Source organism: Musca domestica, unplaced genomic scaffold (genome assembly GCF_030504385.1).
Source record: "Musca domestica strain aabys unplaced genomic scaffold, Musca_domestica.polishedcontigs.V.1.1 20, whole genome shotgun sequence".
Classification (NCBI taxonomy): domain Eukaryota; kingdom Metazoa; phylum Arthropoda; class Insecta; order Diptera; family Muscidae; genus Musca; species Musca domestica.
The window spans coordinates 3851293-3995471 of record NW_026712250.1 but is presented as its reverse complement, the minus strand read 5'-3'; the positions used below and the strand labels follow the sequence as shown (position 1 = coordinate 3995471).

The window sequence follows — 144179 nt, the reverse complement described above, 5'->3', positions numbered from 1 at the left end:
TGAAATATGTGTGTCATAATTTAAGGATTAAAAATTATGACAATGAAACTCACTTTTCCTGAAAAGTGGGAATTCAAAGGATTAGCGTAAAATTTAGATTGGTGATAGACAATTCAGAATTCAATAGACAAATTTCATTGCGAAATATTTTTCAACATATAAATCAATTGGTGAAAATTTTTCAATAGATAATTGTCATTTTAGAATTCTTTTCTATAGAAAAATTGCTTTGGGAAAATTTTTTCATGTATTGATAAATACTTTTCTAAAGAAAAATGTCGTAGATGAAGATTCTTCTATAGTTGCTGAATATACTGCTATGGAAAAATATTGTTGGCGAACATTTTTTTAAAATAAAAATAAGTTTGGTGTAAATTTTTTTTATAAAAAAATATCTTTGGTGAAGATTTTTCTACAGAAAAATATCGTTGGTGATGATTTTTCTTTGGAAAAATATCGTTGGTGTAAATTTTTCTATAGAAATAAACGTTGGTGTACTTTTTCTATAGAAAAATGCCGTTGGTGAGCATTTTTCCATAGAAAAATATCGTTGGTGAAGATTTTTCCATAGAAAAATATTGTTGGTGAAGATTTTTCCATAAAAAATATCGTTGGTGAAGATTTCTCTATAGAAAAATATCGTTGGTGAAGATTTTTCTATGGAAAAGTATAGTTGGTGTAAATTTTTCCACAGAAAAATATCGTTGGTAAATATTTTTCTATAGAAAAATATCGTTGGTGAAGATTTTTCCATAGAAAAATATCGTTGGTGAAGATTTTTCTATAGAAAAATATCGTTGGTGAAGATTTTTCTATAGAAAAACATCGTTGGTGAACATTTTTCTACAGAAAAATATCGTTGGTGAACATTTTTCTACAGAAAAAGTTCATTGGTGAAAAATTTTCTACAAAAATATATTGTTGGTGAAGATTTTTCTATAGAAAAATATCGTTGGTGAATATTTTTCTATAGAAAAATATCGTTGGTGAAGATTTTTCTTTAGAAAAATATCGTTGGTGAAGATTTTTCTATAGAATAATATCGTTGGTGAAGATTTTTTTATAGTGAAATATCGTTGGTGAAAAATTTTCTATAAAAAATATCGTTGGTGAAGAATTTTCTATAGAAAAGTATAGTTGGTGTAAATTTTTCTACAGAAAAATATCGTTGTTGTAAATTTTTCTACAGAAAAATATCGTTGGTGAAGGTTTTTCTACAGAAAAATATCGTTGGTGAAGATTTTTCTACAGAAAAATATCGTTGGTGAAGATTTTTCTATAGAAAAATATCGTTGGTGAAGATTTTTCCATCGAAAAATATCGTTTGAGAAGATTTTTCTCTAGAAAAATATCGTTGGTGAAGATTTTTCTATAGAAAAATATCGTTGGTGAAGATTTTTCTATAGAAAAATATCGTTGGTGAAGATTTTTCTATAGAAAAATATCGTTGGTGAAGATTTTTCTATAGAAAAATATCGTTGGTGAAGATTTTTCTATAGAAAAATATCGTTGGTGAAGATTTTTCTATAGAAAAATATCGTTGGTGAACGTTTTTCTATAGAAAAATATCGTTGGTGAACGTTTTTCTATAGAAAAAATATCGTTGGTGAACGTTTTTCTATAGAAAAATATCGTTGGTGAACGTTTTTCTAAAGAAAAATATCGTTGCTGAATATTTTTCTATAGAAAAATATCGTTGCTGAATATTTTTCTATAGAAAAATATCGTTGCTGAACGTTTTTCTATAGAAAAATATCGTTGGTGAACGTTTTTCTATAGAAAAATATCGTTGGTGAACGTTTTTCTATAGAAAAAATATCGTTGGTGAACGTTTTTCTATAGAAAAATATCGTTGGTGAACGTTTTTCTATAGAAAAATATCGTTGGTTAACGTTTTTCTATAGAAAAATATCGTTGGTGAACGTTTTTCTATAGAAAAATATCGTTGGTGAACGTTTTTCTATAGAAAAATATAGTTGGTGAACGTTTTTCTATAGAAAAATATCGTTGGTGAACGTTTTTCTATAGAAAAATATCGTTGGTGAACGTTTTTCTATAGAAAAATATCGTTGGTGAACGTTTTTCTATAGAAAAATATCTTTGGTGAACGTTTTTCTATAGAAAAATATCGTTGGTGAACGTTTTTCTATAGAAAAATATCGTTGGTGAACGTTTTTCTATAGAAAAATATCGTTGGTGAACGTTTTTCTATAGAAAAATATCGTTGCTGAACGTTTTTCTATAGAAAAATATCGTTGGTGAACGTTTTTCTATAGAAAAATATCGTTGGTGAACGTTTTTCTATAGAAAAATATCGTTGGTGAATATTTTCATAAAAAATTCGTTGGTAAATATTTTTTAAGCAGACCATCGTAATTTTTCCCTATATTTCATATTTTGCCTTTTTTGATGAATTTTAGGACTCTTGTCGGTTCCTTAACATCCTTTCCTAAATGGAATTATGATAGGATTCCTTTATCCTTGCTTATCTTTCTCTTCGAATTACACGAAAAACCACTTCCACCACATCACTCTGAGGTAGTCAAATTATTAACAATGCGTCAAGGACGAAAATGATGTGCCAACAGTTTGTCAGGTTTTCCCACACCATTTAAGTGAAGTGCAATGTTGGGCGATAAGAACTGCCCTTGATAATCCAAAATCATTTGAAATGGTTTACCTATACAACTGGGCCGGAATTCTTTCATTTTTAGAGAGAATATTTGGCAAAGAAAACCTGGAAATTTTTCGAAATCGTTTGAGAGGAGTTTTTGTAGGTACAGTTTCGTCATCCTGCGGAAGTATTGAAAATGTTTTTCAAGAGTGACAAGTTCACTTCAAATTTTTGGCGCCATCAAGTTATTGTATCGATAATTGCTGACATATATTTTTTGTTCAGTAGCCGAGCAACTTCTGGCATGAAATCGAAAGTCTCAGCACACACTCAAAGTGGCGTGGGGCCAGTTTTACAATTTTAAAAATTAACCCTGTTACACTATAAATCCTTCTGCTACACTTCCGAACCGCTGGAAACCGCGAAAATATATTCATCCATTTTTCCCCTTAACCCCCTAAGGCGAGTGTTTCTAATCATGTTTGTTACAAATTCATATTTTGCCTCTCCACAGGCCTATCGAATTTCCAATGGTCTTCGCTTCCAAACCATCATCGATGGAATTATTATCCAACTGTGTAACAGTTTATCTAAGCAGCTCCTAAGAGACCACAGGTAGTCCGTCATGAAGCGGAAACAGGTTAAGGAATCAGAAAAACACAAGAGAGAGAAGAGAATATGTAAAGTGCTCCTGTCTGCAACGCAAAATTCGTTACACACAAAAACTCTTTTGAATTTTCAATATTTTCATATTGTGAAAATTCAAATTGTCCCAATGTCCTGCCGATTCGCATGCTGAGCTAGAAGTCATGCTGGAAGCCATGAACTTGTGACAAACACAAGTCAAGAGCAATGTCTCCATTAGGGAGATGATGGTGATGTTGATGGAATACAAGTGGAAAATGAAAGGGAAAGTCTAGACAAAAGGAGTGATAATTGTGAATATTGAAAAGGGATTCTGTATAAGCATGTCGGGAGGAACTTATTATTTGAAGATGCACGTGTTCAATATCGAACATTTTTCCATACAAAAATTAAATGATGGAATATCAATTTTCAGACGATTTTTCCATAGAAAAATATCGTTGGTGAAGATTTTTCTATAGAAAAATAGCGTTGGTGAAGATTTCTCTATAGAAAAATATCGTTGGTGAAGATTTTTCTATAGAAAAATATCGTTGGTGAAGATTTTTCTATAGAAAAATAGCGTTGGTGAAGATTTCTCTATAGAAAAATATCGTTGGTGAAGATTTTTCTATAGAAAAATAGCGTTGGTGAAGATTTTTCCATAGAAAAATATCGTTGGTGAAGATTTTTCTATAGAAAAATAGCGTTGGTGAAGATTTTTCCATAGAAAAATATCGTTGGTGAACATTTTTCTATAGAAAAACATCGTTGGTGAAGATTTTTTCATCGAAAAATATCGTTGGTGAAGATTTTTCTATAGAAAAACATCGTGGGTGAAGATTTTTCCATAGAAAAATATCGTTGGTGAAGATTTTTCCATAGAAAAATATCGTTGTGGAAGATTTTTCTACGGGAAAATATCGTTGGTGAAGATCTATCTATAGAAAAATATCGTTGGTGAAGATTTTTCTATAGAAAAATAGCGTTGGTGAAGATTTCTCTATAGAAAAATATCGTTGGTGAAGATTTTTCTATAGAAAAATATCGTTGGTGAAGATTTTTCTATAGAAAAATAGCGTTGGTGAAGATTTTTCTATAGAAAAATAGCGTTGGTGAAGATTTCTCTATAGAAAAATATCGTTGGTGAAGATTTTTCTATAGAAAAATAGCGTTGGTGAAGATTTTTCCATAGAAAAATATCGTTGGTGAACATTTTTCTATAGAAAAACATCGTTGGTGAAGATTTTTTCATCGAAAATATCGTTGGTGAAGATTTTTCTATAGAAAAACATCGTGGGTGAAGATTTTTCCATAGAAAATTATCGTTGGTGAAGAATTTTCCCTTGAAAAATATCGTTGGTGAAGATTTTTCTATAGAAAACTATCGTTGGTGAAGATTTTTCTATAGAAAAATATCATTGGTGAAGATTTATCTATAGAAAAATATCGTTGGTGAACATTTTTCTATAGAAAAATATCGTTGGTGAAGATTTTTTTATAGAAAAATATCGTTGGTGAAGATATTTCAATAGAAAAATATCGTTGGTGAAGATTTTCTATAGAAAAATATCGTTGGTGAAGATTTTTCCATTGAAAAATATCGTTGGTGAAGATTTTTCTCTGAAAAAAATATCGTTGGTGAAAATTTTTCTGTAGAAAAATATCGTTGGTGAAGGTTTTTCTAGAGAAAAATATCGTTGGTGAAGATTTTTCTCTGAAAAAAATATCGTTGATGAAAATTTTTCTGTAGAAAAATATTGTTGGGGAAGATTTTTCTCTAGAAAAATATCGTTGGTGAAGATTTTTCTCTAGAAAAATATCGTTGGTTTAAAATTTTCTATAGAAGAATATCGTTGGTGAACGTTTTTCTATAGAAAAATATTGTTGGTGAAAAATTTTCCATTGAAAAATATCGTTGGTGAAGATTTTTCTAGAGAAAAATATCGTTGGTGAAGATTTTTCTTTGAAAAAAATATCGTTGGTGAAGATTTTTCTATAGGAAAATATCGTTGGTGAAGATTTTTCTATAGAAAAATATCGTTGGTGAAGATTTTTCCATTGAAAAAACGTCGTTGGTGAAGATTTTTTCATCGAAAAATATCGTTGGTGAAGATTTTTCTATAGAAAAATATCGTTGTTGAAGATTTTTCCATTGAAAAATATTGTTGTTGAAGATTTTTCCATTGAAAAATATCGTTGGTGAAGATTTTTCCATTGAAAAATATCGTTGGTGAAGATTTTTCTATAGAAAACTATCGTTGGTGAAGATTTTTCTTTAGAAAAATATCATTGGTGAAGATTTATCTATAGAAAAAATATGATTGGTGAACATTTTTCTGTAGAAAAATATCGTTGGTGAAGATTTTTCTATAGAAAAATATCGTTGGTGAAGATTTTTCTATAGAAAAATATCGTTGGTGAAGATTTTTCTATAGAAAAATATCGTTGGTGAAGATTTTTCTATAGAAAAATATCGTTGGTGAAGATTTTTTCTATAGAAAAAATATCATTGGTGAACATTTTTCTGTAGAAAAATATCGTTGGTGAAGATTTTTCTATAGAAAATATCGTTGGTGAAGATTTTTCTATAGAAAAATATCGTTGGTGAAGATTTTTCTATAGAAAAATATCGTTGGTGAAGATTTTTCTATAGAAAAATATCGTTGGTGAAGATTTTCTATAGAAAAATATCGTTGGTGAAGATTTTTCCATTGAAAAATATCGTTGGTGAAGATTTTTCTCTGAAAAAAATATCGTTGGTGAAAATTTTTCTGTAGAAAAATATCGTTGGTGAAGATTTTTCTAGAGAAAAATATCGTTGGTGAAGATTTTTCCATTGAAAAATATCGTTGGTGAAGATTTTTCTCTGAAAAAAATATCGTTGGTGAAGATCTATCTATAGAAAAATATCGTTGGTGAAGATTTTTCTATAGAAAATAGCGTTGGTGAAGATTTTTCTATAGAAAAATATCGTTGGTGAAGATTTTTCCATTGAAAAATATCGTTGGTGAAGATTTTTCTATAGAAAAATAGCGTTGGTGAAGATTTCTCTATAGAAAAATATCGTTGGTGAAGATTTTTCTATAGAAAAATATCGTTGGTGAAGATTTTTCTATAGAAAAATATCGTTGGTGAAGATTTTTCTATAGAAAAATATCGTTGGTGAAGATTTTTCTATAGAAAAATATCGTTGGTGAAGATTTTCTATAGAAAAATATCGTTGGTGAAGATTTTTCTATAGAAAAATATCGTTGTTGAAGATTTTTCCATTGAAAAATATTGTTGTTGAAGATTTTTCCATTGAAAAATATCGTTGGTGAAGATTTTTCCATTGAAAAATATCGTTGGTGAAGATTTTTCTATAGAAAAATATCGTTGGTGAAGATTTTTCTATAGAAAAATATCATTGGTGAAGATTTATCTATAGAAAAATATCGTTGGTGAAGATTTTTCTATAGAAAAATATCGTTGGTGAAGATTTTTCTCTGAAAAAAATATCGTTGGTGAAAATTTTTCTGTAGAAAAATATCGTTGGTGAAGATTTTTCTAGAGAAAAATATCGTTGGTGAAGATTTTTCTCTGAAAAAAATATCGTTGATGAAAATTTTTCTGTAGAAAAATATTGTTGGGGAAGATTTTTCTCTAGAAAAATATCGTTGGTGAAGATTTTTCTCTAGAAAAATATCGTTGGTTTAAAATTTTCTATAGAAGAATATCGTTGGTGAACGTTTTTCTATAGAAAAATATTGTTGGTGAAAAATTTTCCATTGAAAAATATCGTTGGTGAAGATTTTTCTAGAGAAAAATATCGTTGGTGAAGATTTTTCTATAGAAAAATAGCGTTGGTGAAGATTTTTCCATTGAAAAATATCATTGGTGAAGTTTTTTTCCATTGAAAAATATCGTTGGTGAAGTTTTTTCCATTGAAAAATATCGTTGGTGAAGATTTTTCTCTAGAAAAATATCATTGGTGAAGATTTTTCTATAGAAAAATATCGTTGGTGAAGATTTTTCCATAGAAAAATATCGTTGGTGAACGTTTTTCTATAGGAAAATATCGTTGGTGAACGTTTTTCTATAGGAAAATATCGTTGGTGAACGTTTTTCTATAGGAAAATATCTTTGGTGAAGATTTTTCTATTGAAAAATATCGTTGGTGAAATTTTTTCCATCGAAAAACATCGTTGGTGAAGATTTTTCCATAGAAAAATATCGTTGGTGAAAATTTTTCTATAGAAAAATAACGTTGGTGTAATTTTGTCTATGGAAAAATTTGGTTGTCAAACATTTTCATTTCTTTCACTAGAATTTTGTTGCAGTTGATTTTTGCAAAGAATACAAACGTTTGTTTTAACCCAAGTTCATTCACCTCTTAAGAAACCCCCTGAAGAAGTTTAAAAAAATCCTGTTTTCCCCACATCGAAAAAAAATCCTTTCATCTCCTAGAAACGGAAGATAAACAACATTAGCATAATCCTTCTTTTCTTTTTGTCATAATATCATCGTCTTCATCATCCTCTGTTTAAGCACTTGGATACAGAGCTGATGGTTAGATTTGCGGTAGAATGTGTCCACATGTTGTGAAACTGGCTCGGCTACTTTGCCCAACCCCAATCTGCAAAAAAATTAAGATCCTTTGCAAAAAAGGTCTTGGGCAAACTCCACTCGCTTCATAAAATACTCGATTAGAAGCTCACATTTCCTGTAAGCAGCCAGCCACTTTTGCAACCAGTTCTAATTGAGAGTCTCGTGTCCTCGCCAGGACATCTAGACGTGAAGCAATCTTTTGTGTTGAGGATTTGGCGAACGATTTCCATCAATTACAGCCAGCTGGGATGTGAGTAACAGCAAAACCCTGCAATTGAGTGGAATACAAAACTCCCTTTAAGAGGTCAGACTTTGCCAATGGATTCTCTTTCCATGTGGTTGTAAGAGAGTTAGTTCTCCAAAAAGAGCTAATGCTTTGCAGAGAAGATTAAGATCAATGAAATAAAACTGCCAATTGTTTTGTCAAGGAACTCATTTTTTCTTAATATTTTTTTATAATTCCTTAGATAATTTTTCTCTACCGAAAAAATAAATTTCTCTCTCCCTCTCTCTCCCAACTCTCCCATTTTCAAATTTTGTGATGAAAAACTAAGCTGGATATATAACGCATGCCACATAGGGACTACCTGCTGTCCTCCTTAGCTCTTCAGCGAATTTGTTATTCACAGTTGGATAATAATTCCATCGATGATGGTTTCGAAGCGATGTCTATGGGAAATTCGATAGGCCTGTGGAGAGGAGAAATATGAATTTGTAACAAACATAATTAGAAACACTCGCCTTAGGTGGTTAAGGGGAAAACGGATGAATATATTTTCGCGGTTTCCAGCGGTTCGGAAGTGTAGCTGAAGGATTTAAAGTGTAACAGGGTTAATTTTTGTAAAACTGGCGCCACGCCACTTTTGGGAGTGTGTTGAGACTTTCGATTTCATGCCAGAAGTAGCACGACTATTGATCAAAAATTACGTGGCACCAAATATCGATACAATTTTCTTTTTGAACTACTTGAAAGTTGTTGAAAAAAAAACTTAGAGGCGCCAAAATTTTGAAGTGTTAACGGATGCCAACTGTACTCTTTTGGAAAATATAAAAAGGATATTAATTATGGACATGCCTTTTTTTGGAAAAATATTTCAAATATTTTTTAAAACTTCAGAATGATGGCAAGACTGTACCCACGTAGCTCTTCTTTGTGGCCTTTACAAGAAAAAAATTAAATATTTTTATTTTTTATTTTTTTTTATTTTTATTTATTTATTTATTTTTTTTTTTTTTTTGGAAGAGAGTCATATGTACCCATCCATACCTTCCCAAATATTCTAACAAAATCCCTTATATTTTCTATCCAAAAACGAAGGAATTCTAGCCAAGTTCTGATATGGAGGAAGGATGGATTCCTCTTCATATTACCTTGCCAATTATTCTTACAACTGTTTTCATATTTTCTATCCAAAAAACGAAGGAATTCCAGCCAAGCTGTAAAAGGCTAGCCGCCTTAAATGATTTTGGTTTATCAAGGCCAGTCCTTATCGCTCAACATTGCCCTTCACTTAAATGGTGTGGGAGAACCTGACAAACTATTGGCACATCATCTTCGTCCTTGACAAATTTTTAATATTTTGACTTCCGCACTGTGATGTGGTGGAAGTGGTTTTTCGTGTAAATTGAAGAAAGTGATAAGCGAGGATAAAGAGGTCCTTTCAAAATCCCAAGAGGGAAAAGGATATTCCGTATGAAAAAAAAAAATAAAAAATAGGATTAGAAGTCTCAAAAAGGAACGTATTTTGTGTTTAAAACTAAAATTCAGCAAAAATTTCAAAAGTCCGAAGATAAAAAAAATCCTTTCATAATTTCATATGGAAAAAATGTAAAAAGGCGATAAAAGGCCATAAAAAGGACACTTGAAATGGTAAAATTTTCTGTCCAAAAAATTTGAAAAAAAGTGTTCAAGAAAATAATTTTCAAGTTGTCAAGTTGTCCATGAATGTTCCAGGACCAAAATTAAATATTTAATTTTCCCAAATTGAAAATAATTTTCTAAAAAAAAAAAAAAAAAACAAGAAATAATTTGGGAAATGAAAAAAACTGCAACCAACTTCAGACTGCTGTCATTTCAAAGCCATTCGTCCGACAGCTGTTAAAATCATTCCTGTGACAGCTCAGTATATTGTTTACAAGCGTACAAAAGCATTTTCGTGAGAATTTTCCAGAAAAAATGTTATTCATGGTGGAATTCAAGCGTGATTTCTTTATATTTGGCCAGTTCCGGTAGGCTAATGTTAGAGAACTCCAGCATTTAAATGTGAATAAATCTTCGGTGTCTCGTACCATCGCTCGTAGCAAAGTGTCGATCAGCTCAAGCAAGCCCGTCACCGGGAATGGGCCAAAATACCACAGAGCAACATTCGGGCAGCGTGTGACTGTTTCATTGGCCGTTTGAAGTCCATAATTCGTGCCAAAGCTGACCAATTCGAACAAATCTAAACTTATTCTGAAATTTGATGCTATTTCCCACATTTTTTGCTTTCATTCAATAAAATTTGAAAAAAAAAATGTAAAAATTATGGCGTTTAACTTTGTTGCAGTTTTTTTTTAATCTCACCCTGTATAGGTTTTTTTAGTGTCAGAATAATTTTCTCGGAATTAATATTCAAAAATTGTTTCAATTTTTTTTCTGAACTGGATATTTCAAAATTATTGAATTTTTATCGAAATACTCAAAATTTGAAGTAAAAACGTATTTGAAAGAGGTATATATTTTTAAAAATATTTTTAATAAATTTCTAAGTCAAATATTTAATAAAATTTAAAAAAAAATGTAAAAATTTTTTCAGAATTTTTTTCCTAAACTGGATATTGCAAAAAAAAAAATGAATTTTTATCGAAATACTCGAAATTTGATGCCAAAAGGTATTTGAAAAAGGAATTTATTTTTCATACTTTTTTTTAAAAAACAAATTTCCATGTAAAACATTTAATAAAATTAAAAACAAAAATTCATTCATTTGATAAAATTTAAAAAAAAAAATGTAAAAATATGGCGTTTGATTTTGTGGCAAATTTTTTTCGCCCACCCTGTATAGGTTTCTTAGTGTCAGAATATTTTCTAGGAATTAATATTTAAATAAAAAATATTTCAAATATATTTTTCTGAACTGGATATTTCATAAAATTTGAAATTTTATTGGTATACTCGAAATTTGATGTAAAAAAGTATTCGAAACAAAAATATATTTTTCAAACTATTTTTTGAAAATAAATTTCCAAGGCAAATATTTAGTCAAATTTAAAAAAAAAAATCATTCATTTAATAAAATTTAAAAAAATGTAAATATATTGCATTTGACTTTGTTGCAGTTTTTTAATTAAAATATTTTTCAAAAATTTTTTCTGAACTGGATATTGCAAAAAAAAAAAAAAGAATTTTCATCGAAATACTCGAAATTTGATGTCAAAACGTATTTGAAAAAGGATTATATTTTTCAAACTATTTTTTAAAAATAAATTTCCAAGTCAAATATTTAATAAAATTAAAAAAAATCATTTATTTAAAAAATTAAAAAAAATTTAAAAATTATGGCGTTTGACTTTGTTGCAGATTTTTTCGGCCACCCTGTATAGGTTTTTTTAGTGTCATAGTATTTTTCTTGGAATTAATATTCAAAAATTGTTTCAAAAAATTTTTTTTTCTGATCTGGATATTTATATGGAAATTCCTCCAAAAAATTTGAATTTTTATCGAAATTTGATGTAAAAATGTGTTTGAAATAAGAATATATTTTTCAAACTATTTTTTAAAATAAATTTCCAAGTCAAATATTTAATAAAACTTAAAAAAATTCATTTATTTAATAAAATAAAAAAAAATGTAAATATATGGCGTTTGACTTAGTTTTTAGTGTCAGAATATTTTTCTTGGAATTAATATTCAAAAATTGTTTCAATTTTTTTCTGACCTGGATATTTATATGAAAATGTTTCCAAAAAAATTAATTTTTTTTTATCGAAATACTCGAAATTTGATGTAAAAACGTATTTGAAATAGGAATATATTTTTCAAACTATTTTTTAAAAATAAATTTCCATGTCAAATATTTAATAACATTAAAAAAAAATCATTCATTTAATAAAATTAAAAAAAAAAAATTAAAAATTATTTTTATTATTTCTTATTTTTTTTCAGTTTTCAGTGTCCGAATATTTTTTTCGGAATTAATATTAAAAAATTGTTTGAATTTTTTTTTTTCTGAATTGGATAGTTCAAAAAATTTGATTTTTTATCGAAATACTCGAAATTTGATGTAAAAACGTATTTGAACCCGGAATATATTTTTCAAACAATTTTTTTAAATATATTTCTAAGTCAAATATTTAAGATTTGAAGATATTCTGACAATAAAATATAGGTTTTATTTATTGTCAGAATATTTTTTTCCAGTATTAATATTCAAAAAATAATTTCAAAATTTTTGTCTGAACTGGATATTCATGAAAGAAATATTTCCAAATAAATTTTCAATTTTTAGCAAAATATTCGACATTTGTTGTGAGTATAAAAATCTAAAATTTTTCAAAATTTTCCAAATTTGAAATTTTTTTGAATATTTCAAAATGATTTATGGAGAGTTAAAAAAAAAACAAAATGTGATCATTAAGAACCAAAAGTGTTTTAATCTGGAACTTCAAAGAAAATTCAAAAGTAGGTTTATGTAAATTTCGGGGAAAAAAGGATACTTGAGACAAGGATATGCAAAAATACTATTTTGCATTTATTTGCAATGCTAGTGAAGCTGTTGATTTTCCCCTTTCTGGCCATTAATAAATCATCAATATCCTTTGATTAAATGAAAAGGATACAAAGTAACTTTAAAGAAAATGATTGGTGAGAAAAAAATAATTGCGGCTTTGCAAAGGATAATTATGCAAAATTTCAAGTGGTAGATAAATAAACAAGACCTTTCTGTGTTAGCACAGGAACAATGTGTGAACAAAGGGATAAATAGAGAGGACCTTTGTTGAGAGTTAAGATGTTGCAAATTATGACATGGATTACAAGGACATTTTACAATAACATTTTTTTAACAACACTCACAAAGGATATGCCCCATCCATCCAGGACATTGCAGGCATTGTGTAAAATATAATATTACCTACTATCCTTGCTGGCCATTGTAACAAACAAACACATTGATCTCAAAACACATGCTACAATAAATTAATTAACACAACATGTCCTTTGACAAGGAGCTCATCCTGATCTTGATCCGTTCTTGCTCAGAAGTGAGAAAAATATTAAAGGAAAAGGAAAATCACCTGTTTTTTCTTTCAAAACAAAAAAAACATACATCCTTAAGAGACTAGACAAATTAAATTAAAATAAAAACCAGACTATAGCAGTTGCCATTGAAAACAAGATCCTGGCGGATAGTCCTGCTGAACATCAAATCAATATTTGAAGCAAAACATGAACATCATTAGCACTTGGAGGCATTTGATGAGGCCAAAGGAAATGTGTTTCAGAGAAACAGGTGTGTTTTACTTTCTCTCTCTCCCTCTGCCCCTCTCTGCCGTCGATTAAAGAGACATAAAAAGATAACAGAAGTCAATGAGCCCAGAAGGCAGGAAAGAAGGGGAAAAGTGGCGCAAAGGAAAAGACAACCAGCAAAGGATAACCTTTTTCAAAATTAATTCACTTTCCAAGGAGGCTTCTTTAGCAAATCAAAATATTTCAAAAAAATAGATTTTTTGAAAAAATAATAAAAAAATCTTTGATTAATATTTGAAAAAAAAGTCAAAATGCTGTAAATTCACTCTTGCCGAACTTTGAATACCCTCCATCATTTGGAGCGAATTTGGCAATTTCAAAAAAAAAAAAAATTAATAAAAGCCGTTTAAAATTCTGTTCAAATCTTAAAAATTGCATAGGCAACTTTTGTTATAAGCCTTTACAATATTCAAATACCAAATTTGAAACATTTTCCGTAAATAATGTAGCTTAAATCGTCAAAATACCAAAAATCGGGAGGTACAGTTATATGGGGCTACACGAAGACGTGGACCTGCACAAACAATTTTCTGTCCTAGGCTGTGGTATCCATTACGAACTTCAAATACCAAATTTGAAACAATTCCGATAAATAATATCCCTAAAATCATCAATATACCGAATATCGGGAGGTACGGTTATATGGGGGCTATACGAAGACGTGAACCTACACAGACAATTTTCTGTATTTGGCTCCAGTATCCATTACGAACTTCAAATAGCAAATTTGAAACAATTCCGGTAAATAATGTCCCTAGAATCATCAAAATACCGAAAATCGGGAGGTATCGTTATATGGGGGCTATACGAAGACGTGAACCTGCACAGACAATTTTCTGTATTAGGCTCCGGTATCCATTACGAACTTCAAATACTAAATTTGAAACAATTCCGGTAAATAATGTCCCTAGAATCATAATAATACCGAATATCGGGAGGTATAGTTATATGGGGGCTATACGAAGACGTGGACCTGCACAGACAATTTTCTGTCATAGGCTGCATTATCAATTGCGCACTTCAAATACCAAATTTTTAACAATTCTGGTAAATAATGTCCATAAAATCATTAAAATACCGAATATCGGGAGGTGCCGTTATATGGAGGCTATACGAAGACGTGGACCTGCACAGACCATTTTCTGTCTTAGGCTGTAGTATCCATGACGAACTTCAAATACCAAATTTGAAACAATTCCGGTGAATACTGTCCCTAGAATCATAAAAATACCGAATATAGGGAGGTACCGGTATATGGGGGCTATACGAAGACGTGGACGTGCATAGGCAATTTTCTGTCTTAGGCTGTAGTATCTATTACGAACTTCAAATACCAACTTTGAGACGATTCCGGTGATTAATGTAGCAAAAATCATAAAAATACCGAAAATCGGGAGGTACCGTTATATGGGGGCTATACGAAGACGTGAACCTGCAAAGACAATTTTCTGTCCTAGGCTGTAGTATCCATTACGAACTTCAAATACCAAATTTGAACCATTTTCGGTGAATAATGTCGCTAAAATCATCAAAATACCGAAAATTGGGAGGTACCGTTATATGGGGCTATACCAAAACGTGGACCTACATAGCCCATTTCCAATGCCAAAAGTCCTGCAGACATAATATACATTTGAGTAAAATTTTATCAACCTACTTCATTTCGTTCGGAAGCTAGAGTGACGAACATCGCGAAATCGACATAGAATTTTATGTTGATCAATTTTATGCTGTGGGATCTAAAATGTGTGTTTCGAGGTTTTACAAACGGAATGACCCCTCCATACTATGGTGGAAGGTATAAAAGTCCTTTATATTATCCTCAATCCTCAAATGTTAGATCCTTTAAAAAATATTTTATTAAAAAAAAATATTTATACACATATATACATTTTTCTTGCCTACCCTGGTCACAGCCACTTCCCAAGGGGTGGTGTGTAATATTTTGACTAACAAATGGCATCATTCCTCTGTGACATTTTCAATTCCCTCTAATTCGACTTCACTATCAAAACACCCAATCATAAATGGGGCGTTGCATTGAAATCATAATTATATGTAAATTTAAATTTGTTTTAATATTTGAATTATGGCCCAGAAAAAGGACACACACGCGTTGCTGGGTCTTGGCAGGGAAAGAGTTAAGAAAATCCAAAAAAAAAATCTGCATATAAATTAGCTAATTACAGGGAGAATTTGGGTGAGGGGTAGATTTCCATACCCCAAACGACTACAAGGGAAGACAACGTTTTTTTTGGGTAACAGGACTAAGATAAAGGATTAACAAAAGAGCATGGCTACGACAGGGGGACAGTGAAAGGATTACATTTGTAGGCATTTTTTGTTTCTTCTTCCCATTTTGTTAACATAAATTGCCTGTAAAGGACCAAGGTGCCCTTGAATGTTGACAACATTGGAAGCTGTTTGGTCTTTTCCGTTGGAAACAAAAGGAATGGTAAAATACTCTTTTTTAAATTGCCGAGATTTACATAAAATTAGATGTCAGTGCTCAGGGTTGGAAGGGGGAGGGGGTGACGACTACTGTAGCCAGATATCAAATTACATTTGCCATAGTTTTGATGGTTTTTTTTTTTGGAAATTTACATGGAAATTATGAAAATATTTTGGGAAAACAAAGACATTTTTATTATAGAGAGAGGGAGAGAGAGAGAGAGAGAAAGAGAGAAGTCAATGGGTATAATTAAGTCAAATAGTAAATTACATGATATGAAATTATACAAATGAAAGTTAAAAATGATTTATAGAAGGATTCAACAATAATTAAATAGAGATTTTTTTAATGAAAAAAATTAGGGTTATATTTTTTAAATATTTTCTAAAGAACCTTCTTTTTTTAATGAAAAAATTCAAGGTCTATATTTTTTTTAAATATCTTCTAAAGAACCTTCTATGAACTTGGATTCTCTTAAAGACTCTCCCAAAAAAAAAGTAAATAAATAAATAAAAAAATAAAAAATAAAAAAAATAAATAAATAGAAAAATATTCAGATAATATAATTAAAGTATAACGAGGAATTTACTGGTAAATCCAACGCACAATAGACCCACATCCAATTACTCAGTCCATATGTAAAGCCTAGAAATCATCAACATTGACCTCAATATCAAATCTCAGAATTTAGTACCATTAAGTACATCCTAGATCCTTCATCCTAGACACCAACAGTGATCCAAAATATCTAATATCATTTAGTACATTTTGAAAAAGTACGCATTTCAAAAACCACCGACATTTCTTAATCTCGGACATAAACCAAGACCCCTTTATCAAATGTGGTAGTAGTACGCATTTCCGAAACCACCTCCATATCTCAATTGCAGATACCAACAAAGACTCCAATATTAAATTCGAAGATTTTTGCCCTATCCCTTCACCCAATACCAAATATAGTACCATTCAGTACTTTTCGTACAATTACATTACACATTTCCGAAATCATCTCCATATGTGCAGGCCACACAAAAACATTGACCCTAATACCAAATTTCAGATTTCAAGCACTATCTGTTCGCCCAATACCAAATTGTAACAAATATAGTACTATTTAGTACTTTCGTGCACTTGTAGTATACACTTCCAAAAACCATCTTTTTATCACAAACCAACCATCAACAGGGACTCCAACACAAAATTTCAAATTGCCAGCTTCTTCCGTTCACCCAAAACGAAATTGTACCAAATCTAGTACTATTTAGTACAGTTCATACACTAAGTACACATTTTCAAAACCAACTCCTTGCATCAACCCCATTTCCAAGAATTGATTCTCATACCAAATTTCCAGATTTTACAACTATCCCTTCACATAATTCCAAATGGTACCAAATTTAGTGCATTTTAGTACTTTTGGTACACGTATTGTCAGACTTTGGAAAAACCCTTTAGATTGTCTTTATCCTACACAACGTCAAAGACTCTCACTACAAATTTCTGAATTCCAGCTCTATTCCTGTCCCAAAATGCCAAAGTTAATTAGTACTTTTCATACTTCTTGTACGTATTGGCAAATCCCCCTCCATGTATCAACCAAACCCTCCAAAATGTGATCCTAATGCCAAATTTTAGACTTCTAACTCAATTGCTTATCGAAATACCAAATTTAGTACATTTTAGTACTTTTTAGTACGTATTTCCGAAACCATTTTCAAATCTCAATCCTGCACACTAGCGGTGATCCTAATGCCAAAATTGCAGATTTCAAGCAGTATCCTTTCAACCAAAAACAAATTTTAGTACCATTTTGTACTTTTCGTAAGTTTTCTGAATGCATTTGAAAGTCCTACATTTTCCCATCCTACCCACCAGCAGGGCCTCCAATACCAACATTTTAAATTTCCCCGTTCAACCAAAAACCAAATTGTACCGAATTTAGTACAATTGTAACATTTAGTACATATTCCCAAAAACACCAATTTTCTAAGTCCAACTATTTATTTTAACCCTACGCACCAGCAGAAACCCCAATACCAACCTTTTAAATTTGCAGATCAAACCGTTCAACAAAAACCAAAATTTTCCAAATTTGGTACCATTTAGTACAGTTTTTACAATTGTTACACATTTCAAAAAACACCTACTTATATCAACACTACTTCCAAAACTTTTATACCAAATGTCAATAAATACCAAAATGTACGAAATTTAGTGCTTTTTAGTACTCTTCTAGACCGAATTCACAAAAATCCCAATTTTATCTCACCCCTAACCACCAAAATATTGACCCACATTCAAAATCAAAGCTTCAGCCATTTCGCCTGGGCGCTGATGAATCAGTTATTCTCTCTCCTCCTTTTTCTCTCTTTCTTTATTTTGACCTGGGCGCTGATGAATCAGTCAGTCATCCATTTTTGAACTTTTCGTAACTTCAAAAATGCGAATTTCCAAAAGTCAGCCCCTACCCACCAAAATCGACCCTCATCTGAAGATTCTAGCTTCAGCCGTTTCGCCTGGGCGTTAATAAATCAGTCAGTCTCTCTCTCTCTCCAAAAACCTGTTGATACATCTATCCTGAAGTTCATCAGTGGCTCTCATTGCAAATTTCAGATATCTAGCTCATTCCGTTTATCCAATACAAAGAAATTCAATTTTTTGGTACATTTTAGTACTCTCTCATAACCTTTTAGTACGAATTTCCAAAAAAGCCAGCCCTGCCTTACCCCTAACCACCAATATTGACCCACATTCAAAATGTCAAGATCCTAACTTTAGCCGTGTCGCTAGGGCATTGAAGAATCAGTCAGTCATTCAGTCTCTCTCTAACACTTTATTTCTCACCTGGGCAGTGACGAATCAGTTAGTCATCCGTTTTGGAACTTTTCGTAATCTCAAAAGTGCGAATTTCCACAAAAATCCAGCCCCTACTCACCAACATTGACCCACATTTTAAGATTCTAGTTTCAGCCGTTTCGCCTGGGCGTTGATGAATCAGTCAGTCTCTCTCTCTCTCCCCAAAAACTGTTGATACATCTATCCTGAATTCCATCAGTGACTCTCATTGCAAATTTTAGAATTCTAGCTCACTCCATTTGTCCAATGCAAAGTATTAAATTTACAGTACATTTTAGTACTCTCTCATACCCTTTTAGTACGAATTTCCAAAAACCCAGCCTTATCTCATCCCTGCTCTCCAATGCTGGCCCACATGCAAAATTTCAAGATTCTAGCTTTAGTAGTTTCGCCTGGGCATTGATGAATCAGTCAGTCAGTTACTCTCTCTCTCTCTTTCTCTCACTTCATTTCGACCTGGGTAGTGACAAATCAGTTAGTCATCCGTTTTAGAATTTTTCATAACCTCAAAAGTGCGAATTTCCAAAAATCCACCCCATACCCACCAACATTGACCCACATTTTAAGATTCTAGCTTCAGCCGTTTCGCCTGGGCATTGATGAATCAGTATCTCTCTCTCTCTCCAAAAACCTGTTGATACATCTATTCTGAATTCCATCAGTGACTCTCATTTCAAAATTTCAAGATTCTAGCCTTAGCCGTTTCACCTGGACATTAATGAATCAGTCACTCTCTCTCTCTCTCTCTCTTTTCCTCTGCCTCTTTCCCTCTCTTTATTTATTTATTATCCCAATAAAACACATTTTTTCAATAATTATTTTTTTGAGAAATTCAATCGTTGTGAATGATATTTTTCCTTTATTGTTTTTGTTTTTTATGTTCTTGTTGTTGTTTTTGTTTTTGTGTTTTTTGTTGTTGTAATACATAATTTGATTAAGTACTTTCTTCTTCTTGCTTACTATTATTATTTTCCCATACAGTTGTTATTGTTGCCTGGTTTTGTTTTTTTCTTTTAACTAACATTTTGTTTTTAAATCTGCCTAACCTCAAGAAGCCAACATCAAAACTGGCTTTCTTCTGCTGCTCTTGGCCAAATTCTTAAGACTTTTTGGTAATACTATTTGGTTTCACATTATGTCTTCTTTTTTTGTAACACATTTTCTTATGTATTTTTTATTATTTTTTAATTGCATGTATTTTTTAATTATTTTTTAAATACATTTGAGCTTGTTTTTAATTTTTGGGATTTTTTTTGGCTTTCTTTCTTTTTAACAAAATTTATTCTAAATAAAATTTAAAATTATTATTTATTGTTTTTTTTTTTTTGGTATTTTTAAAAAATTCTATATATAATATGTGTTTCTTTTTTGGGTTTTTTGTTTGGTTGTCTTAAAAAATATGCTAACGTTTGTTTTGTTGTCTTTAATAATTATTCATAATAATTATTAGTTGTTTTTTCTTTTTTAATAATTGTCATAATAATATAAATTGCAATAATAATAATAAATATTAATAATAATAAATATTAATAATAATTATTTAATAATAATTTAAAAAAAAAAATAATTAAATAACCATTACACTTACACTCGAAGAAATGCTTTTCAGTGTCACATTGAGTCTTGCCGGAGACAAGTGTAAAAAACGTGAGTTCAAGTGAGGTGAGAGAGAGAGAGTGTTGAGTGATTGACTTAGTTAGTCTCTTCATATAGGGCGAGGGGTTAGGTGTATATTTCAAAAAGTTGCTAGTTTTGTTGTTGTTTTGTAATAAATATTTTTTTTATTAATTATAATTATTATTGTGTCCAAATGTAGAATATGAGAAAATGTGAGTCTCTTCATTGGATTTTCGTTTGTGTGTGTGTGTGAGTGAATCAATAAAACATGGTGAGTAATTGAGTGTTTGTTTTTGTTTTGGGTTTCATTTCTCTCAGTGTTTTAATGTTTGATAGTAGTTAGTGGTGCGAAAACGTTGTGTATTTATAGTTTAAATGGTTGGAGGTCATTAAGAGATAAATCAAAATGTTTGCTACAAAAAATATCGCATGCGATATTTTTTTTTAAAACATTTTAAGCGATAATTTTTTTATAAAAAATATCTCATGCAATATTTTTCATATATAAAAAATTATAGCCATCAGATTGATCGCTTGTGATCTATTTTTATATATGGAACTATGGCTAATAACAAATAAAAAAAACAAATAGCATGCGATATTTTCTATGCATGCAAAAAAAATATATCGCACATTTTTCCTAAAAGAAAAAAATCTCGAAGGCGACATTTTTACTAGAAGAAAAAAATAGCAGATCACAATTTTTTCTATAAGAAAAAATATCGCAGTCACATTTTTGCTATAAAAAATATACCGGGTGACATATTTTCTATAAAAAATATAGCAGGCGACATATTTTCTATAAGAAAAAAATATCGCAGGCACATTTTTCTATAAGAAAAAAATTTGCAGGCGACATATTTTCTATAAGAAAAAATTTCGCTGGAGACAAATTTTTTATAAGAAAAATTATCGCAGGCGACATATTTTTCATAAAAAAATAAATATTGCACACAACATTTTTTCTTTAGGAAAAAAACTGACTTACTAACGGCTGAAGCTAGAATCTTGAAATTTTGCCCAAGGGTACGAAATGTACTAAAATGTATTAAAAATTTAATACTTTGTATTTGGGCAAACGGAATGAGCTAGAATTCTGAAATTTAGAATAAGAGTCACAGATGGAGTGCAGGATAGATGTACTGAAGGTTTTTTGGAAATTCGAACCTTAAGGTTGCGAAAAGTTCCAAAATGGTACTAAACTTCTAAAATGATACAATTTGGCGTTATATGAACGGATAGAGCTAAAATTTGGTATGAAAATCAAGGTTGGAAGCCTGACAATCCAAACTTACTTGGTATATGAAGGTGGTTTTGGAAATATGTACTAAGTATAAGAACTGTACTAAATGGTACCAAATTTTGTACAAATTCTTATTGGGTGAACAAATAACACTTAAAATCTGAAATTTGGAGTGAGAGTCTTGATGTTGTGTAGGATAGAGACTATCTAAAGGTGTTTTCGACATTCTTACAATGCGTGTGCCAAAAGTACTAAAATGCACTAAATTTGGTACCATTTGAAATTAAGTGAATGGTTATCAATTCTTGAAAATGTGGTTGATAAAAGAAATTGGTTTTGGGAATGTGTACTAAGTGTAAGAACTGTACTAAATGGTACTTGATTTGGTACAATTTGGTATCGGGTGTACAGATGTGCTTTCAATATGAAATTGGGGTTGGAAGATATTAGCTATTCATATGTTGTCTGGACATCTGGAGGGAGTTTTGGAAATAAGTACTATAATTGTAAGAAAAGTACTAAATTGTACTAAATTTGGTCTGAAATCCTTAAATTTGATATTGAGATCTCTGTTGGTATCTGGAATTCAGATATGGAGATTGTTTTGGAAATGTGTTTTATAATTGTACGAAAAGTACTAAATGCTACTAAATTTGGTACTGAGTGGAAGCATAGGACTGGGATCCTCAAATTTAATATTAAAGTGTCCGATGGTATCTGGAATTGAGATATGGAGATGGTTTTGTAAATGCATCCTATATTTGTACGAAAAGTACTAAATGGTACTAAATTCGATATTGGATGAAGGGATAGGGCTGAAATTCTGAACTTTGATGTTTATATTACTGATTGCATCCTTGTTTGAGTTTTAGGCGTAATTTGGAAATGTGTCCTATATTTGCACGAAAAGTACTAAATTGGGTATTGGGTTAGAGGATAGGGCTGAAATCCTCAAAATTCGAATTGACATCTCTGTTTGTATATCGAAATGGGATATGGAGGTGGAAATGTGTACTACAATTGTACGAAAAGTACTAAATGGTACTAAATTTGGTAACAGTTTGTTTGTTTTTTTCTAATACTAATTTCCTCTTCGATAAACTTCAAAATGAAGGATTTTTAAAGATTGAAGCAAAACATTTTCCTATTATTCTTTCCGAAACAGAAAAAATTTAGTAATACGTAAAACCTTGAAAGTCTGTAAATTTAGTACGATGTACGAAGTTGTGATTGAAAATTTTTGTCAAACTGAACAAATCGTGCACTTTGCGTACTAAAAGTCCTAAGACCAGCTATTGCAATGAATCTAAAATTTTATGTTTGACTTTCCCGCTGACGAAGTAGCCGATACTTGCTCGTATTTATACATAAGACCAATTAATACAATATATAAAAAATTATCCCTTGAAGATTATTGTTTCTTATGAAAGGGTGTTAATATGGGCATCAATTTTTTCCCAAGAAAAATTATCGAATGCTATATTTTTCATAAGATTTTGGGGCAAGAAATATATGGCTGCCTCATATCTTCAAAAAAAAAAAAAATAAATAAATAAATAAAAATGAATAATAAATAAATAAAAAAAAATATTGCAGACTATATTTTTTATAAAATTTTGGTTAAAACAAAAATATTGCTGGCCTTATTTCTTTCCAAGAAAAAATGTCGCATGCTCAATTTTTTAATAAAAAATATTCTTTCAAATATTTTTTAAAATAATTTTTTATTGAAAAATTATCGCATGCTTTATATTTTTTAAATAAATTTTTTTTTTTCAATATTTTTTTTTTATATTGAAATTATTTTTTATATTTTTTAATTTATCTCTTAAGTACCTCTTGTTTCTGTTACTATTTGTGAATGTTTGATTTGTTGTTAATTTTCTTTTTATTATTTTTATTTTTTTTTTTTAATATATAAAATTGCCTTAACAAAAAAAGTCATGTGTAAATTCTTAAGGAATATTGGTTTACGTCTTTGTTTTTTTAATTTTCTATATTTGTTTTATTTTTGTTTGATTTGATTTAATAAATGTTTAACTTTTTTTCTCTTAGTTGCATTCTTGGTTTTTTGCTCTTTATGGTTTGTTATGTGATTTTTTATTTTTTTTTATTTATTTATTTATTATTATTATTTTTTTTTTTGTTAAATACATTACACAAAGGGAGATAGCATTTAAGTACGTTTTTTCCATTTTTTTATTATTTTAAAAAATTAACTAATTTTTTTTTTTTTCAATGGTTATGTGAAGGGGGTGTGGTAGTTATGTTTGTATGTATATGATTGGTTATCGAAAAAATGTATATAAGCCTGTTTTTCAATAATTTTTATTTTCAATATTTTTTGTTGTTTCATTGTATAATTTTATTTTCGCATGAGATACAATATAGTTCTATCAGTCTCACTTCCCGTGCCTAAATAAGAAAAAAATTGTCTTTTTCTTGATTTGGAAGGGGGGGTTTGTTTGTTATTTTTTTTTTAATTTATTTTGGAATGTTTTTCTTTAATTTTTATCTATTTTTTTTATTTCTGATAATATGTTTCATTTCATTAAAATATATATATGTATGTATGTATATATGTTCAATGTAATGTATGTATAATATACTCGCATGTATTGCATGCGTGTGTGTGTGTGTGGGAGTGTATAAATATTGTGAGCAGCGAATTCATGTCTTCTGGTTTATCTTTCAAATCCTTGATTCATTTTGGGTTTGGGGGTTCGATTTTAAGATGAAATTTCATGGGACTTTTATATGAGACTCCTAAATTTTATTTATTTTTTAATCCTATTTTCTGTTTCAATTAAAGCTTCACGGGGCAGAACTGTTCCAATCAGAAATTTTCAAATGAACGATCAGCAATCACACATCACTATTTGAGTTGGCAACACTACCCTTAGCAAATATCCCCATCATGCCAACCGTTTACAAATATGTTACCACTATGTGACACTAGAGGGCTCTGCGAGACATGTGTTGTTACTGTCACACTATTTGATAATTTTAATACCTTTCTATGAAAATTGAATATTATTTTTTTTTATAAAAAATCCTTATCATCGTTACAATTTAAAAATATATTTTTCTAAATATACTCAAATATCAATGTAGGATTTGCTTTCTTTACCTTTTACCCCCTAAAACTTTAAATTTTTATTTGGATTGTAAAATTTTCTATAGATTTTGGGAGTGATGATTCATGATTTGTTTAATTATTATTTCAATTTTTTTCAATTTATATTTTTTAAATTTAAATGTTCCTTAATTCTGTGTCCTTGAATATTTCTTCTCCCTTTATTCTTTGTCTTTTTCTCCTTCTTCTTCTTCCTTTGTTTCTCCTTTTGTTGTTCAAAAAACTGAGTGCACAATATGTTAACTTTCATATATGTATGTATCCTTTGCTACATAAAATTTAGTATTTTTATGATTTTTTTATTTCATTATTTTTATTACTTCAAGAAAAATTCAAAATAAATTGAAATCTGGTTTTTAGAATAACAAACACACACGCACATTTATTATTTCCTATTACATACAAAAATGACATTCCAAAGGTAACAAATTTTTCTCAAAAGAAAAAGGTAATTTTATGGAAAAAATTATTATTAATTTTTTTCCCTTATTTTTTTTTAACTATTTTTTCAAACGTGCACCACTGATTGTTTTTATTTTCTTATGAATTCTAACAAAAAAACATATATACAAAATGTTGGAAATATAATCAATAATAAAATTATTATTGTTTTAATAACAGAAGATAAGAAAATTTTGAAACATAAATAATTATTAAATTTTTTCATAATTATTTACGATTATTTATTTATTTTTTTTTTTAAGTGCACCATTGATTTTTTTTTAATGGATTTTAATGAATTCTAACGAAAAATTATATACAAAATATTGGAAGAATAGTAAAATTATTATTTGTTTTAATAATAACATTCTTTTTATAAACATAAATGCCATTCCAAGTTGACAAATTTTACTAAAGATAGAAATATTTTGAAAAAAAAAAATATTATTTTTTATATTTTTTTTATGTTTTTTATTTATTTTTTCAAATGTGCACCATTGATTTTTTTCGTTTTTTTTTTAATTTTTTTTTTAAATTTTTTTAAAATAAAAAAAATCGTATTACACAGAAAAATTATTTTCCAAAAATTATTTTCCAAATGGGAAATTGAAAAAAGTTTTATTAAAAAAAATTCTTCCTCTTTAATAAGATATTCATCAAAAAATTATTTACAAAATATGGAATAAATAAAAAAATTAATTATTAAAAAAATGACTTTTGTCGCACAGTGATATTTATTATTATTATTATTATTATTATTATTATTATTATTATTATTATTATTATTATTATTATTATTATTATTATATCTATTATTACTATTATATATTATTATTATTATTATTATTATTATTATTATTATTATTATTATTATATTATTATTATTATATTATTATTATTATTATTATTATAATTATTATTATTATTATTATTATTATTATATCATTTTATTATTATTATTATTATTATTATTATTATTATATTATATTATTATTATTATATTATTATTATATTATTATTATATTATTATTATTATTATTATTATTATTATTATTATTTATTATTATTACTATTATTACTATTATTTATATTATTATTATATTATTATTATTATTATTATTATTATTATTATTAGGTTATTATTATTATATTATTTATTATTATTATTATTATTATTATTATATTATTATTATTATTATTATTATTATTATTATTATTATTATTAGATTATTATTATTATTATTATTATTATTATTATTATTATTATTATTATTATTATTATTATATTATTATTATTATTATTATTATTATTATTATTATTATTATTATTACTATTATTATCAATATTATATTATTATTATTATTATTATTATTATTATTATTATTATTATTATTATTATTATTATTAGATTATTATTATTATTATTATTATTATTATTATTATTATTATTATTATTATTATTATTATTATTATTATTATTATTATCATTATTATTTTTTTATTATTATATTATTATTATTATTATTATTACTATTATTATTATTATTATTATTATTATTAATTTTTTTTAATCAGAAAAGTTTTAAAAATGTAAATTAAAAATATATTTATTTAGAAATAAAAAATATTTTTAATTTTTTTAATATTGTTGAAAAAAATAAGAAATGTTTAAAAAGAATTTAAATCAAAATATTTAAAAAAAAATAAAAAATATATTTATTTAAGAGTAAAAAATATTTAAATATAAATATATAAAAATATTTAATTAAATATTGTTAAGTCATTTGTTTTAACGTACACCTTATTTTTATGAAGATAAGAAAAAATTTAAAATACAGATTATTTATTTTTTAAAAAAATAAGAAAAGTTTCCTAAAATTGTAAATTAAAAATATTTAAAATTAAATTAAAAATTTATTTATTTGGAAATAAAAATATTTTTAGTTTTTTTTTTTTTTCTTAAATATTGTTAAGTCAAGTTTTTCAAACGTTCACGTTCATAAAAATATGAAAAAAGTGAACCTTTAAAAACCTTGATTTAACAAAATTTAAAAAAAAAATTAAAAATATTTTTTTATTCCTAACTTAAAAAAAATAATAATAATAAAAATAAAAATAAATAAATAAATAACACCGTGTGACATAATAAAAGAACGCATTAAAAAATTAAAAACCTTTGTTTAATTTTTTATTTTTGTGAAAAAATAAGAAAGGTTAGAAAAAGGTAAATTAAAAATATTTAAAAATAAATTAAAAATATTTAAAAACATATTTATTTAGGAATAAAAAATATCTTTAATTTTTGTTGCAAAATTGTCAGGCTTATTCCCTTTTATTGTTGGTTTTATAAAATTGTTCTTAAATATTGGTAAGTCATTTATTTTTTTAAAAATTCACCTTATTTTTATTTTTTAAAAATAACAAAAAGAAATTAAAATACAAATTTTAAATACTTTTAAAATTAATTAGTTAATTTTTTAAAATTAATTAAAAATCTGTATTTTAATTTTTTATTATTATAAAAAAATGGAGTAAATGTTTAAAAAAATTTACTTAACAACATTTAAGAAAAATTAAAAATATTTTTTATTTCTAAAAAATATATTCTTATATTTTTAATTTATAATTTTTCAAACTTTTCTTTAAGAAAAAAAAAAAAAAACTAAATAAAACAAATAAATGAATAACACTGTGTGATAAAAAATAAAAGGGCGCATTAAAAAAATAAATATCATTTTTATTTTTATTGAAAAAAATAAAAAAAGTAAATTAAAAATATGGTAGAAAATATTTTTAATTTTTTCTTAAATATTGTTAAGTCATTTTTTTTAAATGTTCAACTTATTTTTTATATGGGAAATTTTGAAAAAATTGTAATTTAAAAATATATTTTTTTAGGAAAAAATAAATAAATAAATAAATAAAAAATATATTTATATTTTTTTAATAGGTCAATTTTTTAAACGTTCACCTTATTTTTTATAAAAAAAAATAGAATTTTTTAAAAGTTAACATAGTTTTTAAAAATAACAAAAAAAAAAAATAAAGTATAAATTTTTATTTTTTTAATGCGAACTTTTATTTTTTTACTATGTCAAATTATTCAAACAAAATTAAAATTTAAAATTTTTTATATTTTATTTTTCATTATTATTTTTTTATTAATTTTCAATAAATGTGCACTTATTATTATTTTTTTAAATTAATTTTAACAAAATCTTTAATGAATAAAAAAATTATTCTCAAATCAATTATGAGAACTCATAAATTAGTGATTTATTTTTTAATTTTTTTTTATGAATTTTTAATCTTTACTTAAGAAAGTCCGTTGTCGTAATTCCCCTGAGGGGAGGAGTTCCACTTTTGTGTGCGGGAGCGGGGGATCTTATCGGTAATGGAATTGTTTTTTTATTTATTTTTTTTTATAAATTTTCGATTCCCTTTGACAATTCGTTCGATTTCGTTTGATTCTATCATTCGTTCGTTTCTTCTGCGTCCATTCATTCCTTCAGATATCTATGGCTGTTTCGTTCCAGGTCAGTTTTGCTTTATGTTAAAGTATTTCCGTTTCATAGACCTGTTTGGTTGTGGTGGTGGTGGTAGAGTTGCCGGCATTCGCCAAGGGTCCAGTGGTGCCACCATTTGTGGAATTGGCACGATTCAAAACAATTTTTTCACTGGCCACCAAGGAAGCGGGACCATTGCCTGCACCTGCCGTGACTGCGCCGTTGCCATTATCACCAGCTGCCGGGGTTAGGGTCAAACTTATTTTCTGCTGAATATTCGATTCACTGCCCATTTTTTGCAATGGCACCGGTCCAGTGGCTGCCGCTGCTGCTGCTGCCGCCGTTGCCGAGGCTATGTCGACCGAGGGCATTTTACTCATCTGCTGGAGACGTTGATACTGCTCCTGTAGGACCTTTTGTTTTTTCAGTAACTCTTGGTGGCGCATTTCCAAGGCTACTTGACGTTGCATACTGTCGTTGCCAGATTCGTTGCCGCTTGACGTTTCGCCACCACTGTCAACTGCGGCGGCGGCCGCAGCCGACGAGGCCACCGTCACAGTGGGAACGGCGCCATCCTTCACCTCCGTTTCACTAACCGTCGGCATAATTTGTGGTACATTTGGACTTGTGGGACTGGCCAGGGGACTACGGGAACTGGTGCGTGGTGGTGGTGGCGGCGGTATACGTTTGCCCACCTTCATGATCAATTCGGCATTGCGTTCGGGTACCGGTGGCTTGGCCACGGCGGTACGCATTATGGGTATGGGTATGATGTCACCCTCACACTGGGTGGGCATTGAATGCAAACGCCTTAGACTGGAGACATTGGAGGCGGTTATGAGGGGAACTGCAATGGGTTTGTTGCTGGCATTGGGTGATGAGTTGGCCGCCACATTGTTGTTGGCCGTTAGTTCGTTAATGCAATTGGCCAGATTGGCTTCGTTTTGATTATACAAATGGGCCTGGGAGATTTGTGTGGTAACAGTGCTTTGTACCAGGGGGGTACTGTCATCGGAAGTGGAATCATCGGGTCGGTTCTGGGAACAAAAAGAGAGAACCATTAGAAATTTCTCACCTCACCTCTCACCCTCTCCCTTACCTCATTATTGGCTATTAGGGGCTTTGAAAATGTCTTCAATTCATCTAACAAAGCATCGAGTGCGTTTTCTGGTGGGGCTCCCCCGCCGACAGCGAACGTCCCCATCCTGGGTTGTGGGATTGGCTAATGGAATAAATTTATTTATTGTTTTATAAAATTAACTACACATTTTGTGGTTTGTGATTCCGTAAGAAATTTCCATCAAAAAAGATTTGAAACATAAAAATAAAATTGTGTTGAAAAAATTATTTATTTGGAAATTGGGTGTAATTTTTTTTTGGGTGAGAGATATAAATACTTTTTTACAAAATTTTGTGGCATATTTTTAGGCAAAAGCTTATTTTACCGTCGGAATTTTGAAAATGAAAAAACTGCAACCAACTTCAGACTGCTGCCATTTCTAAGCCACTCGTCAAATATTGAAAAATTAGCTCGGGCGGGGAAAATTTATTGCAATTCCAAAAAGTGCAAGAACGTACACCGCAGACAGAACAGAAAGAAAATAGACTCAAAGGAGCTAAAGAGTTGCTTCGCTTGGCCGAAAAGTAAAAAAACGACTTGATCGAAACCCTCATCGCAGTGGCCGAAAAATGGCTCGTGAGCTGAACATATCGCAATATTCCATTCGTCAAATATTGAGAAAATGAGCTCGGGGTAAAGCCATTGAAATTTCAAAAAGTGCAAGAACTTACACCGCAACAGAAAGAAAATACACTCAAAAGAGGAGGGTGTATTAAAGCCTTGGTCACGCAAACATTTTGGCCGCAGACCTTGGACATTTCAACAGGACTCAGCACCAGCGGACTCAGCATGCGCCACCCAAGAATGGTAACAAAATGAGGCTCCTTGCTTCATTTCCAGCACACAATGGCCAACAAAATCTCCGGATACCAATCCGTTGGACTATTGCGTCTAGAGTATTTAGGAAAGCCAGTTTGGCACTAAAAAATACCAAAGTGTCGATCACCTCAAGCAAGCGCTTCGCCGGTAGTGGGCCAAAATACCGCAGAGCAACATTCGGGCAAAGTGTGACTGGTGGTTTCATTGCCCGTTTGATGGCCATAATTTGTGCCAAAGGTGATCAATTCGAACAAATCTAAACTTATTCTAAAATTTGATGCTATTTCCGATATTTTTTTGCTTTCATTTAAAAAAAACTTAAAAAAATATTAAAATTATGGCGTTTGACTTTGTTGTAGTTTTTTATCTCACCGTATATTCACATCAGTGGTTTAAACTTTCGAAAAATTTGAGAATTTTTACCCTTTCTATAAAATTTTTTTTTTATTTTTTTAAGAAAGTCCAGGTATAATTTGAAACAGTTTGCCCCCTAAGACTTTAAATTTTTAATTGGATTGTAAAATTTTTTTTCACCCTGTACATACATCAAACTGAATATTTCCGTCAATTGGAAGTTGGGAACCATGCTGAAATTTTTTACTTGGCCAAATTTGTCTAGACAAAAAGTTAGATAAAGGGTACGATATTTATCATCATTTTTCCTAGTTTTCTCTTTAATTTTTTTACAATTTTCGGTGTTCAGAAAAGTTTTTCTGGGAAAAATTATATGAGTAGTAGATTAATGCGCGTTCTTGAACGAAGCTGTTCAATAAACCCCATTTTATCCGTACCATAGCATCCAAGACTAGAACCCTGCAAATGAGCAGGGGAAACACAACCTAGCGCTAACGTGTGCAACACTAATATTAGCAAAGACTCAATTCGTTTCAGAAGCACATAAATAGGTCACTACTATACGATACCAGATGGCGCTGTCACATGACTTTGTATACATTTTTATTAGAAGACATTATTAAAAACACAAAAGACGAGGCCATATAATTGAAATTTAAATGATTTTCACCCACTATATGAAGTTTTCCGGGCTAGCGGTTTTCAAAAGTTAATAAAAAAAATATATATAATATTAATATAAAATATAGTATTATTTTAATAAAATGTAAACTGTTCCAATTTCTAGCCACCAGATGGAGTTTTTTTTTTTAAATACTTCATATTTTTTTTAATTTTTTTTCCATCTCTCACCTTTCCAAAAATTACACCCATTTTCTCTGAGTGTATGTTGCTTTTAGTACTTAATATAAAGCGTTATTACTTTTATACAAAATGTACAATAAATATATTTTACAATCACATTCAAATAGAGAATTTCATAACCGAAAAGCTTTCTAATTTTTGTATGTTGTTAATATTAGTATTTTACAACAAAAGAAAGAGAAAAAAACAAACAAGGCAACAACATATCAAAGGAGTCTTAAAAAAACAAGCCAGTAAAACATCCATCCAATAGCATCACATTGGAAATAATAAAAATCCAGAAAGAAGCTTTTCTATGCAGAAATTTCGCATGCTCTTATTAAAACGTAAAAATATATTAAAAAATTATTATAGAAATAAAATAAAAAAAATTATAAAAATTAAATAATAATAATAATCGTCCACTTAATATTTAGAAATCAAGTCTAAGAAGCTTCTACAAATAATGAGGAAATAATTTACAAAAGTTTTGGAACACAAAATAGGAAAAAAACAAATATTTTGGATTTGTGGAAGAGTGAGGGACATTTTGTAGTGATGGCAATGGATTGGTGAAGGATTTGTCTGTTTTTTTTTTAATTGATTGGAAATCATTAAACGAATTTTTGAAATATTATTTTAATATTTTTGAAAATTGGGAATATTTAATATACTAATATTTTTAAATACACAAATTCTAAATAAAAGGATTTATTTATCGTATATCCCCATTAAATTGATATTTTGAAATCATGGCTATAATAAATCCAATAACATGTAAACGTACTATAATCACTTTTTTTTAAATTACCAACTGTTATGTCATGTTTATGTTAGAGCTTTTTGTAGGGTTAACCGACTTTAAGAGGATTTATTTGTAGTATAAGTAATAGATATGACAATTTTAATCCAAATCCAGTGGGTTAACACTATTATATGTAAACGTACTATTATTATATTTTGTTTAATGATTTCTTTTCAATTCGTTGTATTCCTTTTTTCAATATATTTTTGTTAATTATTAGATTTATATAGATTTCTTTTTATTTTTGTTTCCTAAAGAAAACTTCACCGACTAAAACATCAATGCTAACTAAATGTCACATTGAATACTAGTTATGTTTGTTTTTTTTATGCCAATTTCCATTTAATATAACATCCAACATTTAAAATAGGGTTTGTTTTTATTATTTTTTGTTTTTATATGAAGTAAATGAAAATAAAGATGAAATGATAACATTTACAAATGTAATAATGAATACGATGCGATACGTACGACACGTTACGTTACGTTGGCAAATAATTGCAGAGCGATTACATTGCTGAAAAGAGTGTTATGTTATCGCTTCAAAAGAGCGGGATGTATTTTTTTCTCTTTTCTCTCCCAAGAACTCAAAATTTAATACAATTTTTTTACGACACTTACGATACGATACGTGACGTTGCCAAATAATTGCATATTGATAAAATTAGTGGAGAGATACTTACTTAAGGGACCGTTGTTTCAAAAATAAGAGAGGAATCACTTTTCCCTTCCTCCCCTCCCAAGAACTCAACATTTATATCAACTTATTTTTAGGACATTTGTGATGCGGCAGGTTACGTCTTAAAAAGAGAGAAATTAATCATATGCCATGTCCCAGAACTGAATGAGAGTAAATCTTTTCACTACGCTTCTTCTTTTACGATATCGAAAAAACGGCCACGTTTTTTTATGACCCCCTTAAAAACTGTACCGATTTTTTTGGGTGTTTTAGTCACAATTTTAACTAAAAATTGGCAGCTTGTGTTCCCAATATCCGGGTAGGTCTATGTTTTGGGATACACGCCATATGACTGTACCATCAGATATTCGGTTTTTTGATAACATGGGTCACATATTTCACCGGAAATATTTCAAATTTTGTATTTGAAGTTCCTAAAGGGTTGCAGTTCTTCGTATAGCCCTCATATATCGGTACCTCTCTATATTCGGCATTTTGATGATTTATGCCACACTTTTCGCCTGAATTGTTTCAAATTTGGCATTTGGGGTTCATAATGGGTATTATCTCTTATGACTGATATTAATATCTATATGCGGTATTTTGACGATTTAAGCTAGATTTTTTAACAGAATTATTTCAAATTTGATATTTAGAGTTCGTAATAAGCACCGCTTTCTCTGGAAGATAACTGGCTATAGGGGTCCAAGTTTTCGTATATCCACGTTACCCTTCTATATTTGGGATTTTGATGGTTCTAGCTACACTTTTCACACGAAAAATTCGAAATTTGGAGTTTGCAATGGGTACTACTTTCCTTAACAGAAAATTACCTGTTCAGATCCACATCTTCGTAAGTTCCCCATACAATGGTAACTCCCTATATTCGGTATTTTGATGATTTTAGCTACAGTATTGTATTAAATGTCTTTTTTAAGCTTGTAATGGGTACAACTGCTTATGAAAGAAAATTGTCTATGCAGGTCCACGTCTTCATATAGCCCCCATATAACGGTACCTCCCTATTTCCGATATATTGATGATTTCAGCCGTATTTTACAACGAAACTTTTCAAATTTGAAATTTCAAGTTCCTAATGGGTACTATATTCTATGACAGAAAATTGCTCATGCAAGAAGTCCAAGTCTTCGTATAGCCCCAATATGGCGGTATCTTCCTATTTTCGGTATTTTGATGATTTAAGCGACATTATGTACCGAAACTGTTTCAAATTTGGAATTTGACATTTCTAACGGGTACTACAGCCTGTTATAGAAAATTGTCCATGCAGGTTTAGGTCTTTGCATAGACCCCATATAGCGATACCTCCCTATATTCGGCATTTTGATGATTTTACCGACATTTTGCACCGGAATTGTTTAAATTTCGTATTTCAAGTTAGTAGTGCATACTACAACCTATGACAGAAAATTGCATATGCAGGTCCAGGTCTTCGTATAGCCCCCATATAACCATTCCTCTCTACATTCTTTTTTTTTTTGAGGATTCAAGCGACATTATTCACCGGAGTCGTTTCATATTTCGTATTTGAAGTTCCTAATGGGTACAACAGCCTATGACAGACCAGTAAGGAAATGTCAAAAGTCGGGCGGAGCCAACTATATGATACCCTACACCACTATGCGTATTTGGAAGAGCTCCCGTAACAAAAAAGTTCAGTACATGAAGCTACATAAAAATCTGAACCGATCTCAATAAAAAAAGGTATTTTCGATCACTATCTGATGCCCGGTATCAAATATCATTTTTGTGGAGGGTATATTACGCATGTGAGAGACTTAATCCCCAAATCGGATGAAACATATATATGGCAGCTATGGCTATATCTGAACCTTTTTTCACCAAAATTTGAAGTACTTGCTTTTAGGCTGAATTCTGCTACAATTCAGTCCATTTAGGCTGATATGGCTAATATTTGTGCATAATAAACCTGATATCGGAGCTATATCCTTATTTGATGAGAGCTTGATTCTTGTGAAGTGGATATTACTGACTTAAAACCCCAAATCGGATGAAGCATATATATGGGAGCTATAGCTAAATCTTAACCGAATTTATCCAAATTTGATGTACTTGTTTCTAGACTGAATTTGGTCAAATGTGCCAAAATGCAGGTCATTTGGACTGATATTGGTAATTTGGTGTACAATTAACCCGCAATATGTAAATTTGAACCGATTCTCACCAATTTCAATAGGGTTCGTCCTTGAGCCAAACAAATATTGTTTGGAAAATTTCATATCAATCGGATAATAAATGCGACCTGCATTTTGCTCAGAAGAATACACGAACGGACTGACATGCATAAATCTACTCAGAAAGTGATTCTATAAAGATTCTCAAAATTAACTATGGGTCTATCTCGCTTCCTTCCCCCTTGATAAAAACAAATCCTTACAACTATGTGGTGTAGGGTATATCCACGGGTCCTAACAAATTTTTTTATGGCAACTCTTAGTACTATTTCAAAAGCCACGATTCTTGAACCATAAGGGCTTCGTCTATTATTTCTGAAACCTCGAGTCTTTAATTTTTTAGAATTCACTAGAACCTATCTTTGATTTGTATTTCATAGTCCATTATTTCAAAACCACGAGTCCTTTATTATTTCTAGAACCTTGTTTCTGTTATTTCTGGAAGCACGAGTCCTTAATCTATTATTTTTGAAACCACGAGTTCAAGATCCATTATTTCAAAACCACGAGTCCTTTTTCTTTTGCTGGAACCTAATTCTGGTCTATTATGTCTAGAACCAGGAGTTCTTAACCTATTTGTTTTTTTCTAAAAACCACAGTTCCTTCATTAATTATTTCAAAAATCACGAAAAATATTTACGAGTTGTTCAAAATGTGTTCAGAAATGAGGGTGTCCTCCAAAGTTTTAGTGCTGGATTTTTGAACTACGTCATATATATTGAGACTTATATTTTTTAGATAATCTAAAGGAGCAAATTTGCGGTAAATCACGTTACACGCATTGTATATTCGGACAGTAATTAGTGCGTAACCGTAACGTAACGTAGCAATGCTGATGATGGCGTTATGTGAGTGAAGTTAATGACAAATGAGAGCCAGTGATGAGTAATGATGTTGTTGCAATGAGAGCTAATGAATTTCATTGTTGTTCACTTGATGAGAGAATAATGTAGTAATGGTGCCAATAATTATTTGAAGTTTTACAAATACTCCAATGATGGAAAAAATGATGATTTTATTAAAAATATTCCAATGAAAAAAACAAAAATAAATTGAGACATGACATTAAAGATAAGAAGCTTTTTGCATTAAAGAAAATAAAAAATTAAAAACATTGCAACAATTATTAAAAATTAATAATTTTCATTATTTTTTTTTTTTCAATTAAATAACATTGAAAAAATGTGGTAACCAAAAAAGAAAATAGGTCATAAGAAAATAAAATTCCAAAAATAAAAATATTAAATTAAAAGTACAATTAACAAGCGTTGGAAAAAGGAAAATTAAATTTGAAAGAAATATTTTTTTGTTGTTTTTTTATCTTTTGAATATATTACATTATTGTAACATCAACCTAGATTTTAGTAATTTTTTGTTTCATATAGCTTTAAATAGTTATTTTATATAGATTTTTTTTGGGTTTGGTGATCTAATAGATTTTTTGGGTTAGTTAAATTATTTTATTATTTTTTTTTTTTTTTTTGAGAGAGAGAAATTTTTATTAGATTTTCTTGTTTAGAAAAAATAGTTAGGTGGTGTTTTTTTAACAATCAAAGTCCAAAAAGAATTTAAAAAAAAAATAACGCCAAGAAACCAAGAGGAAAAAATCGTTGCTTTTTAAATTGATTTTTATTTTAGTTTTGTTTTAAAAAAATAGTGGTTTGGGGGGGATCATTACTCAGTGATTGCCTCTTTGAAGTTTGAACTCCAGCGCCAGTTAAACTACGCATCACAATTTAAAAAAAAAAATAGAAAAAACGTGAACGAAAAAACGGAAAAAGCAAAGAAAGAAAGACGTTTGATTTTTATTTAGGTCAGTTATAACACGCAATGCTGCAACAACATTTAAACTTTGTTGTAGTTAGAGAAAGAGTTGTTTTTTTTTTTTTTTAATTTTTTTATTTGTTGTTGTAGTTGTTATTGTTGTTGTAGTTGTAATGATGAAAGGTCATAGAGTCATAAGAAGAGAGATATAGTAGTAGTTATTGTTGTTGGTTGTAATAGTAGTTGTAGTAGTAGTTGTAGAATGAGAAAGAGAGAAAAGAGAGGATATACTTTGATTGGTTTTTTTGTTGTCTGCTTTGATCGATTGATTGTTAATTTTTCTAATTTTATTTATATTTTTTTTAAATTTATTTAATTATTATGACTGACGGCCTGATTAATTTTATTGTGAATTAAAATAAGTGACTAGTTGATTAATCGATGGAAACTCAAGAATTTTTCGAGAATAGGGGAGCCAAATTAAAAAAAATAGACTCCTAAAACACCTATATATTTGGGAGAATCAGCACAGGTCTCTATGGGTCTCAATATCAATGTTATGGGTAAATATTTAAAAGAAAATTTAAAATTTATTTTTTTTTTTTTTAGAAAAAAATAGTATTTTTTATTGTCAGAAATATGAAATAAAGGCATCAGCTGCTTTTAATTTTAAGATTTATGGCATACTTTCAGGCAAAACTTTGGACCCATTTGAAAAACCAGTTAGGAAAAGTCAAAAGTCGGGCGGGGCCGAATTTATGATTCCCAACACCACTGTGTATATTTAGCAGAGCTCCCGTAACAAAAGAGTTTATTTGAAGTAGATCATACCACCTATCAAGGTTTGGCTTTAGAGCATTTATAATTTTGTTTCAGAGGAGGCATATCCAATTCTGAATCGATTTTTTACTAAATTTGACGAAGAGTGCATAAGAAGGCTTATATTAAAAAAATATATATCGGAGCCGAGTTCCAATTAATGTAAAAGTACGTCTCGAAAATCACTCCATTGGGGCTGATATTAGCCATTGTTTGTACAATAAACTTGAAATCGGATTAAGGATATTAAGGAGCTATATCCAAGTCTTAGCCGATCTCGATAAATCTTGGCAAAGGTATTTCCGAGCTCTATAAGTTATCTTATACTAAATATCATTGTTTTCGAATTCATACTACGAAAGTGAGGGTCTTAGGACCCAAAATCGGATGAAACATATATATGGGAGCTAATGCTATATCTGAACCGATTTTCTCAAAATTTGGTGTAGCTGCTTCTAGATTGAATTCGGTCGGATGTGCCCAAAATTCAGGACTTTTGGGCAGATATTGGCCATTTGGTGCCCAAAAACCTAAAATCGGACGAGATATATATGAGAGCTATATCCAAATCTCAACCGATCTTAGGATAAGATATTTGAAGAATATTTGGGATCTATATCCAAGTCTTAGCCGATCTCGATAAAACTTGGCAAAGGTAATTCCGAGCTCTACAAGGTATCTGGTATGCATATTACGAAAGTGAGTGTCTTAAAACCCAAAATCAGATGAATCATATATATGGGAGCTAGTGCCGATTTTCTCAAAATTTGATGTACCTGCTTCTAGACTGAACTTGGTCGGATGAGCCAAAATTCAGTCCATTTGGGCTGATATTAGCCATTTGGTGCCCAAAAACCTAAAATAGGATTCAGATATATATGAGAGGTATGTTCTCATCTGATCTTATCTCAATAAAATTTGATAGAGGTATTTCTGGGCTGTGTCTGATATCTGGTACCAAATATCATTATTGTAGAGTGAATATTACGAATGTAATATGTAATGTAATAAAATCGGATGAAACATATATATGGGGGCTATCGCTATATCTGAACCGATTCGCACAAAATTTGAACCATTTGTTTCTAGGATGAATTTAGTCGGAATCGCCAAAATTCAGTCCATTTCGGCTGATATTGACCATTTGGTGCTCAAAAACCTAAAATCGGATAAAGATATATATGGCAGCTATATCCAAATCTGAACCGATCTTGACCAAATTTACGACACTTATTTTAGAGCTGTATCTGATATCTGGTACCAAATATCATTCTTGTGGGATGCATATAACGCATGTGGGGGACTTAAAACCCCAAATCGGATGAAACATATATATGGGAGCTATAGTTATATCTGAACCGATTTGTACAAAATTTGAAGTACTTTCTTCAAGACTGAATTCGGTTGGATGTGCCAAAATTCAGGTCATTTGGTGCACAACAAAACGGATATCGGATAAAAATATATATGTGGGAGTTATATCCTAATCGGATCCTGTCTCAATAAAATGTGATAGAGGTATTTCTGGGCTGTGTCTGATATCTGGTACCAAAGATCATTATTGTGGAGTGCATATTATGGTTTAGCTTGTGGAGTGCTATGAACCGATTTTCACCGATTTCTAGATTTAATTCGGTCGGATGTGCCAGAATTCAGGACTTTTGGGCAGATATTGGCTATTTGGTACACAATTAACCCGAAATCGGTTGAGGATCTATATGGGAGCTATATCAAAATTTGTATCGATTCTCACCAATTTTAATCGGGTTCGTCCTTGGGTCAAACAAATATTACTTGGAAATTTTCATTTCAATCGGATAATAAATGCGACCTGCATTTTGTTTACAAAAATACATGGACAGACGGACGGACGGACTGGAATGCATAAATCGACTGAAAAAGTGATTCTATGAAGATCCTCAAAAGTAACTATGGGCCTATTTCTCCTTTTCCACCATGGGGTGTAGGGTATAAAAACTCTGGAGTTAGTCGGGAATTTGAAGTAAGGAAGAGAGAGACAGACTAATGGTCTTGACTGTTTATGAAAATGTCTCTCTTACTTTGTCCTCTTACTGGCTACTCGTTATCTCTTCTCTCTATGTAGTTATGGTTTGGGGCTTCTGGTTAAGCATGTGCAACGATGCGAAAGCTGACCCAGAATCCCCATGAAAAACTGCCTTATCAACTTCATCTACACCAAGGGTGAGACAAATGAGAGCGTAGTTCAAGACATTCAAAGCGTCAATCGGACGAATTAAGTTCCAGCATTTGCCTTGGATTTATTTCGGTAAGATTTCATCCCATGTACTCAGGTTTAGGAATGCTGCAACCAGAACAAAAAATTAGGTTCTGAAAAATTTTATTTCTTCGAAAAAAAAAAAAAAACAAAAAAATCCTTTTATGTTGACAACTACAGAAGTTTGAGTATACCTGCTAATCGTTTAAGAGAAACTTTGTATAACTGCCAGAAAATATTCTTAGATATTTCAAATCAAATTTGTTCAACTTCTTTTCCATTTTTTTTAGAAAAAAATAATTTTTTATAACCACTTGCTTAAATGTATTTAACCATCAAAAATAGTTAAAAAGATTCACCTATTTTAAATTCACCTATGAGTATTTTCATTTACCTGCCACTTAGGTATTATGCGATAGTTGCCACAGACATTATTTTCCAAAATATTAAAATTCCATATTTTTAAAGAAATCCTAAAATTGAGTACTAGTCTTAAGAGACAAAATGTGAAGTTGAGTACTACACTTAGGAGCCATTTAGGTGGCAGGTAAACTAATGGCATAACTGTGTACTATTTCTAACAGCGACGAAGTGAAATTAATTACAAGGCTTAAGAAACAATTCTGTGCTAGTCAGCCGTTTTCGATAACGGCTACATTTTTAATTTTTAAATACACAAAATATGTGCGAATTGCGCTTAACTGCCACAAAATGTGTCTAACTGTGGCAGGTAAGTAAAAACCACTGCAATAAAAGAAAAAATACCTTTTCAAATTTCCCATGGTCTAAAAAATTCTATTTTGTCATTGAAATTCTTACCGGAAGTTAAGCATTATACTTGAAAGCCAATTATGTGGCAGGTAAACTAATGGCATAACTGTGCTCTATTTGTAAGAGCCACAAAATGAAATTGAGCGCTATGCTTAAAAAACAATTCTGTGCCGGTCAGCCGTTTTCGTAACGGCTACATTTTTAATTGTTAAATACGAATTGCATTTAACTGCCACAAAATGTGCTTTACCATGGCAGGTAAGTTAAAATCATTGCAAAAATAGAAAAATATCTATTTAAATTTCCCACGGTGTAAGAAATTCTACTTTGCCATTGGAATTCTCAACTGAAGTTGAGCATTACACTTAAGAACCAATTATGTGGCAGGTAACCTAAATGTACAACTGTGCTCTATTTGTAAGAGCCACAACATGAAATTACTTAAAAAGCAATTCTGCGCCCGTCAACCATATTTTGATAACGGCTATATTTTTAATTGTTAAATAAACAAAATATGTGCGAATTGCTCTTAACTGCCACAAAATGTGTCTAACTCTGGCAGATAAGTTAAAATCATGGTTAAACATAGAAAAATACCTATTTAAATGTCCCATGGTGTAAAAAATTATATTTTGTCATTGCTTGACTTCCTTTGTTGCGCAGCATTTGTGGGCTATACAATTTGGCTCCCCTGCTGTTGTGATTTGATTTTGATTTGAAAATGCAATAAATAATTACTATTTTGGTGGTGATGTCTTCTTCGAATGATAAGATTGCACCGATTCTGTTCATTGATATTTTGTTTTTTTTCAAAATTTCAAAATTAAGAATTGAAAAAAAAATGAACTACAAAAGTGTTTTGTTTTTTAGGTTTGTTTTGCTCTAATAGTTTTGAGACGTTTTTATGGTTATTTTGGATTTTTTGTTGTTGTTGTTGCTACTCTTCAGAGACTAGTTGGAGAATCGGTGAAGCGTTTCTTTGAAACTTGGTTGTTGAATGGAGGAAGAAATAAAATTATTTTGAAAATAATATCACCAATTTTGAGTTAAGTTTTTTTTCGATATTTTTTCGAGTTTAATTAAATGAAGAGAGGTATAGTTAAAAAAAAAATTTAAAAAAAAAATATTGAAAACTTAAAAATTGGAAAATTAGAAAATATGTTATAGCCAATTGCAAAATAGGTATAATTGAACTGAAAAAAATAATTTTAAATATTTTTTAGTTTTTTTTTCGAACCACACAAATCAAAAAAATTTCTATGGAAAATAAATTTTGAATATTTTTTTTGGTAATATAAACAAATATTTCAAATTCATAACTCAATTTCAAAAATACAATACTTAGACTAGCCAATGGACAGGTGGACAGGGTTAGGATGAACATCAATTGCAAAAATTGGAATTAGAACTTATTCAAAATGGCCCCTTAGAGGCCTGAGGTTCCTCATAACCCTGTTCAACTGGGATTTTTTTGTTTTTTTGAATATTTTTTTTTAAATTTTTTTTTGGGTTAAGGTTATGTATATATACACACAGATCTAATTTAGGTAATTATTGTTGTTGTAATATTTTTTGGAAAATATAATTTTTTTTGCTTTGCGGAAAAATAGGGGGTTATGGTTTAACTGCAGCTTTCTACTTTCCAACTTAAGAACGAAAAAATAAAATTAATCAAATTTTTTATTTGAAATAATTTTTGAATTCTGGAAATTCTTTCAAAAAAACTCCAACCAGAAACATAACAAAAGAAACAAATCAAACCAAAACAGAATCAAAAAAAAAAAAAAAAACAGAATTTACAACTTCATGGTGATAAGACGGTTTTGCGTTTTAATATGGGTTTTTTTGGAACTAATCTTTCAACTATGATTAAATTACGTTTAATGCAAAAATCAAATTTTTTTAATTTTTTTAAAAACTATAAGGTATTTGTTGTTGTTGATTAGCATTTTGTTCAAACAAATGGTTGTTTCTGTATTTTTTTTTTTGAAAAAGCCTCTAAAGTGATGTGCTTTCTGTTGGGTTTTCTTGTTTGTTTTCGGGGGCTAAGGGGGGTTAAGGGTAATATATGGGGGGCAGTGAAATAGGGGGAATTTGGCTAAGTCATTGTTTTCGTGTGTATGTGTGTGTGTGGGTGTTTGGAAAGACTATGCATTTGAGTTTTGGCCACCCAGGCAATCAACTAAACTTACCTTATCGGGCACGGGAACATCAGCAGAACGGGGAGGATCTTCATTGATTGGCGGCTCAGTGGGTGGCAAACGTTGTTCCTGGACACTGGCCAATCTGAAAATGTGAAAAAGCAAAGAAATTTTCGAGAAAATCAAAACTGAAATACAACAGCATTTATGCAAGTCATCATCCTCAACATCACCATTGGAATAAGGCCCTGAGCAAAAGGTGAGTAATGTTAAAGTTTATTTTTGTTTTTTTTTTTTTTTTTTTTTTTTTTTTTTTTTTTTTTTTGGAATTTTGTTTCCTCTGCCCCCAGTTAACCTTAAATTCATTAATTTCTTTTTTTCTCGATTTCAATCAATGTTTGAATTTAATCAAGCCATAATTGTCTTGTAGTTTTAATCCGACACATAAATAGTTGTTTCCCAATATCACAAAAAAAAAAAACATTGTTTTGTTGTACAAATGCAATTTTGCAAGGCCACAACATAAATATCAAAATTGGATCCAACAAAAAAAAAAAAAAAAAAATAAAATAGGAATTAACTGATTCCAAACATTTGAGTTTATAATAATAAAACAAGCAAAAAAAGAAGTTCGACCGGGCCGAACTTTAAATACCCTCCATAATTTGGAGCGAATTTAGAAATTTTCAAAAAAAAAAATGCGTTAAAAATTCTGTTAAAATCTGAAAAATATCGAATATGGCTGTGATATAATTGGTCTATACCAAAACACGAAGTGCAAATAGGAATTTTAAAATAATTCCGGTGAATAATGTCGTTAAAATTATCAAAATACCAAATATAGGGAGGTACCGCTGTATATGAGAAGACCTGGACGTGCATAAGCAACTTTTTTGATATAGGTTGTAGTATTTAGTGGGAACTTCAAATACGCAATTATAAATAATTCCGGTAAATAATGTCTCTAAAAGCCTCAAAATACCGAATATCGGGAGGTATCGTAGTGGAGAAGAATAGAAAATTTTCCATCATAGATTGTATAACCCATTTCGAATCTCAAATACAAAATTTGAAACAATTCCGCTAAAAAATGTAGCTAAAAGCATCAAAATGCCGAATATTGGGAGGTATTGTTATATGAGGGCTATACGAAGACCTGGACCTGCATAGGCAATTTTCTGTCACAGGCTGTAGTACCCATTAGAAACTTCAAATACGAAATTTGAAACAATTCCGGTCTACAAATGCCTTAAAAACCATTAAAATACCGAATATCGGGAGGTAAGTAGTGGAGGAGGACAGAAAAATTTCCGTCATAGGTTGAAGTGCCCCTTATGAACTTCAAATACGAAATTTTAAACAATTCCGGAAAATAATGTAGCTAAAATAATCAAAATACCGAATATCGGGAGGTATCGCTACATGGGGGCTATACGAAGACCTGGACCTGCATAAACAATTTTCTGTTACAGACTGTAGTACCCATTAAGAACTTCAAATACCTAATTTGAAACAATTCCGTTAATTAATGTCGATAAAATTATCAAAATACCGAATATCGGAGGTATCGTTAAATGGGGGCTATACGAAGTAGTGGTGCAGAGTAGAAAATTTTCCGTCATAGATTGAAGTGCCCCTTACGAAGTTCAAATACGAAATTTGAAACAGCTTCGATTAATAATGACGCTAAAATCATCAAAATACCGAATATCGGCGGTACCGTTATATGTGGGGTATGCGATATTGTGGACCTATATAGACAATTTTCTTTCAGGAGGTAAAGTACTCCCATAGAACTCCTTGTGTATAAGTTTAGATAATTCCATTGAAAAATGTGGCTAAAATCATCAAAATTCCGAATACCGAGGGATATCGTTGTGTGGGGCCCATACGATATAATGGACCCATATATAGCCCATATTCGAACTTGTCCCGCCTGCAGACTAAAGACTGATCGGTGCAAAATTTTATCTTCCTATCTTAATTTGTTTTCGACTCTAGCGTGATTACAACGGATGGACAGACAGACGGACGGACGGACGGACGGTTGGGCGAACAAGGCTAAATCGTCTTGGAATGTTACGCCGATCAAGAATATATATACCTGGTTATGTCTAAAATTATTATTTATGATGAGATTATTATTTATGATTTAGATGAGTTTCAAACGGAATGACGAACTTAATACACCCTACATACCATGTATGGTGGAGGGTATAAAGAAGTCAATTACTTTACCCCACACTATTTGCAAATACAATTTGGGTCAATTTTGGGACTTCCCGAAGTCCCTAAATGCAAAGACAGAATATTTTTGTCTTCTGGGATTTCTTCCAATACCTGAATCTACATCAAATAATTCATGTGGAGTCAGGTCGTAATATAGCCAATCAAGAAGTCCGTAAAATATAAACCCTGAATCAGAAGTTTGAAAATTGGACGTGGTTATTGCCAAATCAACTACGAGAAATAAGAGGCTTGCGCTGGATTTAAGGCACGCGTGCTCTCAACGAGAGCAATTCTCTTTACACTCTCACTGAAAATCAAGGATATAGAGAAAGCAAAGAAAACGTGAGTTATTGGAGAAACAAGTGGAAGAATTTCACTCCGAATTGGACAAAGAGCGGATACAACGTCAGGCTGTCGGAAGATCGGGTAGAGAAAAGAGAAACATAATATCAAGGCAATAGGCTCGTTCTTCAGAAACTTCACTTCAGTTCGAATTTGGAAAAAGAGGGAAAAGACCAAGTTCACTGTGGAGACTAGACAGCAGAACAAGATATTTAGTAGGAAGGTGTTTGCAGACCATGATATCACATGTTAAAGAAAAAAATGTACGCCCTCTAACATGCCAGGAGGTCTCGAAATCTCGGTTAAGAAATGAAAAAGTCCGACAAAGCATGTGGGACCTTCAAAAGAGATCGACTTTTACATGCCCAAGGATGCAGGAAAAGGCTTGATACCAGTAAAGACGATAAAATTTGCGCGGAACTGTTGAAGTAGGCATTTTCGGATACGAAACCATAATTCTCTAGACAGCTATTGTTTACTAAGACACGTATGACCGATTTTTCTGCAACCGAGAGCCGTTCGGAAAAAGGAACTTAAATAAGAGAAACGATGCCGAGAAAATTAAAGTCACAAATGGGCGATTGCTTTCGACAGAGAAAGAGCAAATAATCCGATGTCTGTAAAATGAAGCTGCTAGAATAAGAAAGCTTGATTGGCCTCAGAAAGATCCAGACGATACATGAAGAAAATTCTGCAGGGAAGTTGAAGCCGGCAGAAGGAGCAAACTTTAATTGACATAAAAAGACGACAAATGAAGATGATTCAGCAGGGTAGTTGAAGCCTGCAAAAACTAAGAAGGTGGAAACTTCAAGAGGGAGGAGTAACTGGGCTACCCTTTGTAGAAGGGAGAGATTTTAGTTAAACAGAGATCTCGAGGCTATGTTAGTTTCAGTCATATTATCATAAGAAGTTCTTAAACCCCAAAGATATGCTATAAAAATATTGAAGATAACCTTAGGGTGACGTGGAAAGTGAGTTTGTTTTATACAGCATTTTTAAAGCATACTTTCAGGTTCACCCAACATATTTCAAATAAACAGCGTTATTCTTTTCAAAAAATTCTTGGAAACGCCTAAAATTATGCTATAAAAACGTACACATATACTACAACCTTGCCTTTATCCGTAATTTTTCAACTCACCTCTTCAATGTCACCAAAGTACCAGTTAACTTTTTGCATCTTCTCAAGGCCGATTCCAAGCGATCGGGTTCTTCTTTTAGGAACTTTTCTTCTCTGACGACTTTTTCCATTTCATTCGATAAAATGCAGCGCAGGCCATTGGACAAAGCGGGGAATTTCATTTTCAATTCGGCAACGGTTTTACTAAAAAAAGAGAACATTCTTATTAGTTTCTAGTTTTCCAACTAAACCCCCTCCTTCCCCACCTTGCTCTGCTCAGCACCAAAGCCATATCTTCCACGGCCGTCATATTGACTCTTGTCCTACGATTTATGACCTCTCCCCTTAGACTTTCCACCGATGACTCCAGATCACTTAAATCCTTTTCCAGACGTATAACTTCCTGCTTGTACAGCTCCTCCTCGCGTGATATCCGTGTGGCATCCTGATCCTGATGACCCCATATGCTACCGCTGCTGGCCAGGAGGGTGGCTCGAATACGCATAAATGTACTTTTGATGTCTTCCCTTACGGCCACTGCCTGGGCCTGGGACAGACGTCGCAGGGTCCTGACCTCGGTACGCAAATCTTTTGCCTTCTTTTGCAGGCCCCTCAAATGATTATAGACCTCCGGGGCCAGGGCAATATCGGCACGATAATTATTGTGGGCGGTTTGGGCCAATACCATGGGTTTGGGAGGTGGTGGCGGTTTAAGGCGATCTCGTTCTAGAGTGCGGGGGAAGGGAAAGAAAAGGCATCATGTTAGTATCTCAGGATCCCCTTTTTTAAGGAGTAGCAGAAGCTTCTACACCAAAAAAGTGTAAAATAGAAGGAGAGGCGTGTCGTTTTCGATATTAACCTTGGCTCTTACCTTGTGATGAGGTTCTTGGCAAAGTGGAGGATTTTATGGCTGGTTTTGTGGGCTTGGTATCAGCTTTATAACGAACGATTCACGGTTCGGAAGTTTTGTTGTTGTTATAAAACACAGTTCTTCATTATTTTTGTTATAAATATTTATTTCGAACATTCAAATCAAAGAAAACACTGATTGGCGGATTGGAAATATTGGGGAGAAGGGGTCGCATGCACTAAACTAATATTTTTTGGAGGGAGGAAAAGTTTTTTCTTGAAAGTTTAGTCTACGAAAGAAGCATAGATTTTTGGCAGGTTTCAAGCTATTGAAATGGGACCACAAACTACTAGAAGAGGCCTGATATCCTGGACTAATATGGGGAGTTGATGGCAAATAATACAAATTCGTAACTTAAGCGCAAGAGGTAGAATTCAAACATGCAATACTGGAATATAAGAGCAGGTCAACAAAAAAGGACGTGGAGGTCTTTACAGCATCATAGGGGTTATATAGAAGACCCCAGGGCCACAAAGAACCTGACAACCAGGAAGACACTGTAGCCCTCTATATAGCCACGAAGACCCTAGTCGGCCAAGAAAACCCTGAGGTCTTCTACCCAGCCTAGAAGCCTCTGAAGAATTCTAGACTGTCCAGAAGAGACTGTGATTTTGTAGGTGGCACGGCAGCTGCTGAGGTCTTCCAGACAGCCAAGAAGACCCTGGGGTCTTCAAGAGAGCCTTGGGGACCCTGAGGTCTCCAAGGCAGCCCAGAAGACCCCGGGATGCCCCAGACATTCCAGAAGTCCACGGGGTCTTCTAGAAAGCCAAGAAGATCCTGGGTTCAGAAGACTCTAGGGTCTTCCAGACAATCAAGAAGACCCTGAGGTCTTTTAGACAGCGTAGAAAACACTGGGGTCTTCTAGACAGCCAAGAAGACCCTGAGGCCTTCTAGACAGCCCAGAAGAGCCTGAGGACGTTTAGGCGTACCAAAAAAGCCTGAGTTATTCTAGATGACCCTGAGGTCTTTTAGACAACCCCGAAGACCACTGGGTCTTCAAAACTGTCCAGAAGACTTCTAGGCTTACAGGACAGCCTACAGGTCTTCTGGAGAGACTAGAAGACCTAGAAGTCTTCGGAACAGCTCAGAAGACCTCCAGGTCTTCGAAACAGCCTAGAAGACCTCCCGGTCTTAGGGACAGCCTAGAAGACCTCCAGGTCTTCTGGACAGCTTAAAGACCCTCAGGTCTTTTGGATAGCCTAAAGACCCTCAGGTCGTTTGAATAGCCTAGAAGACCAACAGGTCTTCTGGACAGCTCAAAATAGCCTGGAAAGCCTCTGGATAGCCTAGAAAACCTCCAGTACTGCTGGATAGCCTAGAAAACCTCCAGTACTGCTGGACAGCCCAGAAGACCTCCAAGTCTTCTGGACAGCCCAGAAGACCTCCAAGTCTTCTGGACAGCCCAGAAGACCTCCAAGTCTTCTGGACAGCCCAGAAGACCTCCAAGTCTTCTGGACAGCCCAGAAGACCTCCAAGTCTTCTGGACAGCCCAGAAGACCTCCAAGTCTTCTGGACAGCCCAGAAGACCTCCAAGTCTTCTGGACAGCCCAGAAGACCTCCAAGTCTTCTGGACAGCCTAGAAGACCTCCAAGTCTTCTGGGCAGCCTAGAAGACCTCCAAGTCTTCTGGACAGCCTAGAAGACCTCTTAGTCTTCTGGGCAGCCTAGAAGACCTCCAAGTCTTCTGGACAGCCTAGAAGACCTCTTAGTCTTCTGGGCAGCCTAGAAGACTTCCAGGCCTTCTGGAAAGTCTACAAGACTTCCAAGTCTTCTAGGCAGCCTAAAAGACCCTCAATTTTTCTGTACAGCCTAGAAGAGTTCTAGGTCTTTTAGATAGCCTAGAAGAGCTCTAGGTCTTCTGGACAGACTAGAAGAGTTCTAGGTCTTCTGGACGGCCTAGAAGACCTACAGGCCATCTAGACAGCCTAGAAGACTTCCAGGTCTTCGAGACAGCCTAGAAGTCTTCTGAACAGCCTAAAAGATCACCAGCTCTTCTGTACAGCCTGAAAGGTCTCAAGCTCTTTCAGAGAGCCTAGCAGACTTCCAGGTCTTCTGGACAGGCTTTTGGTCTTCTGTACAGCCTAGAAGATCTCCAGGCCTTCTGTACAGCCTAGAAGATTTCCAGGCCTTCTGAACAACCTAAAATACCTCCAAAAATACTGAAAAATCTTCTGGTCTTTTGGACAGGTTATGAGACCTCCAGGTCTGCTTGACAGCTTGGAAGGCTTCATGGTCTTCTAGATCTCCAGGTCATCTGGACAGCTCAGAAGACCTCCATGTCTTCTAGGTGTCTAAAAGACTCTGAAGTTTGATAGACAGTCTAGAAGACCTACTCGGCCCTTTTTTCAGACCTGCACTTTTTCCAACTAAATTGAATTGAAAATATTGTATCAAAAAACCAAAAATGTCGTATTTGTAAATTACCAGCATGTTGAGGACTATGTGATTTTGGAATACCCTGTATGTCATCGCTAAATGAGACGCTCTTCTCAAACGATACCGATTTGCCTACAAAAAGAGAGTTCGCAGACAAAGATGTTGGGTTAGCAATGGTTTGTGAATGGATGTGAATCTCAGAATTTGGTTTGGAGATCGTGGTTATCCTTTGGCGGGAGATGGAAGGCCATGGAATGAAATTTCTTATTTTTAGTAACATTGGCTTTCCACCTCCACCTCGGCCGTGACTCAAAATACTTACCACAGGCATTCTTACCCAGTTTGGGAGCCTTTTCCCGGACATACTGATCATCTCCGGCACCATTAACTAAAATTGTGAAATTTTCAGTGAAGCCAGGTGAAGAGTATTTGACAACAAAAGCGAGGGAAAAATAAAAAATCCGAGGAAAAATACAGGTGAGGAGTTATGAAAAGCTTGGAGAGAACATATTTTTTTTCAGTGTAAAAATGCGACAAAAAAAAGGTGAAATTTTGTTTACAACAAAATAAAACATAAATTATAATTGAATGTTGTTGTTTTTTTGCTTTTCTTGGCAGATGTTGGCAAAATGTTCATAAAGCGGTGGCGTTTAAATGACAGTAACAATAAACAGAAAATAACAACACAAACAACAACAAAAGATGTTTGGCACCATGAGCGAGCGTTTTGAGTGAACGATTGAAGGAATGAATGAAACCATGTGTCGCTAATTGCGTCTTCTGGCGGCGGGTACTAACTAACATACCATGGCATGGTGTGGGTACTACCAAATAGTTGGGGTCCAATGTTGGCACTGGTATGGGAGCTATTTGTGGATTTTGATTTACCAACGCTTTTTGCACCAGCCCTGTCAAATTGGCCAGCTGTCGTTCCATGTGTTCGACGCGAAAGCGATGCAGGTCTTCTGGCCTAGGGGAATAGAAAAAAAAGGAAAAGAATGAAATTGCAAGTTAGGTTCGGTGGATGATAGTCAAGATGGAAAGAAAACAGCCAAAGCAAGGGACTATTATGGGGTATTTTATTCTGCGAAGCTCCTAGAAGTTTCCTGCGAAAAACTTAATTGTCATATTACTTCCACATATTTCACCACGGTTGAACTTCGACCCACCTGACCCACACATACCATACAGAGACGCCTGGGCCCATAACAACCCACCCTTCCGCGGCATAGCTGTTTATAACGACGATTCAAAGATGGAGTGTGGTATGGGAGCTGGTGTCTTCTGTGATACCCTTAATGTTCGTGAATCCTACAAGCTTGAAAACGACTGTAGCGTATTTCAGGCGGAAATCTTTGGTGGTCAAAAAGGCCACAAACCTGCTGGTCACGAGGAACACTGAGGTCAGCGGTCCGGTGTCCATATATATGTCGATAGTCAAGCGGCACTGAAGGCCTTAAATTCCTTTACTATCAAGTCTAGGGCTGTTTTGAACTACAGGAAAGCCTTGGAAAACACTGGGTTGTCCATCAAGCTCTGTTGGGTTCCTGGCCATTATAACATCCCAGGTAACGAGACTGCAAAGGAATTGGTCAGGCCAGGACCCGAATCAACTACAATTGAGGTAGATAACTCGGTTAAACCACCACTGTGCCACTTCCTACAGGTCATTCATAGACATAACTCTGAGAGAATTCAACAAAAATGGCTGGACGAAATGGCATGCACCATCTCCAAAAGAATCTGGCCCACACTCTCAGAGAAGAGAACAAGCTCGCTACTGTCATTGTCGAAGAGTGATCTAAAACTTTTGGTGGCTATCATCACAGGTCATTGTAAGATGAGGGCTATGACTTCGAAATGGGACAGCGATGATATTGACTACTTTGGGATCTGCCAAGATGAAAAAGAAATCGAGACATTCGAACACTTGCTCTGCCACTGCCTGGCACTCATTAATGTGAGACAGAGACTGGTGGGAGAACTAGTGTCACATGATCTGTCTTTATTTTTCTAACACTGACCCCATAGTAATCCTTCAATTAGCCAGAAAATTCATGTGGCTAAAGACGACACGGCAAACTACTCAGCCGTAGATCACACTCTATAACTTTATCTCTTATCTTCACCTCTTCTATCAACCACTTCTTCCTCTTTTCTTAATATTCTTGTAGGATGAACACAATGGACCTATAGGTCTCCGAGTGGAGCGGTTGCCATATTGTAACCGCGCGTCCTTTAACCTAACCTAACCTTACTCACATATGAAAAATTGTTGCTGGGTTTCTTGATAGATTGTCGCACGAAAATTTGAACTTCAAGAAATGAAGGAAGAAAAAAAATAAATGATGGGAACCTCAAGGTTTTCTGGACAGCCTAGAAGACCTCCAAATCTTCCAGATCTTTTGTACAGCCTAGAAGACCTTCAGGCCTTTTGGACAAAACAGAACAAACAGAAGACCTCCACATCTTTTGGATAGACTAGAAGACTTCCAGGTCTATTGGACAGAAAAGGAGACCTCCAGGTCTTCCAGATAGCCTGGAAGGCATCAAGGTCTTCCAGACAGCCTTATTCTAGGTGACTTATCTGTCATATAACTCTCCTATGGGTGTTCTCTGGCCAGCAAAAATCCCCTGCAGAAATCGTAAATTAATTAAATTTTGAATTCCGGACAGCTAAGAAGACCTCCAAGTCTTCTGAAGAGTCTAGAAGGCTTCCAAGTCTTTTGCACAACTTTAAAGACCTCCAAAAATACTGAAAGACCTCCAGGTCTTGTGGACAACCTAAAAGACCTCTAGGTCTTTTGGACAGACAAGAAGACCTCCTGGTCTGCCAAATAGCCCATATTGTTCCAAACACGATGCCTAACTTATAATACCCCCCTCAATGCATCTCGACTGGCGACGATGAAAAGTTAATGAAATATTTTCATTTGTCATGCTCTGTTAACGATTCTCACTGCACCCATGCTTTCTAGGTCTGTGAGACACTAAAACATTTTTCCAATTTTCCTTTTTGTTTTCCTGCAGTTGTCACTTGCAGTTAAGAGTGAAAAGACCATGGAATCATTTGAGTCGGCAGATTCATGTAGTGGTAAGTAGGAAATAATTGTAATTTTCCCATCAATATATTCCAAATATTTCCTCTCTCTGCCCTCCAGTTACCGATCCCTCGCTGTTCGGAAATTGCCTACAGGACCTATCCATCACTGAGCTATTGGTTTTACAAAAATCTCTAAATAAAGTTGAACTTATTGAGCCTGAGCCAGAAAATCGTTATCTGGAAACAACAGGACCCGATTGTGATGAGACAAAGGATGAGAAGTGTTTCAACCCTTCATCTATGGCCCTCATGGCCGAATCGAGGTATGACATAATTTTCTTGCCTTTTAAAGTTGTTTTTAATTTTTTTTTTCATTTTAGAGGTTATGAGGATCCATCACATCCCGGCTATGCACCAGCATCCCATCACGAGTCCTGGGAAGAGGAAAAACCTTCCAAACTGCAAATATTATTTCAGATTAGTGTCACAGCTTTATCGTTTCTTTCATTTGGAGGATATTTATTGTGTCTGATTGTGCAGTCGATTAAAAGTAAAGGTAAGATACAGTCCGATTCTGATTTCCTAATTTTATTCAGGCAAGAATAGGAAATTTGCACGATAATGGCTTTCAGAATACTACATCTATATTTCATAATGTTAAAAACATGACTAGCAAAGGCACTCAGAGCCATCTGTCTTTGAAAATAATTTCTAAATGTATTTTAAATTTTGTGATGTTTAAAATACATTGAGAACAGACAGATAGCGCTGAGATGAGCTATGACACATATTCTCAGAGAATCTGTACTTAGTTTAGAACAGACATATCAAGAGGCATGCTATGACATTTAGGGCACGCCATCTACATGTGATTTGGTAGCAATTTAGATAACAAAAACGCTTCCTACATTTTAAATACTTTAAGGAAAAATCCAGAGATAGATGGCACTGAGATGCCTCCTCGAAAAATTACCTGAAATAATTTCTACTCAGGCTGTAAGCGACTTTAAGACGTACAGGAAAACCTCTTCCATGCCTCAAATTCTGCCTAAGAAAAATAGCAAAGAAGGATACTGCACGTTTCTCTGTAGAATGAAATATAGATGGCACTATGGCATCATGAATGTCCAGTGGCAGAACAGATGAATTTAGGCAACAATTAAGACTTAATGTACAATTTTTTAAAGGAGAAAGAATGTTCTGGAAAATTGAGAAAATTTAAAAAAAACTAAGGTTTTTTTCTTTGGAGAACAAATTAAAGAATTTTTTCCCCATAAGATTAGGCGACTCTCTTCCCACTATCGAATATTTTTCGCTATAACTGTTTGAAATTGTAATTTATTTTGAATATCATTTTCAGGTTCCACTTATTTCCATCCGATGACCTCAACCATGGCCACCACGACAAATGTGAAACGCATCAAGGTATATCGAAGAAGTCGCCGTTCTTCACTGCCACCTGTTAAAGCCTCGCCCAATTATACAAACAATAAGTATTGGCAATCGGCAAATCCATATCAATATTATTATAAAGAGGATTGAAAAAAAATATTTAATAAAAAAATAAAATTATTTAGAAAGAGGAGGAAATCGAAAATTAGAGAATAGAGCAAAAGGAAAAAAAAGAAATTGATTCAACTTCAATTCTAGATCAAGATCTATGGCTTCTAATTTTGACTGATAAACGGAGGCACTAAAGGTGAGGGTACATAAGCCGCTTGGCATCATGGCTAGGTATATTAATATTAAAATATAAGGGGAAACGACGGCAGGATTCGAATACGGCTCTGGCATACCTTTATGATATTTCATAAAATATGTCATGCGAAGACTTCAAGTTACCCTCATCTTAAACCAGTTCTTAGAAACCGAGTAAAACCGTTCAGACCTCTTTGATACATTAGTGCCATCTGTTGGCAGGTAGAAATAATGGGAACTACAGAAAGTGGCACTTACTGATCATTTAAATAATTTTTGAGAAATTAGAATGGATTATTTTTGCGAGTGGCACTTAAGCTAAGTCAATGAATACCAATTCCCTAGAATGTCCCGAAAAAAAAATCCCAAAAAATTGAATTCCTTACCTTGTCGGATCATACATCTGATTGTTGCGGGGTATACGGCCAGCGGGGCCCATTTTAATGCCATACAGGGCATATTGGTCTTCAGTCATGGTTACTTCCCTGGAAAAGACATAAAAAATAGGAATATAATAAATTATTTAAAAAAAAGAAAGACAAACAAGAAAGGACCAGCATTTTACAAGACGGCCAATTTTGGAACTTCTTTTTTTTGGAATTGTCCTCCCATCTCCACTTACGTTTGTTCCTCATCAATAATGGGTGCTATCACCGTACCCCTTGTTCCATATTGATAATACGAAGGTTCTTCATAATTGCCACGCGTTGAACGTTCCGGGGAACTGGTATAGCCATCTGAAAGTTTTGGGGGAAAACAATTTTTAGAAGTTGGCTTTAGAAAATATATTTTTTTATTAAAACTACTTTTAAAAAATAGTAATTTTAGGAAATTAAATATTTTACTCAATCATTTCAACAAAATTAAAAACTACTTGTTATTCTAACTACTTTCAGATAAATTGTTATGTATGTTTTTTCTTGGTGGTAATAATTTACAATGATCGATGTCAGAGATGCGGAATTGATGTAGTTCCCCCAGAAATTCATTGCGGAAATATGAATTTGAGTATGAAATTAAATGCAAGTGGAATACGTTTAAAGAGATTGTGTATAAATTTTGCGAAGCAGAGTTGAAAAAGTCCTAAAATTTCTTATTATCCTCCTGAAGCCAAAACAGATCACTTTTTGCAGCCAACTTCACTCATATCTTCAATCATACCCCAGAGCCATCTGTTATTCATTGTTGTCTTATTTAGCCATCTCTTTGGTTGGTGGGGGCCTTTGCTAATGTAAATCTAGCCAACAGTAGATGGCGTGTCTTTATTATTCATATCAAATTGCCATACGAATAGTTTGATGGACTTTCCAAGGAATTTGAATATGGTATATACCGAAACTGCAATCCTAAGAGTCCCCAGAAACCCCTTTCTGCATCAAATTGAAACGGGTAATGTGGTACCATACAGACTTCCAGTACAGCTTGGACATGAGTCATATTTGCGACTCTAAATTGGTAAGGATCTCTGCTAAGGTCTGTTTTGTTATTTTCATAAATAGATGGCGCTTAAATATCATCCACAAAAAATAGTCATATGATCCGAAGATAATATTTTAATGACTATATTACTGGCTTGAACTGCAGGAAAATGTTATTTCTAGACTGAAAAATTCCTAGACTACTACCAGAAATAAATTCAAGATATTTCTGGACTATTTCTAAAAAAAATTAGTAACAATTAGGCTGTTCTTTGTGTCCGTTTCCTTGTTCCACAAATAGATGGCGCTTAAATCTTATCCATAAAAAATAGTCATATGATCCGAAGATTAATTTTTAGATACTAAATTTTTCTGGATTGATTTTTGTAGAAAATTTTATTTCTCGACTGAAAAATTCTTAGGCCACGACCAAAAAAAATCCAAAAGATTTCTGGACTATTTCTTTAAAAAAATGTAGCAATATATAAAATATGGTCAAATGACCCGTAGATGTCATTTTAGTGACTATATTTCTGGATTGAACTCCAGGAGAATGTTATTTCTAGACTGAAAAATTCCTAGACTATGACATGAAATCAATTAAGGAGCTTTCCGGACTATTTCTTTAAAAAAAAATAGTAGCAATTGTTGACACGTTCTAGGCTGTTATTTGAGTTCGTTTCCTAGTTCCCCAAATAGATGGCGCTTTTATATCATATATAAAATGGTAATAGGACCCGAAGTTAAGAATTCAGAAAAACGGCCACTATTTGTGGGTTAAACTACAGGAGAAATAAGATTTCTCGTTCGACAAATCCATTAAATACCACCAGAAATAAATTCAGGAGATTTCTGGACTATTTCTTCGAAAAAAAGTAGTAGCAATTCTTTATACGTTCTAGTATGTTATTTGAGCCCGTTTCCTAGTTCCACAAATAGGTGGCGCTTTTATTTCATATATAAAATGGTAATAGGACCCGTAGCTGAGATTTCAGAAAAAACACCAACTTAATTTCTGTTTCTTAGTTCCTTAAATAGATGGCTCTTTTATGTCATCCATAAGATTCAGTGGAACCCTAGACTATTTCTTTGCTAAAATTTAGTAACAAAAGTTGACACCTTCTAGGCTGTTATTTTAGTTTGTTTCCTAGTTCCACAAATAGATGGCGCTGTCAAATCATCCACATAATGTGGTAAAATGACACTGGGCTTAAGTGTCAGAAATAAAGTCGACTATTTCAGGATTGAATCTCAGGAAAATTGAATTTCTAGGCTTACATTTCAAAGCTTTGGTTTGCGACATATTCAGGAAAATATTGGACTATATTTAACCTGAAGTTAACAGAAAATTTGTTATTTGAGCATCTTTCCTAGTTTTACAAATAGATGGCGCTTTCACATCTTCCATATAATGTGGTAAAATGACTCTGGACTTAAGTTTCAGAAATAAAGACGACTATTTCAGAATTGAATCTCAGGAAAATTTATTTCTAGGCCAACATTTTAAAGCTATGGTTTGCGACAGATTTGGGGAAATATTGGATTATTTCTAGGCTGAAGTTTACTAAAAAACCGTAGATTATTTCCAGACAGGAATTAAGTACACATCGTGGACTACAAATTTTATATCAAATCTTGGTTGAAATAATCAGAAAAAGAGCATTGCATATTTTTAGGCAGAAAAAAAATACAAGGAATTGTTGGCTACTTCTAGGCTTAGGGTCTTCTAAATTTCTCCTATATCTAGAAGACCTTCTGGAGCTCTTCCATGTCCGAAAGACCTTCTGAAGCTCATCTACGGCTAGAAGACCTTTTGAAGCCCATCTATGGCTAGAACACTTTCTGAAGCTATTCTACGGCTAGAAGACCTTCTGAAGCTCTTCTATTGCCAGAAGACCTTTTGAAGCTCTTCTATAGCTAGAAGACCTTCTGCAGCTCTTTGATGGCTAGAACACCTTCTGAAGCTCTTCTATAGCCCGAATACCTTCTGAAGCTCTTCCATGGCCAGAAGACCTTCTGAAGTTCTTTTATAGCTAGAAGACCTTCTGAAGTTCTTTTATAGCTCTTGAAGCTAGAAAACCTTCTGCAGCTCTTTTATAGTTAGAAGACCTTCTGAAGCTCTTCTATGGCTAGAAGACCTTCTGAAGCCCTTCTATTGTCTGGAAGACCTTCTAAAGCTCTTCTATGGCCAGCTCTCTTCTATAAAGCTCTTCTATGGCTAGAAGACCTTCTGAAGCTCTTCAATAGCCAGAAGACCTTCTGAAGCTCTTCTATAGCCAGAAGACCTCCTGAAGCTCTTCTATAGCTAGAAGATCTTTTGTAGCTCATTTTCGTCCGGAAGACCTTCTGAAGCTCTTCTATAGCCAGAAGACCTTCTGAAGCTCTTCTATAGCCAGAAGACCTTCTGAAGCTCTTCTTTAGCCAGAAGACCTTTTGAAGCTCTTCTATGGCCAGAAGACCTTCTGAAGCTCTTCTATGGCCAGAAGACCTTCTGAAGCTCTTCTATGACCAGTAGACCTTCTGAAGCTCTTCTATGGCTAGAAGACCTTCTAAAGCTCTTCTATGGCTAGAAGACCTTCTGAAGCTCTTCTGTGGATAGAAGACCTTCTGAAGCTCTTTCATGGCTAGAAGACCTTCTGAAGCTCTTCTACGGATAGAAGACCTTCTGAAGCTCTTCTGTGGCCAGTAGACGTTCTAAAGCTCTTCTATGGCCAAAAGACCTTCTGAAGCTTTCCTATATCTAAAAGACCTCCTGAAACTATAGATAGAAGACCTTCTGAAGCTCTTTTCTAGATAGAAGATCTTCTATCTCTAGAAGAGCTTCTGAAACTGCATCCAGAAGCTCTTCTAAAGCTAGAGAACCTTCTGATGCTTTAGCTTTGTGGTTATTTTCGAAATCACCTCAATTCCGCATCCCTGGTTTAAGGTAATGCCAATCCTTTTTTTTTATTTTTTCTCCATTGATTGTTATATTTGTGTGTGCATGTGTGCGTTTTGTTAATGACAAGTACCTGGTATACTGTATAACTGATCCGGGGGATAAGGAAACAAGGGTTCCATGCTACCCCTGGAGTTGGGCGTTCTTAAAGGTTTCAATGGCGTTCCTAATCAATCACATCATATACATATACATATTTATATTACATAAATGCGGTTAACAACATTTTACAAAAAAATACAAAAACAAAGAAAAACAAAATACAAAATATACAGATCGGAATAGGGTTTAACAAAAATTTGGGAATTTCCAAAGAAAAATTATAGAAATTGGAAAAGAAAACATGCACACAAAGGGTTTATGGGGATCCGAAAAAAAAACAAACAAAAAAAAAAAGACGGGCTAGGTCTTAGGTCTCAACACAATGGAAATTTCAAAAATGAATGCATATCCGAAAAAGTTGAAACAATACTCACCCATGGCCACCTTGTTGCGATCTGTGTACATCCCACGTGGCAGCGTTTGTGAGGCACCCACATAATAGGGGGCCTGTTTGCCAATCTGTAAAGAAAAACGACAACGACAACAACAATGAGTATTGGCTTTTTCTTGTGTTTCGAGCCACAAGTGCTGTGTGGTAATAGCTCATCATTGTCATAATCATCATCAAAGCTGTCTGGGGACCACTTTGTCTGTTTTTATTTTTTTTTTTTGTTTCTTTCCTTTGTTGGCCAGGTTTCGTAAGAAAGCCAAGCCAACATTTCTTTGGCATTTGACCAAGTTTTATTAAACAAATGTTTACAGCATTGTTATTTACATGCAACATGAACGGCAACACCTTGGCTTCTGGAAGCCAAGCGAAGACACCCATACACATACAGCTATCCTCTCTTATGAGCCATAATTTCACTTTTTTATGAAGTGTTTATGGCCAATTTGTGGGTAATTGACCAACAATAAAGGCTTAAATGTTTTGTTTGTTTTTGTATTTTCCAGTTCCCTGCCACAAATTTCCTTTTCCCCCCTCAATGAGTTTTTATTGCACAAAAAGGCCACTCTACCCCTCCCGCTCCACGGAAATCTCAACAACACCAGAATAGAGAGCAAAAGAAAGAATAGTGGAAAAAATAGTGCCAAGTTCTTGGTCATCAGCACTTTGCCTTATAAAAATAGTTTTTTCTTTTCATTGGTGCTGTGTTGTTGTAGTTTGCTGTTGTTGCTGTTTTACAATAAACGGCTTTGTTGTGCTTTAATTAGCATCCATTTATGGTTAAAGGCATGACCATAATAAAATCAAAGGTGTGCAAATCTGTGTGCAAGGCATTCAATGGAAACTGTTGGCCAACGAAGCAGTCAGGTTGATTGCGAGAGGGGTGCTACTCTGAGGGAAATGTGTGTGGAAAATGTTTAATATATAAAGGAAAAAGTCATAGTTTTTAAATCAGGCAATAAACCTTTAAATATAAAAAATCCCACTTGGGCGCCACTGTACATTCAACGGCCCATTGGAACTTTAAAATGAAATTCTTAAGGTTTTTAACCTATAACCGTGCGAGGTGAAATTTTGGAACGTATTTTATGACGTGGTGGTAAATTTTACCCCCTCTTAATTTTACAAAAAAAAAAAATATTTAAAAATAATTTTTAATAATTTTTTGTTTTTTTTTTATTTAACAAAACATACACTTTTATTAATCGGCACAGGCACTTTAATTAAATTTTACACTTTTTGTAAGTAGATGGCCTTTGACCGGGACTTGAGATTTTCCCATCTGAATATGTCCGGCACCGCAGAACGCGAACCCAAGAATTCTAAATTTTAAACTTCTTGTACGTTAAGAGAGAGAGAGCGAGAGAGAGAAATGTACCACCACATCACATCAGGGCTGACTTTTCTCCCTCCACTAGAAAGACTTCTTGGCCTGCAAATGGAAAGACACTTATTCTGCTAAGAAGAAACTCTATTGGTCAACCATTAGTGGCTTCCTATACCTTTTATATAAAAATAATAAATTTAAAATTAATTCATATTTAGTCCAGTTATAGTTTAAATCACTATAGAAGAACCATGTAGTTGTTCAGACCTTCTGAAGCTCTTCTATGGCTAGTAGACCTTCTGAAGCTCTTCTATGGCTAAAAGACCTTTTGAAGCTCTTCTATGACTAGAAGACCTTCTGAAGCTCTTCTATGACTAGAAGACCTTCCGAAGCTCTTCTATGGCTAGTAGACCTTCTGGAGCTCTTCTATGACTAGAAGACCTTCTGAAGCTCTTCTATGGCTAGTAGACCTTCTGCAGCTCTTCTATGGCAAGAAGACCTTCTGAAGCTCTTCTATGGCAAGAAGACCTTCTGAAGCTCTTCTATGGCCAGAAGACCTTCTGAAGCTCTTCTATGGCTAGAAGACCTTCTGAAGCTCTTCTATGGCTAGAAGACCTTCTGAAGCTCTTCTATGGCTAGAAGACCTTCTGAAGCTCTTCTACGGCTAGTAGACCTTCTGAAGCTCTTCTACGACTAGTAGACCTTCTGAAGCTCTTCTATGGCTAGAAGACCTTCTGAAGCTCTTCTATGGCAAGAAGACCTTCTGATGCTCTTCTATGGCTAGAAGACCTTCTGAAGCTCTTCTATGGTTAGAAGGCCTTCTGAAGCTTTTCAATGGCTAGAAGGCCTTCTGTAGCTCTCCTACGGTGAGAAGACCTTCCGAAGCTTTATTACCTTATTCCATGAATGCCTTCTGAAGCTCTTATACGGCTAGTAGACCTTCAGAAGCTCTTTCATGACCTTCTACAGTTTTTCTGTAGCTGAGAGACCTTATGAAGCTAGAAAACTGAGCCCCTTCCGTACATAGGGCATATTTTCTGAAACCCTTCTATATTAAAAGATCTTTTGAACAGTATGAACGCCTTTCTCTGGTCGATGGAGGAGGAGCATTCCCATTCGCATTTCAATAAGGAGGTGCAGGAGCCCATAAACTCTGTTGTTCTGAGATAAGAACTTCCTGTTATATTTCGAGAATAACTTTCATTCTTTTTTTTGTAAGGAACCTTTTTTATATTATATAAGAGGATATTTTCTCTCTACGGCATTTCTTACAAAAGGGAGCGAAGTTTTATGTAAGACTAGAGTAAATACTTTTTTTCTCTTTTATAAAAATAAATTTCAGAAGAAATGGTTTCAAAAGGGCTTCTTAATTTTTTATAAGAAAAGCTTTTTGTTATGCTACACAAATAATTATATTTCCTCTCTTCTACTGAAAGGACTTTCTTCTCTGCAAAAAAAAAAAAACATCTCTCGTGACTATGAAAAGGGCTTTGCTAACTTCTGCAAACGAATATTTCCTTAGCGAGACGATCTTCCAGAAAATAACTTCCTAATCTTAATAAAGAAGAAACGCTTCTGCTGCTTGTAAAAAGTTTTAAATCCTAACCAAGAAAATTTTCAGTTCCTCTACAGGTTGACACTTAAGTTCCATAAGAAGAGCTTTTTAGATCTACTAGAAATAGTCCTTGATCCTATCTCCTAGTGAGCATTTTTTATACCCTCCACCATTTTATGGAGGATATATTAACTTTGTCATTCCGTTTGTAACTCCTCGAATTAGTCATGATAGACCCTACCAAGTATATATATTCTGGATCCACTATCTTTCGAACGAATTGAGAAGCCTGAAATGTTGCATACAGTGTGAGATAAAAAAGTCTGCAACAAAGTCAAACCCCATAATCTTTAGATTTTTTTTAATCCCTTTATTGTTGTTTTTTTATAAAAACAACGTTTGTTTATTGTGGAGAACGATGTTTCAATTTAATTGAATGAAAGCAAAAAATGTCAGAAATAGCATCAAATTTTAGAATAACTTTAGATTTGTTCGAATTGGTCAACTTTGGTACGAATTATGGCTTTCAAACGGCCAATGAAACCGTCACACGCTGCCCGAATTTTGCTCTGCGGAATTTCGGCCCATTTCCGGCGAAGTGCTTGCTTAAGGTGATCAACTATTTGGTATTTTTTAGTGCCAAACTGGCTTTCCAAAATACTCCAGACACAATAGTCAAACGGATTGGTGTCCGGAGATTTTGATGGCCATTGTGCGCATATGGAAATGAAGCGAGGAACCTTATTTCGTAACCATTCTTGGGTGGCGCGTGCTGAGTGCGATGGTGCTGAGTTCTGTTGGAATGTTCAAGGTCTACGGCAAATAGGTTTGTGTTCCCAAGGCTTTAATACACCCTCCAGAATATTTTGCGCGATAATATCCGGCATTTATTCTGATGCCACGGTCGATTAATACGAACGAGTTCTGGTGGCCAACCGATGGTGAAAATTTTCAGCTGACCTCTTTGGCAAGTAAACACGATAATTTTGTTTGTTTACAAACTGCTGGACAACGAATGTTTTCTCATCGGAGAAGGGAGAAAATCAAATTCGGCAGTTCACCACTTTGGGCCAAGCGAAGCAACTCTTGAGCTCTTTTGAATCTATTTTCTTTCTCTTGCGGTGTAAGTTCTTGCACTTTTTGGAATTTCAATGGCTTCACCCCTCCGATCTCATTTTTCAATAGTTGCCGAATGGAATATTGCGATATGTTCAGCTCACGAGGCATTTTTCAGCCACTGCGACGCGGGTCGCTTCTTTACTTTCAAACCATTTCTGCCGATGTTGCTGTTTTCTTCCGTCCACTTCCTTGACTTCGTCGAGCTACACTATCAGTATCTCGGTAACGAGCGATGGTACGAGACCCAAAAGATTTATTCACATTTCAGTGCTGGAGTGCTCCAACGATAGCCACTTGTGGTTTTCCACCCAAATATAAAGAAATCAATAGAATCGAAGGCCTCCTTGAGGTATTCTAGAGAGTAGATGGCCTCCTTGAGGTCTTCCATGGAGTAGACGGCCTCCTTGAGGTCATCTATAAAAATGAAGACTTCCTTGAGGCCTTCTATAGAATAGAAGGCTTCCTAGAGGTCTTCTATAAAATAAAAGGCTTCCTAGAAGTCTTGTATGGAATGGAAGGTCTCCTAGAGGTCTTCTATGGAAAATAAGGCCTCTTAGAGGTCTTCTATACAATAGAAGGCCTTCTCGAGGTATTCTATACAGTAGAAGGCCTCCTAGAGGTCTTCTATACAGTAGAAGACCTCCTAGAGGTCTTCTTTACAGTAGAAGGCCTCCTAGAGGTCTTCTTTAGACTGAAATCTTGTCGATAGAAAGCACCCTCTTCTCTCTTGGAGGAGCAGAAAATACTTGGTTTGGGAGGTCAGAAGAATAAGAGAAGGATATGTTTAAATGACAGAACTAAAAAAAATGATTTCTTTAGAGAAAATATCTGTTATGGAGGAGAGTAAAACATTGTAATTTTTTTCAATGAAACTTATTTAAAGGATTTCTATGATGAGACCAAGAGGCCCTTGTTATCTTCCTTGAAAAGCGAATTTAAAAAAAAAAAATCGTTAATCTATTCTATGACCATTTGTAAACTCTCTTTCACTCTCTCTCTCTCTCTCTCTCTCTCTCTCTCTCTCTCTCTCTCTCTTTCATGGTGGGGTGAAGGCATTTTCTTTACCAAGACTCTTTTAGTATTCTGCCTTACAATAGACGAATCTTGTTCTTTTTCCTCAAAAAATTGCAACATTTTCTTGTGTAACATGAAAAATGTTTCTAGTTTTCCGTTTTTTTTTTTTTTTTTTTTTTTTTTTTTGAGAAAAATTCCATTACAATGTTGTCTAGCAGAGCTGATTATGCGAGATTGTGGCCAAAAGATTTGGTGCGGTGCGTTACGCAAATATTCCATTAAACCGGCTTAAAATGAGTTAATTTGCAAAAAAAAAAACAAATCCGAAGCAAAAAAAAAATATTTTAAAAATAAAATTGAAAGTAGTAAGAACTGGTCAGAAGCCAATGAATGTGGCCGGCCAACGGACGTGACATATTGACAAATTGCCCGGGTAATTTGTTGTCCATGGGAAAGCAACAAAATTCCCGTTAGACAATTTCAATTCCAATTAGCTATTACTGGAATGTAACAAATGACTCTGAAAGACTCCCAGTGCCAGCTGTGTTACATGAAGGGTGTCTTTCGGGCAAAAAAAAAAAATGGATGAATGAATGGCTGACTGATTGACTGTCTGGCTTACTGCCTGAATGAATGAATGCTGCATTGTTTGTTTTTCTTTCTTTCTCTGGGCGTCTTAATCAAGCCATTACGAACCAGTCCAATGGCCCGAACCCATGCCACTTTTGAGTTATTTGCATCAGCTATCAATTACCCCACAAAAAAAAGTCGATTTGTGGTAACACTTCTTGGCTTTGTAACAGCCTCAGACTATGGAAATTACAAGCCATTGCCCACACACCCAACCACACGAGCTCGTGCTTCAGATTTCAGTTTCATTTGGCTTTAATAGTGACAAAGCTCTTTTTGTTTTTGTTGGTGCCACCAAGACTATGTGTGGCGGGGCTTAACTGCAATTATTTTGCCAAAACAAAAGAGCTTTTCTTTTATATTTTTATTACTTTTGTGTGTGTGCGTGTGTGTGTTTCGGCTGGGAAAGGCACGTAGGAAGCTTTGCTTTCAATGGCCAGACTTGAGCTTAGCTGCCAAGTTTTGAGCTGGCGCCCAACGCCACAACTCCCTGAGTGGGGCTCAAATTTGCTGTTAGTCTCTGGCGGATCTTTGTGGTAAACGGACGCGTTCATGGCTCAGTAAAAAGCGTGGAATAATAAAAATTTCGTCGAAAAACCGTTAACTTAATAGCGACAAAAAAACCGTTTAATTAGCCTCCTCTTTGGAGCTACTTGTGATTTTAGCGCAGCAAAACAAAACACCGTTAATTGGGTTATTTTTCATTGAGCGTGTGCGACAAGGAACCATACACCGCCAAGCGGGTTTTATTTTGTCAACCTGCAAAAAAAAAAAAATGTCTCTGATTTACTTATTTCTACTAATTGCCAGTAGCCAAGGCATTTTAGGCCATGCCTGGAAGCCCATAGTGGGCCATTTACCGCCGGCCACCTCAACGATAAGTGGTTCCAAGGCAACCTCAGCCACATTTACAAGTTCGTTTAGTCTGCAGCAATCGCATCCTGAATATGGCAGCAAGGCAGGATATGCCAGCGGCGGCGAAGCAGCTGTGGTGGCCACGCCCATTGGTGGGCCCAAGGAATTACTGATCAAAGAAATACCCAGCCTACCAGTGGCTGAGCCCGCAGAGGAGGCCATACCGCTCAAGTCCACAATTAAAACCTTTGCCACTGCCGCTCCGGCTGCCATTAATTTCGGGGATGCTAGATTTGGTTATAAGGGGGCTGTGGCATATAGTGAGGTAAATTTCGAGACCTCTTCCACTCTCCTAAAAAAGGAAAATTCCTTAATTCCGAAAATTCTTCTTTACTTCTCTAATTTCTTTGTTGTATGTCCCCCAGGACCAGTGTTCGGTAAAGAAATACGCCTTCAATCACGATGGCATTGTGGAGTACGACAATGAGGTCCCGGAACTAGCCCAATTTACCATTTGTTTCTGGATGCGTTTTACCAATCACAGTGGTGACCATGTCGTTTTAACCTATGCAGGTAAGTTGGGCTAATAGCCGTTAACGGATTTCCTATTCATTAAGGTGTGTTTGTGTGAATTTCTGTGGTAATTAGAGTGCTGGTATGTTGTAGTAAGCGGATTTTTTGTTGTTGTTTTTGATGTCGTAAAGAATGTTGAGGGAATTCTAAACCGCATTTCGATACCATGTAAATGGTATTAATCATTGAGAGATTTTTGAAATGCAGAACAATGGACTGGCAGATGTAAGAATTTTTAGATTTTCTCCCCCACACCTTCTCCCTTCAAGATTAAGAATCTATGGAGAAATTAATTTTGAAACCCAAAAAGGCTGAGTTTTCCACCTATCAAACAGAAGTCAGAAATACCCCCTATGAAAATTTAGAGAAGAAATAAGATATCCCTCTCAAATTCAGAAATGAGGCTATGTAAAAAATTTCAGGTCCCAGTTTTGAAGGGGAGAGGGAAAAATCTCCAAAGTAAATAAAAAATCAAACAAGTAAAAAACAGCCAAGTTCGGCCGGGATGAACTTTTAATACCATCCACCATTTGGTAGGAATTTAAAAAATTTCAAAAAAAAAAAAAAAAATCCTTCAAAAATACCGCTTAAATAAAAGCCCTTCTATGGGGAATATACGAAGACGTGGGTCGGCATAAGTTTTTTTTTTATTTTTCGATCACAGGCTATAGTCCCCTTTAGGAACTTCATATACGAAATTTCAAACAATTCCGACCTAAAATATAGCTAAAATCATCAAAATACCGAATATCGGGAGGTAACCGTTATATGGCGGCTATACAAAGACGAGAACCTGTATATGTAATTTTTTGTCACAGGCTGTGCCACCCATTACGAACTTCAAATACGAAATTTGAAACAATTCCGGTCTATAACGTCACTAAAATCACCAAAATACCGAATATCGGAAGGTATTCGTTAAATGGGGGCTATACAAAAACCTACACCTGGATATGCAATTTTTTGTCACAGGCTGTGGTACCAATTACGAACTTCAAATACGAAATTTGAAACAATTCCGGTAAAAAAAAATGCCAGAATGTATGAGAATGGTCCCAAAAATTTTTGAAGTAGACTCTCTCTCAATCTCCTCCCCATGAAAATCAGGAAACTGTCTCCTAAAATAAACCCCCTTAAAATTAGGAATGCTCTTTTCCGTCTCAAATTAACCAATCCTCTTAAAAATTAAGAATCTGCACAAAACCAAAAAAATGGTCGGAAAAGGACTAAAAAGTCTCCGAAAAGGACTAAAAAGTCTCCGTTTAGATACTTGCATTACCGACCCTCAACTCAGGATCAATTCAAATATTTATCGCGATTTTTACAAAAAAAGGAAGGTATTGTTTTACCCATGTGATTAGACAGGCTATATATCATTTAATACAGTCAAAACGTGCCTCTTTGTCTCTTTGGACCAAATGCGTTTCAGGACATTTGGAGTCGAACTAGCGATGTCCGTTCGTTTGTCTGTTGTGCACGATAACTCTCGAAGGCAGTATCCAAACTTGGTCCAATCTTGGCACAACCTAATATTATTATCAAACTTAGATCAAGTTCGGAGATGGGCAATACCGGTCCACTCCTTCTGGTACCTCCCCCACAAAAAAAATTTTTTTTTTTTTTCTGCACAGAAAGAAAAACGATAATCGGATTCTGCTCCAACTTTGCAAATTCTAATATTTGCGTCAGGTGCGAACATGGACAATATCGGTAAACTCCATCAAGTACCTCCCCCCCAAATGTTCAACATTTTGAATAATTATAACTCTTATAAAATATGATGTAAGAGTTGAATTATCTTCAAATTTCACACATCCCAATATTTTTTATTAATCCAAGATGCTAGGATCTACTCCTTCTGGTATCTCCTCCACATAGGGTCAAAATTTTGAATATCCATGCAGCTCAAAAAAATGCGAAATTAACAATCGATTCCATTCAGACTTGGCACATCTCAATATTTTCATCAATACAGGATCTGTTATAAAGATGGTAGAGATCGGACCATTCCTTCTGGTACCACCCCCCACAAGGGGTCAAAATTTTGAATACCCATAACTATCATAAAATCGGAAATAAGCATCTGGTTCTGGGAGTAGGCGATATACTCCAAATGTGGCACATTGTAATATTTATTGCGTCAGATACCAATTGGACAATATTGCTCCTCCTCCATCAATAGTTTGAACAATCATAACTCAAGGCTGGGGGTATACATCTGTCGGCAAAACCGACTGATACTATATTACTTGCATTTACAAAATTTTACAAATTTAAAACTTCGTTACCATAATTGGCCCTCCCAGAAAAGTTTAAAATAATAGCTTTAGTAATTTGGTCTCATAGTTAAAAATGAAACATTTACTTCAGGTATAGATGGCGTCCTTTACAAATAATTATCTAATGTAGGGATAGTTCTCAAGCAGCCGGATGTTTTTTTAATTCCGAATAGTTGGAAGAAAGCAATGTAGAATTATGTTCTTGGAGCGGGAAGAAGTATTAAAATGACCGGATTAAAATTGAAATGTAGATGGCGTTCTTCATATGTTTAAGTATTTAATTGTATTTTATTACCCTACACCATAATCGGGCGAAAATCCCAGTATACCTAACGATATCAGTGCGTTCTGAAGGGCGTGGAATTTCACTTATAGGAAGTACTTATTCTAGGAAGGATAGGAAGTTCCTAATCCAAAGAGCCACTAAACTTTCCAAATGTTCCAGAAATGAAATGTCAAAGATTTGGATGAGTTTTGAGCTGTTTCTTCCTCGTAGCTTGTATTAATATCCCATTTAATTTAATATCCTGTCAAACTGGATTCAAAAATAAAAATTTTGTTTGCATATTTTATTTTAAACACCATTGGCACACTTTCAAATTTATTCATTGATGAAAAAAAGACGAAAAATCCTGTTCGGAATCTTCCGCTTATACAAATGACCCATTGAATTTCATATCAACTTGAAGTGGTTGAATGCATCATAGCCATTTGTTAATAAAATTATTTCCTTACACTTCATGCATATATGCATCCTAACGGATTTGAAATGTCTTCCTTCTAATATCCATTACAACATTGGCAGATCTTCTTCAGTTTCCCAGACTTTGTTAGACTCTATCGAGATTTGGTCAAATGTTTACCTACTTCGAGAGAGAGAAAGATGTTTGTGGTTGGATGGCTGTTTGGCTGCTGCTGCTGGCATCCTCCTCATCTGCCATTTGAAACTTCATACCCGCACATGTATGCTGTCGGTTGCGCAAGAGTAATTTTGGGTTATGGAGTTTTTTTAGTTTTCGTTTTTCGTTACTTTTTTTTTTGAGTATTCCCAAAACATTATTAAATGCACGGAGGAAAAAAAGTGAAAGGAAGCCAACTTCCTGCTGCATGTGCCACCATCATCGTCATTATGATCATTGGCATCGTGCTTGGTCTAAAGCACCAAAGTGTTTCTCTTCTTGGTGGGGTATTTCAATGGCCACGTTTTGTTTGAAGTCTTTGACAAGTCAGGCGAAAACTTGAAAAGAGTTTTTCTTGCGGTTTTTTTTTCGTCAGGGTTGCCTTTTTGGTATTTGTTTTTTTTTTTCAAACGTAGGTATTCAAGAGATGACAATTTTATAGGAGCTTCATACAAAAAAATTTCGAAACGTATCAAGGTATGGAAAAGCTCCTGAAGAGCTAGAAGACCTTCTGAAGCTCTTCTATATCTAGAAGTCCCTCTGAAGCTCGACTATAGTTAGAAGACCTTCTGAAGCTCTTCCATGGCTAGAAGACCCTCTGAAGCTCTTCTATAGCTAAAAGACCTTCTGAAGCTCTTCTATAGCTAAAAGACCTTCTGAAGCTCTTCTATAGCTAGAAGACCTTCTGAAGCTCTTCTATAGCTAGAAGACCTTCTGAAGCTCTTCAATGGCCAGAAGACCTTCTGAAGCTCTTCAATGGCCAGAAGACCTTCTGATGCTCTTCAATGGCCAGAAGACCTTCTGAAGCTCTTCAATGCCCAGAAGACCTTCTGAAGCTCTTCAATGGCCAGAAGACCTTCTGAAGCTCTTCAATGGCCAGAAGACCTTCTGAAGCTCTTCAATGGCCAGAAGACCTTCTGAAGCTCTTCTATAGCCAGAAGACCTTCTGAAGCTCTTCAATGCCCAGAAGACCTTCTGAAGCTCTTCAATGGCCAGAAGACCTTCTGAAGCTCTTCAATGGCCAGAAGACCTTCTGAAGCTCTTCAATGGCCAGAAGACCTTCTGAAGCTCTTCTATAGCCAGAAGACCTTCTGAAGCTCTTCAATGGCTAGAAGACCTTCTGAAGCTCTTCTATAGCTAGAAAACCTTCTGAAGATCATCTATAGCCAGAAGACCTTCTGAAGCAATTCTATAGCTAAAAAACCTTCAGAAGCTCTTCTATGGCTAGAAGACCTTCTGAAGCTCTTTTATGGCCTTCTGAAGCTCTTCTATGGCTAGAAGACCTTCTGAAGCTCTTCTATGGCTAGAAAACCTTCTGAAGCTCTTCTATGGCTAAAAGACTTTCTGAAGCTTTTCTATGGCTAAAAGACCTTCTGAAAGTCTTCTATAGCTAGAAGACCTTCTGTAGCTCTTCTATGGCTAGAAGTCCTTCTGAAGCTCTTCTATGGCTAGAAGACCTTCTGAAGCTCTTCTATGGCTAGAAGTCCTTCTGAAGCTCTTCTATGGCTAGAAGACCTTCTGAAGCTCTCCTATAGCTACAAGACCTTCTGAAGCTCTTCTATAGCTACAAGACCTTCTGAAGCTCTTCTATGGCTAGAAGACCTTCTGAAGCTTTTCCATAGCCAGAATACCTTCTTAAACTCTTCTATAGATAGACGACCTTCTTATGCTTTTCTTTGAAAAGAAGGTTTCTATGGATAGAAGACCTACTGAAGTTCGTCCATGTATGGAAAACCTCTTGAAGAACTTCCATAGATATATAGGCTTTAAAAGATCACAAAGCTCTCTTATTTAAAAATTTGATATCTTGGAGGTCTTCCATGAATGAAAGACTTTTAAAAGCTTTCCCATTCATAGGTCATCCATGAATTCATCAATTTCTATTTTGGTCGATTTAATGTTTAGGTTATGGCAACCCTTCCCCTAGCTCTTGTCGCTGCAGCTACAGCTGCCGTGAGAAGCAGATGAATCAGTGGGCAATGGCCAAAATAGAAAATACAACAAAACCAACAACAAAAATGAATAAAATGTGTAATGGTCAATTTCAAGTTGCCAGCAAAGACACTGACTGTCCACCGTTTGGTTGGCATTACATAATTGCTGGAAACGGCTAGAGGATGTTGCTGCCGATGCTGTCGCTTTTCACGTTGTTGACGATGCCCATTGAGCTGATGTTGTTTATAATGAAAATGAAATTGTTGTTGCTGTTGTTGTCGTTTTTCTTGTTGTCTAGTTAGGCCGGTATTGGCTCAGTAGGCCTCTGTGTTTTTCTTTCATTTCGTTTCTGTTTTTTTTTTCTTCTTAGGAATTTCCATTTGAATTCTCATCACCAGACCAGGCCAGACCTGGAGAATTGCTGCAACAATTGACACAAATTTGCTTAACAGTGCAAAGCGTGAATCTAAATAGCCAAAAAAAAAACGCAAACAAAAACTGAAAATTCGCACTGCACGAATAGTTGCCAACTGCAAAACTCAATTACTGGGTTACTGCAAGACGTCTGCAAACAACCAACCAGGGGGGGGACATATTTCGAAAAAATATTTTTCACACAGTATTTATGTTTAGTTTGCTTCGAATTCGAGGTAATTTGGGGTTGAATTGAAGTTTTTTTTTTTCAGAAATTATTAAAAGGAAGCAAGGAGGCCGAATTTTTGTATCAACATCTGAATTATCTATCATAGAAGGTCTTACAGGTAGAAGGCTTCTTAGGGAGAGAGTTATATTTCAATACCTAATGGAGCTGTCTGATTTTTTTCTGTCTAGGAATTTCGACTTTTGCAAATAAATTCCGTATTTTGTTAACCATTTATTTAGTGGCCATCATCAATATTATTTCCAAAAAATATGTATTGCATCTAACCCCAAAAGTATGCAATATACATGGAAAATGTTATTAAAGAGCAATAATAAAATTGAAGCATAGATGGCGTTCCTTATTCAGAACGGTTATGTTGACAGTTTTGAAGCCATAGGTAGTGCGGATATATTTAATCACAATTAATTTTAGACTTTTTCTGGGAAAAATATTTCTATTTTCTAGAAAGGTATGCTTCCAAAATAATGTTAAAAAAACATTAAAACTGTAGTATAGATGGCGTTTCTTATAAGAGATAAAATAATGTGGAGAATGATTTTGAAAATTCGGACAATTGGAAGTTTTCTAAAGATTAAAAACTTTATACTCCGCACCTTTAAATCAATTTAGAAAATCCCTGACATTTTCAAGATCATAGCATTACTTATTTTGCCTAAGACTTACAAGGTGATAGATATTGAAATTGATGTATAGATGGCGTTGCGTATAACGTATATGATATGCTATTCTTTTTTTAAATTAAAATTCATGTACCGACATTAACTAAATATTCATTCGATTCATAAAAATCCATAATCCCAACTATTTTGAAACTTCAAATCTAACGAAGACTGTGGAGATATAATTAAGTTATATGGTCTTTCTTACTATAGGATCTTGTTTTCTGCTACTTCACCGCTCAAATATTTCACCGATTCATAAATGTGACTGTCTAATCAATTCTCCGTAATAGAATTGAATTTCTGAATTTCTGTTGTACAAAAATCCATACCGAAACGAATACTACCAATATCGAATAAACGTACAGATGTCGTTGTTGATAATTCATGGACAGTGGGGTTAACATCTCTTGATGAAGGGTTGCCTTAACAAATCCGACTTTACATGTTAAATCAAGATGGCGTTGTTTATAGCGTAAGGGCTTTGTGCTCTAATTATCATTGAGGTTTGTTTCCTGTAACTCATCGAGCGAAATATTCTGCCAAATCATAAATGTCACAATACCACGAATCTCAACATAAGTTGCAACATCAGCATTAACTGAATCGAGTAAATCAATTTCGAATTTACGTACAGATGGCGTTGTTGATGAATTATGAAGAGTAGAGTGAAATTCTCTTGGTGCCAGCTTTCCGATACCGCCGCGATACTGAAGGTAAAGTAAAGCTAAAGATGGCGTTGCTTAAAAGCGTTTGGACTTTATTGAGCCTTGTTTCTTGCACCTTTGCCAGCGAAATATTCCTCCAATCTATAAAATCCACTATCTCATAAATCTCACCACGAATCTGTTGGAATTGGTCTTCAAAAACGAAGTTCAGGTAGGAGTTGGAACAGCAGCATTTGCTGAAGTGGAAATTTTTACAGAGATCATACTTCTGGCGAAAAGTAGAGTTAACGTACAGATGGCGTTGCTTCTATACCTAAGGGTTGTTGTCAACAATTTTATTTAACATAAAACTATAAAGACTGGACAAAATGCATATGGGCTTTAATTTTTGAACCAGGTTATAGATAGCAGGCGACATAACAGAAATGCATTGGAAATTTTAAAAAAATATGTTATTCTGATATCGCCGAAAAATTGCGGAAATACGTGGAAAAAAATATCAAGTATGATATACATGATCTCAAAAATCTATTCCAGAGCATTTCCTTGTTCATTGAGTCGATAAAATCAACAACAACCCTTAAAGTGTCAGATCTGTTAAAATATAACATAATGCTATATCACAATATTTAGGTATAGATGGAGTTATCAATATTCACAATTCATAGACAAATATAGCTATTTTTAGGTATAGATGGCGCTGAAGTTTAATAGATTTCTATTAAAAGTGGAATATTTTCGAAAGTGTTAATAAAAATCATTGATTGCTTGAGCGCCACAAGGTGGAAACTTTTAAAAATATAAAATTAATAGTATAAAGACCGGTAATTGTTTAATTATTTACCAGTAGTTTATTGTGAAAAGGGACACTACATTAACAATGAAGCTTTATTTTCTTAACTTATTTTTAGGTATAGATGGCATTCTCTATTACTTATAATTTAGATTTTTGTAAAAGTTTCATCCAAAATCGAGATTATTTACAATTCAAAGGGAATGGAGCCACTTTTAGGTACATATGGTGTTGAAGTTATTATTTTTCATAATATATAGAAAATGAAGCTAATTTTAGATGTAGATGGCGCTGAAGTTTAATGGAAATTATGGAATAATTTCGAAAACGGTCATAGGAATTTGATTGATGGCTTGGGCCCCACAAGTTGGAAACTTCTAAACATTTTATAGATATAAAATTAATAGAATATTTTAACAATAAAGCATGAGTTTTTGAGTTTATTTTTAAGTATAGATGGCGTTCTCTATTATGTATGCTTTAGATTTTTGTAGAAGTTTCAGCGAAATCGTAGATTTAAAATTCATTGAAAATTGATCTCCTTTTAGGTATAGATGGTGTTGAAGTTAATATTTACAATTTATAAGAAGTGGAGCTTTTTTTAGGTATAGATGCCATTGAAGTTTAATAGAAATTGTGAATTATTTTCATAAGCGTTCATAGAATTCACTGTTTGGGCGCCACAAGTTGGAAACATCAGATCGTTTGTAAATATAAAATTAATCAGATATAGGCCAATAAATCAACAACATCACTTTATCAAATCATGAGTTTCTGATGAGTTAAGTATAGATGGCGTTCTTTATTACGTACAATTTAGATTTTTGTTGAAGTTTCACCCAAATCGTACATTATTTACAATTCATAATAAATGGACCTACTTTTATTCATTGCTTGGGCGCCACAAGTCGGAAACTTTTAAACATTTAATAGAATGAAGGCCTGTAATTTTTTAATAATTCATTATGGTTTTTTTTTTCTTCAACAACAAAGCATACGCTTCTGAGTTTATTCTTAGGTATAGATGGCGTTCTTTATGATGTATGGTCTAGATATTTGCAGTAGTTTGACTAAAATCGTAGATTATTTACAATTCATTGGAAATGGAGCTACTTTTAGGTACAGATGGCGTTGAAGTTTAATAAAGAAATTTTGGTTCATTTTCGCAAGTGTTCCATAAAATCTTCTATATTCTAAATATTTATAAATATAAAATAAATCGGATACAGGCCAATAAATGTTTTTTTTGTCAAAAAGGGCACTTCATCAACAATGATGCATGAGTTTCTGAGTTTATTCTTAGGTATAGATGGCGTTCTTTATTTAGATTTTTGTTGAAGTTTCACCGAAACCGTAGATTGTTTACAATTCATTGGGGATAGAGCTAATTTTAGGTACAGATGGTGTTGAGGTTATTTTTATTATTATTCACAATTCACAGAAAATGAAACTACTTTAGGGTATAGATGGCTTTGAAGTTCAGTAGAAATCGGGAATTATTTTCATAGAAACCACTGATTATTTGGGCGCCACCAGATGGAAACTTCTAAATATTTTATAAAAATAATTGTAATTGTTTAATTATTCATTAGTGTTTTATTGTGTAAAAGAGGCAACAAGCATGGATTACATTCCAAAATCTGGGCCAGTCTTTGATAGCAAATAAATTAAGTAATTAATCACAAAACAATTGTCGTAATGCTGACTGTAATGAAGCCCATTGTCTTTAGCTTGGGCATGAACTATGGCTGGCTGCCCGGCGCAAAGAAACAGTCATCCGACCAAAAGTCATTGCATTTGACTCGAAACATTATGCTGTGTGATTATTGTCGAAGCTGAGCGTAATTTCAAAATAATCAGGCGGTGATTATAAGACGTAAAAAGTTGCGTTTACTCTGAAGAAATCCGTTGGCTTGTTTTTTTTTTTTGCAATTTCATGGCATGATTTATTTTTCCCATGAATGTGGGTTATTATGTGGATATGTATGCATGTAAATTTTTGGCTACATAATTATTATATCATCCATGCAAATCATGTGATTTAAAATTAAATTGAAAATAATGGATTTGGCGTATCCCTCTACATGTGAATAATTTTGAAAGTATTTGGAAGCTGTTTTCTAGATTTAATACATTTTAGAGGCTTCCTATTAATTGGAGATCTTCCTTAGGCCATCTTTGCTTTTTTGTTAATCTGCCTTTCCTTAAAAATATTTTTTTTATTTCATTTCCGTTTTTTTTTTTCATTTCATGGCCATTTAGCTGAAGAGGGTCACCGTGACTTCCAATTCTGGGTGGCGAATGCAAAAAATTCCAGTTTCATCTCCATGGCCATAAAAGGCCAGCAAGTGTACAGGTATGTAGAAAAAATACACTTTTTTTATTGTTTTTGGTGTGAAACATAATTTTCTAATAAATATTCCCATAAATCCTTCACTCAAATTGGCACATAAAAAAAAATTGAAACAAAAAAATTGAAAATAAATTCCCATCAATCATTCCATAATTTCTAAGGCTGTCTGATTAAATGTTTCTTCAATGTTTTTTGATTCGTTCATGTTGTTATTTCATCGTTTGTATTGTTGTTGTAATGTTTTTTGTTGTCGTTTTTTATGATTATTTTGCTTTAGACTCAACTATCCATTGCGCGTCCGCCAATGGCATCATACCTGTACATCATGGAATGGCAAAACTGGTGAATGGCAGGTCTGGCTAAAAGCCGAACGTATTGGAAGAGGTTTTCACAATTCGGTAAGTTTTTTCGATTCAATTTCGTTTTAATTTCAATTTAAATAATTTTTTGACCGGCAAACAACTCCTAAATTCAAAAATTCGATTTACAAAGAAAAAACCACAAATTGAATAGCCCTTCACCGCTTTTGAGAGATCAATTATCCAACGTTTATGGTTCAAGATCGAGCTCACGTATGCGTGTAGATGTATCATAAAAGATGCTGTAATAAAAAAGTTCATTGTCTTCCGGCGAGAGATAGTTTGGAAAAGGCAGATTTCAAAAAAAAAAAAATAATAATAATAAAAGGGAAAGTATATTGGGGTGGAGTGAAATTTCGGCTATGAAAATTTTATTAAAGTTTGAGTAATTATTCAAACTTTTCGGATGTGTTTAATACGCTTCTTTAAAAATTAAAAAAAAAAATTAAAAATTATTATAAAAGAGAGCTACACTATCCTACAAAATGTTCCTTATCAATGTGCTGAAAAAATTTTAACTGGGTCGAATTAAAATATTTTTATGCCCTCCACCATAGTATGGAGGGTATACTAAGTTTGTCAGGGTATATTAAGTTTGTAACAACTCGAAATATACATTTTAGACCCCACAAAGTATATAATTCTTGATGAGGATAAAATTCTATGTCGATTTAGTGATCCCTGTCCATCCGTCTGTGGAAATCACTCTAGCTTCCGAACGAATTGAAGTAGATTGATAAAATTTTACTCAAATGTATGTTATGTCCGCAGGATTTTTGGTATTGAAAATGGGCCATGTAGGTCCACGTTTTGGTATAGCCCCCATATAACTGTATCTCCAGATATTCAGTATTTTAATGATTTTAGAGACATTATTTACCGGAATTGCATCAAATTTGGTATTCGTAGTTTGTAATGGATACTACAACCTGTAACAGAAAATTGTCTGTGCAGGTTCACGTCTTCGTATAGCCCCCATATAACGGTACCTCCCGATATTCGGTATTTTGATGATTTTAGCGACATTATTTACCGGAATTCTTTCAAATTTGGTATTTCAAGTTCGTAATAGATACTACAGCCTATGACAGAAAATTGTCTGTGCAGGTCCACGTTTTCGTATAGCCCCCATATAACGGTACCTCCCGATATTCGGTATTTTCAGGATTTTAGCGACATTATTTACCGAAATTCTTTCAAATTTGGTATTTGAAGTTCGAAATGGATACTACAGCCTAGGACAGAAAATTGTCTGTGCAGGTCCACGTCTTTGTATAGCCCCCATATAACAGTACCTCCCGATATTCGGTATTTTCATGATTTTAGCGACAGTATTTACCGGAATTGTTTGAAATTTGGTATTCGAAGTTCGAAATGGATACTACAGCCTAAGACAGAAAATTGTCTGTGCAGGTCTACGTCTTCGTATAGCCCCCATATAACGGTACCTCCCGATATTCGGTATTTTAATGATTTTAGCGACATTATTCACCGGAATTATTTCAAATTTGGTATTTCAAGTTCGTAATAGATACTACAGCCTATTACAGAAAAATGTCTGTGCAGGTCCACGTCTTTGTATAGCCTCCATATAACAGTACCTCCCGATATTCGGTATTTTAATGATTTTAGCGACATTATTTACCGGAATTGCTTCAAATTTGGTATTCGAAGTTCGAAATGGATACTACAGCCTAAGACAGAAAATTGTCTGTGCAGGTCCACGTCTTCGTAGAGCCCCAATATTACGGTACCTCCCGATATTCGGTGTTTCAATGATTTTAGCGACATTATTCACCGGAATTCTTTCAAAATTTGGTATTCGAAGTTCGTAAGGGATACTACAGCCTTAGACAGAAAATTGTCTGTGCAGGTCCACGTCTTCGTACAGCCCTCATTTAACTTCCAGGAGTTCTGTTATGGAAATTAGATAATTTTCTCTGCCTTTTCAAAATGTATTAATTATTTTTGTATATTTCCAGCTGGTGGGTCACAAAATCCCTCCCAAAGGAAAACTCTTCTCTGGTGGCCCCTCGGTGACTGGAAAAATCTCGGAAGGTCTGCACTTCGAGGTGACACTTATACAAATCTATCGTGTGGCCCTGAGTGCTGGCAAGGCCCATAGAGATCACAAACATCATCATGCCCATCATTTCGATCATGAGGGCAAGGAAATACATCCCACGACGAAGAAGCCACCAGTGGTAAGTTTTGGAATTTAAAATCTTAAAATTTGCTAAAATGTTTAATTTGCAGATCAACCGTCCTTTGCCTATGCATACTCTATTGGCCAATGGCCAAATACCCACCAGGGTGCGTATTAATTTGGCCCAACCTCAGACGGGTGTTGCTGCCAATGATATTCTCCCCAATCCCACCACAGCTGCCGAACAAGCCCTTACCATACACACGAACTTCATTAATGGTCAAATCAATGCCGGTTCTCGGTTGGTGGCCCAACAATTGATTGGCCTGAATCAGAAATATGGCCCCCAAGCTGCCCAAACTGTAAATCGCCAGGCCATCATTGATCCAAACAATCCAGGCAAGGTGAAATTCGTTGACGAAACCGAGACCCACATACTCTTCAAACGCGACATGATGAGTGGCCAGAAAACGGAGGGCAAGGAGAAGAACGTGCAAAAACGGGGCCTGGTATTTTTGGATGATGGCAGTATTGTGGATGATCCCCTAATAAGGGGAGCCGATGTCTTGAAATACGATGGCCTGGCTGTGTTTGGTGGCCAACAGTTCAAGGAGGAGTTGAGCGGCATCATGAATGTGGAAGATGAAATCACCGAACATGATCGTGAACCCGCCGAGGAAGAGGTAAAGGCTGTCATGGCTCTGTGTGGGGCCTGTGATGTGGAGCCCTTCCAGGGTGCCATCGTTTTTGCCTGGAAAAATGCCCGAGAACATCTGAACAATGCCCTGCAGGGTTACAGTGTCGGACGATGTGGCAATTTTTAGTTGAATTCGGAATGAGTTTTAGGTTTTAATTAATTTTCGGGTTAAGAAATAGTTCATTGTATTTGTAGCCACTAGTCAGGTTAATGAAGGTCAAAATTTTACACAAACAACAAAAAAGAAACAGAAATGACTCGGGGTCCACCACATGAAATGCAATTATTTTATTTTATTTAATAATAATTATTAATAAATATATTTTTTATAAAAAAAAAAATAGCGGAAAACGGCTTACCTTGGATTTGTGTATGTGTTGGTTTTTGTATTCCGAATCGAATTCCGGTTCACTGAAGTAACTCTGGGAGGAAAAGAGAGATATTAGATAATTTAAACTTTAAGAGTGTTTAACAAACCCTCACCTGATCCTGATCCCAGTGGGGTGGATTTGGCTGTGGCAGTGGTTGGGGTATACCCGGTCCTCCTGGCAACATTTGCGGCGGTGCTGCCACTTCCGTTGACTCAAACAACCTTAACACTGAACGATCTCGTATCTCTCTCAAATGCGACCTCACATCCTCCAGCTCATAGAACATATCCTTGCTGGCATCGTGTATATAAATCTTGACATTTGGCCCCTCCAAATATGCCATGGTCAGTTGCCGGGGAAAGGAACGCACAAACAATGCCCTCACCGTATCAATGGATGTTATTTCATTTGGCAACACTGCCATTTTTGTCTCCGATCGGTATTGCAGAAATACCAAACCTAAATGCGAAAGCAGCAGCCAATCGATGAAGAGAGAAAGAGAGAGAAACAGAGAGCACGAGAGAGAGAGAGAGGGGGGAAAGAAACAAACAATCGACACATCACTCAGTCTGTCAAACTCTCAGCTAAGCTAGGCTATGTGTGACACCATACCTAGAGGTCTTTCTAAGGTTTTCGAAGGTGTACGCACAACGGGTAACGAAGAACGTTGCTTACCGCCACGTCTGAACCCAGTACTGGCCGTTTCCACCTCAGACATGATGCCAGGATCGTCATCGAACAGGGGTCCCTGGTTGATGGGTGTGTAGCCGCGAAAGGGTTGGGCCTGAAAAGATATAAAAAAAATTTAATCAATAAAATAAAATCGGCAGGAATGTGAGGCTGACAAACCTTTTTACTTTTCTGCATGCGAGAGTTCATCTGGGAGTTCATCTGGAATTAAGAAGGGAAAATTTAAAAGAGGATATTGCAAAAATGATATTTAAAATGTATGTAATTTAGGGGTTTGGGAATTGCAGATCGTCTTCCTGGATTCGAAAGTCTTTATGAATTTGGTTCCACAAGGGATTAAATAACATATTTCCAGATCAAAATTCATTTTTTTTTTTTTGTTTGAAGTTTGAAATATTATTTTATTTTTGGCAACCAAAAATAAAAAATCGAAAATAATCGAATGTTTTTTTAGAAAATTTTCAATATTTTCTGACACAGAAATCTTATAGCATGTTTCCATTGGAAACCGAACAACGTTGTTCGCTCTCAGAATTAGGTACACGAATTAACCCGTTCATACGGCACGATTCGTAATTTATAGTAAAGTAATTCCTTTTTTCAAAAATTTTGTTTGTTGATTTTAATGGGAATTTATACGAAAATACATGAAATTCTCACTAATATGAATAGAAGAAATTATTGTTTTCCTCCCAAAGATTTATTATATCATTAATTTTACAATTTTCATTCAAGTTTTCAACTTTTTGTGTAAATGTTGACATTTTGAACATATTTTTGTGTTTTTCCATTTTTAATTTCTGCTGGAGAGACACTTGTCAAACATTTTTTCTGCCGATAGAAACATTTTGAAAATATTGCCTCTTTTGTTTGCAGTTTTCTGTGGAAAATTTAACTCGTGGACAAAATGCGTACCTCGAATGAGAGAGAAAACAAAATTTACTTTCGTTTGAATGTACATAGGCCATTCAACATTGTAGTTTTCATTCATAATTTTCAGTCTTCCCAAAAATTTTTAAATTTCATCAATTTTTTCTATTTTTAATTTTTAAATGTCATAATTTATTTTTTCGATAAATGCTCTCATTTGTTAGGGATGGGACATATTTTTTCGTTGTTCTGAGAGTAATTTGATTTGAACAACTTACAAATATGAGTGTTCGCTCAGTAAAATTTGTGTGAAGAATTAAGTTGTTTTTTCATAGTTAAGGGTCAAACAACGAATAGAGAGCGGATCAAGTGTAGTGGAAACGCCACATTAAGCATATATTTCAAAGAGGTAAAAATTTATTATTGGAATATAAGAGATTTCTTTTTTATTTTTCCCATTATTTTTTTTTTTAAATGCGAATGCTTTTAGGCCTGAATTTAAAATTCAATAAAAACTGGTAATTGCGCAAAGTGGAACTTTTTCAATAATTTTACGAAAGTAAAACGAAGAATATTGGCAATTTTAAGTGAATAAGTCAAAAACTTTTGTTTAATGACTATGTAAAATTGAAGCATACTTTTAGGCTCAAATATAAAATAACATGACCTATGGTTTGGTAGAATCAAGAAACTGAAGCCATGCAGTCATATTTCTACAATTTTATTCGAGATTATCTTATATCCATTTCCATTCCATTTTTTTTTCAAGAAAATTTCGAAATACTTTCAGACGTGGAATTAAAAGGCCATCATTTTCGGTAGTTGTGTCAAAGTGGAACATTTCAATACTTGGAAGCAGTAAACAGGAAAATAGTGGCCATTTTATTCATGTAATCCAAAAGCTTTTAGTTATTTCATGACTTTATAAAAAATTAAAGCATACTTTTAGGCAAATATAAAATAATACTAAAAGCCAATAATACTAAGAAGCTGAAGTCATGCAATCATATTTTTTGTTAAAAAATTATCATTGCCAAAAACCTATATTCATAAATTCACTCTATATACGAAACCCAGAGATGGGAACCTGTTTTTCAAGGCATTAAAAATTGGCAAGGTAATTTACAGAAAATGCAGAGATGTACACATATGCTTATTTGAAATGATATCTCCTTAATTCTACCATGGTCTATGTATTGAATATAGAAGTTCTCACCAATTTTTTTTTTCAACAAATTTCGAAATACTTTTAGGTTTGAAAATAAAAAATCCAATAAAAATCGGTAATTGTGTCAAAGTAGAACTATTTTCAATAGTTTGCGTCTGTAAGTGGAAAAATACGGGACATTTCATATAAAGGCTAGTTTACACATAATGTTAAAGTCATGTGTAAAGTGATTTTTCGACAATCACTTTACACATACTTTTAAATTATTTGCATACTTTTAAATATTCCACACAATTTTTAGTTTAAAGAGCCGGGCCGAACTTCCAACATTTCGAACGAATTTGGGAATAAAAAAAATCGTTAAAAATTCTGTTAAAATCTTAAGAATACCGAATATTGGGAGGTACCAATATAAGTGGGGCTATACGAAGGCCTGGACCTGCACAGATAATTTTCTGTCACTGACTGTAGTATCCGTTAGGAACTTCAAATATGAAATTTGAAATAATTCCGGTAAATAATGTCCCTAAAATGGTCAAAATATTGAATATAGGGAGGTACCGTTATATGGGGGGCTATACGAAGACCTATAACTGCATAGATAATTTTCTGTTTCTGGCTGTAGTACCTATTACGAACCAAATTCGAAACAACTCCGGTGAATAATGTTCTTAAAATCGTAAAAGTATCGATTATGGGGTGGGATAGGGTACCGTAGTAAGTGTGCTATACGATATCGTGGCCATTGGACAGTGAAATTATAAGAATTTGCAGTGAATACGGGAAAGAGCAAAGGGGTATTTATATACCAAAATTAATGATATTTTTTCATGGTAAATATTAAGTATACCAATGTCTTCTGTTCAGAGACCCGCAATGAAATTTGATCTAGAATAATTCCTTCTTTGACACTTTTTCCAAATAATGAAGTATAAAGGTATATTTTGATGCACATTGGAAACGTATTAAATTAGCCATAAAAAAACCCTTAAAACATATTTTAGTACATAAAATTCGAATGTAATTTTCTTAAAAACTATTATATCTAGATATATACTTCATTCTGAGATTTTTAGTGAAATCTTGTGTAGAACATTTCATCTTTTGACAGTTTCTACCTAAAATGAAATTTCATGGTATTTTCAGGCCTAAACTCGAAAATAAGCTGAGGAAAATTTGATGCACAAAAACTAGGAAATATTTTCGCGTTTTTTTTTTTTGGCAACATTGTTGCAGATATATTATCATGAGTTATAGTGGTAATAGAGATTTCTTTTCCCCGGTAACATTTAGTGAAATTTGATGACCAACATTTCTGTCTTTGACGTCATCCTTCTAAATTGATGCTTTGCAGGAGAAATTAGCATAAACTCGCCTGCAGTACGGTTTTCACTCTATTTTTTTTTTTTTCAAAAATCAAATAGTTTTTTTTTTAAATAGCAAAATTGAGAATATTTTTTCATGGTATATATTGATTATGCAAATTTCTTTTATTCAGAGACTCACAATGAAATTTGATGTAGAATATTTCCCTCTTTGACACTTTTCCCCAAAATTGAAGTATTAAGGAAGATTTTGGCTTGGAATTGAAACGAGCTAAATTTGCAGTAAAACACATAATTTTCACTTGTAGTACATAAACTTCAAATATAATTTTCTTAAAAACTATAAGACATAGATGTATTGTTTATTCCGAGATTTCTGGTGACATTTTGTATAGAATATTTCTTCTTTTGATACTTTTTGCCAAAAAGGAGATTTTATGATACTTTCAGGTGTTAACTCGAAAAAGGGCCGGGGAAAATGGATCACAAAAATATTTCTTCCTTTTTTAAACATTGTTACAAAAATATATTATCTTGATATATAATGAAAATAGAGATTTCTTTTCCCTGATAACTCATAGCGAAATTTGATAAAGAATATTTTTGTCTTTAACGACATGTCTCCAAAATTATGCTTTGCAGGAGAATTTGGCACAAACTCGTATAGAGTACTGCTTCAAGCTTAAATTTTAAAAAAACCCAAAAGAGGAAAAAGTGATGATGTTTTTCTCATGATTTATATTCAATATACAAACTTATATTCTTCGGAGACTAATAATGAAATTTAATCTAGAATATTCCTCTCTTTAACACTTTTTCCACAAAATGAAGTTTTAAGGGAGATTTTGGCTTATATTGGAAACGCACTAAATTAACAGTGAAAAACGTACATCATTTTCACTTGTTGTACATATTTTTCGAATGTAATTTTCTTAAAAATCCATTAGACCTAGATATATAGTTTCTTCTGAGATTTATAGTGAAATTTTGTGTAGAACATTTCTTGTTTTTATAGGTTCTACATAAAATGAAATTTTATGGCACTTCCAGGGCTCAACTCGAAAAAAGGCTGAGCATCAAATTTTATGCACAAAAACTAGGAAATATTTTCGAGTTTTTTTGACAACATTGTTGCAAATATTTTTCTTGATAAATAATGAAAATGGAGTATACTTTTCTTCAGTGACTTATAGTGAAATTTGATAAAGAATATTTTTGTCTTTAACGACATCTCTCCAAGATAATGCTTTGCAGGAGAAATTAGCATAAACTCTCCTGCAGTACGGTTTTCACTCTAATTTTTAAAAATTCAAATATTTTTTTTATATTGCAAAATTGAGAATATTTTTTTATGGTATATATTGAATATACAAATTTCTTTTACTCAGAGACTCACAATAAAATTTGATGCAGAGTATTTTCCTCTTTGATACTTTTCCCATAAAATGAAGTATTAAGGGAGATTTTGACTTAGAATTGAAATGAACTAAATTTGTAGTAAAACACATAATCTTCACTTGTAGTACCTTCATTTCGAATGTAATTTTCTTAAAAACCATTAAACCTAGATATGTATTTTCTTGTGAAATGTATGGTGAAATTTTGTATAGAATATTTCTTCTTTTGAAACTTTCTGCCTAAAAGGAGATTTTATGCTAGTTTTAGGTGTTAACTCGAAAAAGGCTGAGGAAAATTTTATGCAAAAAAAAAAAAAAAATAAATAAACATATCTGGGTTTTTGGCAACATTGTTGCAAATACATTATCTTGATATATTATGAAAATAGAGAATTCTTTTCTTCAGTGACTTATAATGAAATTTCATGAGGAATATTTTTGTCTTTGACGTTATCCTTCAAAAATGATGTTTTGCAGGAGAATTTGGCATAAACTCGTATAGAGTGCGGCTTCATCCCTAAATTTTTAAAAAACCAAAATGAGCTAAATTGAGGATATTTTTTCATGGTTTATATTCAATATACAAACTTATTTTCTTCGGAGACTAATAATGAAATTTGATTTAGAATATTCCTCTCTTTGACACTTTTCCCCAAAAATGTAGTTTTAAAGGAGATTTTGGCTTATATTGGAAACGGGCTAATTTTTCAGTAAAACAATTAATTTTCACTTGTTGTACATAAACTTCAAATATAATTTTCTTAAAACCTATAAGACCTAGATGTGTGGTTTATTCAGAGATTTCTGACGAAATTTTGTGTAGAATATTTCTTCCTTTGACACTTTTTGCAAAAAAGGAGATTTTATGATACTTTCAGGTGTTAACTCGAAAAAGGGCCGGGGGAAAATGGATCACAAAAATATTTCTTCCATTTTTAAAAATTGTTACAAAAATATATTATCTTAATATATAATGAAAATAGAGAATTATATTCTTCAGTGACTTATAGTGAAATTTCATAAAGAACATTTTTGCCTTTAACGCCATCCTTATAGAATGATGTTTTATAGGAAACATTGGCATAAAATCGTATAGAGTACGGCTTCAACCTTAAAATTTTAAAAAACCAAAATGAGCAAAATTGAGGGTATTTTTTTCATGGTTTATATTCAATATACAAACTTATATTCTTCGGAGACTAATAATGAAATTTGTTCTAGAATATTCCTCTCTTTAACACTTTTCCCACAAAATGAAGTATTAAGGGAGATTTTGGCTTAGAATTGAAACGAACTAAATTTGCAGTAAAACACATAATTTTCACTTGTAGTACATATTCTACGTATGTAATTTCCTTAAAAAATATTAAGCCTATGTATATAGTTTCTTCTGAAATGTATGGTGAAATTTTGTATAGAATATTTCTTCCTTTGACACTTTTTGTCTAAGAGGAGATTTTATGCTACTTTCAGGTGTTAACTCGAAAAAGGCTGAGGAAAAATTTATGCAAAAAAAAAATAAGAAACATATCTGTGTTTTTGGCAACATTGTTGCAAATACATTATCTTGATATATAATGAAAATAGAGAATTCTGTTCTTCAGTGACTTATAATGAAATTTCATGAGGAATATTTTTGTCTTTAATGCTATCCTTCGAAAATTATGTTTTGCAGGAAACTTTGACATAAACTCGTGTAGAGTACGGCTTCATCCCTAAATTTGTAAAAACCCAAAAAGAGCAAAATTGATGATGTTTTTTTCATGGTTTATATTCAATATACAAACTTATTTTCTTCGGAGACTAATAATGAAATTTGATCTAGAATATTCCTCTATTTAACACTTTTCCCACAAAATGAAGTTTTAAAGAAGATTTTGGCTTATATTGGAAACGGGCTAATTTTTCAGTAATGAAAATTATGTTTTCACTTGTAGTACTTTCATTTCGTATGTAATTTTCTTAAAAACTATTAAGTCTAGATATATGGTTTCTTCTGAAATTTGTGATGAAATTTTGTGTAGAATATTTCTTCTTTTGGCAGTTTCTACATAAAATGAAATTTGATGGTACTTTCAGGCCTTAACTCGAAAAAAAGCCGAGGAAAATTTGTTAAAAAAATAAGAAATATTTTTGCATTTTTTGCCTTGGATATTTTTTTAAAATTGAAATATTTTCAAAAAATAGAATTTAAATATTTTCTATGAAATCTCATTCCTTCCATCCACATTGATTTTGAACTGAATTAATTTAAATATTTTTTTTTTATTTTCTACAATAGGACACAGGCACTGTTTGCTTTGGCCCCCTTGTTATCCTAGAGTCCACTTGCTTTCATGTTTTATTTATCACCTCCCACCCAAAAAATCCAACACTTGATTCCAAATCACAAATAATCAAAAAAACTTGAAATAAATCACAAAAAAAAAAATATATTTGAACTGCCACTACTTACCTCCAAGTCCATGGCTTTCAGGGTCTGTTGTTGATTCTGTTGATTGACATAGGATAGCATGTCGCCACCTAAGGTATGACGGCGAGGATCTTCTCTCATCGTTGTTGTTGTTGTTGTCACCAATATACAATGCAGAAGCCATTATAACAGGACATGGTTTTAAAACAAACAAAGGCATTAGAAATAAAACCCCAAGAACAAAAAACAACAACAACAGAGTGAAAAAGAAGAAGAAGAATCCCAACAACAACAAAAAAAACAGAAACACGGGAAACGCTTAATGAAAAATTCAATTGCGCTTTCGTGTTTGCCTAATGTGCTCCTCTACTTACCGCCCTCACGTCCTTTGCGTTTCTTTTTGGAGCTGCTGCCACTGGAGGTACTGCTGCTGCCACCTCCACCACCACTGTTGCCAGCACCTCCGCCACTGCCACCACCCGAACTGTTGGCATTTGAAGAGTTCGCTGAACTTTTATCTTTGCTTTTCCAGCGTATTAACATTTTGAGCGGCTAGACCAGGCCTCCTCTATGCATGGGAAGAGGGAGAGCGGAAAAAGATACAAGGAGAGAAGTTTTGTAAAAACAAAAAACTGCAGCAGGACTTTGGGTTCTTGTCGTCTAAGTCCTAAAGAAAAAGGAGGAGGGTTTGAAGAGACATTTTTACACCCCGCATCAAATGAATGGCAAAAAGGACGAAAAAGGATATCATGTTTTCTTAGCAAAAATAAATATTTGATGTGCAATGACAAACACCACTCAGTGCTCCTGGCTAGGGTAGGCCAGGCACCTTGGAGATATGCACATGCCAGCCTTGTCAGGAGTTATGTGGGAGTGGGGCGCTGGGTAAATGTGTTAAAGGACAATGTTGGGATAAAATCACATGAATATTTGATAAATTCTTCTTAAGTAAAGTTGGGGCACATAAAAAAGAATGGCAAAAAGGTAAAGAAGACGAAGAAGAGGAAGAGGAATTTTATGACTTGCGGCTGGGGAGGGTGGCCAGGCACCAAGGCAATCAGCCAGCCAACCTGCCAACCAGCCGGGTCAAGAGGATGTTAAGCCACATCCAGTTCCGAATCCCAAACCCCTGCCATTGCTGCGCATGTCCTTGTTACACATATGAAATTTCACAGTTCATCTGAGACGAGGAGGGTCGTTGTCGGTCATCTCGCCCGACAAATCTGCTGTTTGTTTATGTTTGAAAAATTCAAACAAATATTTTGCCGGTAGGAATAAAAAAAATCATCACGTGCAGGTTTATCAAAAACAAAATAGAGAACTCTATGCTCTCTCTCTCTCACAGAGCGAGAGAGAAAAAGACTCAACTCTCTCACAACTCCTTGGTCATGGTAACCTAAACAAATTTTTTTCTCAATTTGTGAGAATTGAACTATGATTTTTTGGTGAATTCGAAACAAGTTGGGTAAGGTTATTGCCAGGCAATGGCTTTCAAAGTAGGCCCCCGACCAGCCAAAGATTCCAAAACTTTTCAGGGAGTTGTTGTGCCAGACCCAAGGCGTTTTAAGGTTTCAAAGTAACTGAGTTAATTGTTGCCATTTTTTTTTCTCGTTCATCATTCGACATTCTTCAACTGGGTTTAATGTTAAAGTTGAAGTGCTTAATTCCGAGAGGGGTGGCTGCTACATATATTTTCCCAGTTGCTCTAAGGAAATTCCTTTACAGCACTTTTTCACAATTTAAGATTTTTTTTTTATTTTTTCCAAAAATATTTCCTTGAATTATTTCTATTTTTTTTTCTTTTTTTCCTCCATCAACTCATTTCATTTAATTGCTACGTTTTTCCTGTCGACAGCTTCATTAAAAATTCTCACACACAAAACACACCTTTTCCAGGAATTTTCCAAAATTTCTTTTAAACACAACTTTTTTTACACAGGATATTTTTGCAATATCCTTTGACTTTCTTTCAATTTTTCTTTTTTAAACTTTTAATTCAGCAACAAATTTTCTTTGCTTTTTTTCTAAATATTTTGCTTAATTTTTCTGCTGGTATTTTTTGGACTATCGAGTCGTGTCTATTGTGAACCGTATGAACCGTTCGATACTTCTTAAATGCCTGTGAATTTCGTGTATATCATAGAAGAGTTTCCGCCCTAAATGTTTTTTGGCAGGCTGGCGAGAGCGCATGTCATATCCTTGCCACAAATTCCACCACATGGCGGTAGTTTGAAAAGCCCTGGGGAAAGTTTTACAGTCATAAGGGAGAGAGAGTAACACAATTAACGGCCTAAAAGTATGTGAAGGTTTTTGAAAGAATTATAAACACAAAATTAATTGATAGAAAAATATTAGAAAATAAAAAAATAAAATCATCAATTTTATTTTAATTAAATTTAAAAAAAAAATTAAAAAAAAAATAAATAAAAATTTTAAAATAAATAAAACAATATAAAATTTATCAGTTGGTTTTGACGACAGATGTATACCCTCGGCAAATATTGACAATTTCGTATCGGACCTTAAATATGATATAAATATTGCGACCTCTTAGCTTTGGACTATATCGACTTCTTCCTTCACTTTATATGAGATGTGTGATAATTTTTGGAAAATGTACCACACACAGGGTGAGATGAAAAAAACTGCAGCCAACTTCAGACAGCTGTCATTTCTAAGCCACTCGTCCGACAGTGACAGCTCATTATATTACTTACAAGCGTACAAAAGCATTTCGGTGAGAATTTTCCAGAATAAAAGTTATTCGTGATGGAATCCGAGCGTGATAGTGTGATTTCTTTACACTTGGCTAGAAAACCACAAGTGGCTATCGTTAGAGCACTCCAGTATTTAAATGTGAATAAATCTTTTGTGACTCGTACAATCGCTCATTACCGTGATACTAGTAGCGTAGCTCGACGTCAAGAAAGTGGACGGAAGAAAACAGCAACATCAGCAGATATGGTTCGAAAAGGTAAAGAAGCGACTTGATCGAAACCCGCTTCGCAGTGGCCGAAAAATGGCTCGCGAGCTGAACATATCGCAATATTCCATTCGGCAAATATTGAAAAATGAGCTGGGGGCCATTGAATTTCCAAAAAGTGCAAGAATTTACACCGCAACAGAAAGAAAATAGACTCAAAAGAGCTAAAGAGTTGCTTCCCTTGGCCGAAAGTGGTGAACTGCCGAATTTGGTTTTTTCCGTTCTCCGATGAGAAAACATTCGTTGTCCAGCAGTTTGTAAACAAACAAAATGATCGTGTGATCGAAGCTTGTCAAAGAGGACAGCTGAAAATTTGCTCCTTCGGTTGGCCACCATAACAGCCGATGGCCGCTCTCCGCTGGTATTTATCGACCGTGGCATCAGAATAAATGCTGAATATTATCGCGAAAATATTCTGGAGGGTGTATTAAAGCCTTGGGCGCGCAAACATTTCGGCCACAGACCTTGGACATTCCTACAGGACCCAGCTCTATCGCACTCAGCACGCGCCACCCAAGAATGGTTACAAAATGAGGTTCCTCGCATCATTTCCAGCGCATAATGGCCACCAAAATCTCCGGATACCAATCCGTTGGACTATTGAGTTTGGAGCCAGCCAGACAGGCAGATGGGCGGACATCGCTAGATCGACTCCAAATGTCCTCAAACGGATTTGGTCCAAAGAGACCTAGGGTCTAAAACCTTTATATCGATGAGGCACCGTCAAAACGGTATCAAATAATAGATATATGGCTGAGGCTATAAAAAAAAAACAGATATGTTCGGTCGGGCCGAAATTTTAATACCCACCACCATTTTCAAAGAATTTCCAAAAAAAAAAACCGTCGAAAAATACCGCTCAATGGAAAGTCGTTATATGTCTAGGGGCTATTCGAAGACGTGGTCCTGCATATACAATTTTTGTCATTAGCTGCAGTACCCATTACGAACTTTAAATACGAAATAAAATTAACAAAATACCAAATAAAAGGTGTTGCCGTTATACATGGGCTAAACGAAGACGTGGAACTATATAGGCAATTTTCCGTCATAGGTTCTAGTACCCAATACGGTCTTCAAACACGAAATTCGGAACAATTCCGGTGAATAATGTTCTTAAAATCATCCAAATAGCAAATATCAAGGGGGGTACAGTTGTATGGAGGCTATACGATATCGTGGACCTATATAGATAATTATCTTCCAGAGGCTAAAATACTACGAAGGATCTGCTTGTGTGGATTTTCAGACAATTCCATTGACAAATTTGGCTACAATCATCAAATACCGAATATCAGGGGGTACCGTTATATGGGGGCTATATGATACCGTGGACCGATGTAGCCCATCATCGGACTTGACGTGCCTGCAGACAAATTACTGATCTGTGCAAAATTTTAGCTTCCTATCTTAATTCGTTTTGACTTTAGCGTGATAACAACATACGGTCAGACGGACGGACAGACAGGACTTAACAATCTTAAAATTTTACGCTAATCGGAAAGACAAAGCGAGCGAGTCTTCATAGCTGGAGGGCCAGTGAGTCTCCATAGACGAGCTGGGTGGCCAGTGAGTCTCCATAGACGAGCTGGAGTGGGTGTCCATAGATGAGCTGGAGGGCCAGTGAGTGTCCATAGACGAGCTAGAGGGCCAGTGGGTGTCCATAGATGAGCTGGAGAGAAAGTGAGTATCCGACGATATACAAACGGAACTTGATACGATCTTCATACTATGAATGGTAGAGGGTATACAAAATTTTTACTGCATTTTATTAATAGCAAGAGGTGAGTTTACCCCCTGCCTAAAGGGTGGCATCTATAAGTGACTAAGAATAAAAATGTCTCTCACTATAACTAGAAAATATTTCCAAACATGGCGACATCTGTTTGTCGTAATTGAAAACCATAAATTCACCTCGGCACGCATAGTGCAGACAACAATCACCAAGAGTTACCACACCGCACATTGCTACCATTTTGACTTGCTAACTAATACACCATAGCATGGTGGAATACACCATAAAACTATCAAATGGTGGCTATTTATAGACACTCTCCTCAGTTAATTTTCAACACGGCGAGAGAGGTACTACTACAACATTAGAGATGTGAATTAACCACACCAAGGTGATTAATTACTAATATTTTCACCACTACATTTTTTTTCGTATTCCCACCACAAAGCAGTTTCTGCGTTCAAGTATGTAGCCTAGTCGTCAAGCAGGTCATCTTCGTATGGTATAAATTTGTTTGAGAGCGTGGGTTCGATTCCTGCTCAGGGTAGGTAGAATATTTGTACTCCGTAACTATTACTTTCCACAACGAAATTTCCCAATTCTCGTTGAATCCCTCGCCAAATATCCGCCACACGTCATTTGCTAATTTCCTTGCATTTGGAACGTGCCATTGGAAGAAGGGAGATGAAACTTCTCTGAAGGAAGCTAGGTTAGTCGTTGCACTGGTTGCTAGACGCTTAGTGCCAATCGAGATGAGAAACAATTATTTCTTTTTGGAGAAAAAATTATTAATTATAATAATTTTATAATATTATTAATTATAGTAATTAATTACAATATTATTAATTATAATAATTAATAAATATTGATCTATTCCAGAACTGCAACAATGTAAAAATTTGTGTTGCGATATTCGATTTTCCGGATTCTTGCAGCTTCTGGAACAGAGAAATTTTTTAATGAACAAATATTACTTTTTCTTTAAAAGAATATTGGAATCATATGGACAAAAATCTGTGAGAAAAATATTTATTTTTTAAAAGATAATTATCCTTATGTTTCATATTAAAAATGTTTATTTATTTATTTTTTTTTTCTTTGTAAAAAATTATAAGAAATAATTACATCATAGAAGAATACTTGTCAAATATATATATATTTAAAAAAAAAAATAATATTTTGTTTCTAATAATTTTTATAGAAAGAAGGATTCTCAAAGTACCAAATATTTATCTGGCATAAAAAATTCTAAAATAAAAATAATAAAAAAAATATTTTTCATTAATGAAAGCAGTTGTTATTATGGAAAAAATATTTTTCTTGTAGAAAGTATTTTTTGAGGATTTTAAGGAGTGTATAAAAATAATAAAAAAATAATTGTATACCCTCAACCATATGACTACAGGGGATATATATCATTTAATGCGGCCAAAACATGTCTATCGATATAAGGGTTTTAGACCCTAGTTCTAGTTGTTTTAGATTGAGTTCGGAATTGGTCAATATTGGTCCAATCCTTCCCCCATACAATTTGTTTCATTTTTCACAGAAATTTTATAGCACTTAGATTTTGATTTTGTTCGAACTTTGCAAATCCCAATATTTTTATCACTGCTAGGTCAGGTGTGATAACGGACCATTATACATCAAGTACCTCCAAAAGAGAGTGTCAAAATTTTGAATAATTATAATTCTCATAAAACGTAAAATAAGCATCCAATTTGTTAATAAACTTTACGCATTCCAACATTTGTACTAACACAAGATCTGGTGTGAAGATGGAATATATCTGGTACTTCCCCAACAAAAGGATCAAAATTTTGATTACAATTCATTCATAAAATGCGACGTAGACATCCGATTCTCTTCAAATTTAACACATCCCAACATTTTCATTAATGCAAGATCTGGTGTGAAGATGATAGATTTCGGCCTACCCCATCTGGTACCTCACCCACAACGGTTCAATATTTTGAATAAATCTGAAACTCATAAATTGCGAAATGAACTTCCGATTCTCTCCGCCTTACTAATGTAAGATCTGCTGTGAAGATGGGATTTATCGGGCCACTCATTTGATACCTCCCACACAAAAGGCAGTCAACATTTTGAATAGCAAGACGTTCATCAAATGCTACATAAGCATCCGATTCTCTTAAATTTCCACACATCCCAAAATGTTTACTAGCGCAAAACCTGCTGTGAATATTAGATATATCGGCTGCTCCTTGTGGCACCCCACCAAATCAATTTTTTCAACAATTATATCTCTCAAAAAATGCAAAAAAACATTTATTCTAAACTTCACACATTCCAAAACATCTCTTGTAAAGATGGCAGAAATCCTTCTACACCTTCTAGTACCTCTAACACATAGGGTCAATATTTCGAATAACCGAAACCCTCATAAAATGCGAAATAAGTATTTGATTCTTTCTCAACTTCATACATTCCGATATTTTTACTAACGCAAAATTGGGTGAGAAGATGACAGACATCGGTCCACACCTTCAGGTACCTTCCCCACAAAGGGCCAAAATTTTCAATGCTCTCAAAATCAGTCTCTCATTAACTGCGAAACAAATCTGTGATTGTTTGGAAACTTGGTATTAACCAGAAGTTGAGTACAGAATTCATCCGCAAATTTCTTCTGGTAGCTCTGCCACAAAAAATTAAAAATTTGATTGACAATTGTTCGCAAAAAATTGGCAATAAATTTTCGATTTTTTTAAAATTATTATAAATATCAGTACTAGATGAAGTAGAATACTTCGGCCCACTATATCTGGTACCTCACACACATTAAAATCTTTTTTCTATCTGATATAAAGTGAAGAAAGTCAGTCAAATCTGGCATTTTGTAATATTTACATTACACTTAAGTCAGATACGAAATGGAACCTCACCCACGGATCGGAATCATACTGCAGGTATAAATATATTAAAATAAACGTATATATCTGTCGGCAAACTTGACTGAGACTTTTTAACTTGTAATAATTTTCAATATATATATTTTTTAACTCATCAATATTGTTCCCTGTTTAAATATTTTCAATATAAAATATTTTTAAATATATATTTTAATTTTCTTTTATTTTCGTCGTTTTTAATAGGCTTTGAAAAATGTATATTTTTTTGCCTTAAATATTTGTGTGTACACGTATTTTAATATCTTGGCAATTAATTCTATTCTGCCAAGAATCAAATAAAAACAGCCGACAATTTACGCTACATATATGTCCGGTCATCCATTTATTGTTTTTGTTATGGCCCACTCCCCCTCACCGCTAACCGAGACAACAATCATCCATCAACTTACAAGGTGGCGGTGGTGGCCCCTACCGACCGATCAACCAACAAAAAAATATTATACCATTAGAACCATTATGAAATATCTGCCGTCAAAAAATCATGACAATAGCAAACGCCAAGAAAAACAAAAACAACAGCGACTACTAAAAAAATAAAACGCCTAAACATAAGCATTAATGTACCCTGCCATCGAGCGAGCGAGCGAGCGACCAAACGAGCCAGCGAATGAGTAATAATCCAATGAATATTGGCCAAGATGAAGGAAGATATGGCCAAGAAAATAAAACCAAAAACTGAAATGATTTGATTTTTGTTGTTCTTGTTTTTTGTGTTTTTTAATGTTTGCGGTCGGCATTTGTTCTTTCATCTCTTGGGTTGGCTTTTTGGCGCATGCACTACTCGCTCTCCTCGGGCTCGTCAAGCCAACACGCACCATTTATGACAGAGATGTCAGTTTTACTCGGTGTCAAAAAGATTCATTGTCCAAGTGTTGTTGTATTTGTTGTTGCTGTTTATACCCTACACCACAAGGTGGTCAGGGTATTATGTCTTTGTGCATTTGTTTGTAACAGGCAGAAGGAAACGAGATAGACCCATAGTTCCTTTTGATGATCTGCATAGAATCACATTCTGAGTCGATTTATGCATGTCCGTCCGTCCGTCCGTCTGTCCGTCCGTCCGTCCGTCCGTCTGTCCATGTATTTTTGTAAACAAAGTACAGGTCGTATTTATTGCCCGATCCAGATGAAATTTTGCACAGATCATTTGTTTGGCCCAAGGACGAACCCTATTGAAATTGGAGATAATCGGTCAAAATTTAGATATAGCTCCCATATATATTTTCGTCCGATTTGCCTTTTATTGTGCACCAAACGTGTAATATCAGCCCGAATTTTATGGAATTTTGCATATACACCCAAATTAGGCCTGAAAATATGTATGCCAAATTTGATCGAAATCGGTTCAGATAAAGCTATAGCTCCCATATATATTGTTCATCCGATTTGCTATTTTTGTCCACCGCCGCCGTAATATGCACTCTGCAACAACAATATTTGGGGAAATATATCAAATACAGCTCAGAAATACATTTGCTAAATTTTATCAAGATCGGTTCAGATTTGGATATAGCTCCCATATATAACTTCGTCCGATTTACTTTTTATTGTGCACCAAACGTCTAATATTTGTCCAAATGGGATGGAATTTGGCACTTACGACCGAATTGAGTCTAGAAGCTAGTATGCCAAATTTGATGGAAATCGGTTCAGATATAGCTATAGCTCCCATATATATTGTTCATCCGATTTGTTATTTTTGTCCACTGCCGCCGTAATATGCACTCCGTAACAACGATATTCAGGGAAATATATCAAATACAGCTCAGAAATATCTTTGCCAAATTTTATCGAGATCGGTTCAGATTTGGATATAGCTCCCATATATATCTTTATCCAAATGGCAGTACAATTCCGAATTTAAAAGATACATATGCTTCGGCATATTTAGTCTTTTGAACTTTAAGTTATAATTATAATCATAGCGTGTATGATTGAATTCTCCCATAAAAACTTTTAATTGTTATGTGTAGCTCTACTAAATTAGCAAAGTGGTGTAGGGTATCATAAAGTCGGCCCCGCCCGACTTTAAGACTTTCTTTACTGGTTTTTTATTATTAATTGATCCAATAAGATTAGAGTCCGAGTTTTTTTTTTGTTTTCAGTGTCATGGATCAAGGCAGAGAATAGATTGACCCAGATTAAATGGGGGTGGGGAGTCGCAGAGAATTTTATAAATAAAAATATAAAAAAATATAAAACATGTAAAAATGCTGTAAGTTCGACCGGGCGGAAGTTTGAATACCCTCCACCATTTGGAACGAATTTGGCAATATTCAAAAACAATAAAATTCGTTAAAAATTCTGTAAAAAATTAAAAAAAGAAACCGAATGTAGCTGTTACATTAGGGTCTATACGACGACATGGACCTGCATACAATATTCAAATGCGAAACTTAAAAAAAATCGGTGAAAATGTAGCTAAAATTCTGAAAATACCGAATATCGGGAGTTACCGTTATATGGGGGCTATACCAAAATGTGGACCTACATGGCCCATTTTCAATACCAAAAGGACCTGCAGACATAAAATACATTTGATTAAAATTTCATCAATCTACTTCAATTCGTTCGGAAGCTAGAGACGGATAGTCGGACGGACATCGCTAAATCGACATAGAATTTTATGGTGATCAAGAATATATATGCTTTGTTGGGTGTAAAATGTATATTTCGAGGTGTAACAAACGGAATGACAAACTTAATATACCCTTAAGAGTTATCGGGCTTATCAACCAGACGGACGGAGGGGCGAACACCCTTAAGTGGACTTCAAAGATCCTGAAACATGATATGGTCCAAGGAGACCTAGGATCTAAAACCGTTATTTCGATTAGGCACGTTTTGGACGTATCAAATTATATAAACCATTTGTAGCCATAGGGCTGAGGGTATAAGATGTTCAAAAAATACAATTAAAATTCTCAAAAAATTGAAATTAAATTAAATAAAAATTCCAACATTAAATATTCATACCCTACAATTTTTTTAGATTCACCCAATGAAAAATAAAAATTGTTGAAAACTTCTGAAGCGGAATTTCTTGATTTTTTTCTAGAACTTTTTTATAAAAATTCTCAAAATTTTTGAAAAAAACATTAAATATTAAATTAATAAAAATTCCAAAATTTAATTTTCATGCCCTAAAATTTTCTTAAGATTTACCCAATTAAATTGTTGAAAACAGAATTTAAAATTAAAAAAATTTTTAAAAATTTTGAAAATTTTTTTTTAATTTAATTAAATAAAATTTTAAAATGTAGTTTTCGTACCCCACAATTTTTTTAGATTCACCCAAAGAAAAATAAAATTTGTTGAAAACTTCTGAAGCAGAATTTGTAGATTTTTTTTTTTAAATTTTTTAATAAAAATTTTCCAAATTTTTAAAAAAAAATTTTTTGTAATATTTAATTAAATAAAAATTCTAAAATTAAATTTTCGTACGCCACAATTTTTTTAGATACACACAATGAAAAATAAAAATTGTTGAAAACTTCGGAAGCAGAATTTGTAAATACTTTTCTAAAACTTTTTTATAAATTCATATTTCTTCAAAATTAAATATTAAAACCAAGAATTTCATATAATTTCCAAAAAATTTAATTTTTTTCTTAAATAATTTGTCAATCAATTCAATTAAAATTCTCAAAATTTTTGGAAAAAAAATAAATTAAATTAAATAAATAAAAATTCTAAAATTTTCATAACCTGCAATTCTTTTTTTTAGATTTATCCAATGATAAATAAAAATTAATGAAAACTTCTGAAGCAGAATTTGTAGATTTTTTTCTAAAACTTTTTTATAACAATTTTCAAAATACCCTTTTAGATTTACCCAATAAAAAATAAAAATTGTTAAAAACTTCTGATGCAGAATTTGTAAATATTTTTTTTAAATTCAAAATTTAATATTTATTTTTTTTTAGATTCACCCAATAAAAAATAAAAATTGTTGAAAACTTCTGAAGCAGAATTTGTAAATATTTTTCTAAATTTTTTTTTTAAAAATTCAACATTTTTTCAAAATTAAATATAAAAAACAAGAATTTCCCATAATTTCCAAAAAAAAGGGCATTATTTTTTTCTTAAATCATTTTTCTATTTAAAAATTAAAATATCAATTTTTTATAGAGGACACGTATTTTTAGTTAAATAATTTTCATAAAAAAATGTGAAAACCAAAAATGTTTCAAAATTCCATAAATGGAAATTATTTCTTTACATGAAATAAATTTCCAAAATGGGGATATTTCCCATCCCGTATTTGTTACAAATTATCTCCCATTTAAATTTAAAAAATCTCAATTTTTTTCAATGTTCCCCTTAAGTTCCTCTCCATTATTTTCCCCCTCTTACCCCCTCCAGCTGACTCGCCGTTCGCCTCTGTCTAGTTAATAATGTCAAATAAGCCATATCGGAGCAACATTCTGTCTAGAAAGTCAGTCAGTGAGCAGAATTTGCAATAATTTTGGGCATAATGCCAATAACAACAATAACATCAACCCCAACAACATAGTATATATTCAGCACACTTGTTGTTGCGTGCCGAAGAAGAAGCACCAGAAAAAAAATTAAATTGAAATCTAAACATTGGAAATGGGAGAATGGGACCAGTGGTTCATCCAAACATTGGTCGGTGTGTGCAGCGAATTGTGTGTCTGAGTCGTAAATCTGGTCAACATTTGGGCCATGTGAGTTATGTTTATGCCAATAATGGCTAAAACCAAATACTCGCACACACATACTTCTTTTGGCCACTGGCCAAGTGGACAAACGAGAAAATACGCATTTTGTTTTCGTTTTCAATTTTTCTTGTCTCTTCGTTTTGTTTTCTCGTTTTGTCGTTTTTTGGAAACTTTTAAGCTTGACAAATTTCCTAGCTTTTCACGGGCCACACAATGCAAACATTAATCAAGCGGTTTTGTTTTGTTTTATTAAAAAAAGTAACAACAAAATAATAATTTTTTAAGCCAAGAAGCTTGACCACATTGACATCTCTATTGCCGAATCACCATCAGTCATGGGTTATTTGGTTGACTGTTTCGCCGAATGATTTGTTTGCCGAATTGATGGACTTGACTTGGCTATGGCGTATTTACATAATTCTTCCATACAAATCCTATTAGCCAATGATTAAGCTGTTAAAATAAACAATGCGCTGAGTTATGAGTCAATATTTCTAAAAGTTAAATCGAATGTGGGATACCCTATTTAGGTTAAATAAATTTAAAGAAAAAAATTTTTCTAGAGAAAATGAATATTTTTCTATAGAAAATGTTATCCGGATAAAATTTTTCTATCAAAAATGTTATCTGGATAGAATCCGCATAATATTTTTCTATAGAAAATGTCATTCGGATAATATATTTCAATAGAAAATTTTATATTTCCTACAGAAAATTTTATCCGGATAAATTTTTTTATGAAAAATGTTATTCGTATAAAATTGTTCTATGGAAAATGTTATCCGGATAAAGTTTTTCAAAAGGAAATGTTATCCGGATAAAATTTTTCAATATAAAATGTTATCCGGATAAATTTTTTCTATAGAAACTGTTATCCGGATAAAATTTTTCTGTAGAAAATGTTATCCAGATAAAATTTTTCGATAGAAAATCTTATACGGATAAAATTTTTCAGTAGAAAATGTTATCCAGATAACGGATAAATAACGGATAAAATTTTTCTATAGAAAATGTTATCCGGATGAATTTTTTCTATAGAAAATGTTATCCGGATAAAATTTTTCTATTGAAAATTTTATTCGGATAATGTTTTCTATAGAAAAATATTATCCGGATAATATTTGTCGATATAAAATGAAAAATATTATCCGGATAATATTTTTCCATAGAAAATTTTATCCGGATAATATTTTTCTATCGAAAATGTTATCCGGGTAAATATTCAATGCGAAAACGTGATCCGGATAAAATTTTTCTATAAAAAATATTATTCTAATAAATTTTTTCAATAGATAATGTTATCCGGATAAAATTTTTCTATAGAAAATGTTATCCGGATAAAATTTTTCTATAGAAAATATTATCCGGATGATATTTTTCCACAGAAAATGTTATTCGGATAATATTTTTTTATAGAAAATATTATCCTATAATATTTTTCCACAGAAAATTTTTATCCGGATAATGTTTTTCTACAGAAAATGCTATCCGGATAATATTTTTCTATAGAAAAATTTTTTGCGGATAAATGTTTTCCATAGAAAAAATTTTTGCGGATAAATGTTTTCCATAGAAAATTTTATCCGGATAATATTTTTCTATAGAAAATTTTATCCGGATAAAAATTTTCCATTGAAAATATTAATCGGATGAAATTTTTCAATAGAAAATGTTATCCGGATAAAATTTTTCTATAGAAAATGTTATCCGGATAACATTTTTCTAACGAAAATGTTAACTGGATAAAATTTTTCAATAGAAAATGTTATCCGGATAATATTTTTCTATAGAAAATTTTATCCGGATAATATTTTTCTGCAGAAAATTTTATTCGGATAATATATTTCTATAGAAAATGTTATCCGCAAAAATTTTTTCTATAGAAAATGTTATGCGGATAATATTTTTCTATAGAAAATTTTATCCGGATAATATTTTTCTATAGAAAATTTTATCCGGATAAAATATTTCTACAGAAATTTTATTCGGATAATATATTTCTATAGAAAATGTTATCCGCAAAAATTTTTTCTATAGAAAATGTTATGCGGATAATATTTTTCTATAGAAAATGTTATACGGATAAATTTTTTCTATAGAAAAAACTTATCCGGATAACGTTTTCTATGGAAAAACTTTATCCGGATGAATTTTTCTATGGAAAAAACTTATCCGGATAGCGTTTTCTATGGAAAAAAATTCTTTCTATAGACAATTATTACCCGGATAAAATGTTTCCATAAAAAATGTTGTCCGGATAAAATTTTGCTACAGAAAACATTATCCGGATAATATTTTTACAGGGAAAATTTTATTCGCATAATATTTTTCTATAGACAATTTTATCCGGATAAAATGTTTCCATAGAAAATGTTATCCGGATAATATTTTTTATATAAATTAAATTTTTTTCTAATTTCCGGATAATATGATATATCCGTATAATATTTTTCTATAGAAAATATTATCCCGATAAAATTTTCTATAGAAAAATTTTATCCGAATAATATTTTTTATAGAAAAATTTTATCCGAATATTTTTTATAGAAAAATATTATTCGGATAACATTTTCTATAGGAAAATATTATCCGGATAAAATTTTCTACATAAAAATATTATCCGGATAAAATTTTCTATGGAAAAATATTATCCGGATAAAATTCTCTATGGAAAAATATCCGGATAAAATTCTCTATGGAAAAATATTATCCGGATAACATTTTCTATAGAAAAATATTATCCGGATAACATTTTCTATAGAAAAATTTTATCCGCATAACATTTTCTATAAAAAATATTCGGATAAAATTTTTCTATAGAAAAAATTTAACCGGATAACATTTTCTATAGAAAAAATTTATCCGGATAACATTTTCTATAGAAAAATTTTATCCGGATAACATTTTCTATAGAAAAATTTTATCCGGATAACATTTTCTATAGAAAAAATTTATCCGGATAACATTTTCTATAGAAAAAATTTATCCGGATAATATTTTTCTATAGAAAATGTTATCCGAATAATGTTTTCTTATAGAAAATTTCATCCGAATAATATTTTTCTGTAGAAAATTTTATCCGGATAATATTTTTCCGTGGAAAATTTTATCCGAATAATATTATTCTAAAGAATTTTTATCCGCACATAATTTTTCTATTGAAAATATTATCCGGCTATTAGAAACTTGTTTCAAACCCCATCTTGTATCGATTTGCCTACCCAGTGCTTGTTCTATCATGACTTCAGACCTGAAAAACCCCAAAGCGTTTCGAACAATCCAAGGTGGTAAATAATTGTTAATTTTTCTAACGCAATCGCGTTTTTTTGAAAAGATGTTAACAAATAGATAAAACAATTCGCTTGTACGGCACAAAATTTACATGTGTCAAACACTTGTCAAAAAGGCCATTACACCAAAGAATAATAAAAAAACAAATGCAACAACAACAAAAAAATAGAAAACCCAACAACTATTTTGAGCAAAACCACAATTGGCTGAAAATGGTTAATAGTTACAGATATAGAATTTGTAATGCGCTCGGGGAATATCCAAAAACAAAAAACGAGTTGGAAAAAAAGGGGGATACTCTGGTATTTGGAGTGATAGAAATTAAAGGGGAATATCCCAGATTTTAGTTTTCAGCCAGAGAGCCGTGCCTTCTCGTCAGCTTCTAATTTTAAAAAAAATTTCATTTTTTTTCAAATGAATCGGCCGACGTGCCTTGTGGCTGGCTGGCTGGCTGTCATTGCAACGCCGATGCTGATGCCGATGATGAGGCTGATGATTCTCTAGAATTTCATTTGAAATCAGCAGCAACAATAACAAATTGCAGCGATTAAGACAAATTACCGAAACTTTGCCACAAATTGTGTGTGCCCGGAGGTGGAGGGAAGGAATGAAAATTTCCCAAACTATGTCAAAAGATCAAAGAAATTATGAGGCGGTACCTCAAAACCACCCCACTCCACCTCCCTCTCTCTCTACCTAAATGAAAATTATTGCATATGCTTGAAATGCAAATTTTTCCTAACAAGCTAAAACATCGCCAAATGCTGACTACAAATTCTTTGAAATTCTTCTGATGATGTCTCGCACAGCCATTCAAAAATGGTGGCAAGTGGACAACAACAGCAGCAAACAAATATTTGCCAACAACAGATGTTGCAAAAATTGAAAATATTTGCTTAGCTTCTTCTTCTGCTCCTTCCGTTTCCCCTTCTCTTCCTCCTTCGACATCATCGACATCCTCTGTTGGCTTTTATTAAATAATTTCTAATGTTGATTTTTGTTCGAAAGGCCAATCCCAAAGCTGATGGCGACACAATGAGTGTTTGAATGCGCGATCATAGAATGTGCCACCATTCTGGCAGCAACAGCAACAACCACACTAGCCATCAGCAGAGCTCTGCTGATCTTGTCAGACAATGAGTCAACACTCGGATGGATGGATTTATCTTTGCCTTTGCATCACATCTCACACACATCTATTCGCAAAGGTATGTTGAGATTTCTTTTTTGCTGTGAAAAGAACAGCTACAACATAAAGATCAAATATACACACACATACACACACCCATGGTGATAGAGATAAGATGAATTATGTTTTATGTCAGTTCAACTAGGTATGAAAAAGATTGGCAGAACAAACAAACAAATAATACACTGAGAGAAAAGTTGGCTTCTGAAGAGGAAAATATTCTTCGGATAACATTTTCTGTACAAAAACATTATCCGGATAACATTTTCTATAGAAAAAATTTATACGGATAACAGATTCTATAAAAAAAATTATCCGGATAACATTTTCTGCAAAAAAAATTTTATCCGGATAATATTTTCTATAGACAAAAGTTATCCGGATAACATTATCTGTAGAGAAAGATTTATCTGGATAATATTTTCTTCTGAAAAAATTTATCCGGATAATATTTTCTTTAGAAAAAATTTATCCGGATAATATTTTCTATAGACAAAAGTTATCCGGATAACATTATCTGTAGAGAAAAATTTATCTGGATAATATTTTCTTCTGAAAAAATTTATCCGGATAATATTTTCTTTAGAAAAAATTTTTTCGGATAAAATTTTCTATAGAAAAAAATTTATCCGGATAATATTTTCTATAGAAAAAAATTTATCCGGATAATATTTTCTATAGAAAAAAATTTATCCGGATAATATTTTCTATAGAAAAAAAATTATCCGGATAATATTTTCTATAGAAAAAAATTTATCCGGATAATATTTTCTATAGAAAGAAATTTATCCGGATAATAGTTTCTATAGAAAAAAATTTATCCGGATAATAGTTTCTATAGAAAAAAATTTATCCGGATAATATTTTCTATAGAAAAAAAATTATCCAGATAATATTTTCTATAGAAAAAAAATTTATCCAGATAATATTTTCTATAGAAAAAAAATTTATCCAGATAATATTTTCTATAGAAAAAAAATTTATCCGGATAATATTTTCTATAGAAAAAAAATTTATCCAGATAATATTTTCTATAGAAAAAAAATTTATCCGGATAATATTTTCTATAGAAAAAAAATTTATCCGGATAATATTTTCTATAGAAAAAAAATTTATCCGGATAATATTTTCTATAGAAAAAAATTTATCCGGATAATATTTTCTATAGAAAAAAATTTATCCGGATAATATTTTCTATAGAAAAAAATTTATCCGGATAATATTTTCTATAGAAAAATATTAACCAGATAACATTTTCTATAGAAAAATATTATACGCATAAAGTTTTGCATAGAACATTTTTTTTCGGATTACATTTTCTACAGAAAAAAAATTATCCGGATAATATTTTCTATAGAAAGAATTTTTCCGGATAAGATTTTCTATAGAAAAATATTGTCCGGATTAGATTTTCTATGGAAAAAAATTATCCATTTTCTCTGGAAAAAATGTTATCCAGATAACATTTTCTATAGAAAAATATTATCCGGATAACATTTTCTATAGAAAAATATTGTCCGGATAACATTTTCTATAGAAAAATATTGTCCGGATAACATTTTCTATAGAAAAATATTATCCGAATAACATTTTCTATAGAAAAATATTATCCGAATAACATTTTCTATAGAAAAATATTATCCGAATAACATTTTCTATAGAAAAATATTATCCGAATAACATTTTCTATAGAAAAATATTATCCGAATAACATTTTCTATAGAAAAATATTATCCGAATAACATTTTCTATAGAAAAATATTATCCGGATAACATTTTCTATAGAAAAATATTGTCCGGATAACATTTTCTATAGAAAAATATTGTCCGGATAACATTTTCTATAGAAAAATATTATCCGAATAACATTTTCTATAGAAAAATATTATCCGAATAACATTTTCTATAGAAAAATATTATCCGAATAACATTTTCTATAGAAAAATATTATCCGAATAACATTTTCTATAGAAAAATATTATCCGGATACAATTTTCTATAGAAACATATTATCCGGATAACATTTTCTATAGAAACATATTATTCGGATTACATTTTCTATAGAAAAATATTATCCGGATAAAATTTTTGTGGAAATTTTTTTTTTTTTGGATATAATTTTTTTGTGGGAAATTTCCAGCTGGATTTTAAACGCTATATAAAATCTCTCCCTTGAGATGTCTGAATTTAAAGGAGGATAGCTCAGTCCAGGGCTCCTCTGCGGTCCCAAAATATTTTTTTATTTTTTCACAGTCCTCTAAACTCTGTTTATGCAAAATATTGTGGAGATGAGCCCCTTGTATCCCCTTCCCACCCCTGCATAACCTATTTACATAATTCGATGTAATTTTTTTTGTTTTTTTCTCCCTGCTTTTTTTCTTGTGGCCTCTCTTTACCCCTTTTCCCCCTTCTATGTGTTTTCGCCATAAATCTGATCTGTTTCATTTTGATTATCAAATAACAATGCCTTCGTGCCAAAACAACTGAAACATTTATGCATTTATATTGAATTTATGAATGCAAATTACCACCCACCCCTCCCCCTACCTCTGCTTGAAAAATGTGTGCACCATTTTTGCATGGAAATTGAAAAAAAAAATGGACCAATACATCTCTCGTTTTTCCAATGAATTTCAAATAACATTCTATGCATTTTTAAAAGAGATTTCAAAATAGAATGGCTTGGAATCGATCAGAATCAGTCATAAATCATTTGATTTTCAATGTAACATGAAAACGAAGAAGAAAAAAATTGAATGAATAAATAACTGACACAGTTATTATGGATAGCTGAGTGGTGGAATATTTTTCAATATTTTAAATGGTTTTGAAATCAAGGGGAAATATTTGAAGTGGCTATAGAAAAAGTAGACCCGTAAAGAAAACCCTTTTTTGGAAAATTGGGCAGAAAAACTACAACCAAATTCGGGCTGCTGTCATTTCTAAGCCACTCGTCCGACAGGTTTTAAAATTATTCCAGTGACAGCTCATTGTATTGTTTACAAGCCTACGGAAGCATTTCGGTGAGAATTTTCCAGAAAAAAACTCATTCGCGATGGAATTCTAGCGTGATTTCTTTATATTTGGCTAGAAACCCTAGACGGGGCTACTGGTAAAAAAATATTTTTTAAAAATCCGAAGTCTCGTTAATGGTTGAAAAAATATTTTTTTAAAAAATTAACGCCTCGTTAATGGTCGAAAAATATATTTTTTTTTAAAAAATCCAAGTCTAGTTAATGGTAGTAAAAAAATATTTTTTAAAAAATCGACGTCTCGGTATTGGCAGAAAAAAATATTTTATAAAAAATCCACGTCTCGTTAGTTAACAGTATCCACGTGTTGAGATGTCGAAAAAATAATTTTTAAAAAATACACGTCTGTTGAGATGTCGAAAAAATTAATTTTTAAAAAAATCCAAGTCTGTTGAGAAGTCGAAAAAAATAATTTTTAAAAAAATCCAAGTCTGTTGAGATGTCGAAAAAATAATTTTTAAAAATCCACGTCATGTTAATGTTCAAAGAAAATAATTTATAAAAATCCACGTGTTGTCAATATTCGAAAAAAAAATATTTTTTTTAAATACACGTCTTGTTAATATTTGAAAAAAAAAATATTTTTTAAAAATCCACGTTTGTTAATATTCGAAAAAATATCTTTTAAAAATCCACGTCTAGCGAAAAAATGACTCGTGGGCGGAACATATCGCAATATGCCATTCGGCAAATATTGAAAAATGAGCTCGGGGTAAAGCCATTGAAATTCCAAAAAGTGCAAGAACTTACAGCGCAACAGAAGGAAAATAGACTCAAAAGAGCTAAAGAGTTGCTTCGCTTGGTGGTGGTGAACTGCCGAATTTGGTTTTCCACGTTCTCCGATTGAAAAACATTCGTTGTCCAGCAGTTTGTAAACAAACAAAAGGATCGTGTGATCGGCGCTTGCCAAAGAGGCCAATTGAAAATGTGCATCTTCGGTTGGCCACCAGAACTCAGGCGCCGGCCATGGTGATGGTGTGGTCGCTCTCCGCTCGTATTAATCGACCGTGGTATCAGAATAAATGCCGAATATTATCGCGAAAATATTCTGGGCCTTGGACACGCAAACATTTTAGCCGCAGATCTAGGCATTCCAATAGGACGCGCCACTCAAGAATGGTTACTTCATTTCCAGCGCACAATGGCCACCAAAATCTCCGGATACCAATCCGTTGGACTATTGTGTCTGGCGACCAGAACTCCTGCGCCGGCCATGGTAATGGTGTGGGCCGCCATAACAGCCAATGGTCGCTCTCCACTCCCATTAATCCATCGTGGCATCAGAATAAAGACCTAATATTACTGCGAAAATATTCTGTAGGGTGTACTAAAGCCTTGGGCACGCAAACATTTTGGCAGCAGCTCTTGGATATCCCAACAGGACCCGACACCATCGCACGCTGCACGCGCCACCCAAGAATGGTTACCAAATGAGTTTCCTCGCTTCATTTCCGGCGCAAAATGACCACAAAAATCTACGGCTCGTATATTATAGCGAAAATATTCTGGAGGGTGTATTAAAGCCTTGGGCACTCAAAACATTTTGGCCGCAGACATTGGACATCCCTAAAGGACTCAGTACGCGCCATCCAAGAATGGTTACAAAATTAGGTTCCTCGCTTCATTTCCAGCGCGCAATGGCCACCAAAATCTCCGGATACCAATCCGTTGGACTATTGTGTCTGGAGTATTTTGGAAAGCAAGAAGGTTGGCACTAAAAAAATACCAAAGTGTCGAGCACCTCAAACAAGCGCTTCACCGGGAATGGGCCAAAATACCGCAGAGCAACATTCGGGAAGCGTGTGACGGTTTCATTGGCCATTTGAAGGCCATAATTCCTGTCAAAGATGACCAATTCGAACAAATCTAAACATATTCTGAAATTTGATGCTATTTCCGATATTTTTTGCTTTCATTCAAAAAAATTTGACTTGTTATACCCTCCACCATATTATGGAGGGTATATTAAGTTTGTCATTCCTCGAAATATACATTTTAGATCCCACAAAGTATATATATTCTTGATCAGCATAAAATTCTATGTCAATTTAGCGATGTCCGTCCATCTGTCCGTCTGTGGAAATCACTCAAGCTTCCGAACGAAATGAAGTAAGTTGATAAAAATTTCCTCAAATGTGTGTTATGTCTGCAGGACTTTTGGTATTGAAAATGGGCCATGTAGGTCCACATCTTCGTCCACATATAACGGTTCCTCCCGATATGTGGTATTTCCATGATTTTAGCGACATTATTCACCGGAATTGTCTTAAATTTGGTATTTGAAGCTCGTTATGGATACTACAGCCTATGACAGAAAATTGTCTGTGCAGGTTCATGTCTTCGTATAGTTCCCATAGAATGATACCTTCCGATTTTCGGTATTTTGATGATTTTAGCGACATTATTTACCGGAATTATTTCAAATTTTGTATTTGAAGTTAGTAATGGATACTACTGCCTATGCCAGAAAATTGTCTGTGCAGGATGTGCAAAAGTTGCGTATGCAGGTCCACGTTGTCGTATAGACCCTAATATACGGCTTCATTCGGTATTTTTAAGATTTTAACAGAATTTTTAATGGATTTTAATTTTTTGAAAATTGCTTCATTTGTACCAAATTGTCGAGGGTATTCAAAGTTTCTTTTAATTTTAAATTTTGAATTTTTAAATGTTGAATTAAAAATTATGGCTTAAATTGGGTAAATCTTTGGATACAAAAGAGGAACGTGTATTTTATTGATTTTATGAATTTCTAATGGCATTATTTGCCAATGAGTCAGTCAGTCAAATCAAGTCAATAAAAATTCAAATAAAATAATACAAAGTGTATTTTTTCAAAAAAAAAAAAAAAAAAAAAAAAAAATAGAAAAAAAAAAACAGAGCCTCAACACTAAAACTGGGAACACAATAGCCTGGTTTTTTATTCATGCAAATTTCAACAACAATGATTGATAATTTCCATCTATTTCTTTCGAAAAAAAATTAAAAACAATGAACCAACACTTTGAGACACTTCAATTTCCACCTAATTTCCTAAAACCCAGGCAAAAAAAAAAAAAAAACAAATAAATCTCATTTCCTTTAAAAAAAAAAAATTCAATAAATATTTATGTGGCTCGAGGCTTATGGCTGAACAAAAAACCCACCCATTATCAATCAGGCATCAACATAAGTCGCAACAGAAATAAAGTCGTGAATTGTTCATCCAACCATTGATTGGTTGGACGGTCGCTTAACCATGACATCAAGTCTTGCATTTTTATGCTGAGTGTTGACTCTCAACTCAGACAGACTGTCTAAATAGTTAATTTATTTTCTAAATACGCCAAGATTGTATGTCGAACAGACAGACAGACAGACAAACCAACGGCAATGCTGCCGATATGTCACTTTAGCCAAAGCTGCTACTAGCTGCTGTATTGATTGTTATTTTTATTGTTATTGTTGACGCTGCTACGACCACCTCCTCTGCTACTCCAAATGGTGTATTTATCTATTGGAGGTATTAGACGTTAATATTAAATGATTATTTGCGGAATGAAAATGCTTTGAGTACTGGGAGCAAATTAACACACAGCCAAACAGTGGGGGACAAAAGTGCGGAATATTTCAATAACAACAATTATGAAAAATTTCATGGAGATATCTAGAATTATTCTACAACCTCCGTTAAAGGAAAGTTTTCATAAAGATGAGACTATAGAAGTTTGAGGTTCATAACTCAGCTTTGGGGATGACTTGGTCGCCACAAATTTCCACACAGTTTCGGGAATACTAGGGCTCTACTCATGTGCAATTTAATGTAGATATTTAAAACGGTTCTTCCGAAAAACTACAATGTGCTGAATAAACCACCCATTTTGGGAAATTTTAATACAATTGAGATGTTGGAGTTTGAGGTTCATAACTTAGCTATCTTGGCAACTAGGGTCCCACAAATTTGCACGAACCTTGAGTGATGTTCTGGCTATAAACAAAAATTATTTGGTGGTGTTATTCCAAACTTTACCATCCATAAATGATCATTTATTGAATAAACCCCTATTTTATGGAAGTCTTAATACAAATGAGACCATTGAAGTTTGAAGTTGATAACTCAGCTTTTGGGCGACTTAATTTCCTCAAATTCACTCCTGACTTAAGAAACATCTCAGCCATAAACACGAAAAATTTCAAGGAGATATCTCCACCGGACTACCGATAAGGTACCCTTTGTTGAGCAAACCTACTTTGTGGAAAATATTTATACATATTAGAGTATAGAAGTTTGATGTTCATAACTCAGTGTTCGGGTTGACTTGATCCCCACAAATTTGCACGCAGTTTCGAGGATATTAGGGCTCTACTCATGTGCAATTTTATGTAGATATTCATAACGGTTCTTCAGAAAAACTACAGTGTGCTGAATAAACCTCCTATTTTGGAAAATCTTAAAACAATTGAGATGTTGGAGTTTGAGGTTCATAACTTAGCATTCGAGATGACTTGGTGCCCAAAAATTTGCATGCAGTTTCGAGGATATTAGGGCTCTACTCATGTGCCATTTCACGTAAATATTCATAACGGTTCTTCCGAAAAAAATGCAATGTGTTGAATAAACCTCCCATTTTGGAAAACCTTTATACAATTGAGATGTTGGAGTTTGAGGTTCATAACTTAGCATTCGGGATGACTTGGTCCCCACAAAATTTGCACGCTGTTACGGGGGTATTAGGGCTCAACTCATGTGCAATTTTATGTAGATAATCATAACAGTTCTTCCGGAAAAACACAATGTGCTGAATACACCTCCCATTTTGGGAAATCTTAATACAATTGAGATGTTGGAGTTTGAGGTTCATATCTTAGCAATCTTGGCAACTAGGGTCCCACAAATTTGCACGCAGTTTCGCTAATACAAGGGCTCTACTCATGTGCAATTTAGTGTAGATATTCATAACGATTCTTCCGAAAAAATACAATTTTTTCAATAAACTTCCGTTTTTGGGAAATCTTAATACAATTGAGATGTTGGAAGTTTGAGGTTCATAACTTCGCTCTGGGGGCGACTAGGGTCCTACAAATTTGCACACATCTTGAGTGATGTTCCGACTATAAGCATGAATAATTTGGTGGTGTTTTTCCTAACTTTACCATACATAAATGATCATTTGTTGAATAAAATACCCATTTTATGGATGTCTTAATACAAATGAAACGATTGAGGTTTGAAGTTGATAACTCAGCTCTGGATAAGACTAGGCTTCCAAAAATTGGTAATTTCAGGGATGTTTATGTCCCACTTTTGTATAATTTAATGTAGATACTAATAACGGTTCTATCGATTCAGTACAATTTGTTGAATAAATCTCCCATTTTGGGAAATCTGCATACAATTGAGACAGTAGAAGTTTGATGTTCCTTACTCATCTGGTGGAGCCAGTACGATCTCATAAATTTTCGCACGGCTTGGGAAATATTCTGACTATCACCACGTGTAATTTCAAGGAGATACCTCGAACCATTCTACCAATTAAGTATACTTTTTTGAATTAACCTCCTTTTTAAAGAATTCTCTATAAAATGAGAAGTGGGGAGTTTGAGGTTCATAGCTTGGCTTCTGTTGTGGCTAGAGTCCTAAAAATTTGCACACACCTTCAGAAATATACTGAACATAATCACTAATGATTTTATGATGGTATTCCCAACTGTTCTATTTAAAAAGAACCATATAAGGGAAGTCTTCATACAATTGAGACAGTAGAAGTTTGAGGTTCGTAACATGGCTTTTGATGCAACAACCATCCAACAAATCTGCACACGGCTTCGGAAATATTCTCACTATAACCACGTGTATTTTCAAGGAGATATCTCGAACCATTACAGCAAATAAGTATATTTTGCTGAATTAACCTCATTTTCTATAGAATTCTCTACAAAATGTTTGGAAGTTTGAGGTTTATAGGTCGGCTTCTGTTATGGCTAGAGTCCTGAAAATTTGCAGACACCTTCAGAAATGTGCAGAGCATAATCTCAAATGATTTTATGGTGGTATTCCTAACCGTTCTATTGAAGAAGAACCATTTGTTAAATAATCTCTGTATTGGGTAAGTCTTTATACACATGAGACAGTAGAAGTTTGAAGTTCGTAACTCTGTTTTTAATACAACTACGATCTCATAAATTTGCACACAGCTAGGGAGATATTCCGATTATCACCACGTGTATTTTCAAGGAGATATCTCGAACCATTCTACCAATTAAGTATACTTTGTTGAATTAACCTCATTTTTAAAGAATTTTCTATAAAATGACAAGTTGGAAGTTTGAGGTGCATAGCTCAGCTTCTGTCAGGGCTAGAATCCTGAAAATTTGCACACACCTTTAGAAATGTACTGAATACAATCTCAAATATTTTTTTGAGCCATTTCCAACCTTCCTAATGATAAATAATAATTTGTTGGACAATTTTTGTATTAAGAAAGTCTTCATACAATTGAGACTGTAGAAGTTTGAGGTTCGTAGCTCAGCTTTCGAAGCCAGTACGATTTCATAAATTTTTAAACGGCTTGGTGAACATTCTAACTATCCTCACGAATAATTTAATAGAGATATTCCCAATTATACTGCCGATAGAGGAACATTTGTTGAATTAACCTCCATATTGAAGAAAGACTTAATACATTTGAAACTATAGAAGTTTGACGTTCGTAACTCAGCATTTTATGCAACTACAATCTTGCAAATTTGTACAAAGCTTGGGAAATATTCTGACTATCACCATGTACAATTTTATGAAGCTAATCCGAACTGTAGGACCAATAAAGTGTCATATGTTCAATCAACCTCTTTATAAGAGAAGCTTTAATTCAATTGAGTTGATAGAAGTTTGATGTTCGTAACCTAGCTTCTGCATTCACTAGGATCTCATAAATTTGCACACAGTCTAAGAGGTAGACTAGCTATGACCACGTTGAATTTCCTATATATATATCTTAAATTATTCTACAAATAATGTATCCCCTTTTTTAAAAAAAAAAATCCTTTCTGAAAAGTGTTAATAAAAACGAAGCGCTCGAAGTTTGAGGTTCATAACTCAGTTCGTGGATCCTCTAGGATAGCACAAATTTGCACACAGCTTAAGGAATAGTTCAGCTATAATGACGTTTATTTTCGTCTATATATTCCAAATTTTTCAACCGATAAGGTATCCTCTTTTGAATAAAACCTCTTTTTTGAAAGTGTTAATAAGAACGAGATATACTAAGTTTGAGGTTCATAACTTAGCTCTTGGGTTCACTAGGGTCGCATAAATTTACACACAGGTTAAGGGGTAGTTTAGGTGTAACCACGTTGATTTTCGTCGATATATCCCAAGTTGTTCAATCGATAAGGTATCCTATTTTGAATAAAAGTTCTTTCTGGAAAGTGTTAAAAAAACGAAATGTTCTAAGTTTGATGTTCATAACTCAGCTCTTGGGTTCTCTAGAGTCTCATAAATTTGCGCACAGCTTAAGGGATAGTCTAGCTGTAACCATGGTTATTTTCGAAGATATATCCGAAGTTTTTTAACCGATAAGGTATCCTATTTTGAATAAGGTATCTTTTCTGGAAAGTGTTAATAAAAAAGAAATTTTCGAAGTTTGATGTTTATAACTCATCTCTTGGGTTCTCTAGAGCCTCATAAATTTTTACACAGCTTAAGGGATAGCTTAGCTATAACCTCGTGTATTTTCGTGGATATATTCCAAGTTTTTCAATCAATAAGGTATCCTCTTTTAAATAAAACTCATATTTTAGAAGTGTTGATAAAAACGACATACACGAAGTTTGAGGTTCATAACTCTGCTCTTGAGCACACCAGTGTCTCCTAATTTTTTACATAGCTCAAGGAATATTTTAGCAATAAGTACGTCGATTTTCGTGGAGATTTTCGAAATCGTTCTTCCGATTATGTGTCTTATTTTGAGTAAAACTCATTTCATGAAAGTATTTATAAAAACGAGTTGTTCGAAGTTTGATGTTAATAACTCAGCTCTTGGATCCATTAGGGTCGTATAATTTTGCACACAGCTTAAGGGATAGCTTAGGTGTAATCACGTTGATGTTCGTCGATATATCCCAAGTTGTTCAACCGATAAGGAATCCTACTTTCAATAAAACCTCTTTTTTGGAAAGTGTTAATAAAAAAGAGATGTGCGAAGTTTGATGTTAATAACTCATCTCTATTGTGCTCTAGGGTCTTATAAATTTGCACACAGCTTAAGGTATAGCATAGTTACAACCATGTTTATTTTCGTGGAAATTTTCCAAAATTTTCTACCGATAAAATATCATTTTTTGAATAAAACGTCTTTTTTTAAAGTGTTAATAAAAACGATATGAACGAAGTTTGATGTTAATAGCTCGTTTATTGAGGCAACTAGGATCCCAAAAATTTGCATACGCCTTGAAGGGTAGTCTGTCCATAAGCATGCAAAAGATCGTAAAGATATTCTCATACATTCACATATAAAAATATATTTTTATTGCGTGAACTCAATATTTCCAAATGGGGTTTTTATGTTGTTTTTCTCGGTTGGTTCTTACAGATATGAAAAAAATAATGCCAAGGAATGTTGCCACCTACATAATTTTTGGCATACTCTACGTTGAGCTGTTTTTCAATACGCATGCGAAACTATGTGATCATGTGTGCAACTGTAGCTAAGTTATGAGCCCTCAGATTGAGCATACCAATTTTGCAAATTTTTCACTTCAAACCTAAATTTATTCAGGGACTATTTCTCTTTAGAATATCTGTTGCAGCTACATTTCTTTTAGAGATAAAACAATTTTTCCGAAAAAATAAAGTTTTCTAGAAGAAAACATTTGCCTGATTAAATTTTTGCTTTGGAAAAAAATTATTTTGCCCTCCACTGTATCGTCCGTTGAAAGACTCCACCCTGTATTGGCTTGACTTTGATTTTGGCTCCAATTTCATGCCAGCAATTATCTTTCCAAAAGATTTGGTGGCAAATGCTTGTACATATAACTATGTTTCGTGTACTCAACGACTAAGTGCTTCGTAATGAATAGAACTCCACCTTACAGCCACCCCGACAGACGGACGCATAGATTGCAATGCCAGGCGATTATGTTTTCATTACGAAACTATGTTAATTAATTGCCATAAATGTTGTGTGCTGCAAATAAAAATAATCATTCAAATGTCTATCAGTCCGTCCGACTCTCTGCTAAATGCTTTATTGTTTGATTTAATAGCCTCCAGTTAGATCCTGATTAATATGTTAAAGTTTGAAAAGTTTAATAGTTTTCATATTTGTTTGGCAATTGAAAATTTCGTTGTCAGATGGATGCCAGCCAACCAGCCAGGGTGTGTGTGTGTGTTTGTGCGTCGTGTAAATTAAATTGAAGTTTTATTTCAAATCTTTTGTTGTTTATCAATAACCTAACAACAAAAACGTTTTAATGGATTAATATTTTTTTTATTTTCTGTGCTGGGATTCCAAACTGCATGGCCATACGTCCGTCTGTCCATGCAATATTGTAATCGTTTTGTATAACAAATCGTTTTGAAAATCTGTTCAATCTTGAGTCAGGTTTCAATTATTTGTAGACAATATACAGATGTGGAGCCATGATATGCCGCCACCACCAGCAAAACCACCACCACCAAATGCGTTAATCGTACGCAGCAAAATGTCAGGGGAAACTTTTCAACTGAGAAACGTTCGAAACGCTGCACACAAAAATCGTGCCAAATTAAAAATTCTTTTTTTTTCTTAATTTCAGAATGGCATATTCAAATAATTCCCAAAACGTATTCACGACCATTCATCCAACCACCCAACCCACCTGTTAGGCTTCTTTTTTTTTAAATATCAATATTTTTATTATAATTCCAATCCAGTCATAAAATCCGAAGAAATTTGATATTTTTTGTGGAATTTCTTATTTTTTGTCGATGGTCATAAATTATGATTGTCGCTGAACGGCGATGGCCACAATTATCAGATATTTTAATATTTTAAAGTTCGAGGTGACAAAAATATGAAAATAAGTTAAGGCAGTACTTCTGAGGAATATTGCCGACACTTCCTACTTTTTTATGCTAGGTGGCATGAGAACAATATAAAAAATTAATATATTTTTTGCTAATTTGTTAAAAGGAGAATTTAGTTTGGGGTTTGATGGACAAGTATGAGTTTGATACCATGAATATGATACTGAATTATTTTTGTCAAAGAAGCATTGAGATACCTAGATGAGATGCAATACAATATTTCTCATGAAAACTCTACCCTCAATTCATAGTTGAACTGAATGAGAACTTATCCACTATTTCAGCTTCGAGTGTCCTTAAAAATCCCCAATAAAGGAGCTGTTAGTCCTTTTTATAAACAAAAATAAAAATCTCCAAGTGTCAGATTTTGTTCAGAATATTCTGAAGCAGCTCATATCTGGGACATAGCTGTTCAATTTTTCTCATATATTACCTCTGGCTAGCTTCTAATCAAAAGATGGTGGGTTAAAATTCCTGCATCTGCGAAAAATTGAAAAAAATATAGAGTGCGGTGAAAAATATCAGCAATTCCCAAGAAGAGAAAACTTAATTGTTTTTAATTTTTTTTATTAGTTTTGAGAATTATTTTTTCAGATTTTGGGCAATATTTCAAAATTCTTTCTCTTTTATTTTCATTTTTGAAAAATTCGGAACATTTGGTTTTCCGGGTTATGGCCTGGAAATAAAAATGTGGGTAAGAATATGAAATATTTTGTTCTGAGGTCTCCTATTTTACTGAGGAGACCCGATTGAGGCCTGATGTTTCACAGGCAACCTTATTGAGGTCATATGTTCTAAAAGAGACCTCATTTAGGGCTCCTATTCTAGAGGAGACCTACTGTTCTAAAAGAATCATTGAAGCCACCTAATCTAAAGGAGACTCCATGCAGGCCTCCAATTCTAAAGGAGACCTCATTGAGGAACACTATTTTAAACAAGACCTCATTGAGGCCTAATTCTACAAAAGAAGATCTCATTAAAGCTTCCAGTTCTAAAGGAGACCTCACTGAGGCCTCTTATTCTAAAGGAGACGTCATAGAGGGCTCCTATTCTAGAAGATAACTTCTATTCTAAAAAAGATTGAAGCCTCCCACTTCATGGAGGCCTCCCATTTTAAAGAATACCTCACTGAGGACTCCAGTTTTAAAGCAGATCTCATTTATGCCTCATATTCTATAGGACACCTCCTGTTGTAAGATAATCCTCATTGAAGCCACCTAATCTAAAGGAGACTCCATGGAGGCCTCCAATTCTAAAGGAGACCTCATTGAGGATCACTATTTTAATCAAGACTTCATTGAGACAAAATTCTGTAAAAGAAGATCTCATTGAGGCTTCCAGATCTAAAGGAGACCTCACTTCTCTTAATCTAAAGGAGACATCATGGAGGGCTCCTAAAACTTCTGTTCTAAAACAGATTGAAGCCTCCCACTTCATGGAGGTCTCCCATTTTAAAGAATTCCTCACTAAGCACCCCAGTTTTAAAGGAAACCTCATTGAAACATTCAGTTCTGAAGGAGACCTCATTGAAGTTCCTTATCTAAGGAAACCTTACTGAGGCCTTCTATTCAAAAGAAGACTTCATAGAGGCTTCCCATTCTAAAAGTGATATCATTGAGACCTCATGTTCGAAAAGAGGTCTCATTGGTGACTCCTATTTTAGAGGAGACCTCATTGAGACCTTCAATTGTAAAGGAGAATCGAAGCTTTCTATGCTATAGAAGGGCTCATTGAGGTCTTCTATGTTATAGAAGAGCTCATTGAGGCCTCCCGTGCTATAAAAGAGCTAATTAAGGCCTTCTGTGGTATATAAGAGCTCAACCAGGCCTTCTATTCTATAGAACTATGCAATATAAGGGGTCATTGATGCCTTCAGTGTCCTCCTGTCCTACAAAAGAGCTCATTGAGGCCTTATATGCCACAGAAGAGCTCATTGAGGCCTTCTATTTTATAGAAAAGCTCATTGAGGCCTTATATGCTACAGAAGATCTCATTGAGGCCTTTTATGCTATAGAAGAGCTCATTGAGGAGTTTCATGCTATAGAGGAGCTCATTAAGGCCTTCTATGCAAATGAAGGGCTAATTGAGATCTCCTGTCCTACAAGAGATCTTCTGTCCTACAAAAGATCTCATTAAGGCCTTCTGTTCTATGGAAAAGCTCATTGAGAACTTCTATGCTATAGAGAAGCTCATTGAGGACTTCAATACTGTAAAAGAGCTCATTGAGGCCTTCTGTGGTATAGAAGAGCTCATTGAGGCCTTCTGTGGTATAGAAGAGCTCATTGAGGCCTTCTGTGCTATAAAGAAGCTTATTGAGGCCTTCTATACAATATAAGGGGCCTTGATGCCTTTTGTGGTATAGAAGAGCTCATTGAGACCTTCTATGTTATAGAAGAGCGCATAGAGGCCTTCTGTGTTATAGAAGAGCTCATTGAGGCCTTCTGTGCTATATAGGAGCTTATTGAGGCCTCCTGTGCTATAGAAGGTCTTATTGAGGTCTTCTGTGCTATAGAAGAGCTCATTGAGGTCTTCTGTGCTATGGAAGGGCTCACTGAGGACTTATGTACTATATAAGAGCCCTTTTGTGCTATAGAAGGGTCAATTAAGGCCTTCTGTTTTATAGAAGAGCTCACTGAGGCCCCCTGTGCTATAGAAAGTCTTATTGTGCTATATAGGAGCTTATTGAGGCCTCCTGTGCTATAGAAGGTCTTATTGCACAGGAGGTCTTCTGTGCTATGGAAGGGCTCACTGAGGACTTATGTACTATATAAGAGCCCTTTTGTGCTATAGAAGGGCCAATTAAGGCCTTCTGTTTTATAGAAGAGCTCACTGAGGCCCCCTGTGCTATAGAAAGTCTTATTGAGGTCTTCTGTTCTACAAAAGACTTCATTGAGGTCTTCTATGCTAGAGAAGAGCTTATTGTGGCCTTCTATGATACTGAAAAGCTCATTGAGGCCTTCTATGCAATAGTAGGGGTCATTGAGGTCTTCTATACAATAGAAGGGCTAATTGAGGACTTTTATTAAATAGAATAGAATAGAATGATTTATAAGAGCTCACTGGGGCCTCCTATTTTATGGGAGACTTCATTGAGGCCTTCTATTGTAAGAAATACCTCATCCAGACCTTCTATCGTATATAAGACCTCATCGAGGTCTTCTTTCGTTTAAAAGACCTCATCGAGGCTTTCTATGGTATAGAAGACCTCATCGAGGCTTTTTATGGTATAAAAGGCCTCATTCAAGCCTTCTATCGTATAAACGACTTAATCGAAGCCTTCTATCGTATAGAAGACCTCATCGAGGCCTTCTATCGTATAAAATACATCATCGAAGTCTTCTATGGTATAAAAGACCTCATCGAGGCTTTCTATGATATGAAAGAGCTCATGGGGAGGACCACATTCAAACCTCTTATTCTAAAGAAGATATCATTGAGGACGTCTATCTTATATACGACCCCATATAGGCCTTCTAATGTCTAATGTAGGCCTTTTGTTCCATAGGAGTCCTCATTGAAGCCTCCCAGACCAAGATCGACATCATTGAGACTTTTTATGAAATTTGAAAACTTTCATTGACTCTCTGAGTTCTCATTGAGGCCTCTTTATGAAATTTGACCTTTAAATTTCCAGCCAATGACACAAATGCTAATTACACTCCCCATAAACTGGGTCATGGGTATTCAAAACTAATTCTAAGGCATTTTCCAACAACACCTTAAATTAGAAATATTTGTTGCTAACAACTCGTAGCTAAGATAACGATCTAAATCGCTATAACCTGTGTAACGCTCAAGACATTTGTCAACAGCCCATTTGACAGTTCACACATTTTAAATGTTGGCTGTAATTAATTTTATTTAAATCATTGGCGTAACGAATTGGAAAAAATAAATAAATAAAAAAAAAAATTTAAAAAAAAAAAATGATTTCAATTGGGGGGCTTAGCTGAGATCCCCCCAAAAGGCAAGTGAGAAGAAAAATGTTGCAATTGATTTTCCTCCATAGAGGTGCGTTAGAAAATAAGTATTTTTTTATGCTTCATTTAAAAGGTGTTTTATTCGAACCTGGTTGAACTTGAATCATGGTTAATTGTTTGGCGCTAGGGTTGGGGGAGGGGGGATTTTGAAAACAGAGTTTTATTTCTCTTTTTAATGTGAATTCAAAGGCTAGAAGAGTTGGATACAATAGAGAATGTATGATTTTTCTAATTTTTATTTTTTCAAATTATTTATGGCATTCTATTAAATAATGTTTTCCATATTTTTTTCAATTTTTTTTTAAACAATAAAGCATAAAAAGTTTGCAACAAACCAACAAATACCGGCTGCAAATATTTCAGTTTTTATTTTAATTTTTTGCCTAGTATTTAAAGGTGCAGCCAGGCAGCCCGCCTGCCTGCCCAACACACAGCGTAAAACGCACTCACTCACTCACTCGCTCCACCATCACTCACTTCGTCCGCCGCTCATTCACTTGCGAACACTGGGTGAAGGTGACATGACTTGGCGGAGGTCAGTCAGTTCGTTGTTATTATTTGATTTGTAAATGAAAAATTATTATTATTTATTGTTGGTGTTGCTGTTGTTGTTTTGTTTATTGTTAGTGTTAAAGTTATTTTTGTTGTTGTTGTAGAGTGTTTGTTTTGAATACAGAAAAATTCTAATTGTCATGTTTGACAAACAACAGCAGCAAACGAAACGAAATGAAACGAACAAAACCAACCCAATCACATTCACCTCCCATTCAGATGATGGATTAGAATAATCCAATGCGAATGAGAAGCAATTTCGAGCGAACACTTCAATTTTAGAAAAATTCTAGAATAAAAAAAAAATTCCCAAATCCCCTTTCAAATGGAGTTTTTGGAACAAAAGAGGATAAACTCCGCGATTTGGCGATTTTTTGGAAATCTGCGTTTTTTTAAGTTGCAGATTTTTTGCCAATCACTTTAAGGGTTCGTTGGGTTATCCTAAGGTCTTCTTTAAGTAGATTTAGGGAGAAATGGTTCATTTTCACTTGGCTCTCTTTGGGCATATATTTTTTATACCCTCCACCATACTATGGAGGGTATATTAACTTTGTCATTCCGTTTGTTATTCTTCGAAATACCCATGTCAGACCCAAGAAAGAATAGATATTCTTGATCAGCGTAAAATTCTAAGTCAATTTAGCGATGTCCGTCTGTCTGTCCGTCTATCTGTTGTAACCACGCTATCTTTCGAACGAATTGAGATAGAAGGCCAAAATTTTGCAGACATTTTTATTTTGCCAGTAGACAGGTTAAGTTCGTAAGTGGGTCATGTAGGTCCACGTCTTCATATAGCCTCCATATAACGGCACCTCCGAATTTTTGCTACATTATTCACCGGAATTGTTTCAAATTTGGTATTTGAAGTTCGTATTGGATACTACAGCCTCTGACAGAAAATTGCGTATAGCCCCCACATATCGGAAATTTGGTATTTGATACTACAGCCCATGGTACAATGAAGAGAAGGTAGGTCAACTTTGAAAAAATTGCAAGTATAGAGATCTACCTGTTTGGCTTGTAATGTCAGAATTACTATCAAAACAATAAAAAATCAAACAACTTGTTGCATTTATTTTGAATAAACAATTTCAAACCGCGAAAAATGAATGAAAGGTCAAAATTTCTTTTCAAAATCATGTTCTATATATCTCTTATGGTTTATTTCGCGACAAAAACTGTAGATTTTGTCGAGGTATACGTTGCAATAAGCATTTTGAAAACACCCAAATTTGAATATTTCCTGAACAATTTTTTTATTATTGAAAAAATACACACACATAAACATATGAAGTTGACATATTAAGCCAGAAAAATAAAAAAAATTGAAATCATATGGTTGTTCTGCCCTACCTTGAATTCATTGTACCATGCTACAGCCTATGTCAGAAAATTGTCTGTACAGGCTTATGACAAAAGTTGCTTATGCAGGCCCACGTCGTTGTATGGACCCTAATATACGGCTACATTCGGTATTTTTAAGATTTTATCAGAATTTTTAATGGATGTTAATTTTTTGAAAATTGCCAAATTTGACTAAATGATGGAGGGTATTCAAAGTTCGGCCCGGTCGAACATACAGCTTTTCGGTTTGTTTTTTTTTTAATTTTACTCAATGAAACCAAAAAATTTCGGAATAGCATCAAATTTTAGAATAACTTCAAATTTATTCGAGTTGATCACCTTTTGCACCGGATTATGGCCTTCAAACGACCAATGTAACAGTCACACGCTGCCTGAATGTTGCTCTGCGGTATTTTGGCCCATTCCCGGCGAAGCCCTTGCATGAGGTGATCGACACTTTGGTATTTTTTAGTGCCAACCTTGCTTTCCAAAATACTCCAGACACAATAGTCCAACGGCTTGGTATCCGGAGATTTTGGTGGTCATTGTGCGCTGGAAATGAAGCGAGGAACCTCATTTTGTAACAATTCTTGAATGGTGCGTGCTGAGTGCGATGCTGCTGAGTCCTGTTGGAATGTCCAAGGACTGCGGCCAAAATGTTTGCGTGCTCAAGATTGTAATACACCCTTCAGAATATTTTCGCCATAATATTTGGCATTTATTTTAATGCCACTCTCGATTAATACGAGCGAAGAGCGATCATCGGCTGTTATGGCGGCCACACCATCACCATGGCCGGCGCTGACCTCTTTGACAAGTAAACACGAACGGATCAATTTGTTTGTTTATAAACTGCTGGACAACGAATGTGTTCTAATCGGAGATCGGAGAAACCCAAATTCGGCAGTTTACCACTTTCGCCCAAGCGAAGCAACTCTTTAACTTTTTTGCTATTCTATTTTCTTTCTTTGCGGTGTCAGTTCTTGCACTTTTTAGAATTTCAATGACTTTACCCCGAGCTCATTTTGCAATATTTGCTGAATAGAAAATGCGATATGTTCAGCTCACGAGCCATTTTTCGGCCACTGCGACGCGGGTTTCGATCAAGTCGCTTCTTTACATTTCGAATCATTACTGCTGATGTGGCGGTTTTTCTCCGTCCACTTCCTTGACGTCGTGCTACGCTATCAGTATCACGGTAACGAGTGATGGTACGAGACCCAAAAGTTTTATTCACACTTAAATGCTGCAGTGCTCTGACGATAGCCACTTGTGGTTTTTCAGCCAAATATAAAGAAATCAATAGAATAGAAGGCCTCCTAGAGGTCTTCTCTAGGATAGGAGGCCTCCTTGGGGTCTTCTCTAGAATAGAAGGCCACCTTGGAGCCTTCCATTAGGTAGAAGTCCACCTCCTTGAGGTCTTCCATGGAGTAGACGGCCTCTTTGAGGTCTTCTATAAAATAGAAGGCTTCTTCGGGGTCTTCTATAGAATAGAAAGTCTCCTCCGGGTCTACTATTAAATAGAAGGCCTCCTAGAGGTCTTCTACACAGAAGAAGGCCTCCTAGAGGTCTTCTATACAGAAGAAGGCCTCCTAGAGGTCTTCTATACAGTAGAAGGCCTCCTAGAGATCTTCTATATAGTAGAAGGCCTCCTAGAGGTATTCTATACAGTAGAAGGCCTCCTAGAGGTCTTCTATACAGAAGAAGGCCTCCTAGAGGTCTTCTCTACAGTAGAAGGCCTCCTAGAGGTCTTCTATACAGAAGAAGGCCTCCTAGAGGTCTTCTATACAGTAGAAGGCCTCCTAGAGGTCTTCTATACAGTAGAAGGCCTCCTAGAGGTCTTCTATACAGTAGAAGGCCTCTTAGAGGTCTTCTCTACAGTAGAAGGCCTCCTAGAGGTCTTCTATACAGAAGAAGGCCTCCTAGAGGTCTTCTATACAGTAGAAGGCCTCCTAGAGGTCTTCTATACAGTAGAAGGCCTCCTAGATGTCTTCTATACAGTAGAAGGCCTCCTAGAGGTCTTCTCTACAGTAGAAGGCCTCCCAGAGGTTTTCTATACAGTAGAAGGCCTTCTAGAGGTCTTCTATATAGTAGAAGGCCTCCCAGAGGTTTTCTATACAGTAGAAGGCCTCCTTGAGGTCTTGTATACAGTAGAAGGCCTCATAGAGGTCTTGTATACAGTAGAAGGCCTTCTAGAGGTCTTCTATATAGTAGAAGGCCTCTTCCTTGAGGTCTTCTCTACAGTAGAAAGCCTCCTCCTTGAGGTCTTCTATAGAATAGATGGCCTCTTTAAAGTCTTCTATGTTGTAGAAGGCCTCCTTGAGGTCTTCTATAAAATAGAAGGCCTCCTTGAGGTCTTCTATAGAATAGAAGGCCTCCAAGAGGTCTTCTATAGAATATAATATTTTCTCCTTTAGGTCTTGAACAGACTTGGGGTCTTCTCCTTCTTTGCTTATAAAAATTATAATTTTTAATTAATCCTGATAACAAAAAAAAAAAAAAAAAAAAAATTCCTCAACATTGTATGATGCACTTGATTGAATTGTGATTGAATAACAAAGCTCTGCTGCATCACACGTTGCACCAGCACTTGTAGCGGTGCAGTGGCTGATGACAAACATTTCCATTTCAATCTTCATTAACAGAAAGAGAAACGGAAAATTGCATGCTGTGGCGTGTAGGCGTTTTGGTGGGGCCACCACCACCACCACCGACGATGGTGATGATGATCTACACATTGAAATGAAATTTAGATTTAAATTGAAATTGAAAATTTATTTCATTTATTTCAAATTGAATTTATGCAAATTTATACAAAAACAACACCACTGAGTTCAAGTCACTGGTGTTGTTGTTGTTGTTGCTGTGGCACTTTACATGGTTGGAATATGGAATTGGATTTCTATTGTCAAAATGCGGTGGGGGTGGGAGAGGGGAGGGAGAGAGAGAGAGAGAGGGGTAGGGGTGGTGGATGGCGTAAGCAAACGCCCCAGGGGGTATGGCATTTGTGATTTTTTGTTGTTTACAACAATGTCAGCCAATGTCCACCTCCAACCCCGCCCGATTGATCCTTTTTTTTTTGCTTCGGAATTCAATATTGCCTCGATTTTTTGTTATTTTTGTGAATATGCAAAATTTGTACAAAACTATAAATGTTTGATTTTGATTTATGATCGGTGATATTTTGAACCTGATACATGGCGTTTGACTGACATTCATTTAGTTATACTTCAGTTTTACAAAAAAAAAAAAAAACTCGAGCTGCTCCCCTCCTTCCCTGCAACTTTGGCGCAATAGTTTTGTGACAAAGTTTTTTTTCATTTCCAAGGAATATCAAATGAATTGCAGTCATTATGGTGATGCATTGTCAGATTCTTAGCGTTGTTGTTGTTGGTGGTGGTGTTGTTGTTGCTTTTTTCAGTTGTTGGCCCAAGAGTATTGTCTGTGTCAATGGCATTATTAATCATCGCGTATATTTTTAAAATCGTAACTAATTTTGCCCGCACTCAAACCTGACAAATACAGAATACGTTCTATTCACTCGTCGATTACTAATTGATTTCGGTTCGGTAATTTAACATCGAAAAGGTGGCATTTGAGAAAATCAATATTTCATTGCGAAATGGAATGAAATGTATGGATAGCATGTCACCGGGGAGATACAATAAACTAATCTAAATGCTAATGAATTTTTGAGACAATGAAGGTCAGATAACACCCATCGGAGATTTGCAGCATGAAATCCTTTCGAAGTGGGGAAAACATGTTTTTTTTTTTTTTCTTTTTAATTATCAGGAAGTATATAAACCTTGAAAATATGTAAAGTTGCATGGAGTCACTGGGAAACAATATTTACAAGTATTGCAGAAAAATGTGAAGAAAATAAAAAAATCTAATTGGGCGCCATTCTAGCAAATTTTTAAAGGCAAAAAGCTGGCAATTTTTTTTACAAAAAAAAAAAAAAGAAAAATAAATGAGTTCGAGTTAAAGATGGCAATAAAATTCAATATTAGAGATTTTTTTAATATAAAACAAGTAAAAAAGCTGTAAGTTCGGCCGGGCCGAACTTTTAATACCCTCTACCATTTGGTACAAATTTGGCAATTTCCAAAAAAAAAAAACCGTTAAAAATTCTGTTAAAATCTTAAAAATACCGAATGCTTATACGACGACGTGGGCCTGCATAGGCAACTTTTGTCATAAATTATTACAATATTTAAATGCGAAACTTGAAGAAAAATCTGTTTATAATGTAGCTAAAATCGTCAAAATACCGAATATGGGGGGTACCGTTATATGGGGGCTATACGAAGACGTGGACCTGCACAGACAATTTTCTGGCATGGGCTGAAGTATCCATTACGAACTTCACATACGAAATTTGAAACAATCCCTGTAAATAATGTCGCTAAAATCATTAAAATACCGAATATCGGGGGGTACCGTTATATGGGGGCTATATGATGACGTGGACCTACATGGCTCATTTTTTGATTTAGGATGTAGTATCCATTACGAACTTCAAATACCAAATTTGAAACGATTTCGGTAAACAATGTCGCTAAAATCATCAAAATACCGAATATCGGGGGTACCGTTATATAAGGCTATATGAAGACGTGGACCTGCACAGGTAATTTTCTGTCTTAGGCTGTAGTATCCATTACGAACTCCAAATACCAAAATTGAAATAATTCCGGTGAATAATGTCGCTAAAATCATCAAAATACCGAATATCGGGAGGTACCGTTATATGGGGGCTATATAATAACTTGGACCTACATGGCCCATTTACGAACTTAACCTGCCTACTGAGAAAATATACATGTGTGCAAAATTTTAGCCTTCTATCTCAATTTGTTCGAAAGATAGCGTGATTACAACAGACAGACGGACAGACAGACAGACGGACATGGCTAAATCGTCTTAGAATTTTACGCTGATCAAGAATATATATACTTTGTTGGGTCTGACATGAATATTTCGAGGAGTTACAAACGGAATGACAAAATTAATATACCCTCCATAGATGATGGAGGGTATAAAAATAAATTTAGAGCCAAATATGTGAATATTACAGAATCAATAAAATTCAATATTAAAGAACAATTTTTCGGGAAAATGTGAGGAAAATCAAAAATCATGGTTACAAAATGAGGTTCCTCGCCTCATTTCCAGCGCACAATGGCCACCGAAATCTCCAGATACCAATCCGTTGGAAAGCAAGGTTGGCACTAAAAAATACCAAAGTGTCGATCACCTCAAGCAAGCGTTTCGCCGGGAATGGGCAAAATACCGCGGAGCAACATTCGGGCAGCTGGCGACAGTTTCATTGGCCGTTTGAAGGCCATAATTCGTGCCAAAGGTGAGCAATTCGAACAAATCTCAACATATTTTGAAATTTGATGTTATTTCCGACATTTTTTGCTTTCATTCAAGAAAATTAAAAAAAAAGTTTTAAAATTATTGCGTTTGACTTTTTTGCAGTTTTTTATGTCACCCTGTATTTTATAGAAGACCTCTAGGAGGCTTTGCCGCAAGCCTTTTTTATTTCTTCCCTTAGAAATAACTGAAATAAATCGCCTTTTTCCGCAAATTTCTTAATTGTTTATTGATATTTCTTGTTGTTGTTTTTCTAAACAATAAAAATACAATTTTTAAGCTAAAAACCAGTAGCAGTTAATGTTCAACACGCAAATCAAGAAAAAAACAACCTGAGGCCATTTTTCAAGTTTTTGTCCCATTTGCAGACGACAAAACAGCTGAAATTCGAAACCGTTTTGCCATCCAACAGCAACAACTCTCCGTCCAAATGTCGTGTAAATATGTCAGTCGAAGAGATTAAATCAATTTATCAAATTATGAAGACAATGGCTGACAATCAATGGATCTGCGGATGAGAAATTCCAATGGAAATGTCCTTGGATTAGGAGGGGGTTGGGGGGGGGGGGTTTGTGGGTATTTAAAATGCGGTTTTGAAATACGCATTATTATTGAGTAATAAATGAATCATTAAAAATATGAAATATTAACAAGTAAAAAAACTGTAAGTTCGGGCGTGCTGAACCTTGAATACCCTCCACCATTTGGTACATATTTGGCAATTTTCAAAAAAATGAAATCTGTTAAAAATTCTGTTAAAATCTTAAAAATACCGAATGAAGCTGTTACATTAGGGTCTATTCGACGACGTGGACCTGCATAAATAACTTTTGTCATAAGCCATTACAATATTCAAATGCGAAACTTAAAAAAATCGGTGAATAAATTCGCTGAAATCATCAAAATACCGAATGGGGGCTATACGAAGACATGGACCTGCACAGACAATTTTCTGTTTTATGCTGTAGTATTCCTTACGAAATTCAAATACCAAATTTGAAATAGTTCCGGTAAATAATGTCGCTTAAATCATCACAATACCGAATATCTGGAGGTACCCTTATATGGGGGCTATACGAAGACGTGGGTCTGAACAGGCAATTTTCTCTCTTAGGCTGTAGTATCTATTACGAACTTCAAATACCAAATTTGAAACAATTCCGGTAAATAATGTCGCTTAAATCATCAAAATACCGAATATCGGGAGGTACAGCTATATGTGGGCTATACGAAGAAGTTGACCTACACAGACAATTTTCGGTCAAAGGCTCTAGTATCCATTGCGAACTTCAAATACCAAATTTGAAACAATTCCGGTGAATAATGTTGCTAAGATCATCAAAATACCGAATATCTGAAGGTACCGTTATATGGGGGCTATACGAAGACGTGGACTCTCATGGCTCATTTTCTGTTTTATGCCGTAGTATCTATTATGAACTTTAAATACCAAATTTGAAACAATTCCGATGAAAAGTATCGCTAAAATCATCAAAATACCGAATATCGGGAGGTATCGTTATATGGGGGCTATACGAAGACGTGGACCTGCACAGACAATTTTCTGTCATTACGAACTTCAAATACCAATTTCGAAACAATTCCGGTGTATAATGTCGCTTCAATCACCAAAATACCGAATATCGGGTGGTACCCTTACGAAGACGTGGACCTACATGGCTCACTTTCTGTCTTGGGATGTAGTATCCATTACAAACTTCAAATACCAAATTTGAAACAAATCCGGTGAAAAGAATCGCTAAAATCATCAAAATACCGAATATAGGGAGGTACCGTTATATGGGCGCTATACGAAGGCGTGGACCTGCACAGACAATTTTCTGTCTTAGTATGGGGGGCTATACGAAGACGTTCACCTACATGGCCCATTTTCTGTTTTATGCTGTAGTATCCATTACGAATTTTGAATTTTGAAACAATTTTGAAACAATTCCGGTAAATAATGTCGCTACAATCATCAAAATACCGAATATCGGGAGGTACCGTTATATGGGGGCTATACGAAGACGTGTACCTAATTGGCCCATTTTCAATACCAAAAGTCCTGCAGACATAATATATATTTGAATAAAATTTTATCAATCTACTTTAATTCGTTCGGAAGCTAGAGTGATTTCCACTTGCTGATAGACGGATCGTGTCCGTCGATCGGACATGGCTAAATCGATTTAGAATTTTATGCTGATCAAGAATACATATACTTTGTGGGGTCTAAAATGTATATTTCGAGGTATTACAAACGGAATGACAAACTAAAAATATCCTCCATACTATGGTGGAGGGTATAAAAAATAGGAGATCTTATTTTTACAATAAAAAAACACAACAAAAAATATGAGCGATTGTTTTTTAATTTCTCAGAAGTGGATGACTTTTTGGAGGGTTATTTTTATCCCCACACAAATCTTAAAGGCCTTAAAAAGGCTTCTTAGGAAAAGATTTACTTTTTCAAAGAAGGTCTCTCAAAAATCTTCCATAATTGGCAAAAGTTGCGAGGACTTTTAAAAATATATAGAAAATATATTTATAAGGATCTCATATACCTTTGTAGACCTGACATTCTTTACTTCTGTAAAAATATTTCCCTCTCATTCCCATTACGCCTTCGAAAATCCACTTCCACACCTTATGAATGGCCTGTTAATTGTTGACTGAAAGATTGTTGCGTTCTGGCAATTAGTAGAGCCCTGTTAATTTATAACATATTTTTTCCGAATATTGTTTATTTCGAATTGTTGGCTGGCCATACACAAAATTATAATCTCTATATTAAATTTCATTAGCAGGTAGATACCTCCATTTACCCCTCCCCCTCTCCTTAGACTTATTCATAACACATATGTATAATATATGTACATATTAAAATCTGAAAGTTTTTGTTGCCATTCGTGTCGAATAACAAAATTTTTGCAATGAAGGCAATTCGAAAGGCATGCAGCCTTTGCCGATTTCTGGCCAATCACAATTTGAATGAAATAATTTCAAGTGCGATTCACTTTATCTTCGCTTAACGCCTTTGACAGCAAATGGCCAATCACAAAACGAAACTTTGGCACAACAAATTAGTTGGGTAGTTAGTTCTGTTGTTGTTATTGTTGCTGCTGATATTGTTTCTTAGGCCACCGCCGATATGAGTACTTAACTAAAATATTTATTATTATTAAATAATTGTGTTATTTTCTGAACCATGATATCATTAATAAAGACCCATAACACGATCGAGTCAATCAAACTTTGGAAACCGTACAATAGATACCGACGACACGACACGACAGACTTCGCTACGAACAGAAGTAGTTGTTAGCATTAGACGATTAAATCTAGCAAATCAAAAAGAATTTGAAAAAAGGTCGAAAAGTTTAGAAAATTAAAATAAGACATGGAAATTTCGGCGCCACACTGGGGACTAGTTTTATGGACCGAATACCATAATCAAGGTCATCTTTGGGATAGAGAAACACATAAAGCCCTAAGAAAATAACAAGCCTTGGGGACTTTAATATAATAAAAGACCCTCGTAGTGGTCTTCAATGGAGTAGAAGACCCCGTTTGTGTCTTCTATAGGATTTAAGGCTAATAGAAGCGGATTTGATGGAATTGAAGACCTCCCAATGGGTTTCTATGAACTAGAAGGCCTCGTAAGGGACAATTATTTAATAAAGCGCCCCTTAGGCGGCATAGATTGAGCAGGATATAAAATTTTCCACGTCTTAATTTTTTTATCGAAAATTAAATCTACGCCTCATTTTTAGTCTCAAATTTTATACACGCCTTTTTTGTTCGAAATATTATCCACGCCTTAATTTTTTGTCTGATGGGAGTAGGGGGTTTCTGTGATTAATTTTTGAAATTAAAGTAAGGCCGTGAGGCCTTCTATATGAGCGAGTGATTTTCTGTTGTTGATATTTCTACCCTGAGCCTGTTTTTGTTTCTTCCCTTGGAAATAACTGAAATAAATCTGGATAGAGCAGGAGAGTTCCTAAAGAGTCTTATACACCAGAAACCCTGGGGAGAGAGAGGGAAATCTTCTATTGACTAGATGGCCTCGGAAGGAAACCTCTTCTATAGACTTGAAGGAGGCGGAGAGAAACGTCTTCTACAGAATTAAATTCCTCGGAGAGAGAGAGAGGGAGAGGAGGAAAGTCTCGGAGTGACACCACTTTTACAGACTTGAAGGCCTCGAAGAGAGAGAGAGAGGTATTCGGATGACAGAAAACCTCGAAGAGAAACGTGTTCTATAGACATGAAGGCCTCGGAAAGAAACTTCTTCTGCAGAAATAAATTCCTCGGAGAGAGAGAGGGAGAAATCTTCTATTGACTAGAAAGTCTCGGAGAGACACGACTTTTTCAGACTTGAAGGCCTCGAGGAGAGAAAGAGGTCTTCGGATGACTAGAAAACTTCGAAGAGAAACCTCTTCTATAGACATGAAGGTCTCGGAAAGAAACTCCTTCTATTGACTAGAAGGCATCGGAAAGAGATCTTCTCTTGACTAGAAAGTCTCGGTGAGACACCACTTTTATAGACATGAAAGCCTCGGAGAGAGGTAGGGAGATTTTCTATCAACCTTGACCTCGGAGAGGGCGAGCGATATTCTATTGACGGGTAGGTCTCGGAGGGGAATCTTTTCTATAGAATGAAGAAGTGCTCGGAGACAGAGGCCTTCTATTGACTAGAAGACCTCGGAGAGAAAGGTTTCTATTGACTAGAAAGCCTAAGAGAGGCCTCTCAGAGGAAAAGTCTTTTATAGAAGACCTTCCAGAAGAGAGGTATTTAATAGAATAGGAGGCGTTGGATGGAGTATTGTTCTATAAATAACAGAAGGTCTCCACGAGGAGCATAGTAGACCTTGGAGAGGAGAAGTCTTCTTTAGAAAAAATATATCTCCGAGACGATAATATAATGACTCGGAAATTTAAGTCTTCTATATAGCTGAGCCTCGCAGAGATAGGATGGAAGATCTCACAGAGATAGTGAGAGGTTTTCAGAGAGAGAGAGAGAGAGAGATAGAGAGAGGGAGGGAGGAGAAATATTTTGTATAAAATATAAAGGATTGCAGAAAAAATCTTTTAAAACGGAAAAATTCAGAAAGTTCTACTTTAGAATAGAATACCTTCTATAGCTCACCTGTAGAATCGAAGGTCCCTACGAGACTTGGCTAAGGTTAGTAGTTCCTTGAACGATCTTCTATAAATTATTTGATCTCAGAAAGGTGTTTTATTGAACAAATAACCATAGAGAGATTTTCCTTTTAGTAGAAGGTATCAGAGAGGTCCTCATTGCAGCAAATGGTCTCAAAGGGGTCCCCTTTCAAAATATCGCTTCGAGGAATATTCTATGGTATAGAATTCTAAAACTGAAAAACCCCAAAAATGGCCTATTTAAAAATGGATGGCGCCCAAGTGGTCTTATGAAATGTGTGGACACAATACTGCGCAATTTTGTCGTAAACCGAGTCTCAAGTGTGTTTTATTAATTATTCACGCTCAAGTGTGTATGTGTGTGTGTGTGAGTAGCATGTGTGTGTTTTTTGGTTAATTGGCACGCAAAAAATGTCACTTGTAAAACAAATTAAATGATTTAAATTAATGAAAGCAACTAAATGTACAAATTATCAAACACATCTAGCGCTGGATGGACGGACGGACAGAGAAACAGACCTGCCACAAAACGCCAGCCATGAAGGCAAAGAGAAGCAAAAGACGGCCAAGTGCAAAAGTCTCAGTTTTCATTAGCCACCCACTTCTTATTCCACCCCCATTTAGACATTTCCATTTGAAAACAGTGAAAAAAGAGAGGGAGAGGGAGAGAGAGAACGACACGGCAAAATTAATTCACTCTGGCGCACCAGAGACAATGTCAGTAAAATGCAATTAAAAAGTTCGCAACATTGTTGCCACTTGGCGTTTTAATGGCGGCAGCAGCAGCAGCTATTGCGGCGGCAGTCATAAAACAACTTCCACAGATGCGACAGCAATAGTTTGTGAAATTGTGGAAATACTTAAGGATATAAGGGTGGAATGGAGGACAATGAAGTGACTAAAAATGAAAACTAAAAATGAAGGCTTCAGAATATGTATCTTTAGCTTTAATCATTCACATCCATTGGTCTAATGGAACTTGTTTCCTGAAGTACCTCCGACTTAGGCAAGTTTTCTCTGAGAACTAATTGGAAAATTTTAAAATTTTCTTAAATTAAAGGCTTATTTATTTATTTATTTATTTATTTTTTTATTTTTTTTTTTTTGAAAAAAAACAATTTTTGAACTTGATGAGAGTAAGGAAGTTGGGGAGAGAGAAAGAGAATATTGTTACATTTACTCTCTAGAGTCTAGAGCAGGTCCAGGAAAAGAGTCACACTTTTAAGCTCTCTCAGTTTTGTTACTCTCTTGGTACAGTGTATTTCAATGGTTCTTATTGGATGTTTGCGAGAGAATTGCGCTCAGTGAAGGCACTCGGGCCAACTTTTATCTGGCTCTGCTCTAAATGAAACCATATCTATTTATTGAGGACCACTAAGAAAACTTACCAATACTAATGCTCATCAAAAAAAAAAAAAAAAAAAAACAAAACAAAAAAAAATATTTTTTGTCCATGAAATCAATCGAGTCGTTCCACCCTAATGTCCAACCAAAATAACATCTTAAATACAAATTAAGTTGATTGTTTAAATAATTTTGTGAGTTATTTGTCATTGTTTTGTGGTTGGCCGGTTACTTAGTTGTGCGGCTCTATTGTTTCCAAATGAGAGTTTTGTTGTTGTTGTTGGATTTTCCAACACACAACACCATACAAATTTTTTTGTCTGACATTACATTAATTTATTTCCTAAACGGATCTCCAGTAAAATGCATTAGCATAACGAATACTGGAGGGCAAAAGTGAACATAAGAAGTGATTCTAGCTGTTTATTCTATGAAACAATGAGGCCTTCTTTTTTATAAAAGAGCTCGCTGAGAACGTATGTTACGTAGAAGAGCCATCTGAAAACTTGTATTCGATAGAAGAGCTCTCGGAAAACTTATATTCAATAGAAGAGCACTCTTAGGGCTTTTATTCGAGGAGAGGTCTTCTATAGAATAGAGGACCTCTCAGAGGAGAGGTCTTCAATAGAACAGAGGACCTCTCAGAGGAGAGGTTTTCTATAGAATGAAGGACCTATCAGAGCAGAGGCCTTCTATAGAATGAAGGACCTCTCAGAGGAGAGGTCTTCTACAGAATATAGCACCTCTCAGAGGAGAGGTCTTCTATAGAATATAGCACCTCTCAGAGGAGAGGTCTTCTACAGAATATAGCACCTCTCAGAGGAGAGTTCTTCTACAGAATAGAGGACCTCTCAGAGGAGAGGTCTTCTACAGAATAGAGGACCTCTCAGAGGAGAGGTCTTCTACAGAATATAGCACCTCTCAGAGGAGAGGTCTTCTATAGAATGGAGGACCTCTCAGAGGAGAAATGAGGACCTCTCAGAGGTGAAGTCTTCTTTAGAATAGAGAGCTCTTTGAGAGCTTCTATTCTATAGAAGTGCTCACTGGGAATTTCGATTGGATAGAAGAGCTCTCACTCTCTTCTTGTCGACAGAAGAGCTATCTGAAAGCTTGTATTCGATAGATGAGTTCTATTAAAGCACTTTTTCAATAGATGATATCTCTGAGAACTTATTTCTGATGGAACAGCATTTATTCGATAGAAAATACTCTGAGAAGTTCATTTCGTTTGTGAAGCTCCAAGAGAGAAAGCTCTCTGAGAGCTTATATTAAATCTTAGATGAACAAAACAGTACGTTTGCGGTGGTCTCAGTCGTTGATTAGACTTCAACGAATGTAGACATGCGTGGGGGATGCACGCATTGTTGCTCCGTTAACATTAAGAAAACAAATTATAGATAGCTTTTGTAGAAAAATATAAATATATGGAGTTTATATTTAATGCTTTTTGATAATTTTGCTAACATAAAATTAAAATTCTTGCTATAAAACATCCAAAACAAGAAGGGAGATATTTTTACGTGCTTTTTGGTTTCTCTCACACACACAAGCGCAATGTTCATTTTGTGCATCATAGTATTAAATAGATGATCTCTCTGAGGGTTTATATTCCATAGAAGATCACTCAGAGAACTTATATTCTATACAAAACCTCTCTGAGAGCTTCTATTCTTCAGAAGTGCTCTTTAAGAATTTTGATTCGATAGAGGTGCCTTCTTAGATAGCTTAGAACAGAACTCTCTGAGAGCTTGTATTCGATAGAAGAATTCCCTGAGAGCTTATTTTCAATAGTGGAGTTCTGAGTGAGAAGATCTCTCTGTTGTCTTCTTCTAGATAGATGAGTGCTCTGAGATGATCTCTCAGAGATTTTATATTCCATAAAAGAGCACTCTCTCAGAGAGCACTTATATTCTATAGAAGTACTCTCTCAGAGAGCACTTATATACTATAGAAGTTCTCTCTGAGAGATTATATTCTACAGAAGTAATTTGTGAGAGTTTTGATTTGATAGAAGAGCCCTTTGACAGTTTCTATTCTAAAAGCTGTTAGAGAGCCTATATCCATACAAGATCTCTCTTTTTAAACCCTACTATTCTGTAGAAGACCCTTAGGTACCTTCTATTCTATAGAATTTCCTTAAATGTTCTTTTTTTTTCCTTGGAAGCTCTTTAAGAGGCATTATATTCTATAAAAGCTCCCTAAGGGGGCTTCTAGTTTAGCTTAGAAGCCCTTGCAGATGCTTTCTCTTATATGGAAGTACCTCAAGAAACCTCTTACTCCAAAAAAGCCACTAAAGAGGCCATCTAATTGATGGAAGCCCCTTAAGAGGATTTCTATTCAGCACAAAGCCTTAGGATTACTGTATTTTATGGCAGGTATCTTATAAGTCCTTCTTTTTTGTAAGGAACCCAAAGGCTGTCCAATATTCTTTTTTGGAGTACTTAGAGGCATTTTATATAAAAGCCCCTTACAGTACGTTTATATATATGAGGGTTAACCCAGTGGATTTGGATTTAAATTGTCATTTCCATTACTTTTACTTCAAATAAATCCTCTCAAAGTGGGTTAACCCTACAAAAAATTCTAACTTATATTCCACAAAATAGTTCTATGATGGCATCTTTTTTCCATCCACCCTTCCTTTGTTTATTACCTAAAATATTATCCTCCATGGCTCTTCAATAAACCTCAATTGGTTTAAAACTTATTACCCCGAATCACTTATGCCGACCTTCAATTTAAGCCAACATTTAATCCATATGCAAGAGCAATTTAAGTTATAAACGTTCGCTGGCCCGAATAATGAAAAGGCTATAAAAGCATTTTCCAAACCTCCCTCCCCCGTCATTTTATTTTCCCTGGCTTTGTGCGCTAAAATAAAATTGATTTCCTTAACAGACTTTGGCAAATTCTCAATTCATTTCATAACAGCTGATTTTTATGGTTTTTCCTTTCGGGGTCATTAATGCCAGGCAGCATGAAAAGGAAATTCTCAATTTCATTAAACACCACCGAAATGAGGAAGAAACCTCAATTTGTGTTAGTGTGTGTGTGTGTGTGTGTGAGAGAGAGAGTTCATATTTTGGGGTATTTTTTGAGGGTAATGGAGCAAAGTTCACCATTGATCCCTGTTTCGGTGAGAGTTTCAGAGAAGAGAATACTTTGCGGAGAGGACACATATTTTTTGTTTCATTGTCCTCGCAAGTGTCATAAAAACCCAGCGAGCACGAGGGATGAACATCCTGGCATGTATATATATGTCTGTGCATGTGTGTTTCGAAAAGGGGAAAGGTTATGAGGGCCATAACTGCCAGTAACGACATTAAGGTTCGTTCGTAAATTTTATGAGCTTTTCATAGTCGTGCACGCACGCAAAAAAACGTTCATTTCCTTCTTTGGCTAAGGACTTGGTCGTCGTCGTTTCCTTTTGTTGCCAGTTGGTTTTACGATTCACTCGCTCACTTACTCGCCCGCCCGCTAGCCCGCTCGCTTGCTCACTGCGAGGCACGCAACTAAATTGTATTCCAATACCCACACATGCTCACACGTTTCACAGTAGCTGGAGATGGAGCTGGCGAGAGCGCAACGCTGTCGTTATTGCCCTCCAGAAGAAACATGACAAGAAATGGAAATGAAAATGAAAATTGAACCAGCCGCCATAGCGCCACGTCAAAGTGGCGCCTCCAGTCAGTTTTATGATTGCCAGCATGGCAATATGGCAGCAAATTGTTGCTTTTTATTCCTTTTAGCTATTAGCGTTGCCATTGCTTTTGTTGTTGTTGCTGTTCTTTTATATTGCTGCGATAAGCTTTGCAGTGTTATATACGCCAAGACCAACAACAAAAACAAGAGAAATCGTTTTAGAGCTTAACACGAACTTAAATTGCTTTCGTCTCTGGGTGGAATTTGGGCAAATTACCCCACCAACCCCCTGCTAGGTTTTGGCACTCTCCCCTCGCCACGTGGGGGAGGGGTGGGAGGTATGAACAACATAAACTCACACACTGTCAACATTGAAGTCCTGCGGAAAACAATTTTAACGAAAACAATGGAATGGGGATTTTATCCGAAATTTTATCCATGTCCTTATTTTTATCCGAAACGTTATCTACATTTTGTTATTCATCCGGAATATTATACTCCTTATTTATTATCCGAAATATTATGCGTCTTGATTTTTTATCCGAAATATTATCCATATCCCTTATTTTTTATCCGAAATATTGTCCTTAATTTTTTATCCGAATCATTAAGTTTTTATCCGAAATATTATCCACGCCTTAATTTTTATCCGAATCATCAATTTTTTTATCCGAAATATTTATCCGAATTGTTAATTTTTTATCCGAAATATTATCCACGCCTTATTTTTTTATCCGAATCATTAATTTTTTATCCGAAATATTATACACGCCTTAATTTTTTTATCCGAATTATTAATTTGTTATCCGAAATATAATCCACGCCTTTATTTTTAATCCGAAATATTATACACGCCTTAATTTTTTTATCCGAATTATTAATTTTTTATCCGAAAATTATCCACGCCTTTATTTTTTATCCGAAATATTATCCACGCCTTTATTTTTTATCCGAAATATTATACACGCCTTAATTTTTTTATCCGAATTATTAATTTTTTATCCGAAATATTATCCACGCCTTTATTTTTTATCCGAAATATTATCCACGCCTTAATTTTTTTATCCGAATTAATAATTTTTTATCCGAATCATTAATAATTTTTTATCCGAAATATTATCCACGCCTTAATTTTTTTATCCGAATTAATAATTTTTTATCCGAATCATTAATAATTTTTTATCCGAAATATTAACCACGCCTTAATTTTTTATCCAAAATATTATCCACGCCTCATTTTTTTATCCGAATCATTAAATTTTTATCCGAAATATTATACACGCCTTAATTTTTTTATCCGAATTATTAATTTTTTATCCGAAATATTATCCACGCCTTTATTTTTTTTATCCTAAATATTATCCACATCTCAATTTTTTCATTCGAATCATTAATTTTTTGTCCGAAATACTATCCACGCCTTTATTTTTTATCCGAAATATTATACACGCCTTTATTTTTTATCCGAAATATTATCCACGCCTTAATTTTTTATCCGAAATATTATCCACGCTTTATATTCTTTTCCGAAATATTATCTACGCCTTATTTTTTTATCCAAAATATTATCCACGCCTTAATTTTTTATCCGAAATATTATCCACGCATTTATTTTTTATCCGAAAATTATCCACGCCCTAATTTTTGTAATCCGAATTATTTATTTTTTATCCGAAATATAATTCACGCCTTCATTTTTTATCCGAAATATTATCCACGCAATTATTTTTATCCGAAATATTTTCCACGCCTAATTTTTTTATCCGAATCATTAATTTTTTATCCGAAATATCATCCACGCCTTAGTTTTTTATCCGAAATGCTATCCACGCCTATCTACGCCCTAGTTTTTTATCCGAAATATTATCAAAGCCCGAAATTTTATTATCCATATCCTATTTTTATAACAAAGGTTATATCCACGTCAGAATTTATTTTCCAAATTAGTATTCACTCCTAATCTTTTATCCAATGCGTATAAAAAAACTTATGTTTTTATCGAAATAATTATTATCAACAACCCATTTTTTCTAAAGCCATTATCCAAGCTCCTCAATCTAAATTCCTCAATTTGTTAGCCATGCCTCAATTTCGTATTAAATAATCAATTTATTTAAATAAATAAATAATAATTATCAAATAATTCTCCACTGCTTCCTTTTATTCGTACCCTTATCCACGTTTAATATTTTTATCCTAGCCTTATCCAATTCTAAATGTTTTTATCCGAACCTTTATTTGCGATACAAGTTTTATCCAAAATATTATCCTCCCTTTAATAGTTTATTCAGAACATTATCCCTATTCTACATTTTTATCCAGAACCTCAGCCACTCCCAAGATGGCCGTCAAAAACATTTCCCATATTCCACCAATTTTAAATCCTTCTCCAATTTTCTAACCACAACGTTAAGTTCCCTCTTAACTTAAAGACGTTTCTCCTTCCCTGCTGACTCACATCCATATTCGTCGATTATTTGCTAACTCTAAATTAGTAGTCTTCCCACTATCAGTCCATTAAAATTCCAAACAATGTTGGGCTGTGGTGAAAGTCTCTGTGGCGGCCCTTCCGCAAAAGTGTGGCAGCTGTACGATGTTCTCTGTGTCAGGGGACCCACTTGGCATGAGGAAACTCCGCCACTAACATTTCTATGTATTCTGCAGTTTTGCGATGAAGGCCAAATCGCTTTTGTTTTACAAGTCAAGGAAAGAAGTGAGGCAGATTGAGGGGAGAGTCAAGTTAAATAGAAGCGGTGGCATCCCCCCTGGGCTCCAAAGTATCGTTTACAGTTTTGAAACAACAATTTGCGGAAATAATCAACAATTACTAAGAATAACTTTGCGTTGTTATATATTTATACAACACACACACACACCCACATGCAGGAACATTTTTCCACACAAACCACCCGGGGAGGGGTACAGGGAAAAGTTTGCCGAGAAAAATGTCAGAAAACTTTTGTCATAAAGTTTTGTGTCCCAAAAACAAAAAAAGTCATCTGCATTTGCCCCATAAATATTCGTAGGACAAAAAAGTGAAACTAAAGTCATTGAAATGCTAAAAACAGCAACAACACCATCATTTCACATTAAATTCAAATAAACCCAAAAATAAAACCCCAACAATGTAAAGACTTGCAAAGTAAACTTCGTTAGTAAATCCCCAAAGTCTCGAGTCGAGTCTTGAGGGGCGTATGAGTGTCATTAATCATCGTGTAACGTATACCACCCAGGGTCCCTACAGAAATCTAACCAAAAGGCTCGCACACACACACACACACACCCACTCACCAGAATGTCATCCAACAAAATTAGGTGCTGCCATTAGTAGGTGTGCGTTATGGGTGGATTTTTTTGCCATTTGTTTTTTTTTTCTTTTTTTTTTTTTTTTGAAGGCGTTCAAATCCTTGTTTGTTGTCGCAACGTCTTCCTTTTTTGCATTTTTTTGATGAATTGTTAGACATTTGACGACCTTGACAAGGATAAATGGCCCACATTGACGTCTGTCGTGGAGGAACTTCAAACCCCAAACCGGAAGTTGTTTAGTTTTGAAAGGTCAAATATGAATAATTTGCAGGAAATTTGAGAGAGAGATTGAGGGAGAGAGAGAGAACGACTGAGTAAAAAATTGAAATAACAAACTTAAACCAAACCCTTATCTTGAATTCTAGTTTAAAATTTGGTGTCCCACAGCTAATATATTATCCAAGCCTTGCACCGAGTTTGGTTTATTTTTATCCGAAACCTTTTCTAAGCCCTTAGTGATCTATCGGAGTTTTTTTTGGAATATCCAATGCCCTACATTTTCCGTCACGACCGTATCCATGGCTTATATTTTTTATCCAAGGGTTTATCCGCGTTTCGATTTTTTCTAAAACATTACCCACTTAAAAATGGAAAAACACAAAAATCGTATGGACATCCTGGCCCCCACTTTTTTTACTAGCCATATATTCTCATCCAAGGCATTTTCCAGCCGTAATTATCCAAGCCTATGTCAACGTTCCGTTTTTATCCTAAAAATTATCTACACATCAAATATTTTATCCAAGTCAATATTTATGACTTTTTCACTACCAACGGCCCTAAATTTTATCCACACCCAACATTTTTGTCCTGGCCATTATCCCAGGCTTTATCCGCCTGCGGTTTTTTATTCAAAAAAGTATCCACGCCCTTAAATATCGTACAAAGCCCATGAAACTAACCAAAAACATTATCCGCGCTCTTAAATTGTATCCGAAGCTTTATCCACGATCTTAAAATTTATCCAATGCATTATCCACGCCCCCACATTTTATCCGAAGCATTATCCACGTCCATAAATCTTATTCAAAAATTTATCTGCGCTGTTAAACGTTATCCGAAGCATTATCTACGTCTGTAATTTTTATTCAAAACCTTAAC

General features: G+C 33.9%; 2 protein-coding genes across 3 annotated transcripts; one reads left to right on the top strand and one right to left on the bottom strand.

The window, feature by feature from the left end:
* Nucleotides 1–28302: 28302 nt before the first annotated feature.
* LOC101899523 (coiled-coil domain-containing protein CG32809) lies at nucleotides 28303–90538 on the bottom strand. 2 transcript variants are annotated; one of them, XM_059122368.1, is made up of 20 exons: nucleotides 90363–90538; nucleotides 88850–89043; nucleotides 88518–88606; nucleotides 81462–81503; nucleotides 81225–81396; nucleotides 80725–81071; nucleotides 80601–80663; nucleotides 59703–59787; nucleotides 59300–59392; nucleotides 55493–55607; nucleotides 55257–55355; nucleotides 50936–51099; nucleotides 50452–50517; nucleotides 50178–50261; nucleotides 47716–47778; nucleotides 47111–47570; nucleotides 46866–47048; nucleotides 43205–43298; nucleotides 29686–29808; nucleotides 28303–29623 (listed from the first exon to the last, which is right to left on the bottom strand). In XM_059122368.1, exons 2-20 carry the CDS (start codon nucleotides 89016–89018, stop codon nucleotides 28634–28636), a joined length of 3501 nt encoding a protein of 1166 aa, XP_058978351.1. In that variant the 5' UTR covers nucleotides 89019–89043; nucleotides 90363–90538; the 3' UTR covers nucleotides 28303–28633. The 2 variants fall into 2 exon arrangements, with proteins under 2 accessions (XP_058978351.1, XP_058978352.1); XM_059122369.1 differs by lacking the exons at nucleotides 47716–47778; nucleotides 50178–50261; nucleotides 50452–50517 and having other exon boundaries at nucleotides 28306–29623; nucleotides 90363–90536.
* Nucleotides 65922–80559, top strand: LOC101898533 (uncharacterized). The gene is made up of 6 exons (XM_005180402.4): nucleotides 65922–66541; nucleotides 66642–66789; nucleotides 76949–77042; nucleotides 77317–77437; nucleotides 79381–79602; nucleotides 79655–80559. The coding sequence occupies exons 1-6, from the start codon at nucleotides 66137–66139 to the stop codon at nucleotides 80366–80368; spliced, it is 1704 nt and encodes a 567-aa protein (XP_005180459.1). The 5' UTR covers nucleotides 65922–66136; the 3' UTR covers nucleotides 80369–80559.
* Nucleotides 90539–144179: the final 53641 nt, after the last annotated feature.

What these genes read in the sequence shown, in the direction of transcription:
- LOC101898533 (XM_005180402.4), top strand. Translation starts at nt 66,137, where the DNA reads ATGTCTCTGATTTACTTATTTCTACTAATTGCCAGTAGCCAAGGCATT. An exon ending in GGGCTGTGGCATATAGTGAG is followed by an intron (nt 66,542 to 66,641) that starts GTAAATTTCGAG and finishes TATGTCCCCCAG; the next exon opens with GACCAGTGTTCGGTAAAGAA. An exon ending in AAAGGCCAGCAAGTGTACAG is followed by an intron (nt 77,043 to 77,316) that starts GTATGTAGAAAA and finishes ATTTTGCTTTAG; the next exon opens with ACTCAACTATCCATTGCGCG.
- LOC101899523 (XM_059122368.1), bottom strand. Translation starts at nt 89,018, where the DNA reads ATGTTAATACGCTGGAAAAGCAAAGATAAAAGTTCAGCGAACTCTTCA. An exon ending in ATTATTGATGAGGAACAAAC is followed by an intron (nt 55,356 to 55,492) that starts GTAAGTGGAGAT and finishes TGTCTTTTCCAG; the next exon opens with GGAAGTAACCATGACTGAAG. An exon ending in TTGGTGCTGAGCAGAGCAAG is followed by an intron (nt 47,049 to 47,110) that starts GTGGGGAAGGAG and finishes CTCTTTTTTTAG; the next exon opens with TAAAACCGTTGCCGAATTGA.